The sequence below is a fragment of the Oxyura jamaicensis genome, chromosome 4, assembly GCF_011077185.1.
Source record: "Oxyura jamaicensis isolate SHBP4307 breed ruddy duck chromosome 4, BPBGC_Ojam_1.0, whole genome shotgun sequence".
NCBI classification, from domain to species: domain Eukaryota; kingdom Metazoa; phylum Chordata; class Aves; order Anseriformes; family Anatidae; genus Oxyura; species Oxyura jamaicensis.
The window spans coordinates 13,453,774-13,558,097 of record NC_048896.1 but is presented as its reverse complement, the minus strand read 5'-3'; the positions used below and the strand labels follow the sequence as shown (position 1 = coordinate 13,558,097).

At 45.6% G+C, this 104,324-nt stretch overlaps 2 protein-coding genes across 6 annotated transcripts; both read right to left on the bottom strand.

Moving 5' to 3' along the window:
- Window positions 1–249: 249 nt before the first annotated feature.
- On the bottom strand, window positions 250–86,511 carry PASD1 (PAS domain containing repressor 1). 5 transcript variants are annotated; one of them, XM_035324073.1, is made up of 22 exons: window positions 43,588–44,686; window positions 24,537–24,628; window positions 23,254–23,310; window positions 21,735–21,889; window positions 20,888–20,979; window positions 18,959–19,048; window positions 18,355–18,475; window positions 17,205–17,318; window positions 16,132–16,250; window positions 15,193–15,275; window positions 11,408–11,514; window positions 8,808–8,955; window positions 6,868–6,949; window positions 5,670–5,781; window positions 5,272–5,369; window positions 4,742–4,828; window positions 4,044–4,202; window positions 3,284–3,490; window positions 2,365–2,567; window positions 1,779–1,871; window positions 1,385–1,592; window positions 250–838 (listed from the first exon to the last, which is right to left on the bottom strand). In XM_035324073.1, exons 3-22 carry the CDS (start codon window positions 23,283–23,285, stop codon window positions 668–670), a joined length of 2,481 nt encoding a protein of 826 aa, XP_035179964.1. In that variant the 5' UTR covers window positions 23,286–23,310; window positions 24,537–24,628; window positions 43,588–44,686; the 3' UTR covers window positions 250–667. The 5 variants fall into 5 exon arrangements, with proteins under 5 accessions (XP_035179964.1, XP_035179963.1, XP_035179961.1 ...); XM_035324072.1 differs by lacking the exon at window positions 43,588–44,686 and adding an exon at window positions 86,314–86,511 and having other exon boundaries at window positions 668–838; XM_035324070.1 differs by lacking the exon at window positions 43,588–44,686 and adding an exon at window positions 40,447–41,053 and having other exon boundaries at window positions 668–838.
- A 9,689-nt stretch (window positions 86,512–96,200) lies between these two features.
- Window positions 96,201–102,469, bottom strand: VMA21 (vacuolar ATPase assembly factor VMA21). The gene is made up of 3 exons (XM_035324816.1): window positions 102,317–102,469; window positions 100,524–100,633; window positions 96,201–99,339 (listed from the first exon to the last, which is right to left on the bottom strand). The coding sequence occupies exons 1-3, from the start codon at window positions 102,367–102,369 to the stop codon at window positions 99,197–99,199; spliced, it is 306 nt and encodes a 101-aa protein (XP_035180707.1). The 5' UTR covers window positions 102,370–102,469; the 3' UTR covers window positions 96,201–99,196.
- Window positions 102,470–104,324: the final 1,855 nt, after the last annotated feature.

Here is a 104,324-nt window from a genome sequence, read left to right as displayed (position 1 = left end):
GACCTACTAGGGCGAGACGAGAGCTATGTACACGGCAATCCCTCCTGTGACTGCTGCGGCCTGCGTGTGCTGCGAGCGCTGGGCTTGCCTTCACAGTGCATTCCAGCACCAAAGCCCTGATGGGACAAGGCTTTGCTGCGGTGCCCAGTGCCATGGTGACCTGATCAAGCAGCTCCTGCAGCTGGACAGTCGTCACTGTCCTGGTCACAGGAGCCATACCCGGCGCTGGTGCAGGCACGCACGGCTTGGTGACCTGCAGCAGCACCCCAACACCTGCCCGTGGCTCCCAAACGAAGCGTATCTGTCTCACCAAGTTTACAGCTGCTTTTGGAGCTGAGCACTGGTGGTCAGGAGCCCCACCGTTTGTATTCTCCTGCTCCTTGCTCTTAAAGGTGCCCTCCCTCCAGGACAGGCACGTCTGGGGCTTGTGGCCACTCAGAGCCCCAGGGCTCTCTTCAGTGGTGGCCGTACCACCAGGAGATCCCAGCTCAGCCCCATGGAAACCCCAATCCACGAGGTGTCCTCCAGAGCCATCCGCCCCTGGTGGGACTATCCCGGGCCCCACGGGGCCCCGACCTCACCCGTCTGTGCTCCGACGGCGCCGTCCCCGCTCCGCCTGCACTCGGGTTGCCAAGCTAAGGTTGTCCTTGCCTCTGGGAGCCGGCGGTCAGGGCAGCTGCATTTCAGGCAGGTCCTGTAGGTTGCAGGCCTGGCCCTGTGCGTGGCGGCTCTGCGGCTGCGGGTGCAGGAAGTAGCCCAGGGGGTTCTGCTGCGGGACGTGGGCCGGCTGGAAAACACGTGGGCTTGCGCCCCCCGGCACTGCCTCAGGACTTTGCATCTGTGGGGAGACATGAAGGCAAATCAGGCCTGCCCCATGCCCAGCCATGCCGTGCCTTGCTGCTGAAGCTCCTGCACAGAAGTACCAGAAGGTGACCCTAAATGCAGCCCTGCAGCACGACTTCCAGCTGTATTTCTTCCTCCTGCTCTGCGTGCTACCATCTTTGCCAGGAGGACAGTAGCTTACTTCTGCCAACCCAGCAAGTCTTGGAGAGTGTATTGCTCATTAATAATTAGTTTCAACAGCCCCTCTCCTTGGCAGCATCGTTAACTTGGCACGCACTGATGGAAAACGTGCATTGAAAAACCCAATTCTTCCATAGAGGTTTGTGTTGGGAAACAATCATTTACTGAAGGAAGTAACTGCAGCTTATTAAGAAAAAATAAACTTCCTATGCTGAGAAATAACAGCAGGAGGCACGTTGTCATGCCAAGCCAGGTCTGATTAGTCGTAAGCCCCATTTCTTCTTCTAAAAAAAAAAACAAAAAACCTCAGCCCCCAACCCCAGCCCTGTGCACACCTACAGAGCTGCTCCAGCTCCCTCACCTGAAGGTAGAGACGGTGCTGCTGAACCTGCTGCTGCGGCCACTGGTGGAGGTGAACTGGGGCGCTGGTCTGGTGGGAGGTGAAGCTGGTGTGGGGGATCACCACGGATGGGGAGAACACGGGCGAGGGGGCGGGGGGGCGGACTGTGCTGCAGGTGATGGGCTGCATCTGCACGGGGGGAGGCAAGGTTTGCTGCTCCGCCACGAATCTGTCATGAGGAGGAAAACACAGCGTAAGACACCAACCCCAGAGCCACCACCGTGGGCAGCCCCGGTGCTGCAGAAATCAGGCTGCAGCAGGGTTTGTCACACCGTGCAAAACCTGCCATGAACGTCCCCTCCCCACCAAGCATGGTTATACGAGCGCCCTGCTACGATACTAAGCAAGGACTCACTTTCCCTGCTGCCTGCTGGTGCTGCTCAGCGCGGCCTGAGAGCTGCTGTTGGCGGCGGGCATCATGGCTTGGATGGACTGGTCCAGCAGCATTCTGCAGTGGAGGAAAAGAGAAGCCAGTTAGGGCAGGGACGGATCAAACTGCTGACCACCAGGCTCTAGAAAAAAGCCCCTTAAGACCTCTCAAAAAGCATGCAAAGCACCACTGATTCTCCCTGAAAAAAGACAATTGAAATAGGATGCTTATCGTCGCTTTGTGAACCATGGAGGTTAGCCAAAACCTGCCAAATCACGTGAAAAATACATTGTCACGTGAGAAATACATGAAAATGTATTATAGATGGTGAGACTCTAGGCAGCCTGGTTTCTCTTTTTCCTTTACACAATGTTTTGCAGTGGCTGGATCCCCTAGACAATGTCTGCAGATACCTCCCTTGAAAGGCAGTAGTATAGTCTGGGGCAGTTTCCAGCTTTGTATAAGAGAGTAACGTTTTTGCCATAGCACTCATCTTGGCTGGAAAAAAAAGAGACCCTGGAGCTTCAGAGTGACCAAGACTCAGGTCTGGGAGGACAGGCCCAGCTCGTACCTGAGGCTCCTGTCCTGGCTGTAGTCGGACTGTGGCTGCCTTTCGCTCATGTCTGTCGGCATCTGTGCAGCCACGGTAATGGGATGTGCTTGTGAAAACACCATGGGGTTGTTGTAGAGGGGCATTGAAATGCTTGTCTGCCCTGGCAGACACGTTTGCTGGGCTTGGTTTCCTCTCATGAGGTGCTGCTGCTGCTGCGGTACCTGAAATGCAGATGTAAACACAGAGGTAAGATTTTAAAGCTCCCTGTTAAGCAGCTAAAGCAACTGCTTCAAGGATGCAGCTGGGAAAAAGACAATGAATTGTGGATGTTCTCCCTGAACAGAGATAGGAACTGCATGTCTGTGAGGACAAACACCCTGTGTGCATTTATTGCTCTGGCAGAGCAGGGGCTGGCAGCCTCTCCTGCTGTATCAGAGCACGTGGGCAGAGCAGGACATAGCTCGAGGGAGAACAGAGCAGCTTACAAAGGGAAGGGGAGTGCAAAGTCCCCAAGGAATGTTCCTCCTGCTTCCTCCATACCTGCATGGGTATTTCTGGGGCACCACAATCCTTTCCCAAGAAGATGGGGGCCAATCTCTTCTCTAGGGAGACTTTATAGCAGCCCTCCAGTACCTAAAGAGGACCTACAGGAAAGCTGGGGAGGGATCCTTTATCAGGGATTGTAATGATAGGACAATGGTCTCTAAGGTCCCTTCCAACTCAAACCATTCTGTGATTCTGATCTGTGCCGTGAATTTAGGTCTAATGATGCCAAACTTGTTTTTCAAAGCTGCCTTCCAAGAAATCTGGGCCAGAAAAAAAAAAAGCAAGAGCAAGAGCAGGACAGCGGGGGGGGGGGGTACCCCCACTTAATGCTAAGAGCCAGCAGGCACATGAATAAAAAGCCAGGCAGGGGATGGGGAAGGCAGCCAGGTACCTGGGAGGATGTGCCACAGGGCTCCCTGAGGAACTGGCGCGGTGAGGGCATGTGGGGGCCCCCATAGTGCTTGGTCCCCATCGGGCCTGGCTGGGGGGACTTCTTGGCGCTGGGCTGCCGGGGTGTCCCGGGTGGCGGCGGGGGTCTCCTGGGGCTCTGGTGCTGCACGTTGTTGAAGACCAAGGGAATCGGCTGCTGCATCAGCATCTTTAACAAGAAGAGGTGCATGAATTTGTCATGGGAAGAAAGATGAGAGCTCTTATATGGCAACTGCCACTAGATGGTGCTTCAGTTTTGCTACTAAAATTGGGGTTTCACAGCATTGTGGCAGCCGGCTGTGTAACACACAGCTCTAAGTTCAGTGGCAAAGTGAACAGTGGATAACAGAGTCACGTTAGCTTGTGCACAAATACTCTGAGCCACTACTGCTCCAGTCTGATCACGCCTGTCACATGCCACAGGGGTGGCACTAGGGGATTCAGCAGCATTAACCAGCCACTGAACTACCAAGCTCACCACGCATAGGGGACTTCTGATGGGCTTGACCACTTCCTTGCGACTGTTTTTCTAAACCATGTGAATATTTAAACAGACAGTGATGCAAGCTACTGCTCAGGAGACACCTCTCCGACCACCTGAGACTATACTACCAATTTATCCAGAGCTCATTTCTAAATGCTTTTGCCATAGCCATCATTGTCACTGATCTGCATGAACAGCACCCTGTTTGTGGGCTGGGAACGGCATGGGCAGCAGGTACCTGCAGGTTGGAGTCCTGCACCAGCTGGAGCTGCTCCTTGATGACATGGAGCTCCTCTTGCTGTGTCTTGATGTCCGCCTGCAGTATGCGAGTCCTCTCCTCCAGCTGCTCTTTTAGCTGGTGCATCATCCCCAGCTGGGCTGGGAAGTGGTACACTGGCTGTGGGGAGTGGAGAACAAGTCACAGGTAGGACCGGTCCCACTATGAACACTCGTAATGATGCTGCTTCCAGAAAAGCAAATTCCTTGGTACAAGGCGGGCAGGTTACTGAAGTAACTGTCTGGTTATTATTTATAAATATTATTTATATCCACATTTATATGTGATTATGTATAATTACTTTTATACATAACTCCCATTTATGTATATATTTATTTATTTATTTATTTATTTATTTTTCTCCTGGCCTATCTCAGACATCCTGTGCCACCCTCTTCCTCTACCAGGGCAATAACACTCCGTAGTGTTTTATCAGCCTGTGCCAGCTGCTAACAATACAGAGATGAGTCTTTAGCAGCCCCCAGCAGTTCGACAAGTCTAAGCCTTCCCTTAAACTGTCATCATGGTGTCCTAGCTTGTGCTGGGAGCAGGGACAGCAACGCAGGGCCCAGCCTGACAAGCCCCAGCACAAACCCTTCGCCCCCTGCCCAGCACAGGGGCAGGACACCAGAGGGTATCCAGCAGAAGCAAACACGTACCATCACGGCGTGCTGAGAGGGGACTGCCGGCTGAGCCACGGGATGCTGAGGGAGGTGTTCGCCGGTGGCTGGAGGAGTTGCTATAGCCTAGAAATGAAAACTCGGCCTTACTGCAGGCCCACAGCACCTCTAGCGCAGAGCTGGCGTGGTACCGCCTCATGCTGGCCACACAACTCTGGTGAGGAACAAGTGAGGGAAGTTTAAAAGCAGGAAGATTCATGTGGATGGCTGAGGGGAGGATGTGAGCTCCTGCATGCCCCCTGCAAAGTCTAGACCCTCAGCGTTTGGACAAAAGTAATTTCACATATACAAACCCCAAGAGAATTGGCTTTGTGCAGGGAGAAGGTGTTTGGCCTTGAGGAGCAATGAACCCCGAGACAGGAGGCGGCCGTGTTGCCTCCAGCAGCTCTGCTGGGCCCCAGGACACCCCATCCCTGGCCCCTCACATTCAGAGGTGGGGATCAGACCCCTCTGAGGGTGAGATCAAGGTCTGCCAGCTCTTTATTTTATTTTTTTTTAGCAGCACTGACCTGGGTACCTCCAGCCAACGCCAGCCGCAGGGCTGCCTTCTCCGGCACTGCCGGCCGGGTGGGAGTGCTGGTGTCAGTGTGCCGCATGGACGAGGTGGCTGGAAAAGAGACATTTTGTTGTGACACTGCAGTGGGGTGGCAGACCCATGCCTGGCTGTCCCCACTGAACCTGAGCTCCCCATGCAGACTAGCAGCTACCCAAGTGCTGTGGGACTGCATTCCCAAACCGCCCGCCCCTGGTCTCGTGGGTGACAGAGGACATGGCATATGGCACTTCAGTCCCTGATGCTGAGCACCCCTTGAACCAACTCAGTCCCTTCTGGTGGAAGTCTCCCACCCAACCCATGTATTTCGGAGGGTGCTCTGCCCCTCACCCCCCCGCCGTGCCAGGCACCTACAGGCAGAGTCGGAGAGCGCGGTGTGAGAGGAGCGGCGGGAGCTGTGGGACGACAGTGACACTCCTTCCTGGCTGCTGCCACACTGCCCCATGTCCAGGTAGCTGCTGTGGCTCTGCAAGAAGCCAAGCATGGGTCATCAGAGGGAAAATAACGGGCCTGGTGCTGGAGGGCCAGCAGAGCCGCACACCTCCACCCCGGGGAGGCGGCTGGGCTGCCCCTCAGCGGGCACCCGGATGCCTTCACCCTCCCTGCCCAGAGGGAAAAAGCCTAACCCAGCGAATATGAATGACATTGGAGGCATCACACCACATCAACAGATACCACTTGACAGATGGTTTATATAATGTGGCTGGTTCACCTGCAGGCTGTGGGTGACCACATCACCATGCCATCATCCTCCCCACACCTCCCTGGGAGCTCCCCAGTCCCCTCCAGAAGAGCAAGGAATGGGAGCATTCACTCTTTCTCTCCTCCTGCTGCCTTGCACCAGCAAACACAGCTTAATGTCTGCAGAAAAACATCTCAGCTGTCGTGTGAAGAGGATGGACACAGAAACGTGCTGTGGTGAGAGAGGAGGCAAGCTGGCCCTTGCTCCAGTGTGAAAGGTCCTGGGACAGCTTCTGCTATGCATCCCATATATGATTTCTTAAAAAAAAAAGGCATGATTTTCTATAAAATAATGGAATGATAATTCCACTTGGAGGTGCTTTTATTATTGGTCTTGTAAACTATTGAGAGGAAGAACTTAAAAAGAAATTGAAATGACCTTGTTAATTGGGCTGGTGTGTTGGGATGCCAGACTGATTTGAGCCACGGAAATTACTGCTCTGGTCAAAATCCTACACTTGATGCCATCCTGCCCAACGGTGCAAACAGAGCTGAAATCTGGAATAAGATACCAGTGTGTTGTTTTCCCTTCACTTCCAATCTTCATCTGAGTATTGATGACAAGCTGGTATTAACAAAAGAGGTGCATGCAAGGCAACTGCTGAATTTGTTGTTTTATGCCTGCACCAAGATGGGACAGCTTAGAGCCATGTAGTGTAAAAATTCTGTGTATCTGCTCGAGCCGTAACCCAGCGGAAGGCTTGGAAGGAGAGGGGAGGAAAGGAAAAGTAAGAGGTATTTTCCTAAGATCAGTAAGTGATAACTTTGTGGTTTAAAAGCCTATTTATTCAAACATGAAGAGACATTGTACCTTTATAGAAGAGGATGCCAGTTCAATTGATGACTCTTCAAGGCCAAGATCTCGCCTCCTTTCAGCTCGAACTTCTGCATAACTAACAAAAACAATGAAAAATTTCAAGTTTTTCAGTGTCGGGCCTCAGCTGTCCATGAAAAGAGATGCACTGGGTATTACTGCAGGGTACCTGCCACGCAGGTCATGATAGAGCTTTCCCATCAGGTCAGAAGCAGTGCACAGCTCACACACATGTGTGCACACTTATACACAAGGTGCTCATGGGACCATCAGGGTAAAGCCTTGCAATCTGTGAATAACCACATGCACTGAAGGTCCAGAGATCAGAAACAACAGGGCACTGTCATGTCCCACTCCACCCAAGCAGGACTGTGGAATTAATTGATCTCATCCTTCCAAGCACAGATGTAGACACCCCTTTGAAGATTTTGGCCCTGGATGCCCTCAGGCAACATCTGTCTAAAAGCAAAGCTCTGGGGGCGTACGCAGCACCATGCCTGCCACATCAGGGTTAAAATCCCTCACTCTGATGGGAGCTCTGCACACAAAATGCCGGCTGCCCAGCTGCAATGAGAGGTGGATGCCGGAATCCCCATGAATGTGCCTCTAAAGTCTGTATTTGCTTCCCTTACTATTTTTTTCATCTTAAATAATAAAATATTTACAGTAAACAACGCCACATGATTCACCACTGGGATAAATTGCAGAGGATATTCTAAAGACTCTGAGCGGCTGTGTTTTGTGGGCGCTGAAAGGTGTCAGAATTAAGGCTGCTGAAATACAAACAGACCACAACCTTTGTGGGGACAAGAGAAGATGCTGAGAAGAACTTAATTATACCAGTGTAAGCATTAAATTTTCCTTAAATCATGTTTTAAACCTAAGGTTCAATTAATGTGTGTGTTTCAATGATTTATTCTAAGCCTTAACTGTACAAGACAGAACTGTATTTCAAAATCTATTTGGGATTATCACTAGGCTTAAGAGGCACTGAGAGCAGAAGAAGAAACAAGTCCATGCACAATAAATTCAGAGCTTGAAGTGCAGCCCAATTGCCTGAAGGATGGCAGAAGCAACACAACTCAGAAGCAATTTTTCCATCTAACATTTGCTTAAAATAGCTCTTGACATGTAGTTTGTAGCAGCACTCTAACCACTGACACCTGTTTATCAGTGTAAGGTGTCCTCAGTCTGTTTCTGAACACAGCAAATACTCCCAGTTTACTTGTGCTTTTTCTTCGAGATGTTTGACAGAAGCACACAAAAAAAAATTGCAAATTGATTCCTGGAAGTAAAGAAAGATGTGCTGAGCCATACGTTTAATCAAGTTAATAGATCAAACCAGTATGTCGGCATTTTTTCAAGCCCTCCACTAGATATATCCCCATGTGATGACTGTTTTTGTAATGGTGGTGGTAACAAGGCAGCTCAGGGCCTTCCACCTGTGGCTGGCTCCAGCCCAGCTCCACAGCCGAGCCCAGAGCAGCATCCCATGGGAGGGGATCCTGGGCCACGCTGTGGGCAAGGAACTCGGCCAGCAGGTCAGCAGCTACCCTCTGGTCATGAATATTTAAAGCTCTGAACAAAGGGTTTTGTAGGAGATGTATGACCCCGTTTACACCCATAAAGCTTTCTGATTCCTTGTGATGCCTTGAGCTTCAGTTCCTTGTGATGCCATGTCATGTCATCGCTGGGGACAGAAGAGGAACACAACACTGATAGATGTGGCCAGTGGTGGCTTCCAGACCAGTTGCCAAAGAGTGGTGAGAACACATTATGTTTTTCCCCATATTTCCTGTCAGATTGTATTTAATTGCATACCATCTTAGTGTGTTAAGGTGCACAGCAAATATTTGGCTAGCACAAAACAGGACCAGGAGACATGATGGGTGTGTACACGGGACAGGTAGTGTAAAGTGCTTGGTGCTTGCTCCTACCTAACTACCAGGTGAGTGCAAACGATGAACTCGGGCTTGGAATTCCACTGGTGGTAGGTGATGTAGTAGTGTGTCTGCAGCCAGATCCACTGCTGGCCTTTGGTCAGGAACCTGTAGTAACACGACTTGCCTTTTCCAAACTGCATCACTGGTAAACAAAAAGAAAGCACTTTATGGCAAACAAACTACAGAAAGTTCATGGTATAAAAGACATTATAAAAAAAAAACAAAAACACTTGGTCCCATTCTCCCTTGCAGTTTGCTGCCCCACTAAGAAGGCTCTTGTGGCTTTACAAGCATGATGGGCACAAAACCTTGTACTGAGCTTTCATTTTTTTTTTTTTTTTTCCTGCTACTTATTTTCACAAGAATGCACTTTACTATTCTAAGATTGTTCTTGTAACTAGTAATTGGCATAACTATCTAACTGGTTTTATTCCTAGAACTAATTAGTGGGCTTCTCTGAAAGTAATAAGCACAGACAACATCATGTAAGCAAGGCACTGGCTTTTCAGAAGCACATGAAAATGCATTTCAGAGACAATGGGCTTGAAGTCAGGATCCTAATAATGGCACAAAACAATAAGATAGCGGAGTTTAGCAGTTTAACTGAGACTTTGCTTCTAAGAGCTCGCCTAAATACAATAGACCTAGTACGCATCATCAGGTTATGTTCAGAAAAATCACAGATGCTGTAATAAAACGGGAACATAATGAGGGGAACTACATTAAATAACCGTATTAATTGCTCCCAGACTGCTGTCAGTACAAAATGAAACATGCCCATTTAAACTACCCGTAATTAGTACAAAGTGAAATACGAGTGTGGTTTAAGCAAGCCCATTTCACTTCAGAGCGGGCAAGATGCCTGCCCACAGAGGCCAACCTGACAGATGGGAGCGTGTCCAGAACCCAGGCACTTCTACAAACCTGCACATCTCTACTTTTTTAACCGTTAGGGCTACCTTCTTCAGTGGTCCCATTAGCAGGGATAGGCTTCAGAAGAAACCCTTAAAGGTCTTCTGGCTAGCAGGCTGTGCTGGGGATCGCTCAGCGCCTGGTCCTGTCACAGATGTCCTGAAGCAACTTCTGGAAGTCACTTTACCAGCACCTTACCTTGCTTATCTGTACAGAAAGATTTAAAGATCCTTGCCTGTGGGTGTGCTACGCTGATGTTCTTTTATAATGTAAGAAGAGGGGATCAGTGGTGAGCAGAGATGTAAGCCACTAAATAGATTCACTCTCAATATTAGCATCTATGTCGAACTGCAAGCGTGTATTAGCAAAAAGACATCAGCTGGTTAAGTAGCTCACTCCTGCCTGAATGGCCCTTTTAACACACTAAAAAGTACCATTGTTATAAGCAAATAAAGTATTTATTTAGTATTCCCATCTATGCGTTTACTGCACCTGACCCAAGCCATGTCAGCCAGGCAGCCTGTGTCCCTGCTGCCCACTGGGTCACGGCGCTTCGCCTCGACCGTGCAGGGAAGCCAGCAGGAGGCAGAGCGTGGAAATCTGATATTCAGAGAAAGAATGTTTTTCTCAGTTCTCTGCTAGGTCCTTTAGCATCTCACATGTGTATATGGTAGAGGGGCAGTGGGGGTTTGCAACTCAGCATTGGAGTAGTGCTGGGGGTCACGGAGCTCCTTGGTGTCCCAGCATCATGCTGCCAGCACTGCAGAGCAGTTTCAGCACCTCCTCTTCCCCACTTTCTGGGGTAGATTCATTTCCTCGTGGCAAAACACTCTCCTTCCAGAGATGGCAGACTGTCAAACAGAGCACCTTTGCCCAACAGAAAACCTGTAAGCAGTATTTTCTGGACAAATACCTGATTACCAAGATGCATTTTAAAGAGCGTGTAATTAGATTTTATTTCTTGGCATTGCAAACCAGCTAAGGGACAGACTTTATTCCAGTTCAGTATCTTAGTCTAAAGTGTATGTAACAAAATGGAAAAAATACAGTCTTTGGAAAAAAGCACCTCCACAGGACCTGGATCCTCGTGGGCTCTCACAGGCCACTTCACTGTGATCACACATCAGCCAGAGCTGGACGAATTTTCACAATGATGCAACGCTGAGAAAAATCTGGGCTGAAAGCCCCCAGACTTCTTTCTGTGCCTGCAGATGTTCCTGGTGCAAAGACAAGGCTCCTTGCCCTGCTACCAGCCCAGCGTGGCCCTGCAGCCCAGATGGGCTGTGAGGCTCTGCTGCCCTGGGCAGGTGGGAGTTACGTGCTCAGGTCCTGTTGGCCTACAGAAAGTCCCCAGGAACGGTGACAATCAGCAACATCCCAGAGGGCAGGGCTGCCCTCACAAATGGGGAGCAGGGGGTAGGAAGATCTGTTCATCTAATTTCACTCTCACACAACATGAGTTCAACCCGTGTATCTGCCAGTTTGGGAAAGCTGCAGAAATAGTTGCTGTCCCGACTGAATTCTGCAGGGACAGCCTCCCAGATGGCTAAGGCCATCTTTCCTTCATGGGAAGAGGGCATCCCCTCCCTCCCAGACAGAGATGCCTTTTGCAGTGACAGTGGAAGTCTGACAGTGACACAAGAGATCACAGACAGGCATACGGCGGAGGGAGAGGAACTTACAGTGTTCATGGCACCTAGCGAGAAGCTCCAGGTCATCTGCGTGGTAGTAGTCGTACCCTGACGTTCCCAGAACCTCAAAGGGTAAGTATCCTATGATAGGTGGAGCCCTAGGAGGGAAGCAGAGGGCAGGCGGTAAGCACCAACCTGACACTGTGACACCATGGCCAACATGCTGTGATGGATGCCAGCGGCCAAAACCATCTCATACATCCTTTCGGGAGTGCATTTTCACTGTGATGCACTGCCATATATAAGAGAAAAAAAGAAAAACAGAGAGGGAGAGGCAAAAACTGAGAAAATGAAAAGGTGTGTGTTTACTGGTTCATAGCCTATTCATTATGTGGGTGTAGAGAAGGCATGTGCGTACGCAAGTGACTCAATTCATTAAGCACGCTTGTGAGACATGGCTTGAGATACACTACAGGTGTTCATGTGCATAATAACTCGGAGCTTGAGTAAAATTACCCAGTAGGTTGGCTATGTCATCTGGGTAGTGAACGTTGAGGGAAAAGTAAGTGGGAAGCTGCAATGTGTGTCAGGGCCAGCTTGAGGAAAAGAGAAAGTAATTGTTCTCCTGGAAAAGCTTGGGGAATTGCAACCTGCAAAAATGTTTCTATGTGGGTAGCAACAAGAATAGGTATGGGGCTGATTCTGAGGACTGTTATTTCTATGGCAGGTAGAGCAGAAATCAAGGAAGTATTTAGACAAGCACATTGAATAGACACCAGACTATTCTGCTGTCAATTCTAGATGTTTTATTTTCTAGGCAAAACCTGGTATGTTTTTTTTTTTTTTTAATTTTTTTTAAGCAGGTGTCCTGGCAAGTCTGAGCTTGTACACAGTCTCCACTGGAATATGCTAGTTTATGACTATGAAACAGCACTAAAATGCGAGGTGAAAAACACTGCTTTTACCTCTAGCCCCTATAGCAGCATGCGGAGGCACAGGTACACCCCCCCCACACACACTGCCTCAAGCATGACAGGTACTTGGCGAGTCAGGATTTGACCATGCTGAGCTCATTTAGCTTTTTGCTCCACCCGTGTTGGCTGCTGGATGTGCTGACAGCAGGAGGCTCGCCTGGCAAGTTCAGCACTTCCTCGGGAAATGTCAGCAGGACAGCTAACGCTTCAGGCCTGGGGCGGGTTGGAGGTGGCACTGCCCACTGAACAAGTGACCCTCTGCAGGAAGATGAATGCCACAAAGTGGCCAAGACGGTGAGCAAAAAAATAAGTGTAAGTACATTTTGGTTTGGACAGAGATATTCAGTCTTCTGGTATTAACATGGGAAGTTCTCCTGTTTTGGTTGAATGACCCAGTTCCACCTTCGTACCCTGGAGAGATGATGTGGGCATAGATTATTCAACTACAGAGGGCCAGAAGAGGTCTGTAACCTCTCCCTTACCAGCTTTGTTCTTTTCTCATCGTGCAGGGAGGCTCTAAGTCCTGCCTGTGCCTCCTCAAGGGCTCAGCAGGAGCTCCTGAGTCTGAGCAATCTGCTAGACCTTGCCCAGCACAAGGGAGGAACCAGGCCTCCACACTCTGAGGGCAGATCTCTGGAAGCAGAGCCCAGTTAGCACACTGTGGTCTCTGCCACAATGCAGCCCTATTTATCCAAATGCCTCCTCAGAGAGCACTGTGTTCCCTTTCCCCATGTGACACAGATTTCTGTTAATGATGATAATACGTGTATTTATTAAAGTGTCTTTCCTTACCATCTCCTTGGTAGCTTGGCCAGTGTCTCTTGGCTCTTTAATGACATGCTTATCTTCAAGACAATGATGTCTTTCAGATGCACATCAGATAAACTTTTAAGCTGATCAGGAAAGTATTATGCTTCCATGACTTTCGCCAGATTTCCTTAAATGAGAAAGTAACAACAAAATGCTCCTAATCTGTCATTTGACAAGGAGCTGGCTTGCTTGTGGAGCAATTTAGAAGTGTTTTGTTAGCTTAACTTCCAGCCTTGAGGCCTGCAGCTGGCTCTTCAAATGGAAATGCAACATCTTCAGAGAGCTTGTGAGTGCAGGATTGGAGACTGGGCAAAAAGACTGATGGGTGGTGGGCCTTTCAGCTACAAAACATGCTGGACTAGACCCTCCACTCTTAATAAAGGAAGGGAAAAGAAGGAGAATGCGGAACAGACATGGATTTTTATCAAAGTTCACAGGATTTCTTCCTTTACACATATGCATATGTAGACCAAGAATACACATTTTCTTTATTTTTTAAGGTTTATCCAGGTCTGTAGAGTGTTTGTTGCACTATTTATCTCCATATATATCATTGACATGATATGAAAGGTTCCAAGCAATGGTGGGTACCTGCTGCCCCCACTGATGGCACACCTCTCAGCATCAAGCTGTGTGAGCTGATGTAACCAAGCAAGAAACAGGAAAATATCCCAAAACATTTCACAGTGTCCTAGAGATCCTGGGGACTGCACTGGAGAGAGGTTTGAACCAGTGATTAAATGAGACAACCCACATGATTCCCCTCTGGCTCTTGGGTCTCTGCTCACCACTTAGAACTGGTGCTGCCACAAACTGCCTCAGCATCTGCATTAGCTTAATCCACTCCCAGTAACAATGGCTTCCTCACTGGGGATATCAGTGGGACTGGAGTGGCTGCGAGTGCCCGACACAGCGCTTCCTCTCTGAGTCATAACCCAGATTCATCAAAAGACTCTTTGATTTGCTTTAAAGGAGCTCCTGCGTGCCTTATTCGCAGCAGCTGCTGGGACGCAGCCCTTTGGAAAGCCAGCTCACTGCTGCAGACGGTGACATAAGGGGCCTAGGGCTCTTTTAGGAATCCTCATTCAATCACCTGATTCTGAAAACGTGCCTCATTGGGCAGGCCAAATAAAGTCTAATGAAGTCACTGCTGCAAGATCTCGATGAAGGGAATAATATCAAGCCCACTGTCCCGAACCACACAGCCTTAACCGCAGGGCTGCCGCGTGGCCAGTTCCCCCGTGCTTCAAGGTATGACGCATGGAGCATCTTCCTCACTACAGAAATGCAAATTATTCATCAGTTACATTCTCTTTCTCGTCCTTGATTTAAATGTGCAGAGGATATTGAGCCCCCCTGCAAAAAAAAAACCTTCTTTCAGACAGCCTTTCTTATTAGTGGTGTATTTCTGCCTTTGCAGAACTTGCAAAGAAAGGGATAATGGGAAGAGCTGGATTTCACAGTGTGTTTACGTATACATGCTGAACGCAGGGAAGCAAAAGAGAGAACAAAACCCTCCAGCTTCTTCTGAAGAAAATGAATCCTCTGTTAATCAGCTTAATAAAGTGATTCCCTTTTCATTCCCCGAGCTCACCATGCTGCACTCAGTCATAAACAAATCTGCAATTAAACCATCCAATCCATTGCATTTTCTTTCAGTTTTATAAATTCCTTCACTTATCAAGGTGAAAATCAAAATTTGATCAATACAGCAAAATATTTAGAAGGGTTCCTGGAAGCTGTAGATGGTGAACAGAGAAGCTAAATCAATACAGGTAACAGGACCCACAGTGCTCAGCTTCAATGACTTCATGTCTTGGTGAAGTTCGACATTTTTCTAGACATTTAACCTTCACTTTATATGGCTTCTTACCTGCCTTAAATAAGAAAGAGGGCAAAGCTTTTAAGGAAGCCTGGTAAATTCAGAATATTATAATCTGTGTAGTTTAACTTAATTAGAGCTATTTTGCTTGGGATGTCAGGCAATAGCGACATAAACATTCCTATTTTTAAACTACAAAATGTTTATACTTCAGTGACCAAAACTCTTACCTGTGGTCCAAGAATAAAAACTTCCATTCCAAACTATGCCTTGATGTAAATTCTTCACATGGCTCTTCAACATTGCAAAGCTCCTGCAAAACAGTTGGCACATTTAGATATTTAATTCTGCGAAATAACAAAAGGAGCTCTCCCTCAAGACCAAGAATGCATCATCTTGGTATAATAAACCCTAGCAAAACACGGGGCTTTTAACGCACTCGACTTTTTTTTCCTCTAAGGAATGCATAAACCCTGTTTTATAGATGCATAAACTGATGAAAAGTGGCTGAATAATTTACCCTGGGCTGAGTTTCAGAGCTAGAATAAATAGTTTAAGGGCCTCATCTTGCTGTCTGCAGGCAACATTCCCCAACTTTCTGTAAATACTGCTAACTGAAGATGGATGACAGTGCAGGTTCCAGCCTCAAGCTGGGCAGGCTGATGCTCTCCAGCAAGAAGCAACTGCTGTCCTTATCCCTGCCGTCGCAGCACTGTGCCACACTTAAAGACTGGCAGAAAGAGTCCATGAACTGCAGTGCTCGGGGTCTCAAAGTGTGGCTGGCCTTCCTACACCAAGGAGCAGTGGGGTGTGTTTCTTCAGTGCCTCCAACTTCCCAAGCAGTTAGCTGGGCACCTTTTATTGGCACCTGATCTCGCTGCTCTGAAACATCCCATCACACAACGCCCTCTTCTCAAGCACAACTCCCATTTTTCATTTTCTCCTTCCAAAATAAATGTCATCTCCCCCTCCCAAGCACAGCAGTGCCCTCCCTCACTTACAAGCCTCGAGCACAAGGCAGTTAGCACTGCTGCATGTACTGTGAGAGGCTGCTGCGACACGGCTGCTCGTGCGAGGACACCAAGCACAGCTCGTGGTGCGGCAGCAGCTCCAGCTGAGCACGGGCTGGCTCTGGTACAAAAGGAAAAAGGCAGTGGAAGAGCTCTCACCTTTAAGAACTGCGGTGTGACGAGACGAACAGTCGCTACGAGGCAAATCTGCTCCTCTGTGGCTGACCTGAAAGCTCGTGCAATAGCTGACTCAAAGCCATTACAGGAGGGTGTAGGCACTAGACACAACCAGACAATTTATTTAAAAAGAAGAGGAAGGAGACCTTTCTTTTCATGTTAGGACAGGCACGATGACTGATGAAACCCAAGCAACAAATTCCTCCGGCCCACACCGTGATGCCACACTGATACACACTGATGTTATTTAAAGCACAATCCTTTAGGCTCCGAGTTACAGAGCTGCAGCCACCCACCCCTGGCTTGCAGGGAAGCCTCATAAGAAAGCTCTGATTACTCCCAGCACGCAGCTAGAGCCTCCTTGCTAGCATGTCCTTAGGGAGGACGGAAAACTGACGCAAAGTCACTGAACTTCAGCTGACTTTGAAAGGTAGAGGGATTTGCACGATTTTTTTTCCCAGTGTATGTTTTACAAGCGTCCCTTTAAAATCACAAATCAAAGATCAAGAGGATTACAGAAAGAACTCTTGGTGCCATTATTCTGCCCTGAATCTTTTTTCTCAACACAAAGGAAGTCACAACTGGATGTCAGAAGATGAGGTGAACAAAAGGCTGGAGTATTTTCCCAAGGAAATTGTTCACATCATATCTAGAAGTTTCTCTCTTTTTATGTTATTTCCAGGAAATAGCACCTTTCTGCAGCCCAACACTTTTAAGATCCAGGATTTTACAAGTTTCTCAAACTATGTCATCTTTAAAAAGTGTCAATTGACACAAGTGAAACAGAATAGAATATTTTCTGGTTAATTGAATATGCAGTCTGCCTCACAACGAGTCATGGAGGGAGTCAAACGGAGGGATGATCAGTCTGGTGTCACTCCTCTGACCAACAGACTCCCCAAAGCTTTTATGTGAAAAAAAATCTTGCTAACATATCCACAGCACACCCCACCCCTGCTGATTACAGCATTTTCAGCTGAAACAAGGCTACAGAAAAACAGACAATTTAAAGGAGAGGGGCTGAGAGGTAACGGCAGGCTGTAGAGGTAACTCACCATGAGTAAAATATTTAAAATCCACTACAAATTTCACATATTCATACGTCAGGGGTTCATTTGGATCTAAGCTGCCTCTTGCTAAATGGCAGCAAAACTCTATTTGCTTTTCCACTGAAAAGAGAGAAAGACAGGGAGACATATACATTATTGGCAGCCTGCATGGTAGCACATACATTCAATATTTCCAGACTGTCCAGGTTTTATATCCACCCTGATGCTCTGGCGTCTCAGTGCCCTTTGCTGAGATGCTCCCAGTCCCCGTAAGTAAACCTATACTAGCAGGAGCAATGATTAGCTGGTTCTGCTTAGGATGACTATGATCACCCCTTCTCCCACAGCTTTATATTTGCCCTGCTATGCTGGGGCTGAAGCCCTGGTGAGCTCAAAGTCAGTGGTGTTTGCCCCTGCCTTCACCGCGAGCAGGATTTCACGTGAAACACTCTGCCCTGGCACCGCTCCGCGGGATGCAGAGCAAAGGGCGCTGGAGTCACCCTAAGTCTTCCTGCTAGCTGTGGAGGGCACCATGCCAAGCTCTTGCTCAGTTTTCTGCCCCAGGTCTGAACTCCATGGGTCAGACCACGGGCTCTTTGGCTTCAGGGAAACCAGCACAAGGGGTGCTCAGCTCCTGCGCACGCCTATGGGGCAGTGGGGAGGGAGGTGAGCTCTGGTGGCCATGGAGAACTCTCCAGGGAATGGGGGGGCTGCTAGGAGGGGGTCTCAGCACATGGATGTAAGGAAGACATGGCCACCAGTTCTGGGGTGGGGACACAGTCTGGGGAGAACGGCAGAGGAAGGGACATTTTGGGATTTCCACAAACCCTTTGGGATTTCTCTGACCCAAGCTCTTCCCCCAAGACCCTCACCCCTTTCAAAGGCTCAGTCCCACCCTGAGAAAAGTATCTAAGGAGGGCAACTCCACCCTGTCCTGCGACCCAAAGCAAACAGTAAAATACTGACTGTCTAAATCAAGTATTGGGAGCAAGTAGGAACACTGGATGGGCTGCATCAAAACCTAGAAATACAAACAGAGGCCAAAAGCAGCAGCAGGCAGGATAATTAAATAGCTGGAGGGCCTGGTGCAGGCTGCCCCTGGGAGCTGCTTGCCTTTGGCAAATTTCCTTGATTGACAAACAAGCAAAGAGCTTACCATTGAGAAAATCAGCTGCAACAGGATCTGTCATGAGCACGTGTGGAGAAAGGAGCTTGTACACCTCGCTCTGCTCCCGCTCAGGCAGAAAGTTTAATATATTTTGGTCCACCAAATCTGACTGATGCAAAAGAATGCTTTGTCATGTTCCACAGCGCAGCCTGACACAACCACACACATTTTCATCCTACAAATGCTGCCAGGCTAGCACAGATGCATAACACAAGGAAACCCAGTCCATCTGCAGGTGGATCTTTGCTTTTTTGCACACTAGGACACTCAGCCAGGTTAGGACATTCAGGTTCCAGTTTGCCTTCACATGGCATGGCTCTCACTTTGCTCATTAACTGATGTCTAGAAATTCTCATGGAAAACTACAACATTTTGTTACTAAAGACCATGGGCTCAAAGTAGAAAAACCTGATGTCATTAGGAGACCATGTATTTAGTCCTGAAATCACCTTTAAATCATCTGAGAAGAGCTTCGTCACATACAGATTTCATAAACATTTGGCAGGACAAACCCAAGCCCTGTCTCTGCAGTGATGGGGCTGTGCTAAGGCAGGGGAGTGATTCTGCAAGGAGTTGTGGTGTCAGAACTTACCGGTAAGTGTCCGAGCAGAGAGGAGACACTGTCGGATACATAAATAATAATCCCATCAGTGGTAAGAGCGATGAGAAAGCCATCCAATGCCTAATGACAAAAGGCAGACGGAAGGAAAAAGAAAAGAATTATGCATGGGAACGACTTAAACTGTAATACAATAGGCTAGTTTACTCAGTGGTGATGACTGTAACAGTCTAAAAACAACATGAATCAATTATGGCAATGACGGTTCAATGTAGAAAAATAAAAATGACACGTGGCGTCTAATTCAGCATTCTTCTTACACTCTTATTTGCTCATTAATATTAAATTGACTTGTATTTTGCACTCAGTGAGTACTTATTTAATATGAAGCAAGACAGTGGTGGTTAAATTTTCTACACCCACACAATCCTAGTGACTTCAGTCACTTCATTATGTGTTCTGAATTGCACAACAGTTAACCAGTTCAGTGTGCAAGGAAATGTTAGATATCATCATGGCAAACCCGGCATTATGGATGAATGGATGAATGGATGGATGGATGGATAAACAGAGGCAGGCGAATAAAATACTACATTTAAAAAAAATCATTTTATGGCTCATGATCTGACGCCTTATTTATCTTGCTTAAAGCACTCATTTGCTAGGCAACTGACACAATTTGAAAGTTTGTTTTCCCTTTCTTTTCAAAGTTTGTTTTCCCTTTCCTTTTCACAATGGTTCCTGGCCCGGAGTCTATGTTCTCTGTGCCTTCTAAATCACTGCATGTGCTTTCTTCTTTGAGAGCTCTCTCCCTGTTCTTCACAACATCTTCTTGTACCATTGATCCAGTCTCCGTTCCTATTCTTCCGTAACACTTAGAAAGTCTAGGAGGTCTGATGCCTGGCCAGCACCGTGTACAAAGCCAGCTCTTCTAACGACATCATTAGGCTGCTCTGCAGCTCAGCTTGCAGGCAGCCAAAGATGCTGCACAGAAGGAACATCCAGCATCTTTCCCCACAGTGGGTACTCCCTACCTCACTGTTTGAGTCTCTGCCTTTGCTAAAAATATGCCCTCTCTGGGTAAAACCACCGATTTTAAGTAAGCTGCTCAATGGTCAAACATAGTCCAGCAAACCAATGGTTATTGAAGGGCTCTCCCCAGCCACTTCTAAGGGAGAAATTTGTTTTGATTCAGCTGGAACAAACCAGCTTGTTTGGTAAGAAAAATTCCCAGAAAGAATGAACAGACTTTTCCAGGGAGGTGAGTCATGACATCCTGATGAAAAGGAGTAACTAAGACACTGCAGCACCTCCCAGCTCAGCCCGGCATACACCCTAGTTTTGGTGGGGCAAAGAGCAGCAGCTGCCTACGCAGGGTAGATGTCCTCGCCAGAGGAGCAGGCAGTACAGAACCCAAGCGGCATCCTTAAGAAAAATGTAGGCTCATGGGGTGTTTCTAGATCAGCTCATTGTTTTATAGGTGACAGGATTAGGGCTGACCTGAGCACACGTGAAAGCAGCCGAAGTAAAAGACGAGGCAGTCACAGCACAGGTACAGCCCTGCGCAGCTGGTGGCAGCAAAGCAAAGGCTGCCTTGCTAATGGGATGTGGGAGGATGGGAGCTGCTCTGCTTTCCTCAGGTCCTTTCCAGTTTTTGCTCTAGCAGATGGTCTGAGAAGGGCAGTTCTGTTTCTCCTCTCTCACCTGGCCAAATCTGGGCCAAATCGGGCTTCATGCCTAAACGAAAAGCTGTTTACCTTTAAGGGGAAGCAGTCATATTCCTAATTCTGTGTCTGCAAAGCATTTAGCACAACACTGGTCTCTGTCAGGTTTGGATTCTATGTGCCAGCAAAGCAGAAATCATTAACACTGGGACCCACAGGTGAAAAGAACTGTATGTCTGAACTACTCCACTGAACCGATTACTTTTCACTAATCTATGCAGCTTTAATTTCTTCTTACCTCTAACATCAACTGGGTGAACTCCTCGTTGCTAAGAAATGAAGGCTTCCAGTCTTGTCTAATCTCACAGGCTTCTGTCTGTGCTGTGATTTCTTACAGAGAAAACATCAAAAAAGCAACATGACTCACATTCATTGGGACTTTTTTTCATTTTCAAGTAACACGATTTCTTTTAAGAGGCTTTCAGAGGAATCATCCTCAGATCATTCTCCATACAAAGCCTTATTATATGCAACACTCAATTTCCAAGCCATTATGATAGAAATGCATTAGAAATCAGGAGGTTAAAAAAAAAAAAAAAAAAAAAAAAGAGGAGACATTTTGGGTAGTTTGAAGGAAACCTTCAAAACCGAAGAAAACAATTTCTTCCAAAACGTTCTTAGCATTGCTCTGAGCTAGCCTTGGAGCATCACTGACCGCAGACTGGGGCTGGCTCTGCAGCCACTGCAGGAAGGCAGGAGCCCACAGGCAGCAGGAGGGGCTGCACCCATCCGGATCCTAGCCCAGCAGACCTGGGAAGAAGGGGCAGAAATCCTCTTTTGTGGCATGTGCTGCTCCTCAGCTCCTCCTTCCTGCTCTGCTTGAGAGCACACAAAGCATGCCAGGGATGTGGAGGCCGGTGAGGGATGTACAGCAATGTCACTGCATTCAAGCCTAGCCCATCTGTTGAGGCCAACTGCCGTGCCTTAATCTGACCCTCACTTAAATTCATGTCCTATACGGGGTTTTTAGATGCTTGGGAACAATAGTTTTCATCTTCTGAGCAGCAACTGGCTGCTGGTCAGCTGCAGAGACAGTGCCTCCAAGGGGAAAGGGCCCAAGGGGAAGGGGGCAGCGCCCTCAGTACCTTTCTGTTTCTGTAAGAAGTCGATGGTCCTCTGCAGTATGGTGGACTTGTCCATCTTGAGAGGGTGGCCGTGGCCCTGTAGCATTGTGCAAAGCTCTTTAATGAGGACATTGAACTGGTCTCTCCTCTTCTTTTCAGATTTGTTGCGTGATGCCCTGGATGACAGAAATGTGAATGGCACTAAGTAAAATGAAGGGTCTGCAGCTCGCCCCAAGGAGGGGCAAATGGCCCTGTCCCAGCAAAACACTTTAAATACAAGAATCTGAACCCTGCTGGGACTGCTCATTTCTTTAAAGTTAGGCTTGGGAGTAAGTGTTGGTGCTTTGAGCCTCACAGCAGGACCGCACTGTCAGCAAGGAATGCTTGCAGGTAACAAATAGGATTTATATGCATTTGAGCAAGACTGCATCCTTATGCACATTTCAGCAGCAGTTCTCATTGTTTCAAAACCAGTGATGGCTTCACAAAGGTGCTATGGGTGAATTTTCTCCAGTACAATAGTCCTGGCATCACACACTGACTTTTTGCCCAGTTCTGTTTTGCAGCTACTGTGCACACATATAAGGGTCAAAATGAGAAGGATGCCTTGTTCTTGGATTTGTACCTGCAGAAGTAGCTCATTCCCAGAGAATGCTGTGCAGAGATAATTTGATTGTAGAACAAAGTCAAGCACACGCTCTCGTCTCTGGGTTTGAAAATCTGGAGTGGCAGCAGCGTGATATATGAAACTGGGCACGTTAAGAGTCTGGCTGCAGAAACCACAGACTCGTTTCCAGCTTGCATTAATACAATTTAAGAATGTTTTATTAGGGTTTTCCCCTCCATTAAAAACAATAAAGGAGAAAGCAAATCCATTCAATTTCTTCCAAAATGTTCTTTCCAATGCTTCTATCTGAGATAACCCTATTTTCATACAACCTCTTCCAGTAGTAATTAATTTTCTTTACAAGTGCATTCATGATGATACATCGGACCTGTGATCCAGCCTGAGTGTGGTATGCAGAAAGAATTTCCATTCACTTTCAGGTTGGCATTTGGAGGTTTTCACATCCAGCATTTGCATTTCCAGCTCTCTCTGTTTTGGCACTAGTGTACAATGAGTAATTACAGCTGAACCAAGCTCCTCTGAAGGAAGACCAGCTCCTTCCTACCTGTGCTAAGGCAGGACTGCCCTCTAAGTCTCATGGGGAACCCAGGTGAGCAGCGTGAGGTTAATAACATTACAGAATAGGGTACTGCATCAGCATGATAAATAGCCATGGGATAACACAAGAGGGTAAAGGAATGCAATCTAAGGAGCACCGAGCTGATTAACCCATCTCAGGCATGGTCAAATACACCATGAGAAGCTTGAAATTGGTGACAAAATTACACACAGCCTGTACACAGCCTGAAAACTGTAGGATGTTGCCTCTGACATCAGTGCCCCGACTACTTTTACAAGCATCAGACAACACAGCATTTACAGTTCTCCCCCGGAAGAGCTTGCAAGCTCAGCGCTCTGTGCATCCCTTCATACCTCTTTGCCCTGTCCTTCTCATCTTCATCCATCAGTTCGTTTACACGACACAGGGCTCTGGAAGGAAAGGACAGAAGTACTTACTGAGTCTCATTGCCTGATCTCGTTGAGGATGTCAGAACATGGAGCTTACTGCTTTGTACGGTATAACCTCCCGGATGTTTCTATCATCCCCTCCCCAGCCTCCACTTGATTACATAGTTTCTTGCCTGTTCTGTCACCTACCGAGGCTTGAGAGGTGAAACCTTTGCCATATGCCCAGACATACATCTACAATAACTGTAACTGTACCATGAAAGAGCCAGCAGCCCCCAGCCTGCCTCTGCAGTCCCCTCCGTGAAAACAGCCCCAGCCACAATCAAGCCCAGCCAGCACCTGATGCAGCCAGGGGAACACCAGGGATGGGGAACCCTACCAAAGCACTGATTTCTGCACAGGAACCAGCATCTCCCCTGCAAATGTGAGAGCTGATCTCAGTTCGATGTCTCTGCCAGGTCCTGTTTTGGGGAATCAACTACGCTGCTGGAATTCATTGCCATGCTTAAAGAGCATCTGAGATTTCTGTCCCAGCGCAAGGGCACAGGAGGAAGGTATGCTGATCCCCCAGAGGATTAGTATTAGGCAACAGCAGGGTATGGTCAGGAGATTCAGGGGATGATATGAGACAGGCTCACCTGAAATGCCCTGCAGCCAATGACCGATGCTTGCACCGGTGGACTCCCACCACATCATCCCAGCTGCATCCTACCACGGGGATTCATACCCAAGGCTTCAAGTCAAAACTGTTCCTCAGCTGGCATTAACCAGAGAAAGGAAGGGAAGGTGACCTGGCTTCCCTGGGGTCTGTCTGTCAGCAGTCACTGTGAGCTACTGTCTTTATTATATACTAACTGCTCCTGCAGCACAGGTGAGGAGAACAATTGGCCACAATTCCCAGTAAGGACATGGTACTTTCAAGCCCCATGCAATGATATAAAATCCATCATGACAAGGGTGACCTCTTCACTGGTGACTTGCTCTCAGCGGATCAGGTCAGTAACTCCAGATGAAATAAAACCACTCATAGCTGAGAGGTTGTCAAAGATGCTGCTCACAGAAAGAGCAACAAAAATTCCCCCTCTCTTCCCTGCTCTGGAGCAAGGATTCCCCTCCCTGCAGGGGACTTGGGCAGAGTATGATTTGTATGCTTTCTGCATGATTTCTCCAGTCCCAAAATGTGGATGTACTCCATGGGGAGGGGGTGGTTTTGCTGCCTGAGTCCTGGAAGCCCAATTAGCCATTACCTGTTCTATTGCTCAGATTCATCAGTCCAGACTGACAGAGTGGGATCAGCACTTCTTATCACCATGTAAATAGAGACGGAGAAAAATTAATCCTGGAAGGAAAAGCAAACCCAGTTAAAACACAGTTGCAAACAAGACGTAGCTTTCAGAGCAGCAATCGCTTCAAGCCAAAGAGCTCTGGGGCCGCCAGTTAGAAAGGTGGTTGGAGTAACTGGGGAGCACCCAGGGACACTGGGACATGTCTGGGACTCCTGGCTCTGTGTGCACCACCTGCTGCCACAGAAGCAGCCCGGCAAGGCCCAACTGACCTCTCATGGCCAAAAAATCGTGTGGCCCAGTAGTGTGGAAGAATGGCCCGACTAGTACGGGGGCACTGAGGATTGACAGGAGTCCTTCCAACACCTGATAGTACAGCTGGCATGTGTGCAATGAGGACCTGTGAGTACATCTGCCATTCGCCAATGCTGCTTTATCTGGTGTTTGTGGCCAACACAGAGCCCATACTGTGGTAAGGGGAGAGTGCTCTGTAGGGCAGGCAAAATGGGACAACAGGCTGAATTCTTGCTTATTGCAGCCACGTGAGATTATGTCAGTCCACCTGCTTGAAAAACCTGGCTCGGATAAACTGTAATACCATGGTTGTAAACTGCAATGGAGAAGTTACCTGGAAGAGGACTGAAGCTCCTGGCACAACCGAAGTACCAGAGTAACACATAAACATGCAACTATATAAAAGGCTTCACGTGTTTCAGCCCCAAGCACTTCAGTAAGAAGTGCAGCTGGGATTAAGTTGGCAATTTCTGCTCAGAACACGAACTTCCAGGGAAAACCTTACGCAAGGACTGGTGTTCCCACTGCAAACACCACCTACGTAACAGGTTCAGGTACGGGGGACCTGCTAGGCTGCTGCTCTCACAGCAGCCGTACGCTGGTTAAATTACAAGCTTTTATCCGAGTTCAAAAGGAGCGTGTGATCTTGTTTGTTATCCTAGTGACCTACATTGGAACTGAAATCCTTATCTTAGTCACTGCTTCTCACCATCAGCATTGCTTCTTTTCAAAAATTACGTAGTCGTTTCTCCTCCAGAAGGATGGCCCACACTCAAGTTTTGCTAACTCTTAGTAATTTCTGAGATACAGAGATATAAATAATATTCTTTCTGAAGCAGTGGGTTAGGTTCCAAAAAAGTACTTGGAACCACACAAAAAATCTATTAAAACTTTTCAAAAAACATTTTTCACATACAGGCCTAAGTATGCAAAAATTCAGCCAAATAAAAGGAATCTTCCTGAGTTTTAAGCGCAGAGCTTTGCACAGAAACCTTCCCGTTGCCTTGCCCATCGCCTGTCTAACCACTGGAGGCTTTTTACTGGACGTTAACAGCGTCCAGACAATGCTCACCCAGCCTAAATTATGAAAGGCAGTCCCAGTTCCCCCGTCTCCAGCAGTAGCCGTGGCATTCTGCCGAGGCACGGCTGATGTGAGCCGCTGGGGCGACGAGGCCTCCCGGGCCTGTCCTGGGGACACCCCGGTGAACGCGAGCGATGCCCGCGGTCAGCACCAGCCTTGGAGGCTCAGACAGAATAAAAGGCCATAAAAGAAGTCAGAGGCCCGATCCCACGGAGAAGCTTTTTGCATGATGCAGCAGGATGGCGAGCTATAAAAGTCTTAGCAGAAGACACCTAAGGACAGAATATTCTTAACCGGATTAAGCACTTCAGGACTACATTTAGCTGAGTGCTTTTTGTCTTGTTATGAGCCAGGGCTAAATATAGTAACCAGAATACTTAAGAATAGTTTCATAAGGGTTGTATACACTCCTCGGCAAGATAAGGCACTTAGCACTATTGACAGAAGTATGTCTGCATGTTAAGAGTATTTTAAACAGCTCCAGATAGAATCTCTTTGACCTTAACTGTATTAACCAGAGGGATCAAAATTTATTTATTGCCTCCTGAAAATCCTCTCCTGCAACACATGGAGAGAAGAACTCCTGAACTCTGCGGGCAGGTGAGGAGAGAGGACACCTGTGAATGCTGCCAGCAACTTTTTCCACCCCCCCTCCAACCAGCGATGGTCAGTTTTCCCACCAAGAAATGCACATCCGTCATTCCTTAATGCCTTCTGTAGCAAGAAAAGATTTGTTCTTCCCTTGCATGAGGCATCTCAAACAACACTAAAAGCACTTTAAAGGCAAGTTACATTTTAGACTTTTCAAACATCACTGTATTAAAGTTGTTTCTAGGGTTACAGAAAGGGCAATGGAGTCTGACAGCCTTAACAAGACAATGGACTTCTCAGATACACATCTAAAAGTTAAAGTGCTGTTTCATCCTTTCTGCAATATTCTGGCACAATTTTTACTGAAGAGGGAACAGGAGAGGGATTTTTTTTTAACTCTTTGTTTTGCCAAACTGTTTGATTTCAGGAGCTATCTAAAACTACAATATTTTGACTAAAGATAATGTTTATTGGATTGCTGTAAAACATCACAACATTCATGTTACTTTGAGAATAACTCTTAATGGCATAACATATTAGAAAGAATTATCCCCTGAAACCAACAGTTCCTATGAGTGCTTCAATATAGTGTTAATTTTAATTATTTGGCTATGTTACTGATGACAAGGTAAAGCTCACTCTGTGAGTCTAGTGCTCTGATTTCCTTGTGAACAAGAGCAAATGAAGTTTTCAGCAGTCACCTAAAAACAGCCCCGAACCCAGCTAATTTGATTGCTTTTTCCAACTATTTCAAATTGTCTAATTAAAAATACTCTCTATGCACAAAAACTTTGTATTTAAATTTTCATAGCATTTTGCACTTGTGTAATGCATGACAACAGTTTGGGAGTCTTCAAATCTATACTGTAGGAAATATTTTAATTTTGGAAATGTGCCATGCTAATAATTTCCACGGATTTTACATGCAATGAATTCAGCAGAGAGCCCTCAATTACAAGATGCAGCACAACATAGCCGTAAAGAAGCGAGTTAATGCATTCTCCAGCAGTACGATTTATATGTCAATACAGCAATGTTTCATTCTTCCAGAGGCAACAGGAGGGCATGACTGCGCTTGACAGCTAAACAGCAGATTTAATTTTTAAAAGGCAGAATTTAACCTTTTCAGTGAAGTGCTACTGATTCAATTATAAGATGCTAATGTAAATGGCATTTGGAAAAACCAAACAGTGCCTCTGAACCTTTCCGGCTGTTTTACACGCGGTAAGGATTCTCCCAATCCCTGGATCTCCACCGCTTACTTCTATTTCCCACCCCTGACTGTATTTTTGTGCAGCATCTCTGCAGCAGCTGGAACAAGGTAATAATGGTGGTGAATTGATGAGAGAACCAAAAATTCTGAGTCCACCTCTTGTTCATCTGTCAGAAGTGGACCTTTTCTGCCACTGCTGTAAGAGGAGCATCTCAATGCGCTCGCTTAGCTGCAGCATCCCCCTCCTGGTTTATTGAGCTCTAAATTTAGCTTGTTACCTGTGACAGATTTATGACTACATTCATTACAGCAGTAACAGCTTCAGAGAGAAGCTAAGAGGTGCCCAAAGAAAATGGATTATACAAAACAATTACACCATAAAAGAGGCTGTATCAGAACACTGTGATTCAGCACCGAAATGAAATGAAAGATAAAGGCAGGAACAATGCTGCTGGGGGTTTCTTTTTTTTTGCGTCTTTATTTATTTTTTTAACTAGGGTATGCTGTTTTCTGACAAAAGGAAAGGGGAAAGATTAAAAAACACTAACAGACACTTGAAAAGAAAAGATGATTACTGGAACATTTTGTTCTCTAGGATTTTTGTCAGATCCTGGAGAAAATAGCTGGCCAACTTTGTTCTGTTCCAGCAATTTACTAAGCCTTGCAGGCTAAAGATGCAACATTGGAGGAGATTATTTAAAATGTCTCTAGAGCTTCTGTAACAAGAAGGGCATGTATTTAATTAACTCTATCAATTTGTCTAATAGACTCTTAAAATCCTCAAAAGATGGCAAAAGGCAGGACTGCTGATTCACAACCCTACCATTACAAAAACACAACTCCACTGGCACATGCAGAGGAGGAGAAAAATGAGCATGCAAATAATACTTCTGCAGTCTGGGACAACTACCTGTGTTTATTTGTAGCCAATTACTACAAGAACCACCTTTCCAGTAAATGTGTGTTGTACTACAAAATGGTGAAGATGTATCTAACCTATAAATAAATTTTTAACACACCTGGCTCATTCAGACATGGTATTTCTGGACCTGGATGCTCAGTCTAATATTTAGAGCCAAATAACCCCCCAACAATAACATACAGTTCTCCCTCGCGTGGCATAGCAGCAAAGGCAGTTGTTCACAAAAAAATCCTTTAGCAGAAATCGAGACGTGTGTTCGCATGTGACTATTTCCAGGAAAGGCACATAGAGACAAAGAGAAGGCAGCAATATTGAAATCTCACAACCAGAAGCCTTTTGAACAGAATGTTCTCCAAAATTTCCAGAAAATAGGATTTTTCTTAAAGCTCTGGTTGTGCTTATGGCTGATCCCAACAGGGCAATGCATGGGGTGCATAGACATACACATATAAACACACATTTTAGTTCAGAATGATTTACAAAAAAAGAATGAAAGCAATCTCTACCAAGGAAAGGTGACGCTCAGGATGACTGCAGCACTGCTCGTCTCCTGAGGTTTAAAGTTAAGCAACCATTCCTGCTGGTGAATGTGGAAAGAAAGCAAGCAGGGCTCCCTGTCTCGTGCCTCAAGGCACTTTCTATCATATCCACTTCTCTGGCAAATCACAAAAGATGGTGTCTGTGTGCGTGGGAAGTTACCCCAACAAATTTCAGCAATGAAAAAAGCAGCTCGACAAGCTAAAAAGCAAACAAGCAAACAAAACAAATAATTTGATTCTGCAGCTTAAACAAGATGGACAACAAGTTTTGATTGTGCTACTCTGAAATCCTGCTTGCATTTCCTTTTCTGTTCTATTTACTATGGGTGAAACTCATCCCAAACTAAGTCTACATGCCATTGAACTACCTACTTTTAGGCCCTGTGTGCAGAATAAATGTAATCACTACGCAATAAAGAAAATCAGCCATCTAGTCAAGCTAAATCATCAACCACCAGTTTGTTCAAGAAGGCAATAAAAGCATCCGTGTCCTTAGCTGTTCTCTTTTTCTGCTCAAACAATATATCTGTATATTTGTTTTCAGTTTCTTCTTTCTCAGGCTTGTATATAAAATGCATTTCAGATGCTGAAGGATGGTACAGATGTGGAGATCTGTGCTTTGTGTTTGCTTGTGCTGCAGGTTGAGCTCATAATGCAAAACTGAGTGCGGCCCGAGGGCTGTTTGCCTTGCACAGTGAAAGGAGGAGCCTTCAAATGCATCAGCAGTGGGTCCTTGGTGGTTCCAGGGCCACACTTCCCAACTGCTCTGCTCTGGTGAAGAGATAAGTGGGTTGCATGACTTGGCTAGAAGTCCTTTTCCTCACAGGCTGCAGGATGAGCAGAGATGAAAGTAAGAACTGATTGCCGTCTCCCTGACGAGCACATCCCAGGGTCTCAAGGCACCTGTCTGAAGAACAAACAAGGTGGTGCCAGACCGTTCTATTTGGACCTCATTTAATGAAAGAGGCCCAATACTACCAGGGCTCCTCTACTACATGACCAGGTGTTTAGTACAGCCTGTTCCTTTCTGGCATGCACAGACTGACTGTGTATGACACAAATCGGAGTGTCCTGAAGGCACATGGCATGTTACTCCTGCATTGCCCTGTCCATGAACAATGCTACATCCCCTACAAGAGAGGGGAACTCAGCCAGGGCCGTGCTGCTGCTGGGCAATGCACCATGAGGCAGGTGGATGAGGTACAGACACCCTGCAGGTAGCCAGATACCCCTGGCTCTGTCATTCCTCTGCTTCCTTACATCTGCTGGGTCCTCTGTATCAGGGAGCCCTTCGGCTGCTGTGGTGGGAAGTCTTGGGAGTCTGGTTCTTGCTCAGTTTCCTTTGCTTTCTATGAACAACGTTAACTTTTCCAACGCTCTGCAAGCAGCTTGCTGCTATCTGTTTTCTCCTCCACTGCTTCTGTGCAAGGAAGTCCTGGCACACTCTATAAACATGCTTGTCCCTGTCGTACAAGTGAGGAAACAGGGGCACACACTTCACTTCTGTCTTTTTATGAGTGTCCCAGTTTTGGGAAGCTGGATTTGGAATGGTAAGTGCAGCTACAGCCAAATTTTCAGTAATGCCGAAGCCCAGTACAAGCACCTACAAACAATGCACATTTTGGAAAAGTTTGACCTAAATCATTTGGCCCAAGGTCAGGCAGCAGAGTTAAGAAGTGAATCCAGATGTCCCGATGATTAGCCCTGTCTACTGGCATTCAGTCAAGTCTTCCCTCCTAAAATAAGCTTCCTGAAGCATCAGACTAGAGTCTTAGAACTCACTTTAATATGTAGCACTGATAAGAACTGATTTTCAAGTGAAGGAGAGAGAAAAAAAAAAAAACAACAGTTCATTATTTTTTCCTCAAGTGACCACTGAGTGACCAGTGGAAGGACAACTCAGGATTCATCTGATCCCAAATTTCTACTGATAAATCAAAAAGAGGAAGATTCTTCTCCCTTTTTAAATCAACTTGAAAAAAAGAAACGTTTTGCCTCCGTAATCCTAGACCTGAGTAATTTAATCTGCTCTCTGTTGCAATCTGTTTCTCATGTGCATCACCAGCATGGAATTTCTGGAACTCAATACATAAGGAAGCTATTCAAAAAAAAGGAAATATTATGACAAAAGGATTAGAGATAGGTCTAAACCAGATTGAAAGCCTCCCCATAGCAGAGGAGAATTCAGCTGCTGATCCAGAGTTAAAACTCTCAACTTCAGCCCAAATCTCAGACCTGAACACTGCCAAAACGATGGCATTTCCCAGCACCAGACCACCTCTCAGCTCTGGTTCAGAGACAGAAGAAAGGAGAGAAAGGGCCCCAGGGCCATGCAGTGAAGCATTTATTCTCCTGCAGCAGAAGTGGAGCAGCACTAGCTGTCTGAACAGTTCAACTGCCCCATGTGAAAGACCTGTGAGAAAATTATAAAGAGCTTTAGTAGTTAAAATTCAAAGTCTTACATGCAGGCTTACTTAGAGTTTTATCTACTTACCCATTAAATGAATATCAAAGGATTCACTGCAGCTGAGCTAACTGACCTCATTTTATATCTCTGGCTTCACGCGTCCAAGTTCAAGCGTAAGAAAAACTTCTTTACCCTCTCGGTGTGTTTAATTCGGGAGCATTCCAGGTATAACGTGCATGTAAGTCAAAAGGAATTTAAACAAAGCGCTTACATTTCAAAATTTGTCTTATCCTCATTTGGCTCCGGGAATTTCAGCTGCTTTCCTTAAATGATCTCCTCGCATCTGCTCTCCAGCTGAGCCGTGTCCGTGCCCCACTGACCTTACTGCTGCCATCTCTGTAATCTTGCAGCTGAGAATAACCAGCCACGCACCCCGGCCCTGCAAGCGTCAAGAGCCTTTCAAGAAAGACGAGGTACAAAAGAACCAGCTTTTATGTAAGAGGGAAAAGAAGGATTTAAGAGAAAAAAAAAAACAAAACAAAACGCGGTGTGACTCAGGTGAGCGATGGGAACCGCACGCCCGAGGAGCCTTGCCCTGGCTTCCTCGGGCAACGGGAACCGGAGGCGTCAGCATCTTGCGGGATTATGCTCTGCAACGGCAGCTGGCAGATATTTTTCTAATGCAGAGCACAGCAGCATCGTTCACACTCATTTGATTCTATTTGCTGCTGTTCCTATTCAACCTCGACTAATCCGATCAAGTTATTTCTTGGCCTGTGCCTTAAAGCCGAACAAGTAAACACTTTTTATAAGGTCTGAGCCCACTTGTTTCGAGTGTATGATTAAGCACTGGATGTGAGTGTTATTGTGAGAAAATTCACCTAATTGCTCAGAATCTCCAAAATAACCCACACTTGTCTTGAAGTGGTAACTTTCCATCCAGTGTTTTATTTCCTGCATTACAAATATATATTATGGCTGCAAAGGGGTCCCAAAGACCAAGCATATTTGTGCTTCAGCTACCCTAAAGAACGGCTCTTTTGAGCTGAGAATAGCTAATAATGGCCCTAGTTAGAGAGTATGATGCAAAATATTTTCTGTGGCTACCTTCTCCTTCTTTTTTACTATGAAGAAGACAGACGGATGATAAATATAGTAATTAAATGCATTTTGGACAAAGTCACGTTCATTTATAGTGTTTGCATTCAGTAACCCTGTAAGACTTATGAACCAGCAAAGCTGTTGATCCAAGTGTAATTCTATTGCAGTTACACCAAGGATGGATTTGAACTATTGAAGCTTACACTTTTTTTTTTTTTTTTCAAGAAGAATTGCTGCCACTTATGTTACTGGAAGTGTTAATAATATAGCTGGTTTTCCTTCCTTCATTAGAACAACCTCCACACCTTCTCTTCCTCTTCTCTGAGACACTTTCAACTTCACATCCAATATTCCCTTTTGCAATATCTTGCCCATGTCGCTTCTCCACTAGCTCCTCAAAAGATGTTATTTGTTCTGAAAGCTTCAGGAATAAAAGAATATTTAAACAATTAACTGCAATCAGATTCATCATTCTGCACAGTACTGCAAATCTGCACTGGAAATGTAATGAGAAAGCAAAACTTTTGCTCCGAAAGAGGAAAAGAGGAGATAAACATCAACGTGTCTCTCTCTCTTATTATTTCGTTATCATTTTTAGACTACAAATATGACAGCCACTGGAGCAGTTTAATACTGGGTCATTATTGTTACACATATTATGCGCAAAGACTCAAGTCCTCATTCTGTCATAGATAAGACATTCACACACATTTTTTTTCCCTTGCAGTTTATTTGCATGGCTGGCTGGATAATCAACCAAAATAACAAAATATGACTCAGCACGACTGAATGTCCCCTTTGCTTTGGGGATTCTCTTGGAGGGTTTTTTTTTTTTAACTCTAAAACTGGAAAAGATGTGTCCCTCAACAACTGTGTGAGCATTCAGAACATTTAAAAATGGGTTTTATTTCTTATCTGCAATGGTCTTACACTAAGAATCCTCCTCCTGTGAGTCACAACCAGGACTTCAATACAACCAGCAAGTTAAAAGCACGGGCCCATCTCTCTCAAAGGGTAACTCTCGGGTAAGAGACCTGGCTAGCTGAAAAGGCTGCGGCGTGAGATGGTGCCTCCCCTGAGACACAGTGCAAAGAGCACTGGAGAATGAAGATCTGCTGGCACACACCTCTTGTCTTAACCACCTGTGTAATTCCTGGGTGCAGGCAGTGGGATTTGTTTGTACTTTCCAGAAGCAGGACAGACACAAATCTGTTCCTCCAGGCTTTTGTGACCAAAGCACCTTAAACCATATATCCACATACCAGCAGCATCCATACTATATTTAAGACCATAAAATTAGGCTGGCTGGCTGAAAGATACTGCAACATATGTGCCTACAAAACATACGGGTTGAAAGGGAGCTTGTTCCTGTGATAATCTGACTACGTAACACCACCAAGGCCAGCACGACCCCTGACGAACATTTACGCAGTAGCACGAAGCCAGCAGCAAAAGTTAAAAATGTCCATGACCTTTAGCTAGCAGTCCCAGTTTCCTCGGGATTTCACACTGTGTTGGAGAGGCAAACATCATCTGTACTCGCAGCCTTTTTCTTTCCTGCACTGCTTTCGTGTACGTCTCCTATAAATCACCAGCAAACTTCACAGTGGTTTAGCCAAAACACAAGCAGGGAAACATTCAATTAGGCAGAGAGAAAAACCACCTTCCCCCTTCCTTCTCCTCCTCCCACCAGGCCTGTTGTGAAAGGTCAGTAGTAAAGTTCCGTATAAGATCACAGAAATTAGCGTTACATCCTTTCTATCAGGAACATTTCTTCCAGTTTTGTGTCCTATGTGGGCAAATTCTGCACATTGTAAACAAACCAGGCTGAAGCTGGTGTGGTTTTTAGGGCTAAGCGTGCTCATCTCTCTTCAAGCGAGCTCCTGGTTGCCAGCCACACTGTCACAAAAAGTAATCCAATGTACCTAAGCTGCTTTCTTCTACGCTGAAGTGTAGATGAATAAGAAATCAAGTGCAGTACCACAAAATGCCTCTCCAAAGCTTGTTTACCATTGCCGTAGTAGCTGAGTCGCTGAATGAAATATTTACAACTATTCATGCAATCAAACTCATTTTCCTAAGGAAATAACTGATTAGGTATCTCACATCTGTTCCTGACAATGATTTAAGCCTGTGCTGATCCATATCTAGTCCTGACATGAATGCTAATGCTTCGGAAGCAGTCATCCTTAATGGGAGGGTGACGACAGGCGATCCGGCTCTGGTGGCGATGGCCTGCAGTAGGGAAGGTCCTCGTCCACAGTTGAGGGATGACACAACCAGCCCACAGCTCCCCCTAACCTTATGACCTAGGGCTTAGGAAGCCTGGAAGGAGATAGAAGCCAGAGTGATGCCTGACGTGGAATTATCTTGGGAATTATCTTCCCATCCCTGTCAAAAGTTTTTAATATCTCACAGATGTTTGCTTCCTCTATGCAGAAGAGCAATCCTGCTCTGCCAGGCACTGGCGTTGCATGTCCTTCCAACAACATTTCCCCATCAGGGCTCTTCTCTGATTGAAGATACTGCAAGTGTTGCAAGGCTGGGAGGAAAATCAGCTGCTAGTAAAGCTGATTGAGATGATTCCCTAATAAAACATGACATTCATGTCAGGAAAGGCAAAAGTAAATGCCACGCTTTTGCTCAAAAAAATGGCTGTTCTGTGGGCAAACTCTCAAAGCCAAGACACCGATAGAAACATGGGGAGAAAAAACAGTGTTTAGTTAATCTAATTTAATTAATCTAGCAATCCTCTTTTCCACAGTAAATTTATCTCAAGAACTTAGAAGGAAACATACGCATTTAGTGCAGTGGCTCCAAACTCAACACACTCTTCATTAATGCAGAGACCCTCTCAAGTCAATTGCAGAGCTCCTCAGTGCTGAGCCAAAGATGCCAAAGACAACCCCCACGATTTGTGTGACTGCTCGTGCTGGTACTGTACATCCCTTGTGCTAACAGCCAGGTCTGGCAGCAGCAAAAGGTCAGAAGAAAACTTTTAGCAACACTTACATTGCTACAAATTTTACTTCAAGGTCAAGGAACCAAATAAATACGACTGAAGAAAATTTGCCTGCGTTTGCCTGCAAAGGACCCTGCAGAGCTGTAAGTCAAACGGAAACAAAGTCCATGAAAGTGTCTGAGCAGTAAGCTCTGGAACAGTCAGGAATGCCTCATAAAAAGTAGATTTCAAACAATCCAAAGAAGATTAAACGGACAATTTCTCTCTCTTAGGACTTCTATATATCATAAATAGACACTATGCCTCTTACGTAAAGCAGCTCATTATCGGACTTGTTCACTGATACCTCCTTTTACTCAAACAATTCTAACTGGACTATACTAGAAAATCCCAGAATAGCTTCCAAGATGTGACAGTTTTTGAAAAAAGATGATGATTTATATTTATAAAATTTTACTTACTGTGCAATCAAATTCACATCAATGTAATACACTATCTCTAAGGACAACTTTTAAGAAAGATGCTATTCCAGCTTGTTCATATCCATATGCTTTCCTTAAAAAAAAATAAAATTGAAAACACAGAAGTTGTCGTCCTCTTTCAAGTTAGTCTTTATCCATCCCTTGAGTGAAAGAAGAGATTTTGCTCTAGTCACAACAGCCTATTTCCAACCATCAAATCAGTCCAACACTCTAGATCTCAGTTGCTCTACTAGTTGCATGTATGAATACACCCATGATTAGGAATTCAGCTCCAGATTCAAAAAGTGCTCTGGATAAGGTGGAGTTCTGATCCAGCCTCATTTCTTGTTTCCAAATGGTTTAGTGACAATTTTAGTCCATTGCACTTATTTTTCTCCCATTTTAGACAAAGAATCTTTGCCCCTTATGGACAGTATTGCAGAATCACACACACTCTCCTACCCTAAAGACTCCTCTGGGGCATTCTCCTTCCAAACTGAAGAATTTCCAGAAAGCAGAAGTACAGAATTACACACAATCTCCCCACGTAACAGAATTTTCACCAAAAGAACCATGTCCCAGGAGACATGAAGATACCCCAGGTAAGGAAGGCACTGGGATCCATGGAGGCCCAAACTCCCGCAGAATGAGCAAGGAGAGTCCCAGGACTGGCCCCTAAGGGTTGACGTGCACTCCCTCTGCAATTCCACAGCTCCAAATCACTACTGACATCCAGGAGGCCAACCCCAGATCTTCGGATGCAGAGAAAATAAAGGAACTCACTTTTTCTACATTGACTCATTGTCTCCACTAATGACAAGGCTCAGCCCGCTGCAATAAGCGAGATTAAATAGAAGATGTAGGTGTTAAGATTAGCACACGGAGTTTGTTTTGTTAACACTTCCTACTGTGCCCCTTCCATTAAAAGCCTGCTCCAAAATGAAGCCTTTCCAAGTATTCTGTTTGAGTGAAAAGCAAACTGTTGATAATACTCTTTAACATGCCCAGCAGTAGCGGAGCCAACCAAAGTCCCACCTTTTTGGCACATATGACTCACTTAATGCACACACTTAATAAAACGTGTTTAGAAACACTTTGATCAGCACGAATATTTCTAATTTACTGTAAATTGTGGCAGCACACGCTGTGCTCAGTGACGGGATGAACAGGTTCGCAGTCCAACTTCCTCAGCGCGGGTGTAACCTCCCCAGCTCTTACAGCCTCCCTAATTGCTGGGTTTGCTGTAACTGGACCAAACGCACAGCATCCTCCTCAAGACATGAACACATACTTGCAGTTTGGACAGCAGAGCCTTTGGTGGCCCAGACCCCAAGGCTGATATCTCCAAGATATATATTTTTCTTCTGCTGATGCTCTGGGAGAGGTCCTTCAGCAAGGCCAGGGGGTTGGCTTATCCCTTTCAAAAAAACCTCTGAATTACTTAGAAGTCTTCTTATAATGCTGTCGTGTCTATGCGAAATAATTAATGTCAACGGGAGCTGTTATCAGCTCATCTTTTGTTTATTTATTTCTCAAAAAAATGGTTTACTTATTATGCTGCTTACGGTCAAAACTTTATTGTCCTGAAGCAACGCGCTGTGCTGCACTGTGAGTTAAAATAAGATTAAAGTAGGCTGAGCCCAGAAGAGAACAAACAAACCTTATTAATTTCTTTTACGCATATGTGTATGAGTGTGTTTGTGGGCTGAACGGATGAAGCAAGAGAGGAGATTAGCATTTTTATGGATACGATTCCTGCCGTTGCTACATACTTGAAAATCTTGCTTGAGCTCGGGCAGTTTGTAAACAAGAATAAACACACCTGCAAATATCTTGGCATTCAGCTATTAGTCAATCAATTAACCCATCTGTCTACACCTGCCACCCAGCAAAACGCCTGACATTGACTTGCACGTCACTTATCTGGGAGAGGGAACACAAACTGTGGGGAAACGGAGGTGTAGAAGTGAGGTGTTACGCTGCTGTGGGGACCAGAGGGGCTTGCCTAAATCCCTGCCTGGAGACAGGAGGAGCACAGCACGGACAGTAACTTCTGGTACAAATACTGCAAGCCAAGTCCACGACACCTCCGTGGTACCCCAAAAGTGTCCCACAGGCGCCCATCACCAGCCGACCACCCCAAGCTCAGCTTCCTGCCCTGGCCAGGGGCTGCTTCCAGCCTTGGGTGTGTGCCTAAGTGCACTCGTGTGTGTGCATCCATGCTCCCCAGCTGGACCTCCAAGGTCCTGCCCTGCCTCCCTGCCGCCCCCCCAAGGAAAGATGCATTTTTCAGAGCTCCCTGGGAAAATGGTGAGCGAGCCTCTTAGTTACCATAGTGCTGTGCGCTACAGAGATGTCGACAAATTAATCAATTATACAACTGTGTTTGCTGAGAATACAAGTCACAGTCAGATGATCCGACGCATTTCAGCAGCTCCGTGGAGTTTGGTTAGCACACTTCCTTGTCTACAACCTCGGTATTATCCTCATCTGCACTGTCATTTTTCCATATTTCAATTTCTCTGAACAGGCAGCTTATCAGGTATGTGATCTCTGCTTCAGGCTAAGTCAAGCTGTTTTCCTTCTTGCTTTCCTGCTTGCTTTCTGTCTTTTTTCCCCCTTTTCTCCTCTTTTTCTTGTCATAAGGAAAAGGAATAGGATGCACATTATGCATCAACTTTCCTGTAAAAGAACTGTCTTGCTAAAATTACCAACTCATCACAAAAGGCCAGCAATCTCTTATTTATTCGAGAGGTTTTTCTGCACAAATTATAGGCATTTTCTCTGATCAGCACCAGAGCAGAACTGATTTTAGGCCCAGCTTTGCAACATGTTTTAGGAATATCAGGTAGAAAAGGAACACTGGGGACAGTAACACCAGCTCTCCAACCTCAGGAAGCAACGCTTCTAGTGCTGACTTCACAACATCTCTTTAACCACCAGGAGCCCCAGAACACATCCTCACATCCTTCATCAAACTTACAGTTCACGTCATTAGCACACATGATGAAACAGCACCATGACACGGAAAAGCAGGGTGGGTGAAAATCACTGCCCATACCGCACACCGCTGCAACCACATGAAGTCCATTAAACAACATTAGCTACCAATCCCGGAAAATACACCACGAAGTACACTATGGATACTCACGGCGCAACCTGAAGGAAAAACTCTTCTCTGCCCCTATATCTGATGAACAGGTTAAGCCAGGAAGCACGCCAGAAAACACTGCAGGCAGTCGTGCCAGCCTAACACCACAAGGAGCCTCTGCACCGCAGAATTTCCTTACACCTCGACCTGAGGACAATGTCTATTGCTTGAGAGGAAGGCGAGCGTGGGGAAAAAAAGGGCTGATTCTGCAGCAACGGGGACAATTCTCTCTTGCCATGGCTCCCAGGAAAACAGCAGAAGCCTTGATGCATGGGGTTAATGTAACAGTGCAAACAAAACCTGGTCCAATCTCCTTTCAACCTTGCATTAAAAATACAGATATACTGGAGACCAAAGGGCTAATTCTGCAAACTTAATTTCCTATCTCCAGGAACTTTCTAATTTAACTGTATAATCTCTTTCATAAGATTATCAAGATCTATCTCAAAACTACCCTAATTGAAAGACTATTACACAACCTCAATCCTTAGGTAGTTGGAAGCTTTCTTCTAATTTCCCATTCAAATTTATTCATGACCAACTTACACAATTTAATCTCGTGTGGATGCTATCTTTTGACTTACACAGTTTTTCCTCCTTCTTGCCATTTAGTCCCAGCTGTGCGTAAAAAGACCTATTGTGACCTGTCCCTTAATTTGTTCAATTGGCCAGAGCTAAACAAATTAAGGTGTTTAATCGCACGTCATTCAATACAGAGTCCATTTGTGTGATCACATCTCTCGCCCTCCTGCTGTTCTAATACATTTTCTTGATGAGGGTGTCCAGAGCCATGCAGTATCCCAACAGACTACACCACGAGCGACAGAAAGCTCTTGTACAATGATAAAACCAATGATAAAATCCCACAACTTGCCCACAGGCACCCGGGGCCACGCAGTGCCTCCACATCTCTGCCCTCTGTCCCTGCCAGGGACGAGCCCATTTCACACTTGGAATGCTTGTTGTTGGTCTCAACACACAAAACTTTGCATGACTTTGCACCCAGCACTATTAAATGTCATTTTATTTCTATCACTCCAATCAACAAAGTCATCTAAATTCCTTTCATATGATAATCGGTCCTCCTCCCTCCAAGGCCACCTCCCAGCCCCATGTCCCGCCAGGCACACACCCAGCACTCCCCCAGCTCACCGTGGCCCCATCCTCCTGGTCCTTGGGAGCAGCAGCACCGCTCACCTCCATCCCAAAGGCCCTCTGAACACCAATCTCCCATCAAAGAACTTTATTTGGATGCAACTCTTGCTTAGCCAGCTCCTTCTCTACCTCTCAGCTCTCGTATTGAACCACTTTTAAGCAATACTGTCCTGTGGGGCATGGTATCAAATGCTTGGCTTCACATAAATCACATTCCTGCACTACCCCACCTAAGAAATCTGTTATATAAAAAAGATGTTAGATTAGTCTAGCACAATCCATTTTTGATAAAATCTTGTTGCAATTTATCCTTCTTCCTCATTATTTCCATGTCTAATTATTCTTTCCTACAAAATACGTCATGAGACACCGTGTACTATTGCATTCAAACCAGCACGCCTATAGTTCCCTGCATCACTTTTTTTATTTTTTGACTGCGTAGGGACTCCGTGTACAGGATACAAACACTTCCCCTCCTCTGCAGCTGATGAGCCACGGGAGAGTCTTGCTGCAAGCCTTGCCATGCAAGCCTGGCGTATAGTTGCAGCAGCCTGGTGCCAGCACTTTTGGCATCCCGCAACCGGGATTGCTGGGACTCCTTCTTTAGTTTCACTAAGTTTTGCTCTTTTTTATTTATTTTTAGTAACTTTGTTATGAATAGCTTCCAGTCTCCTACAGATTTGTTGGGAATTTTTTGGTGCTTAAGGTCACAGTTTATTGGGAGATACCGATGGTAGGGGGATGGTTGGACCAGATGATCTTGGAGGGCTTTTCCAACATTAACGACTATGGTTCTATGAATTTCACTCTGTGCCAGGTTCTATAGGTCTTCCTTTCATGAGAAAGTTGTCATAACGCAGAGACGCAAGTTCTCCTTTCAGTTTAGGCACAGCTAATTTCAGTTCTCTGTAAATTGACTCAGGGCAGGTTCAACCAAAATAAGTCCACATGAACCCAAATAAGAATGTCTGTGCGTGAGGTCACACCAGGTTAATCAAATCACTTTAAAAATGGACTTAAACTAAACTGGTGTAATCTCTCTGTGTAGACGAGGCCAAAGCCAATAATGGAAAATCAAGTAGGTCGACTTCTCTCATTAATTGCACGCACCCCATGCACATTGACTGAATCTGGCAGGTCTGTGGCTAGCAGAGACATGGCCGGCAGGCTCAGTGGCGCACGGGGAGCTTGGCAGGCATCGCCACCGCATCGAGCTCACCTGCGACCCAGGCTCGGGTGGGACATGAGCGACAAACCAGGCTCCAAAGGGTGCTGCAGGCACACCACCATGGAGCAAGAGGGCTCGGTGCCAGAGTCCTTGCACACAACCACAAGTAGCAGGGAAACGAGGGAAAAGGAGGTGTGTACGGGACACCCATGCACAGCATTTTAAGAACACCAACCAAGACTGGTCCATGCTATTTAGGTTTTAGATGCTTTACCACTTTGGTTTAAGACATATGTTTCCACCAGAATCCCTCACTATCCTAGTACAAGCCCGGATCAGGTATCCTGGTACAGGCACACAGCTTGCTCCCCCAGTCTCAAAGCAATGAGCCATGTTGGCATTAAAACCTTTGTATCACCACATGTGAATCTTGGGCGGTTGCGTAATTTAGAGCAAAACAATGCCACTTCTGTGTATAGACAAGCCCCAGATCCAAACTGTAAAGACATTGTACCAATTTTCTGATACTGCTAACGAGCCGAAGTTGTGTTTGACATCAGCATCTCTGAAATCCAGTGTCGCTTCCAACGCCATGAGACTTCAATTATGAACTGCTCACACGCTAATTTTAATTTTGAACCCTGAGCTATTTTTGAGTACTTGATGTGTGCCTTAAACCAATGAAATAATTCAATACAGACAAAAACTGAGTGGCTAAAAAACAGGAACCATTGCAGGTCTTACTGCCAAATTTCACTGAAGTTCACATTTATTAAAAAAAAAAATAAATTACTTTTTCTTCTAGATCAACAAATTTCTCTGATTGAACAGAATAAATGAACAGCGAGTAACCACTCCTACAGCAATTTATATTTTTCCTTTTACACCGTTCAGAAAAATTGTGAAGGTTCAGCAGCGAGCACAGGTAGCCCCACAGATACCAACGCCTCCCGTCCACACCAGCTCCCATGTCTGGCCTCACCACCACGCCTGCTCTCCTCGTATGTGTCAGAAGTTGGGCAGCCACAGAGTCCCGAGCGCTGCCGCGACGGCTGTAAGTGCACGGGGTGCTCAGCTCCTCTGCTGATTTGCCATCACCAGCACGCTGATTTGCTCTGATTTAGCATGTTACAGGAAAAGTCTCTCTCTCTCTCTCTCTTTTTTTTTTTTTGAATACATTTTCTAGCAAATCAAAAAACTAAATGCATTTTTTTTTTTTCTGGCTAACTACAGCAAGGCAGTGCAGCTTAGGAAGTTTACACAAATTAAACAAATTCCCCGACAAAGCGGTGCACGCCGTGGTGCTACATTCGGAACGAGGGGGGTCACACCGCATCCTCCCGAAGCCATCCAGTGTTCCCACCAGCACTCGCAGGAGTAAAGAAGACCACCCGCACCACACAGGGCTGCCGCTCCCAGTTCCCAGTCCCCCTGGGGGTGGCACTGGTGGGGACTGGGGAACAGCAAGCCAGCAGAGGAAGGACAAGGGCGAGCCCTCCTTCTGTCCCCAAAACGAGGCTACTCCAGCCACCCATCCCCGTCTCCGTCGGTCGAGCAGCACTGGCGGTGCTCAACAGCACAATCTGGGGCTAGGGAGCTGGGAACCACCGGGCTCGGCTTCGAGGCGTGCTCAGCTTTTGGAGATGGGCTTTGGGACCCCCCTCAATTCCCCGCTCGCCATGCAGTCGGTCCCTAAAGCCGCCCGCCGCCCCGACCCCGTGGGGAGGGCTAACTTCGCACCCTGCCTTTTCCATCCTGCGCTCGGGCGCAAGGCTGCCTTCGGAGCTTTCTCCTCCACCGTATTTTCAGAAAGCAGCCCCCTGCCCAAACACCTTCCCGGCCGGCAGCCCCCCTGGCGACCCTCCCCTCCCCAAAACTTCACCGGGACCTCCCGGGACGTGTCAGGCGGGTGTCCCCCACCCCACCGAGGGCACGACCCCCCTCCCTTCCCCCCGGCGTCCCGCACGTACCGTTCGGCAGGATGCGCGTCCCGGAGCCGCTCTCAGTGCCATGCCCGACCTCTGCGCGCTGCCCCCCCGGCACCGGGGGTCTCCTCCAACCCCGGGCTGCCTCTTCCCGCGGGGGACATGGCCCGGGGAGGGTGGGACACGAGTGGGGCAGGGGCAGGGCGGGCGGAGCGGGGCGCAAGGCGGAGGCAGGGGGGCGCAAAAGCGGCTGCGGGCGGGCTGCCGGCGCTGCGCGGCGGGACTTGTGAAAGTGCCCGGTGGCGGCGGGCGGTTGTGTAACGCGGCGCAGGCTGGGCCCGTCCTCCCGGCGCTGCACAGGCGCGCTCCTCCTCCCGCCGCGATGCCACCGGCGGCCGCGGGCAGCCGCCACCCGCGGGGGGGACCGGGGGAAGCGGCGGCGGGGGGCGCGCAGGAGGCGCGCAAGCGGCGCCCGGGGGTTTCGGGGGGATCCCGGGGGCTCCGGACCGGCCCTGGCCGCGCAGAGGTTGCGGGGGGCGCGCACAGGGCGCAGGGGGCGCCGCCGCCGCCCCCCGAGTCCCCGCCGGCTCCCCGACCCCCTCGGCGATGTCCAGCGGGCTCTCCGCCCCACTCCCGTGCCGAAACGCGCTGTTCCCTGCCGTCATTAGTCATTCCGCACCGTGAGTCACGGGCTCAGCATTTGCTGCTTCCTTCCTCGCCCGGCTTCTTCTCTGCTCTCCCCATTCTTTCTCCTTCCCTGCACCCCCCCGCCCCGCAGCGCCCCGAGCCCGCAGCCCCGCCGAGGGGGGAGCGGAGCCGCCCCGGAGCTACGTTTCTGTTTCTCTTATTTCTGCAAACACCAGACACCGAAGGCTCTTGGCATCAAGGCTGGGGTCACTGCCGGGACCCCTGACCAAATCCCCAGCAGGCACTTGCACCGTGCAAGCCCCCTTTCAAAGCAGCACACCCTCTTACCAGCAGGTTAGGGTCTGTTTCAGCCCCTTTAGCCCCTCTCAGATGCCCCTCTCCAGCAGCACCCCCAGACCCCAATGTCCCTGCCTGTGGCCCTCTCTCAGTTTTTTTTGCTCAGCCAGGATTCCTGTTCCTGCATGACCCCACACCAGACCCCAAGGGACAGAAGCAGAACCCAAAGGGGACACTGGACCAAAGGCTTTGCCACAGGGCAAAGTATAAACCCGGTGCCACAAAGGAAAGAGAAACAATACCCCAGAGGAGCATTGGCTGTTATTGATGAGGACAAGACAGCCGGCGCCTCGGCACCCAGGTAATAATTTCTGCCCTCTTACTGGAACCAAGGCAGTGTGGCTGTGTCTCAAGTGGCAAATCTCATTTTCCCCGAGAGCAGGTTTTTGAAGCATGCACCCTGGTCACATGGATCAAGGCAGCCTTTCCCTGGTCCATTTAGGAAAAATCCTTCCTGCCCTCTTCCAGACAAGGCACAAATAGCTGGCAAACATGGAGTTTCTCTCCTTTTCACTTGAGTTAGGATGTCTCTCTGCAGGGCAGCCTGCTTATCTGGGTGACAACCACTTGGAGGATGCCACTGCCTGCATGTGGGGCATTTGGGGATCTCACTCTGCAGGTGTGGTGCCTAAAGTGGAACACCCACAGAGGGGCCAGGCTCACAGTGACAGCCCTGGGTCATGCTGGTGCTGCCGGTGCCTCTGTGCCGAGGACATTTCCATCCCTGCAGCCTGGAGTCACAGCCTAGCCACCGCTGTCCTGTGAGCCTGTCAGGCACAGCAAACAGCATCAACACTCATATGATGCAGCAAAACCCTCCGGAATATCATGCCATACATTAATCAGAGTAACAGGACTGTCTGACCAGAAATCATGTTCTACTCCAAGTGTTTCAACCAACTCCCCTGGCAGGTAGAGGTGCAGCTGGCAGCAGGCTGGGCAAATGCAGGGGCCGCTCTTCCTGTGGCAATGCTGAAAGAGTTTTCATGTGGATGACTTTAATTATCTCTGTTAGAAGAAAACTACACCAAGAACCTTCCAAAAGTTAAACAAGAAGGTTGAAGCAGCCCTTTTGACAAGATAAAACCCCTGCATTGCTCAGCAAGCTGCGGCGTTGGGCAGCGTTAGCTGTTCTCTGCAATAGCTGCCATATCCTCAGAGTTATGTTATTTTTTAACAATGCTGTGTTGCAAAGCCATGTCAACATCTATAAAACAAAAAGAAGACTGGTTTTGGCCAGAAAACAAAAGCAGCAAAGACTATGTGTATTTATATCTATATATTTACAGGCTGTCCTGGCGTGCTGGAGAACCCTGCGGTCCGGCAGGGACCATGAAGGAGGAACACAATTAAATCCCATAGGACAAATTATAGAAATAGAGTGCTAGCTTGGGCTGCAGTCTGCAAGCTCCCACTCCCATGCTTGGTCTTTCATCTGGAGCAAAGAGTCGTCCAAATTAGCCTTTAAATTACACACCATAGCCAGGAAACACTTGCCAAGTCCAGAACCAGCACCCAAGCCCCATCTCACTCTGGAGCGTGCCTGGAAATTCAGCACGATGCTCACCTGCATCAGCAGTAGGTGTGAGGCTTGGGATAACCCAAAATGAAAGGAAAGAGAGGGATATAGACAACAAAGTGGAACAAACACCCTTGCCTTGATTCGCAGGGGCTGGTGCCGTGCAGCTTTCTCCAGGACGTGGCTCAGGCGTCCGAGGCGAGGCCAGCAGGACAGGGAGTGAATTGTGCTGGCACTATTGCACAATGCTGTTACCTTGATACCACGTCGTGTAAAGATTTTAAACTGCCTCTTTATTAGTCATCCTTTATTCACTTTAATTGTGCCTGATAAACAGGGCTATTTCACCTTTGCATTCTATCGTATGCACTTATCTTCCACGTTTATACCGCCGAGGAGACTTTCAATCTTTTATTATGGCGAAGGTAGGTGTAGAGGAATGAACAGGCACTTCCCTGGCAGCCTGGCGGTGTTTTGGTGTCTTTGCATGTTACATTTTCAGATCTCTGCTTCCCAAGCATGGAAATCTCTGTGGGTCCCTGATCCCGGCGCTGAAAATGTTTAGGCAGAGGCTTAGGTTAATGCACAGAACCAGTGAGAAGGGACAGGCTGATTTAAGCACGCACTTAATTTTTCTCAGGATCAAGTGCTGTAGGTGTGTGCTTAACACCACTGAAGTTACTTTGATCTTCTCTGAAGACAGAATTTCCTGCAGATTAAGTTCTTGGCTCTGAACGATGGCATTGGTTATTTAATGAAATCAAAGTTGGGAGATGAATAATTATTGAAATTAATGAATATAGCTGAAGTTTCTGGAATGTTTTAGTCGCATTTACTTGTAACATGAAAAATATTCTGCCCAAGGGTTTGTCAATGTGAAATTTTGTCCCTGCAGTTCCTCATCTAACAGCCCGAGCAAGTTTGTGAATTCAGAAGTTTCACTAAAAGCTCCTGGAAACAGCCATGCACGTTCCCTTCTGTGGCATTACAGCCTTCCCTGTGCCCAAAGACCGTGGCGTGCGGCGAGGAGCAGCAGTGCCACCTGTAAGACAACCGGGGTCAGGCTTTGGGGTGACTTCTGCCGTGCCCTGTAGAAGTCACGGACGTTGCTGCTGCTCTTCGGGGTCTGTTTGCTCAGCTCAGAGCTCACCTCGCTGCTGCAGGCAACGCCCTGCAACTGTGGGACTGCTCCTCCCGCTGGAGATGCATCTGTTCTCCAGGCTCACATAGTTTTGCCTTCATCTTTTCACCCTTAAAAAGACTTAAAAGTAAAGCTCAGGTTTGCACCACAATCACATGAGAAGAGGGGTAAAATCCCGTTCTCATTTAGGTTCAGAAAAGGGAACGGAAACTCCATTGAAGGCAGAGGCAAAACCACATTTACTCCAGTGTGAACAGGATTTCCCCTTTGGTGTAAAACCTTGCATCCCTGTGAGCTGGAAGGAGCTCCTTGCTGTGCCACAGAGCATCCTTGAGTGCCACTTTGAATCTTTATGCAACTGCTTAAAAGGATTAGGGATACAAATGAGTTAATCACCATTTAGGTACAAAATTCCAACTAAGTTTTTCAGGACCAACCATTTTAATTCCATCATCCAGCTCCTTATTTTGTAGAAAATAATTGCAGATGGTTCTTGTAGAGGCAAGAGCGATATCTGATTTGGGGTGTATTATGCTAGAATAGCAGCATGTCCAGAAAACGATCAGTGGGCCCATCTGCAGGCATGTGGAACACGTTCGTATTTATTTGGAAAGCTGAGAGGTGCCGAAGTCAGAGATCTGGCCAGGAAAAAGAATACTTTTAATGTGGCTGATTGTACTTCAAACAAAGAATATTATTTTTATAAAGGAAAATTTGTTCTTTCTTAACTGGAATAAAATATTCTCTGATAAGAATTCCTGTGGCCTGTTATTCTGCCTAACTCAAAAAAGTTGGGGGAAAAAACCCTTGTAAAAGCACGAACAGGGCTACCTCCTTCTTCTCTTATCCTTCTGTGAGCATCCACTGACTCTAAAGCTCTTTCAGCTGTGTTTTAGCTTGATCCCATAGGATAATGTACCTATGCATTCATTTGCTTTGATCCTGGGTTCGTATCTTCTGGAGGCTGGGCTGATGACAAATTCAGGCTGCTGCATTTAAATACGGGTTAAGTGGGCATGGGGAATAATCACCTCTGATTAGTATAATCAGCCACTGAGGGGCCTCCTGTGCAGAGACATAGAATAAAAACTCAATAATAGTTTTGTTAAAGGGCCAAATCCCCCTGGATTCAGCAGCCATGGATATTTCCTATCATACTTCTGGTGATGCTTTGTTCATACAAGTGTGCTCGGACGGGGACAGCAGCAGCTGCCTCCATCCCTGCCCTCTGTCTGACTGCCAGCTCCTAACATTCACCTCCTCTGCTCTGCCCAGGCTGGTCTGCAGCCAGAGGGCTCCCAACTACATCCTAATCTCCTCCAGCAGCCCGGTAACTGGGAAGGAGAGGGGCACGGGGATGGCTGGCACCTGCAGGCACACGGCACCCTGCTGATGGGGAGACCTTCCCCTGCAATGCCACGTGCGATGGGGTGCAGGGAGAAGCAATCGCCTGATTTTGCCTGGTAAGGAAGGCAAAGTTTGCTTCTCCAAGGCAAAGTGCCCAGTGCAGTCCTCCCCCAGCACCACAACCAGTACAAGAAATTAAATCAAGGCTTCTGAAGGCAGCGGAAAGGCCCAGCAGAAAGCAGGCTTGGTGCTCAGGTTTAACCCACCACTAGATAATTGTGGGGCTGACAGTCCTTCCACCACACCCTCTGGCAAACACTGACAAAGTGATGTGTAGGTACGTATCTGTGCATGCATCTAGTGCCACGCAGACTCGCTCACCACAAACAGTTGCATGAACCTAACCACCAAGGAAAGCTGAGGCGCAGTCCGACAGCCAGGCAGCGTATGTGTGTCAGGCGGTGGCTGCTCAGGCACAAGCTGTGCCGGCGGGTCTGTAACAGAACTTGGGTGTCCCAAGGGACCCCCAACACCAGAGCCCACCAGCTAGAAGGGACACCAGCTAGAAGGGACACCAGCCCAGAGCACATCTCCCAGGGCACAGCTCTCCAGACACCTCCCGTAATGGTCTTTTTAGGATACACACGAGAAATAAAATCGTATGTCCTTGATCCCAAGTGCACTGAAGTCAACCCACTTTTGGGGTACATTCCACTGTTTTCCTTCTGCTTTTCTTTTTTACAAACACAGACATGTTTAAATAAGTCTCTATATGCATAAACCAAATGACCCGACTTCAGCAGAGATCTTACCCTGGGAGCAAGGCAGACCGAAAGTGTCAGGCATTGCTGGTGCTGTGCTGCTGAGCTCATACCTAAACAAAAGCAAGTTAAAATGCAAGTCTGTGAGTCTTTACCACTGTGTTTCACTGCTAAATGATACTGAAATGTGTCAATAATTATACAGAACTGCGTGGGCTGTTACCACGCTCTCTACTCACAGAAATGTGCACAGTTTTTCTGGGCGAAGAGGAGGTGCTGAACATCATCAATGAACTGACTGCGATGCCAGAAACTAGCACTGTGTGACAGATTTCATCCGCCAGCCATATTGCAAAAAGCCAGACGAAATAAGTGGCAACGACCCCTATCTTCCAACCTGGTGACATCAGTTTGTGCCATGCAGCTGTACACGGTCTTATTTTTGTGTTTCTACAGAAAGTGAGCATGCAAGACAGCCTGAATTTCCTCATCTGGAGAGGAATATCAAGTCACTTTTGGTCAGGGCTTGTGAAGGACGGGTTGGGACTGGAGAGAGAACTGTCTAATGCACATGTAGCAATGAAACTCATGTCATTTTGTAGAAGCAAGACCTGAGGGAAATAAGAATGGATTTTTATTATTATTATTATTATTATTATTTTCCTGTGGACAGTTTTTCTCTCTTTTTGGCCCCACTGTGGTGCCCATGTGGACTGGTAGGTGCTGCCACCCTGCACATCCAGGCCCCAAGACCCTCCACTGCATCCCTGCCTGGCTTACCAACAGGTCCTGCTGGCCACTTCCACGCCAAGTCCTGCCTGCCTATAGGGGTAGGTTTCCAAAAAATGCTTTCTAGTTGATCTGCATTAACCATCTTCCATCAGGGCTCAGTGTTCCACCCACCCTTGTACACAGTTTTGCATTCAGCACAGTGCACAAACTACTTGGCTTTGCAGACCAAACCAGGGCTTCTCCGAACATCGCAAACCACTCTTTAGGAAAAGGTGTTTTACAACAAATGTCTTTTGATTAAAGCAAAAAAAAAAAATAAAAAACACCTTGCTTTGGAGCATCATTAATAAAGAAATAAAGAGTAGTTGCTGTGTTAGAGAGGCATCTTTTCATTCCCCACCGCTTTCATGGCCCCCCCCCCCCCCCCCCCGGCCCATTTAATACATCTGCCTGCCTTTAACACCGATGGTAGTGCAGAACAGCAGCCATTTCAACTGGGGAAAAACAAGAGAGAGAGACTCTGAAAATAATAATAAAAAAAAGCGCATTGTTTCCTGTAGAGCTTCAATCCTTTCACTTGCAGAACTTGGGCTGACCTGCATTAGACAGCACTCGCACAAAGTGCGATGAAAACAGCCCTCCCTGTGGGTTTGCTGCCCCGTCATCATCTCCTCCCGGTAATTCAGGCACCACGCAGCAGTACGTCCGCGGCACAGATCGTGTCACTGGCGCAGCAACCGGCGGGTGAATCATAATGAAACCACCAAGAGGAAACATGTCACAAACAGAAGGGAAGGCTTGCTTTTTGGTGGAGTACCTCTTCTACAGATAGGTGCTCGAGTTAAGTATGCTGATGAGAGAATTAACTTGTGCCCTGGTCACTTAATGCAGCTTTTTATGCAGTCCTTCACCGCTCCTGTTGCTATGGGGAATGTGAATATTCGCCATGACAACTGCAGCACGCAACCTCCTTCACACACAGCGTCTTCGGGAGGAAACGCTCCCATTCATGCGTCCTGCAAAATTCGGTGTCCTTGACAGCGATTCAGCGTGGGGTTTTTAGGCACAGTGACTATTCTTCTGTGTTTTACAGTGCCACATTGCCTGGTGTCTAATACTATTTATTACCGCTTTCTTGCGCAGCACGTCAATATTAAAGCACTTTGCAAAGGTAATCTTTCCAAAAAATATATTCTGCTTAATTAACAGATGAGAAAATCGGGGAGAAAGTTTACATGAGGCCCCACAGCAATATCAGGGTTGGCATTTGTACCCGTGCCACTTGGGCCATTAGGATAACACCTAGGGAGAACGTCCTACTTTTATTTATCAAATATGAGTTCTATGTGTGTCTGAAAATGCAGCACAGAAGCTTGAGTACAAAAGCAGGAGCTGTGCTGTCTGGCCTAGCACAACTTTTTCGTTGCAAGAGGGTGGGATGGCACTATGGACTCTGCACCACCAGGGCGGAGCGGCTGCTGGGATAAACTTCAGCACGCCGAGAGCATCTGTGCCTCCGACCAAAGGGTGCAAGACACCGCAGGCTGCGGGCTCTGCTGGAGGCTGCCAGCAGCCCCGGGGACTGCCAGCAGTCCTCAGGACTGAAATGATTTCTGGAGGGGAAAAAAAGCCCCACCACATTGTCATCAAGAGTTACGAGCGACTCAGAACACAAAGAATGTGCACAGATGAAATATATGGCTGAGAAAACCATTACCGACCCAGACTGTAATCGTTCTGGCTATTTACCTCTTAACCTTTCCAAACATGTTCAAAAGTGCATAATAAGTGACATCTCTTCTTCATCACAAGGTTTAGCCCGTGGGGAAACTCTCTCTTTTAGTTACCGACGTTAACCATGTTGCTGTTGGCATCAGATCCATTTCCCTGCTTTGAAAAATAGCATTGACAACTTTTTTCCACTGTTTAATTTGTGCAGTCACAGTAATTAAATATGAATCTTCAAATATTGCTTGACATATTGCAGATTTATCATCAGTGAAACACTCTTCTGCACATTTCCATAATTGCTGCTGTTCAGAACAAAATGGTTATGCACTGAAAGACTGACAATTTTCTCCTCTTGGTGAAGTTCTCATTTGTTTGCCCTCTTGGCAGTGCTCTATAGCAGCTTCATTTCATAATTAAATTATTTTCCACTCACATATGGAGGCAATAGTTTACTTTCCATTTTTTTTCCCCTCGTTTTACATTGTTTCTAAAAATGTGCAGTCCAATACGTACTGTAAGGAGCCAACATTTCCTTTAACAGCATCTTACGAAATGCTATTCATGTGCTGCCCCAGCTGAGTAACAAACATAAATCACACAGATTTCATCTGAATAAGCAGCCTCGATGGCCAAGAGGGTTGTGCCTGACCGGTGGCTTTAACCCCTGGTGATTCCAGGGGTGGTAAATTTTGCAAAAGAAACAGCTTCAGGACTTTGTTAAAATTGATTTTTTTTTTTTCCTCCGTCTCCACACTCTGCTCTTTTCCATGCTGACCGCCCACCATCTCTGTGTGGTTTCTTAGTCAGAAAGGACAGATATTCCTCAGGCAGACCAGTTTTGGAGTGAAGATGGAAGAAGTCATCCTGGAGCCTTCAAACACCACTGGTAGAGCTAGACTGTGCCATGTCCTGTCCCAGGGAGCCCAGCCACCCGTGCTGGGGTCCCCAGCCCAGCTCCCCAACTATGGCCACTTACCTAATGGATTGTTCCTAATAGACTGTCCTAATAGACACTGCTTGCACGTATGTATCACCTCAAAAACCATACTAGCTGTCTTCCCTTCAGTAAATAAATATCTAATTTCTTGCGAGCAAGGTCTTATCAGATGGAACAAGCCGCCCGGGAAAGTTTGAGAGTTTGAGGTATGAGAACCAGTGTCAAAAACTGCAGACAGGGTCAAATATGCAGAGCGATAAGGAGCTCCAGTGTGCTTCTTCACTGCCTATCAGCATTTTATTCTTGGGGCCAGGTTAGCCCCCTCTCAATTAAAGATGAGAAAGGAATGGGCTGTTACCTCGCTGCCCCTGCCTGTCCCATCACACACCTCAGGGTCTCATCACACATCTCAGGGTCTCCTTGCCACAGCCCCTAATAACAGGGAGAGCATCTTATTTTACAGAGCTCACATGGGTTCTAAGGCTTTTTTTTTTTTTTTTTTTTTTTTTTTTTTTTTTTTTTTTTAATCTTTAAACTTCAGTACACAATCTGGAGTCACAGCTTGTGGTGGGGTTGGGGAAGCCTCAACTTTTCAAGAGGTTTCCTCTTATAATAAAGGCCTACAGCTTGAGGGGCTGAACTTTGTAATTTCCCGCTCACTTTGGGCAAAACCCTTTATCCATGTGGACATCAGTCACTTTTGCTAGCAGTAGCCAAAGCATATTGAGGGCAGAGAGCAATGAGTTGTTCTCAGAGCAAGGTGTCCTCCTCCTCTCCCTGGAGGACACTGCAGATCTCCCAGTGTTTGGCCAGCCCTCAGCCGTATATTTCTATTTCAGGTCTCGGCTGCTGGAGCTGGCTGGAAGGGTTGATCAGCTTACCTACTGTCTTTCCAGGATCAGGGCTTGAACCAGGGCAAGCTGGCTGTGACCCAGCCCTGACAAGTCTAAGGTTGTGCTGACATGCTGGGGAAGAGAAGGAGCTGTGAGAACTTCCGTTCTCCACAAGGAGAAGTTTGCTTTTATTCAGATTTTCAGACCCAGGGACATCAGTGTGTTGGCTTCTGCCCCATTGATTGTAAGAAGAATCAAGAATGGCTTTTTTTTTTTTTTTTTTTGGGGGGGGGGGGGGGGGGCGGGTTCCTTTTCAGGATCAGCAGGTGGAACCTATTCTTCTGAACATGGTTCTTTCTTATACTGAGTCATTTTGAGCCAACTTCAAATGTCAAGGCCACCCTCATCACCATGTCTGCACCAAGGCTGACGCAAGCTTTCTTTGAGCAGACCGAAGCAGCGGTCTGTGTGCTCAGCTTCCCCAGCACACAAAGGCTACAGAATTGAAAGTCCGCACAAAAAACTAAAAAGAAGAAGAAATACATTTACATTCTGGGTGCTGGAAACTTGGATATCCACATGGGCGGACCTCTCCTGCGGATGACAGGGAGAGATGAGGCAGCTGAGATACGTTCTTCTGTCATCCTTGGAAGAATCATTTCCATTGCTCACAACTACAAGGGAGTATCAGGATGATCTCTCTTTTGGATGAATTAAAGAAAAAAAAAAGGGGGGAGGGAATTTTTGTTGGATCTGCTAGACAAGAACCCAGGATGCAGTGATAGAAACAAGTACTGAATTTCTGACAGCCCAAAAGTGATCTGAGTGGGGCTCACAGCCTACTTGTGATGGTCAGTTTGAGCATGACCTCTAAGACTGAAAAGAATTGCCTCGGGGAGCTCTGTAGAATCATATTCATTGCTGACCTGCAAGGGAGACACATTAAACTTTGCATAAGGCTGACGGTTGGAAAAATAAAGCTGAACAAAGGGCTGGTAGTTTTTCCATTATAAAACTGGCATCGCTTACACTTCCCAAAGAGAGTAGAGAGGTGTCCCTTCAAGAACCTTGGGAAGGAGAAAATTTACTTGGGTTTCCTAAAAATCCTCCCAGAATGGCAACAGGAGGGACCCTTGTTCCTTTGTCCTCATGAAATACAGACTGGGAAAAACTGTAATGTGAACTAAGCCTTGAATATCAACTGAATCAAGTGAATATCAACTCACTTCTCCAGGGAGCGTAGGGCAATGGCTATGCGCAACGAGGAGTGCACCCACTCTTAGGCTACTCTGCGTCTTAGAGCACTGGATTCAAACTCTGGGGGCTGCAGGGCCTGAGCAGTATTTTTAGAATACCTTGAAAGGTAAAAACTGAGATTTTCTGCCAAGCATACCACTACATTTTGTGTGCAGTTTACAAATGGGAGAAATTAGAGCCATATCCATTGATTGAACAAAAAGACAACAGAAATCTTCAGGCAGAATTCTCCTCTCAGATCTACCCACGCTGCATACATTGATGTCAAAGAAAGGCATCTTCTGTGCAGCTTGTAGAGAGAACTCAGCATGAAAACAGATGCCCAGAGCACGTATCTTAGAAGAATATATTTAGCCTCCCAGTATTTTACACTGAGAAGTGATCATGCAAAATACAGCCAGCATTTTCTTGCCAGTATTATTTTAGTAAATAATAAAGAAAATCTCATCCTACTCACTATTATAGAAAATCTGATTAAAGTGGGGAGGAAGGAGTAGCTTTGGGTATGCATTAGGATGAAGCAATACCATGACATTTACTATACCCAGAGTCTTAGACCTTTGTTTTGGAGTGTATGGTAAGTATGTGGAGCAGCTGGCAGAGTCCAGTCTTCTTTGGGGACAGGGACAGGCTGAGCAGGCAGGTTTGAAACTCACTCAGTCAGTTTATCAGGGGGAAATCTGCCAATTTACAGTGAAAGGTGATAGGTACAACTCCCAGGGCTGACTGGGTTCCCTGATGGAACTACACCAGTGTGTGAGACAGTGAACACAATAGAGAGAGTCCTGGCGGCTTGAAGGAGAGAGGGCAGAGACCTGAGGCTCATGCTGCTGCACTTTGGGCTGGCGGGATGTTGGTGCATACCCATCAGCACCTTACGGGGCATCCCATGCACCACGCCGCTATTACCTGCCGTTACCACCAGGCCAAACAGAGTTTTGGTCTCACTCTTTATTCTTACAGAATGGAATTCATGATTATTATTTTTTTAAAGCTCCACAAGCTTCAACACGGTGCAACTTACCAGGTTGGTGCTAATGAAAGAACGTATTTCAGGACCTGTCAAAATTAACTGATACCCTTCAATTTGGGCACTATCAGCCTAGACGCAGCAGTCTAAAGTAGGCAGCCTTGAGCAGCCTGTCATTATCCTTCTCTAAAAGGATGAGCTAAGACATAAATGCACCAGTTGAACAGACACAAAAGTAGAGAGGATACTAGAAAAGAGTAAATATCATATACAAGGAGAAGATCCATTCATTCTCCAGTTAATTAATCCATTAGATTCCAGAGTAAAACCAATGAACCTAATCCTGAAACTGGTATCTAGGAAGTACCTCCGCAGTGCAACACTGAACACAACACTTCCATCTGCAAAAGCATTCAGAATTCAACCCATCATTAAAATTGCCATTATAATAACTACTGAGCTATTCTTGTATGGGGAAGTACTCATTAACACCGATAAAGCATTGTGAAGGTGGGAGTTACTATTTCTAAGAGTTATCGTTGGCCTCAGTCAAATTATTTTGGAGTTCACCGGAAACGAGAACTTCTGCCTCCAGTCCAGAATTACTAGAAATTACATTATTTCTTGTCCCGTAGATGCAGGGCAAAAAAAAAAAAAAAAAAAAAAAAAAAAGGCTTTTAGGGTGAATTGTGGCAAAATCTAGTGGGCCACTTCATATGATCCTTTACAAGTATATTATTATAATACTATAATATGCCAGTTGCAGACTAATTCAAAACAGGGTAAGTCCTGTTAAAAAGGAAAAAATCACTATATTTAGGCTTTCATTATTAATTGAATTACCAAATTGATCTAAATGACTGCTTTTGATCAAACAGACCAGATTTTCCAGTTAATAATATGCTATGTTCATTTATTTCATTAGTTGCTTTGAAGGTAGAAATTTAGTAACTTAAATGTTCTTCATTTTGAAGTTCAACCCAGTATCCTCAATTCATGCCTGCAGCCCTTTTATGTAAGTGCAATATTAAATCTCTCCTTCACACAACCGTAAAGATAAAAAGATAATGGTAGTGCTATTGCCCTACGTCTTTCAAGCTCTTTCCATTTTATATAACCTAGCAGCACAAGTGGGCTTTTCTTCTACGGATAACAACTCCAGATGTGGCACGGCCATACCTATGACTAACACACTCAACAATAACATTCACAAAACATATCGGTCAGGAGGGCAATCAAGCACAGCACTAACCTACATCACCTCTGGATTTCAGCACCTGCAGAATATAGTCATCCGCTTGCAATAAAGGCAAAAAATAGAGGAAGAGGCAGCCTCCACTAGCACAGCTATCAGAGGCAACAAGAGGAAGCTACCTTGGCGCTCCAGCCTTGGAAGCAGTGCCTAAGCAGGAAACGTTGGGCTGCCGGAATAGTTTGGATTTTGATCTGTGCTTGTTAGATCAGCCTCACATCAACGTGAGTGCCACTGTTCTTCACTTCAGTCCCATGCTTGGCTACATTCCACATGAATTTGGTGGTGCTTAAATGTATTTTCATCACCAATAAAATGCAGTTTTACATAAAGACACAGGAAGAAAAGCGATACTGGTTCCCCGTGGCAATGACTTGTGTGTGCTGCCCTGCACAGGGTGTTGGCTCCCCTCCTTGGGCTGTAATAGCCCAAACACACTGCCAAGGAGGTAGCACTCTGGCAAAGCCGAGTTGTAGGTACTGGCACAGAAGGGGCATCCCTAGACATTTAGCAGCTCAGGCAGACCAGGGGAACATCTTTTCCTCTGGTAACAAAGGAACAGAGTGAGGTCTGGCCTGATGAAATGGGCTGGATTGATGTGGCTGGCTGTTTCTATAAATAGACACTGTGCCCAAAGGAGCTGACAATTATCTTTTCATCACTCATTACACACATTGCTCAAGAGCTGATCCCTTCAGTCGCTGGGCAGTGTCTCAGGGGATGCCCTCTCGGCCTACTCAGGAACTTCTGCTGCTCAGCATCTCTGCTTCAAAACCAGAAGCCCACCTCTACCACAGACCTTGCAAAACCAGATTACTTCCACACCGAGGGGACAGAAGCCACATTTTCTTTCCCTTTGCCACATCTCTGAGGTATCTCCATCCCCACATGTGGCTGTGGGGAAGCCACCAGTTTGCCTCATGTCAGAAACCCACCTATTTTTCAGGCACTGTGCATTGTGCTCTGCAGAGCTTCTGCTCTCTTGCCCGCCTGCCGCTCAGGGCTGCAGCCAGGGGAGATTTTCCATCTGGGGGCTGGATGGGGGCACAGTGGGATTCACAGCATTTCTTTACCTGTGCCCAAATGCAGTCAAAGAATCTGTGTTTGGACAGATCCATATCTGGACAAAAACATCCCAGTGAAGCATCAGGGTGGGGGGACTTTGGACAAATCATCACATGAGCCATGAGGCATCAGCAAGTGACTGCCAGCTTCACACACTGCAGCATGTAACTTGCTGACAGGCCGAGCTTCCCTTCCAGCACCAATTTGTCTCCCGGACAAACTCCTCCTCTGTGAGGATCCTGCAAACACTTACTTACTTCCCTTGCTGGGAAAGAGACAGAAAGCATGCGTCAGGCAGGCAGCGCTGATGCACATGGTTAAAGCAAGCTGTGGATTGCTTCCCATACAGTGAAGGATGCAAATTCCCATAGCGAGCTCACAAAACACCTCTGTAACAGCAAAGAACAAAAATCAGACGTGTCTTTTCCTTACAATACCACTGCAAAGAGCCTCCTGTCTATCAGATGGCTCTGCTGAAGTCAGTTTTGCATTGGATACAGCTGCTGGCAGGATGACAGCCTAAACTTCTCTCCTTAATCTTCTTGGCACACTTAGTTGGCCAGAGTTTAAATAAAATAAATACTAGATTGATTCATGCCTGCAATCATGAAGGATGAGAAAGTCGTAAGAGGAACACGTGAAATAAGTACAGCGAGATCCATGAGATTTCCTCTGATTTCTGCTGTCCAAATTGTCTTTTGAAGCTCAGAAAACGTCTCTGACTTACCTTGATTGGAATTCGGAGGTAGGATGGCTTCATAAATGCCTTGGGAAATAATACTTAGTAATGGACAAACCTGAATCAATGATCCTCCCAGCTCCTCTGAGATATGAGCTAGCCAGAAGAGCCAGGCCTTGTGCAACACCCTGGCAGAGCAGAAGAACATGCCCCACCGCAATGCCTCCCAAGCCCAGCGTCAAGGGAGGTGGCCATTTCTGCCCCGGCAAGGCGGAGAAGTGCCCATTCCGAACCAAATTAAAAAGCTCCCTCTCAGCACTGGGCAATGACTACGCAGGATGGCTTCTGCACAGCTCAGAGAATATTGTGGGGTGGGGATGGGACAGGCCTGGGAACCACTCTGCAAGTGGCCTTGCACCATAGGTTGTGCCAGTCAAACCCAAACGACAACATCACCCCTCTCTTCACACGATAACACAAACAGACGGCCCAGCCATGAAACGTTACTGCTCCCTTCCCTTCCTTTCCTTTAACCATGCAGCTTGGTGTCTTAGAGCTGGTGGTTATTCATATTAAAGCACAAACAAGCCCCCACTCAAGGTGGACAAGGCCGATGAGGGCCCACTTACGCTATGGACATGGAACCTGTGATGTGGATTTCAAGCCAAAATTGAGCAACTTTTTGATTTTTTAGTGAGGTGGGAACCTGAGTTCCTCTCACTTTCTGTAAACCACAAGGGGTTGCATTCATCGGGGGCAGGAACCTTCAAGCTTCTGAGGAAAAAACAAGGTGTTTTTGGAAATGTCACCTGTTGATCTTGCTCTTCCAAGCACGCTGAGATACAGCCAGAGAAATACTATGCAGAAAATTATGGCTGTGTTGAATAACTGTCCAGCCAATAGCATCTCCATAAACAGTTATTCAGATATGCCCTGCTCACACCTATCAGCAACTAATTGCAACATGACCATAAGATCACCAGGACCATATTGACACGTAAGGAAGTGATTAGGAACACAGAGCTTCCGAAGAAGCAAGGGCTGTCCCACTTTTCACAATGATGTTGAAGAACAGACATCTCTGTGGAGCTCTAATGGGCTACAGGGGTGAGCTAACAATAAGCACTCTTTAATTAAGCTCTTTGAGGAAGCCAGGCTCCCACTGGGCTTGTTGTGAGAGCAGCAAAGCTCTTGATTTATAGCAATTCAATGCCCAAGCTTCCTAATACTGATGTAGGACACCAAATCACCAAGACCTCTCCGGTGTAATTAAAGGCAGGATGTGCTCGTGGCTGGCTTAGTGCAGCTCTGGATGGGAATGGAGCTGGGTGTATTCTAGGGGTTTGTTCCTGGAATCTGTGTGGTCTGTGTTATATAGCAGATTGCATTGGTGATATAAAAGCAGAGTTAATTAGAAAGGGTGAAGGAGTAGGGATGGGAAGATTATTCAGGGTCTTCAGAGTTCAGATCATGCCACAGACTTGCTGCAAAGATTTGAAAAGACTAAAACTTCTCTCTTCCTCTGTTAGATTAAGTGGGGAAAAATAACTAAGCAGATAGGGATATAGGGGTTTAATTAGTTTATGGCTTGACTTTTAGAAATGCTAGGCAAATTTCACCTCATCACTGGTGCTCTGTATCTTTGAAAATCAGGCCAAACGGTGTTTTATTTCTTCAAAGCATTTGTAAAAACTAATACTGTTCCTGTATTCTAAATCCACCGTGGTCATCTCACCTGGGCTCTGGGCCTTAAAGCAGCACACGGAATGCCAGGGTTAACTCCTGCCTGAACCTGGGCTCAAGCACAGTGTTAGACCAGTGACACACAACCAACTTCGCATAGCACATAAATGCTGGCCACTACATGCTGTCTGCACATGGAGGTGCACAAGAAGATCTGTCCCAATCCTTGATGAACCACAGTGATCTGTGCAAATTGAACAGATCTGGGAAATATCAGCCAACTGATCTTGGGAATACTGGCCCTTCCAGGCTGCAGTCAAGTCACCCCTAAAAGGGTGACTAACCCAGCCAGGGTGGAAGTCCTCCAGTCCTTCACCAACATGCACATTTTCCACTCCTTCAGTCTCTCTAAATCCTCTGCAGCCTTCATCACCCTTCTTGAATTAAAGGAAGGCTTGCATCAGCATTACAATGACTGCCAAATAACGAAAAGTAATACAACTTAATATCTCTGAAAGTACTTCTAACTACAGCATTGTGGCTATTTAACCGAGACTCTTAAAATCTTGTTCAGAGTCACTACTTTCAGTCCTGTGAGCGTATCTTTCCAGCTTTGTCCTTAGTCCACACTGAAACAAGAACAATGTACTTGCCAGGGATAGCCATTCCCTTTATATTACTTTACAAGACTAAATAGAAACAGGAAGAAAATAAGCAAAAGATGTGAATCACCATTATTCTTACTTTTTCACCAGAAAAGCCATGTCAATATTTTGGAAAAAAAAAAAAAAAAAAAAAAAAAAGAAAAAAAAAAGAAGAAAATAAAAAGAAGGCCCTAAAGAATTACAGTTTTCTGGTTTGGTACAAAAATACCATAGGAAAGAAAACGCCAACAACAAAAATGTCTAGACACAGTAACAACCCTAGAGGTCAAAACCAGCATTGTGGCCAGTAGGACTTTTTGTGAGTGAAGTTAATTCCTCCATGGAGGCCAATGTGAGGCTTTTGTCCCATTCAAACCTGCAAAATAGTTTCCCCACAGCAGGTGGGCCATTCTTTTACTCAGGGTTGAATTTCAGTCTGTGTGCATATCAGATGAACAGGATTTGGTTCAAGAAAAGAATCTGAAGGGAAATTTTTTTTTCAAGCTGTGTGATGTGCAAAAACACCCAGCCCATCAAGAAGAAAGGCATGAAAAACACAATAGAGAAACCAGAAGTATAAAAGAGGAATAGAGATATCCTTAGGGATAAGGCAATGGAACATGTGTGGGTGGAAAAGCACACGGGAGAGATATGGAAAGTATTCAAAGAGAAATTACTGTATGCCCAATGGTTATGTGTGCCATTGAGCTATAAATACTTCAGAACTGGAGACAAGGGTAAAATTTATACAAGGAAGTGGAAAAAGTCATCTGGTGTAAGGAAAAGCTCTCTGAAAGCAAAGGAAGGTTGAAAAAATTGAGGTGAAGAATGGAAAAAAGGCCATTTAATGACGTGAAGAGAGCATGTCCAAAGACATGCTCCCTTCTTCTACGTATTGTTCTCTAAGTGTGTGGGTTTACTAAGACCTTACTGTTGGCAATCCTGACACTGGTTATGAAGGAGCATATTTCAGGACAGGCCCGACTTGACTTGGCACAGCCGCTCAGTACGGCCCCTCGGAGCCACCCTCTGCAAACCTCCTGTGTATCTTGCACTTCTCTTGTTGCTCAGGGATCTATCTATTGCCTCTCATGTTGTCCTACATGTGAAACTCCTCCAAACTCTGACTGCTTTTCTGTTTTGTGTTTGTTCAGCACCAAGGGGCCCAGTTCCTAAACGTGCCCTGAGACCAAGCAAAGCTACAGATTACACCACAAGAGCCAAGACTGCCTGTTTATGTTTCTGTTGCTGATGTATGTTCATTTCTGTTGGCCTAGAAGCATACCTGTCTACTGACACTTATAAGCAGGAATTTCACATCCCCAGGTGATGGATGTGGTATACAAATAAAATGTTGCAAATCCCGTAAGTACCACAACACACCTGAGATCCACCTACAAGACCTATGCCCATAGGTGTGAACTGCTTCCAGCAAGGGTAATTAGCTATGCATTACCCTGAGGAATGTAGCTTCCCCGGGGGCAGGATTCATCTCACCTGACTTCACCTATTTAAAATCTCACTGCTTATTCCAAGCTAAACATCTAGGGTCATTCCTAGAAACAGTGGAAGGAGAGAAGCTCTGTCAGACTGCAGTTCCAGTGCTCAGATGAGGATTGCACAGACTGAAGTGCTCAAAGGTGGGCTGGACAGGGCTTTGAGCAACCTGAGCACAGGAAAGATATTCCTGTGGTGGTGGGGCTGGACTAGATGGCCTTTAAGGATCCCTTCCAGGCCAAACCTGAGAGCTGAGAAGGAATAATCTAAAAGGGATGAAGTGCACCTCTAACATCCCCTTTAATCTGCCACAAGAGCTGTACGCTGAAGCCCTGTGCAAGCTCATCCTGAAGGGAGACAGTTCCACCACCACCGTAATTTCACGAGGGTGCGTTGGTCCCTTTTTAACCATAAAGCCTCTGCTGAGTGACAGCAGCCCCCACACGGGAATCACACATGTACTTCCCCTGAGCCTGGCTGCCTGGGTCTCTCCCCTGTCCTACTTGTTTTGCCACAATTACATAAGCCGCATTCGCCTGACTCCTACTTTCTCATTTCCTTCGCTTGTTTTCTGATTTTTAGGACACTCTTTTACTCAAGTTACACTGACCTCTTTTGAGAGAAAAGGTAACATATTTTTTCTGACTAAAGCTTCTTAGCAGTGATAACCCGGCACATTTACTGCCCAAGTCAATAGTTAGACTTGGGAATTCTTTTAATTAGTAAAGTGACTGCTCTAATCAATAGCGAAACCTGAAAGCCCCATGTACCAGAGAAGCAGCTATGCAGAAATCTAGACCATCTGCAACAAGCAGACTGATTTTTTTCAGTTCCATTCAGCAGTGGAAAATATGTGAATGTATCAGGGCATCCAAACTACCCTAAATACAGTCACCTGCAAGAAGTTCTGCTTTAGTTATAGTGGAATATAAAAAACATGGTGGCACTACTGATGTTGAGGCATGCTAAGCATCACCGTCTCCATCATGAAACGTGGGTACCTGTTGGTATATTCCACAGCGTTCCCTTCACTCCTGCCACTGTGGTTTAACCACACAGCTGCACAAGAGCGTCAGTGGCGCCGTGGCTTATCTGCCTTCATTAGGAGCTTGCCAAACATGAGCTGAGGGTTTCCTTCTGAGGTCTGCGGATTCATCACATGCGTGGCAGCTACCGAAGTGGCACAGATAGCCAACCTCACCCCCAGCCAGCTGGCACAGCGATGGATTTTCTCCTTAAACCATGATTTGTCACGTGGAGGCCAAGGGAAAACAAGGGAGCAGAAGGCACATGGGGGGAAGGAGAGGAATGGGCTAAACCAGCAGGTAACAAAGTCCAAAAGTCCCAGCTAGGTCCAGCAGTCCCATCCACACCCTGCTGTGATGGCCAGCGTGGAGGCACAGCGTGGGCCAAGCACACAGGCCATGCTCTGTGCACATCTTAGCTATGCATTAGGATGCCAAAGGGCTGCTTTAAAATCTACTTGCCGTGGGCTCCTACAGAAAAAATCTGGTCCTCCAACTCCAAGCCAAGCAAGCAGCAAGGCTGAAAACCAACCCAAGGGATTGTGCCCGGCAGCCCTCACACAGGGGGCTGTGGGTACTGAGCCCTTTGTACACAGGCCGGCTCGAGGGCTTCTCCAGTCAAACTGAACAGAAGATTAATCAGATGTTAAAAATTACTATTCAAAATATATTCTGTGTCATAAATATCCAGCTTCTCAGCAGCACATTCAGCAGCATGTCCAAAACCCCTTCCCCTTTGTGAGAGGAACAGAAACTGCTTCTCAAACAAATGAGAACAAGACTTTTGTTTTGTTTTGGTACAAATAGAAATCAACTGATGACAGCAAACATTAAAAAAAAAAAAAACTTGCTTAATTATAATCTTTCTGGAGCAACCGGGATGGCTTCAGATTATTTTACATAACTGTGTTAAATCCCCCCGAGAATTATTTGCCTCCTACGCTCCAGGGTGCCTGAGCTTAAAAGATGGCCAGTTATTTAACAGGCTTGCGAGTGGCTTAAAAATGTACCAGCACTTGCAGCAAAAGAGCAATTGCTGGCAGGTTTACTTTGTTATCTTCACAACCCCTGCGTGATGGACAGGAGGTTGTGCTTTGATGGTACATTTTATTCTGAAGTGTGTGTTGAATCCATCCTGCTGTGTATTCAAACAGTAATGAACTTTATATATATATATGTCCAAGGCTTGAAGTCTCCTTTCAAACAGTATTCACAGTAGTAACCTCGCAAAACTTTAGTAGTCAGCTTGCACAAAGATAGCATTTTTTGCTTCTGTAATTTGGAAAAGGAAGGAACATCTTATTCTCCTGCATTGCTTTCCTAGAAAAGGAGAAGCAATCTGCCTAACGAAAAGACCAATGATTTTGCAATGCATCCAAATGCATTAGAAATCTATGATTCTGTGATTCTATGAAATGGAAAGGAAAAGATGGCATGATTTGCCCCCAGTTTTGCTTGGGTTGCATTTAATTAAAAAAATCTTTAATTAAAAAATCTTTTGATTTTTGATGTTTCAGGTATGCTGCTAATAACAATTCTCCATGATTACCTAACATAGCATGGCCCAGATATTATTTTCACTGCCACGGAGACAACAAACAAGAATGCTGGTAATACCTTCATTTTCCTTTCCCTCTGATGCTCTGGCAGCAAAATATGTCATGCTAAACAAATTCTCAGTGAGCTGTACAGGGACAGGAGCAGCTACTGGCTGCTGCCACAAAGATGGAAGAAGCACAGAGCCAGACGCAGCAGCTCGTTCTCAGCTGCTGATGGTAAAAGTTGCTGATGGCAAATATTGCGCAGAGGGATAAGAGTGAGCTGAAGTCATTCCTGAGCATCACTGTGCCACCACCAGCACCCTCAGGACTGCACTTAATGATGCTGTGGAAACCTTTTCTACCATTATTATATTGACGTTAACCCAGCTGAGGGTTGGGTAAGTGGCGGGTGAGCACAAGGACGCTGTACCTTAATGCAAACCCAACTGCCCGGGACGCTGCAGGGTCAGCCTGCTGCGGGGAATCCCTCGGCAGCACGGCTCCGTGCCTCCGTTCACACTTGGTTGGAGCTGTTCAAGGAGATGTGCCAAAACACGAATCTCCGAGCTCAGAAGGGAACGGGTACAAGCGGAGTTCAAGCCAACAGAGATCATGAGATCAGAGCAGCCAAGACTTTGCTGAGAGTATTTTGTAGATGTATGGACTTGTAAAGACATGAGAGAGTGGGTCAGTCAGGTCTCAATCACTTCCACATAACTTGGTGGTGGTGGCTGAAACCCAAACGTGCCCAGAGCATCTCATCTTCCTCTGTCCCAGAGCCACCAGGACATCGCACCAGGACGACGGCCGGGCACCCTGCACCGCCAGCCGCATCCAGCTCCATGCCGCCTCCGGGAGCTGGGGGTAGGAAAGAAGAACTCTCATCCCCCCTCTCTTTCTCTGCATATGTAAATATTTTCTTCTGAAATAACATAAGCAAACTCATCTAGAAACGAGAAATTCTAGTCAGCTTTCCGAGAACACTTTGGAGAGACATTGATTTCATCAAATGTCGAGGGAGTAAATTTAGGCTCTGTGACTTCAGAGGAACTATTTAGAATTTTTCCTGTGTAACGAAGCTGGCCATTTTTGAATATAAATAGAAAATACAATCTATATTAAATTCTTGCCATCCCACTCAAGTGGGCTCTGCATCACAGAGCCAGGATAAGTGCCTTCACCATCCTCTGTTAGCACAAGAGCTGCACAACTACCTGGTATTATTGTACGGCAGAGCTGACAGGGAGGTATGAACCTTATCTTAATTGCTGGAAAGAAAGTTAAGAGTATCTGGTTGACAAGCTTATCTTATTCACTTTCTGGGTTTGCCACTTATTCAGTTCAGGGGAATAAACATACATCATTTACACTTGTAAGTACATTGTGTCCTTTCTTCCCTGAAATAAGCCCCAGCAGTGTGCGCTGCAATTGAACTGCCAAAAAGCAAACCTTGAAAAAAGTCAAAACACAAGATTTTAAAGGCTGAGCACGTTAAAAATCTACATTGTCTGTATGACAGATCTGTATTTTATAGATCAGGCTTCTACCTAGCTTTTAAAAATATAATGGATCAGTTCCAATTACTACATGCAATGCGGGGAGTGGGGGCAGAAGCACATGCTTAAAGAAGAGCAATGCGCAGAGTGGTCCTGAGGACCAGCCCTGCCTCCCCATGCAGGAAAATGTCACTGCCAACGTGCCCGATGCCACCAGGCTCATGGAAAAATGAGTGGCCAGAAAGCAACAAGCATGGGGACATCTCTATTTTATTCTGTAAAAGGGTAAAACTCTGGGTCCAGAGTACGGTGCTGTCTGGGCACCCCAAGCCTGGGAGCGTTGTCGTGACCCAGGACTGCATCAAGCTGTTTAAGTAAGTGCCAAGGAAAAAAAGACTTCCCAAGTACATCCTAAAATAATTCCCCAGGGAACAAAATCATCTTCCCTTTTCTAACCAGCCTGGGATTATTTCCATAGTGTAAGTGCCGTCCCTTCAACAGCACCACCAAAAGCCGAACTGGAAAATAAAGTTGAAATGTTCTTGAGCACAAGGCGATCAGTGGAGGGTTAGGCTAAGCAAGTGCAATTTCCATTGAAAATAAAAGATATGTGAAGTTTATGTAACTTAAACACTGCTGCTGTTCAATGAACTGTAGAAATCAAGAGTAGAAAAAAAAAAAAAAGTAAAAAAAGCCGCACTAAGCCATCTGTGCCTCCTGTCTGTTCAGCGTGGGGTAGAGCCTTAACAAAGAAAGATTAATGCGTGGAAATGGAAAGAACCATGTACAGAAAAATGCAAATAAGCATCAGGGCTGCAGAGCCAGAGCAGGGGCTGAATCGTAATGCTGAGACCAAAAATAGGGCGGCTTCTCCACAGCTTGCCAGGAATCAGCCCGAACCCTCTCACCCACAAGGATGCAGAAGGGGAGAGTGGGACCTGCGCCTCGTGGGGCTGGGCTCCTGTAAGGATGCAGAAGAGCCTGGCAGGGAAGCAACAGGGGGAGGAAAAAGCTGGGGTCCCAAGCCTCAAGAGATGTAAAAGGGGAATGATGACCCCCAGGATGAGTGTGTAGGTGGTGGGACAGGGAGGCTGAGGCTGATGGGTCTGTGAGCCACACCTGCTGTGGGTCCGCTCCTTTCTCCATCATCTGCACATCATTATTTGTGCTAATCACCCAGGACTACCCTCCTTATCTAGCCTCAAGCCACCCATCTTCAGCTTTCTTTTTTTTTTTTTTTCACATGAGACGTGTGTAGGAATAACAAGAGAACATTTTTACTGGAAACCAGAAACAAAACTCCACGAATTCTTCTGCCCCCCTTTCTCACTGGGAGGTAATGAAATGATTTGCACATGGCCCCGCTGCTCGGTCTTGCTTTCCCCTTTCCCATGGGGGCTCTGACCTCAAAAATCCCTGAGGGTTTCATAATCGATCAGGACCTGCATTTTCCAGGAGAACGCCTTATTTAAAAAGTATCTGAAAGCTGACTCCAGCTAATCCCTGTACAACAAAAGGACACCTTCTTTCCCTGGCTTTATTCTCCCTGCTATTTCTTCCCTCTCCCTGCTGTTTCCTACACTTTAACACACATCCAAATTTTCTGATTTTGTGCTCCTCGGGGAAGAGCAGGAGAAAGAGGGACACGAGCAAAGTGCCCCCCGTGTTTAACAGCGAGCTCGTGAGCAGGATCACAGCTCTGATCTCAGAGCACAGAAACGCCAACGGCCCCTGTCTGGAAAAAGTGAATTTTCCTAAATGCTCAGGCAAACCAAAGGCTTCAGAGATGTTATTAATAGGCTGGGATAGCTGGGAGAAAGCTCGTAGCATGCGCTAATGAAAATGTGTCTAAGTACTTTGGAGCGACCAGCTCCTATTTTTAGCAGGATGTGGGCAGTTCAGCAACCTCTGGCTGTGGCGGAGGAGCAGTGGCAAGTGTCCTGCTTGTGGAAAACCCCAAGCCACAAAGGACAGAGGGATGAAATCATCTCCTACGAGACTGAAGCAGAGGCTTTCAGCTGCAGGGGATCCAGAGCACGAAGCAAATTCCTGATGGACAGAGGGCCAAGCAGGGACAGCTTCATCACCAAGCGGAGCCCAGCCATCGAAGCAAGCCCTGTTTCGAGCAGGAGGCTGGGTCCCTCTGCAGCACCAGAAGTTTTCATGTGACCCCCAGCCCCAGCAGCAGCTCCCACAGGCACACATACTGGCAGGAGCCCCAGCCACATTCAAACGCTCCCACAACAAAGGCTGATTTGCTCAACTCCCAGCTAATTTCCTTAGCTTAGTGCTTCATGGGGGAAAATTAAACAGTCAAAAGCTACAGAGATGGAGATAGCCTGCAGCAGACTCCCAAAACTGCACTGCCATCCTGGTGTTTAAAAGGTTAATCATTCCCTGGGGTTGCCAAAAAAGTCCACTCTGGAATTCATTTGTCTTTATTGCTGTTTGTAAGAATAATTTAGGATTGAATATATATATATATACGTACACACACACAAGAGAAGGTGATTAATGCTAAAGCTCAGCTTTGTCAACTTAATTCAGCCCAAGAGCTGCTGTGAACATGATGTGATCTGTCTCACAGCCCTCTTCTATCTTTAAAAAAAGCCAGGCTTTTCATTAATAGTATCTAAGTGGATGCTTCTGTCCTTCTGCATACAGTAGAGGTGCTTGTCCTAGCAGCACCTCTGCCTGTCATCAGCTCAGACTATTAGACACAAAAATGGGGAACATAAGTGCAGCATTATGAGGAGTCTCTGCACGGATAGGGGGATGGAGAATCCAGAAATAAAAAAGGCTCCAGTTCACTCATGGTGGAGATTCTCAACCTCTTCTTTGGCACTTTCCAAAATTTAAAATACAAATACCCAGCAAAGATTTCACCCTGCAGATATATTCATTATATTCTGTGGTAAGCTCTGCAGATCACCTTCTGCCCAGTGGAGAGCTCCTCCAGCCCTTATTTCCCTTTCACTTCAAGCACCAGAGAAGAAATGGATGTACTGGGCCCACTGACACTTCTCGGCTCTGAGCTACGAGGACCACCAGCACCGTGACACCTCCAGCAGCATCACCTCAGGTGCCTGCAGGCAACTGGCCTGGCTTTGGGGTTAGCAAACACAACAGCACTGGCATGGATTTGGTGTGGCCATCACCAGCCTACAACCTCCCCGTGTTATCACAGGGTCCTCCTTACAAACACAGGAGGAAAACACTTGCCACCTTTTGGAACACCACAATATATCATATATGCCCAGGGAAGGGAGAAATCCCCAGCTCACATCCCGCCTGGCTCTCATGAAGTCCAAACTTCAGGACCAAAATTTTAGATTGAGATGGCCAAAAGGCAACATGAAGTAGTTGTGGAGCTCCCTGGAGGGCTGCAGGGAGGAAGGGCTGTGCCATGCCTTTAGCTGCCCCACGGGCAGACCCGCAGCAATACACATCAGCCAGCGAGCGATCTGGCTCGCCGATTCTGCTCTGCAGTTCCTACTCACCAGATAAAGGCTGCATGCATGGGTGGATACGCTGTTATCTGCCTGACAGGGGATGTAAACTCTGATGAATGAACTCAGACCTCCCAAAAACATTGAGAAAAGGGAATCAGGAGATGCCCAGCGCTGCTGCTCAAGTGTGCCATTTGGAAAATCACCCACAAGTTGCATCTTTCAAAGCAGAGCAAAGAGACACAGTGCCCGCCTGCAACAGCACTTCCACCTGGAGGGAATCTCCCGGGACCAACTTCACTGGGGCAGTGACTGCTCCAGAGCTGCTCAAAGATCTAGTATATTTTGCTAACATATTGCAGGCAGTCAGGGATCAACATCAGCAGTGCCAGCCAGGGGCACGTGGTGGCACTTGGTGACAAAGATGGAGCTCCTCAGCCTCTGAGCAGAGTCAGTTCCCCTCCTCTCAAAGAGGGATCGCAAAAAATGCTGCTAAAAGTCCAAGTTTAGCTCTCAGGGAATTTGAATTCTGCGCTTGACCAGCCACTGATGAAAATGGCCCTCGCTGCTCTAAACTCCTCTCAAGCACAAACATCTGTGTGCAGACCTTGTCTCAACCGTGGCCTTGTCTTAAGGACAGGAAAAGAAATGCCTCCTTTCACACAGCCCCTGCCAGGCTAGATGGCAACTGTGGAGTCTTCCACACTCATAGGCTGTTTTCAGAGAGAAAAAAATAAACCTTACCGGGTATCAGCGAATGGGAAATATATATTTGGAATATAAAGCCTTAAAATAACTAATACAGACTTGCCTGTCTGAATGACTTTGCAGCAGTAAGTAAAGGTTTTGCCATTTTTCAAGTAATTCTGGAAAATAAGTATTTTGGATTTTTCATGTGTACAAAAGAAATAGAGGAAACACATGTCTCATTCTTTACAAGCTATTATTTTTATATCCCTAAATAGCTGCTGCATTAAGAAGCCAAGAGAACGCAACTGCGTACTTAGTCCCAAAACAAATTTGGCATGAGTGGAGCCAGTGCTGGCTGCTCTCCCGAGGGCCTTGCTCTGACGTACTTCAGCTTTCATTTCTAAAACCATCTTCAGGGAAAGAAAACGCCACGGCCTCACGTCTGGCTGGCTGCGTGCCTGGCTGCCGACGGCTGACCGTGGTGCTAGCAAAGGCACAAGGCGGGGACGGGATTTCAAGAGACACTGTCCCCCTCACAAAAAAATAAATTGGAAAAAAAAAAAAAAGATTAAAAAACATAAAAAAAAAGAAAAAAGGAAAAAGAAAAAGAGGAAAAAAAGAAAGAACAACAAATCTGAACCCCCAAAAGTTTAAGGACTGGCTGCTGCACCGAGACTCATTCTGCGCAGGCTGTCATTTTGGACAGACATCAGATGTGAGATGTTTTAATTGCCAATGGCCTGGTCTGGATTTCAGTGTGTGACACAGAGATAAAGGCCTCTACATCCTATTATCAATCCCCTGAGCAACTGGTACATCTCGTTAAGTGTAACTAGATTCATAGGTCAGAATCCCATATGCGGAGAGCACATGCATTTGACTGGAAACAGAGCATTATTAGGGCATTCCTTTGCCATAATAACGGCTTTCCAGTTCCTCAGCAGAACCTTTATATCATGCTTTGATATTTTTACTTTCAGGCCACAGCTGTTGGAGTGCCGGTGCCAGGCTGGAGAGCTACCTGTGCTTCAGGGATGTGGAACAGAGACAGATTCCTGCTTCTTTATGTCATTTTCCACCCAGAAAAAGTCGAGGTGAAAGCTGTCGTCACTGCCTTGCAGACAGAGAAACCAGGGTGAGCACAGCCATGGGCTTTGCCCAAGATCACAGGAGAAAGCTCTCTGTGATTTAACAAGACATTTTGAAGTGCAATCTTTCCTCAAATCCTGACTTTTTTTTTCCCCCCCTCTTTGGTTTCTTTCAGATGAGTTTTCAGCAGCACCGAAAACTCAATGAATCACTTGGCCCACGTGGTTTCCTCTTCAGTCAGCTCTGGCAGCGAGCCATGGCACGTATTCGGAGGCTTTGCTTCGAGTAAGTTTTATTGGTGAGATTACTCGAGCATTTAAAGCTGGGCCGTCCATCCCCTGCATACCCCTCTCCCAGCACTCAGCAAGGGGGAGCAGGGCTGTGGGGTCAGTTAGAAACACTGACAGAGAGCAAAGCTCACCTCCCAGGCTGAAGGCATCTCAAGGGATCTCCCTTGGATGTTGCATCATGCGCCCAAATCATCCCACTGCTGAATTTGGAGTGACCCCACACCTCTGCACTCTGAGAAGCTTAGAAAGCTTTTTATTGACTTCAAGCTAACAGTTTAAAAATAACATTTTTTTTTTCATAGTAACTGGACCCTGGTTAGCTTTACTTTTCATTCCCCAAAAGGATGCCACCGTAAAGCATGCGTGCCACAAACCGATGATCTGATGGAAGTACAGGAGGACAATCCAACATCTTGCTGTTTTAAAGCACTGCCTGCATTCATTTTAGACTCATTTTAGCATGGCAGGTCACAGCAGTATAAACATTGTGGGGAAAAAAAAAGGCGAGCTGGCAAACAGTCAGAACTTGCTGTTCCTGACCCAGTAACCTACTTTTTGAGCACCACGTAACACGAAAGCCACCCCTAGCTCAGACTGCGACGTCACCTCTTACTTAACTTCTTAGAGGCAAATAATGGGTCTGGTTGGGAAGAGTTTGGCTACTTGTGGTCATCATTTGCTTCATCCGGGCCACAGAAAGCGTTTTAGGCTAGACAGGAACATCAAGGGCAGTTTCTAACCTTGAGTCACCCAAAGCCACCACCTGAGCACATGTGCTCTGTGCGGCAGGGTTAGGACCTGGGTGCCCATCACACCGACACGCAGAACAACCGTAAACTTTGCCTGCAGCACCAGCACTACCGTAGGCATCGTGGCCATGGGCAAAGAAGTAGAAAAGAAGTAGGGAACACTGCCTGAAGGAGACCTGTTTTTTTCTCCATACCTCTGCTTTAGCTGTTTCCATTCTGACTCTCTCATCCCAAGATGACGTGGTAATTCAGAGATGCTACAGCTCAGTCTTTAAGCAACCCAGCAGCTCTCAGAATGGCACCAGCCTTCCTTGGCCCCTCTTTGCTCCCCTACCTCTTCCAGGCATCCCTGCAGTCCCAGAATGTTGTATTCTTGGGACACCAAGTGCCAAAAAGAAAAAAAAAAAAAAAAAAAAAAAAAAGTCCAATTATACTACTACATCTGGCAGAGCAAACGATGAGAACTGGATCTACAACAAAAAAGAGCAAAAAGACCCGATAAATATTTTGGTATCCTGCATTTCCCTTGTGTTTGTACCCAAGCAGCCCCTACAGTGCATGGCAAAAGGTGCGTGGGGAAAACCATCCAGAAGCCCAGCAAAATGAAACAGTCATTATAAGACTTCAGCAAGCAGCAGGGCGCCTCAGCCCAGCCGCCAGTGTTTCATGGCAGGAGAGAACTCAGAGGGGCCTCAGCTCAGCAAAACCCTGAAGATCTTCAAGACATTTTGTTTGACCAAAGCCACTGGGAGTTTTCCCATGAGAATGCAGATGGAGATGTAAAGGCTTGAGTAAAGTTTTCAGACAGTTCTCTACTAGGAATAAAAGAAGCACAGAAACAGAATATATCTATGTATATATTATGTATATTTGTCCAGCAGCATTGGAAACTATCTCCCTCCGTGAACATCCCGAGAAATCAACATTTAATGCTAAATATTAAGAAGAAAAAGAAATGGGAAGACTAAATATATGCTTAGTATTTGAAAGGACCAATATTTTCCTGAACAAAATATCAGGGAAAACAAATAATAGTATTAAGGTAAAGTGAGAGAAATTAGCTCTTCAGGGAAATGATGGGAAATGATTCTTTGCTGGAATATGCCCATTTTTGCATGCGGTTACTGCCAGTGCATCTCTTAACTGAAACACACACAAAATAGGAAGGAGTTGAAATTAAAAGGCTTTTGGTCAAATATTCTACCTTCATGGAAGAAAAAAAAAAATAGTTGAAATAATCAGAACAAAAGGTCTTGAAGGTACGGCACCTTCCAACTAGCTCAGCCTAAGATTTTATTTTTGTTGACGCTTTGACTTCCCTATTGCAGAGCAGGAGGCACAGGGCACTGCAATATCTTAAAAATTCTAGCTACAGTTTCTTGTACCATCACAAACCATTTTTTCCACCATCTCTTTTACCAGCAATTTTAATTTAACCTAAGATTAAAAACATATGGAAGTATTTCTCTCTAGCTGGCATAAGCACAACACAAAAGTAAGTGCTCTAATAGACATAAGAAGTCATTTTTCTTTACTACAATGTCTAATTTAGATCTCTGAAATTGTAAAATTAAAATCTATTCTAATCCATACTTAGACAAAAATGCATTTCTAGCAGATTATAATATCTAACTGCTTATTACACAAAAATCTTGGAATGACTGTATTGTAAAAAAAATAATTGCCTAATTATGAAATCCTGATGATAAAGACACTATTGTCATGAAAACATCTGGGTTACCAGCCCCCCAGAATGCATGAAATTTCAATAGGCAGAGAAAAATCGGGAGGCAGATGAAAGAGGAGTTACAAAGAGGTCCGGAGAAAAAACATCACCCACTGCAATTTCGGTATCGAAGTGCGGGTGATGACTGCAAACAAACAAACCAGTAATAACCCATTCACAGCAGCAGAGCCGTTAACGTGTATGTGGAGATGAGGCACGATTAACAAATATTATGTATTTTTTTTCCAAGGTTATGCAAGAATATGTATCTCTACCTCTCTGTAATGACAACCTGGAGAAATATTGTATCGGGGTGTTTGAAGGCAATTTAGCAATCTGATTCGTTAGGATAACAAAGAGTTGTCCGATTTGAAGGCAGCAGCAATCAGTACTGTTTCTATAGCATTTAGCTCACATTAAGCATCATTTAAACAATATTTGAAGAACAAAACAGGAACAGAGATGTAGGAAGGAAGAAAGGTCAGTGACGAGTAAATAGGAGAAGTATATAGAAAGGCTGAGAAGTTCGACGGTGCGTTCAGTTCAGCCCACCCGCAGCAGCAGAGCTAAGCCCCAACAAGAAATCTGGTCCTTGCCATTAAGCCTGCTGTAAATGTCATGTTAATGGTGAAGTTAGTGGCTACGTGCATTTTAGCCACTTATGAAACAACAAAAGCTTTTCTTGGAAAACAGGCAATACCATGAGATTGCTATCCCAGGTCATTTAATGCCGTAACTCAAGGGCTGCACAGACCGAGGGATGCAGCCAAGGAAAAACCACCCCAAGGGGCATCTCCCCCAAAGCCCTGCTCTTCTCCTCTTGGTCAGAGCCCACACCCTGAAGACACGTACACCCAGACCTGGTCCTGCACAAAGGCAATCTGTGGAAGTTAATGAGGACTCATTATTTATTTATTATTATTCATTTCTCATCTCTAAGCAGAGTTCCCACCTCTGGCTTTGACTTTTCACCACTGATCAGGCCAAACCTTGGTCTCCATGATGGAAGCCTCATGTGTAGGTAATCTGCCAGGCCCCAGAACCAGACTTTATGGACAAGACATCAAAGGATGACGTATCACTGACGAGACTTTCTTTTTTTAAAAAACAGAGTTGATTACAATGCAGATGGCATCAAAAGCACAGTAGCCTTCTCACATGGTTGCCATCTGTGGTTCTCTGCTAAAGGTTACATCAGGACTCCTGTTATAAAATGCTGCCAGCTGAGATTTACAATGCAGTGGACAGCCAAGAAGTCCCTCCACATCAGAACTGTTCACTTGCAGGTATTCCACTCGTGTTGGGTATTTTTGATTACTGACATGATAAAATTTGCAGAGCAGCATCAGCCTGTACATCTGAAGTGTCTTCCCTAAACGGCTCTGCCTCATGTCTGCCTGCTTGTTTGCACTGCCTTCAGCTCTTGGGATGAAGCTCTCCCCCTGCACAAAGGCTCACCACAAGATTTGTGGAGCACTTAAGGCTCCCCTAAGCCTGATATTTGGGCTTACAGGGGATTTAAGAAGCGTGTGTGTTGTGGGCTGGCTTGCAGGGTACTGGCAAATACAGCCACATGCACTAGGGAAAGCTTTCATATTTTCTAAGGAAGTGTTACTCTTCTGCTAAGTAAATAAAGATGTGCCTGTTATTTACTTTCCAGCACATATTGCAAAGCTCATGTTAATTAAACTTCTAAGGCACACAACAGAATAAATCTTGATTGGCGTAACGCCAGCAAATTGTATACGAACTCTCCCCCGCGCTCTTAGTAAATATTTGCATGGGAGAAAATAACTCACTCCATCCTGGGCGAAGCACAAGCGGGTCAGGACACCAGAGCCAAGAGGCTCTGTTCTGCCTTGTGAGCTCCTGAGCTGGGATCCGCGGAGAGGAATTATACAAATAGCAGGCAGAAAAAAGATCAGAAAGGAGAGCAAAGACAAAACTCACAGGCCTGGTTCTGGGCTCACCATTACGGTGGCCAGTCATAGTTCTGTGGCACTGGTGGACCTTGGTACAACATCAGAGACCCCAGATTTTACTCTAGGTGGTTTCTAATTTACAGCATAGGAGTGTGTCAGTGGTTGAAAGGACAGCCCAGATCCAAAACCATCCCCAAAGTGAGATTACTTTAAACTACCATGTTACTCTCATATCTGTCTTTGCATAAATAGATTACATAGCATTATCACCCCAGAATTTGGGGTCCAGGTTTTAGTTTATGTTCCCAAGTAATGGTCACAGGGAAGTGCTTTTAGTTGGTCCCCTGCCTTTTGAGATCGACACGAATGATAGATGTGCAAAACACTGCTTATTGACACGGTGTTTGAGCTGCCTACATCACGGCTGCCCAGGAAAGACAGAAGCATAACTATTGATTCCTCTGTGAGATAAATACAGCTTAAAAGAAAGCATATTTACATAAGGCTTGGATGACTCATGCGACAGCTACAGAGAAACCTTAATGCACTTCTTTCTTCTCCTACACGATCCTTTGTGCTGGTGCTTTGTCTGGAGCTATTTCACAAAGGAATGTGGAAGAGGCTTTTTCTCCCATATAAGAACTGTTTCCAAACACCTGTGTTATTTTCTATTTCAACAGCACTGTCACCTGGTATATTGTTACTGAGCCATTCGCAATGCAAACCCAGTGCAACCCACCTAAATTTGTTAGCAAATGCAAAGTGTTTTTTTTTGGTTTTGGGTTGTGATGCGATGGACTTGAGTGTTCACAAAATACAGCCATGGATTTCCTCCACAGCCAAGCCAGTTCTCACACCGTTACGTGATACTATTAATTTAGATCCTTATTCAGCAAATACTTGAGTAATACTTGAGCTTGTGCTTAGGTTCATCCCTGTTTAAAATGCTGCTATGCAAGTGGAGAACACAGTCTAGCTTTTCACAACTTTTGTGCTTTAATGGTTTACATTCAGCAAGGAGCAAGATTTTAAACATTACACACGTTATTTCTAACATGGCTGAATTTCCTTGGGATTAGCATCTTTATGAAGAAGGCTGAACAATAGCAACCAGCTCAAAAAGATCACCACACACCCCAAGCCCCATATTCCCTGCTCCCCCAAACTAACAAACCAACACCCCCTAAAGCAAAAATAACATTTTTAGCACACATTTACGGGCAGCTGGAGAACATCATACCATCAGAACAGACACAGAAGTACCTTTTGGGAGAGCCCAGAGAAAACTTGCAGTTTTTACGAGGGATGCGGCCAGGCTGTAAAACTGCCCCATCTGCACAGAGGTGGGAGCAGAGTGCCTACCTTCCTTCCCACTTGCCAAGAACAAACTCTGGCTTGTGCAAACACAGCCATGCTTGTAGGAGCTGGCAGTAGCTCACATGCAATCAGTGACCCCTTCAGAATAAGTTATCTTCTAAACATGATAAAGATCTAGACTGGAGAAATGTTATTTAAAATTAAATTCCTCTGACGAACCCTTGGTGCAGGCAGAGCAGGTCAAGCAACCCACAGCCAGCTCGGTTTTCAGAACACACCGTGCATGGTACCAGGACAAAAAATCCACAGCAGGACTTGTGGGGATGTTGGAGAAATAGCATTAAACTTCTGAAAAGTGACTCAGCAGAACACCCAGACTGGAATACCTGGAAAGGACCCAGCTTCCATGAAAGGTTCAATGTCTGAAACAGATGGGCCTAGATAAACCTGGACTTACTCCTGCCCAAGATGATCACTAGGGCTACATCACCTTCCAGTGAGACAACTTATTATTAGGGGTGAAATGCCAGCTTCCCAGCCCTGGTAATTTAATTCAGTAATATTCTTAGATTTTTATTTCTTTTTTAAGTTTCAGCTTGCAGACCTCTGGATTGTTGGGAAACTGAATCTCACCAGCAATGTTCCTTTGAAGACTTCAGTAGAACAGCAATATTTGATTTTCCACTACCTACATAGCAAGGGTTTGAGACGATAACTCTAAAAGTTTTTCTGTTAAGCTTAATAGACAAAAAGATGATTTCTGCACTTGCTGAGCCAATTCTGCACTTGCCTGGCTATACGTACAGACTGGGTGACAAGACGCTGGAGAGCAGCCCCGCAGAGAGGGATCTGGGGATCTTCAAGCCCTCTATAGCTGGATCTCCTGTCTTGTAGGTGGACTCTTTTGGGGAGTGCTTTTTGGGCATAAACCCCTCTTTGGGTGTCTCCAGTGGCAATTCGGCATGCAGATCCTTGGAAGCCTCATGCTAAAGAACCATCTAAAGAGTACTCAAAGTCCCAGACTTCCCATCACCTCCTTATGATTGTGAAAGCAATACAAAAAGAAAAACAATATAAAAAATCCTTGAACTACTGAAGACTGCAGAGAACACACAGCCCAAATGCATGGGCCTATCAGCAAACATTTTTCTACCTTAAAAAAAGTTACGTGTACACATAGGTACCATTCCAATTAGAAATATCTTTACCTTTTGGTAGCTAAAAGGTAATTTCAATAAGTATTTCCTCCTGAAGATAAAAATAAGAGTGCTGTTATGGTAACAGAGCTGTGTTTTCAACAGCCTCTACGTTACAGCTGGTTAAAGCCACCAACGATGTGTTCTCCAGTCAGATGCAACAAACTGTTTGCAGTTGGGAGCGGTGATAACGCGCCCTCAGCTCCTCTCTGTTTAGCAGACAGTAACCAAAACACATCCCAGGGTAAACACCGGAGGAGTCGGGCATGTGCTTCCACGGGGATCATCTCCGTGACCCCGTTTCCCTGATGCTATCACTTCATCCTCATTATAACACTTCAAGAAAGGACGTAAACATCTCCTACATTTAAATGCTCTTGACTTTTATGAACAGCCTGATTCAGCAGCCCTCAGGGTGCACTTTCATGACCAGCTCAAGCACATCTTGCCCTTGAAATGGCGCTTCCTCTGCTCCCAGCCTCCCTTGCATGGAAAATCATGCACAGTTAAAAGCTAACGCTGGAAGAAAAATTCATAAAAGATCAGCTTTCAACTACTTTGCCACAAAAATGCCTGTGTTGAAGGTCTCAAACCAGCTACTCGTGAGATGGTATGTATTTTGATCGACAGCCTTCACACTCGACATGCTAACTACTGCAGTGAAGACAGTGTTATTCACAAACACCCTGTACATGTCAGACACTGCACAGACAGCAGGACAATTTAAGGGGAACACAACAAAGATGTTCATAAACACTATTAAATGCTATCGAGGAAAATTTGTTAAGAGCAGATATAAAAATCTGTGGGGAGGAAACTATTCAAAGCATTCGGTGAGTTTTATTGTTCCATAAAGCTGAGCCACAGTGCCCCATATGTTGCAGCATCAGCTGAAGAAACCGTATCTAGGACCTAATGTTTACATCTATAAACTCTGCTGTAGTACAAAAGTTGCCAAAGATCAAGGACCTGATTCAGCAATCGACTTGGACAGTGTAAAATTAAGCAGCATCTCCACCAGCACAATTATTTACCTACTCAGATTCAAGGATGTGCTACATGCTTTGGCCAAATGAGAGCTAAAACAGGAGGGATCATGTCCAAAAGACATTACATCTTATATTACATGGGAAAAAAAATCCTTTTAAAAAAGGGATGGAGAAACCAGGCCATGTCATTGCTTTCTTACCAGGAAACTATGAAGGGACAGTCCCCTTGAAGCAGAGGATGACCAACAGCTGAGCAACAGTGTGAGATGGTGCAGAAAGGTACAGCCAGAACTAGGTGGCACTGCGCTTGTACTGGTTCAGGTGATGTCACAGTTATCTCTACGTTAGGGATTGGCACCTTGCTACACTGTGAACAGAAAGAGATGGCTCAAAGCCTCTTTGTATGCCACTTGCCACAGCTCTCACAGGTGAAAACATTACTAAGAGCCCTACACTACCAGCTGGGCCTCAACACATTTGCATTTTCTATACAAGACTGTTCCAGCTCTTCAGGTTGCTTGCACATGTACTGTGCTGCATTTCCAAACAATGTACAAAGACATGTTTTCAGACAGATTCTGTGTTGCTTCTGTTCCTCACAAATCCTATTTTATCACTGCTCAGGGATGCGGGTCTTCAAGCCCTCAAACAGTCACACTGATGGAGTTTATTCAGCAAAGCTGGTGACTGTTCTGCTCCTCAGCTTTCGTTGTGCATCTGAGATGAATTTCTCTGTGTTCTTGAGAAGAACAGACTCAAGATTTGACTTTGGGTAGAGCCCTGTGGTGGATTAGACTGCCATTCTGCCCACCTCAACTGCATGCTGCAGTCTGCTTACTTGCAAGAAGATCTGGCAAGAAGTGACAGTTGCTCTCTGTCCAACGTCATTAGCTAGCCCTGCCACAAGAGCTCAGACGTGGTGCTCCATCTCCATACAGAATCAGCTTATTAATAAAAATACTGCCCAGCAAAATATTTTCCACACAGCTGAAGTAGTGCTTTGGGCAAGGGGATGCCTGATCCACCCACCGTGGAGACTCAAAGTCAAATTCTAGACAAGATGAGATCGGAACAGCAAATAGGTTCGATGGACAGGCATGCCAAAGGCACTGGCACAGCTCAGCATGGAAACAATCCCCGTACTTACCTTTATTATTCATCCTTTATTACTCCACTCCTGGAGTCTATAGAAGGAAAGACAATCTAATCAAAAGGCCACTAAATTCAATGAAAACATGGCAATTTATTGGTCTTCCTTAGGCTCAGCTCCCCAGGGTATCAGAAAACACCAAGACCTGGTCACCGGGGCTCACTGTCAGCAGCTAAGAGCCCACCTGCTCCTCAGGCAAAGGAGGACTGCTTCCTATGTGAACATATTTGTGCTGTAATGTTAAAACAAGCTTGGAAGTAATTACATATATTTTAATTCCTGCAACAAAACACTTGAACTAGAAAAAAAATGGCCGAGTCGATTGGACTGAGGCAAGAAATACTATACTTTTTTAAAATGTCTTGAAAAAGGGTGATTTAAAGAACAGAAAGATCCAACTTTGCTCCTGATGACACAAAGGTTTAAACATAACTCCAGTCAAACCTATGGTTTCCCCTTTACAGACAGGTGGGCAAGACTGCATGCTGAGCTGCTCCCCTTCCCCGCTGTACAACAACCAGAACCGTAGAGCTACACAGACACGGCACATCTCTTGTAATGCAGCCCAGCAGAGCCATTTCCCAAAAGCTTTCACAGTAATCCCCAGGCCCAGCACTTCTATGTGAAGAATTTTGTATGATTCAAGTGAAGAAAATGAAATGTTTTTATATTAACACATACCTGTGGGGAAAGAACGTCCCACTATTTAACAATGAGCTCTTTAAAGACATCCTGGGAAATCTTCCAAGAGCTGCGCTGAAATGGATGAACACTCAATTATTTAATCTTGTTTTTTTTTTTTTTTATTTGCATGTTGGAAGTCACTTTCCTCCTTTTTCATCCTCCCCCCAAAAGCAAAGCTTTAATTTTCTGAAGCTGGGGCACTTATGATTCCAGCTCCCAGCAAGTTCACTTGCTTTGCCCTGAGTTATTCTCCCAACCACTCTCTTTGGTTTTACACCGCTTGGCCCCAAAAATTCTCAAGGACCTTTGTTCACCTACCCTTGCAGCAATGAACAAACGCAAACATTTACAGTTCTCCAATTCAACAAACAGGCAACAAGGCTAAAGAGGGTGGCACGAGGAACACACCATTAAAATGTCAAGGTTTCAACAGGAAACATGCAGCTACCTCCCATTATTCAAAAGCCTCTTCTCTGCACAGATAACGCTATCAAGGCCCATCCCTTCCCCCTGCTTTTATCACTGATGCTTTCACTTGAGTCTTTACAGTTATTTATAACCTTGCAGTTGGGTTAATGCTGCAAGTTCTTAGGCATGTACGTTTCGATGTTCTGCTAACCTGGATTCTAGAGAGTGTTTCACTTTATCCTAGAAGCACATAAAAAATAATAATAATAATAATAAAAAGTCAAGACCAGCAACTCTCCTCCAGAGCTGAGTTCCTGGAGCAACTTCAGGCAGTGATACTGCAAACAATCTCGCCCCCGTTGCTTTCACACGGCCACTGAGAGACACGTTCAGCTTTATCACTTGGGGGCTGGTAAGAGGAACAATTGCTCACTGCCAGCTCTGGCCTAGCTCATCCCAGAAGTGACCAAGCGCTGTTATCATCTGATGACTCCACACGTGGATCTGGTCATTTCCACTTTGCAGTTTGGTGTCATAACACACTCCTGTCCCAGACACAACCACCAAATGAGCTAGGAGAGACTGGCCAGTAGCTGTTAGCTGTGTGAGGCCTGATGTCCAGATATGCAGTAGTATGTGCTGGAGACATCCATCAAGAGACATCAGGGCACTGAACATGCAGTTTCCATTGCCTTAAGCATTCATTCAATTTAAAACTTTATAAATTCCAGCGTACAACTCTACATTGTTGAGAAGCTGGCAAGGCTCTTGCTGTTTTGTCTGGCTTCCTAAGGACAAATGCTCATGCGATCTTGTGCCCTATTCCCCTCTCCTTGCTAACCCTGCGGTTTGTTTGCCAGCTTCAGATCAACCTTGTCAGAGGTTTGAAGGAGAAGAAGGTCCTACCATCCTATGAGAGGGTATATTGACAGGAAGACAAACGCCAAAGCTCTGTGGGGCACTCCCGCTCCTACTTGACACAAGCATACCCAGCAAAGCGAGTGCCAGGCGATGGAAGCAGTGCCTGTCTGCTTGAGAGTGGTCCAGAGAAGAGAACGAGTGTCTGACGGCAGAGCTCAGATAAAGCTTGGAGCAGCTTCGCCAACAGGAGACTTGCAGTTGAATTGCGAGCCCCAGCTCTGTGCAGCATCGCTATGACATTTTAAACTTTTTATTACCGTTTCATAATGGTAATTAAATATAGGCACGTGCATAGAGAGGAATATGCTTAACATACAGGCCAATGGTCACCATCGGCAGGCTCTGCCAGGCTTTCCTGGCCCTGTGGCTGGCAGGCATCACCCCCAGGGCAGCAATCAGGACCCAGCAGGCCAGGGCTGGCCTCCAGGTGACAGCAGAGCGCAGTCCTCGAGGCGTGGTTAACACTTGGCAGCCGTGTTCAAGTTCCCAGCTAGGTTGCCCATCACTTCTAATTATTGTAATTAATTTTGTGACTAGTTGCATGCATTTACTCTTTTTCCTGGCCAGTCCTGTGCTGCTTCTGTTTGATTACACCCAAGAAGCAGGGAGCCTGGTGGGTGGAAGCTGAGCTTTTCAGCTCAGTTGTGACTGAAACTGTTCTGGTTCAGCTCCAAGCCCAGGATCAAACTGGTTCATTAGCTTCCAACCAGCTGAAACTGGTTCAACTGGAGAAAACAGAAGTGGATGAAATAGACTGAGGAAAAAGCCTTTCCCAAGGTTTCTTCCCCTTGACAGAGCACAGCACCAGCATCTCAATATTGTGCAACTGATCCAATTCCTGCACCTAGCAGAAACAACGGGGGCCATCAACTACAGCAGGGACCAGGCAGAGGACAAGGAGCAGGTTCCCCCCAAAATCCTTACCTAAGCACACACAACACTATTGTGAAATAATCTAGTGGGACTGCTGGGGAAAACCTGAGACCAGCAGGACCCAGTGAGCATGTCCACTGCTGGAGAAAAGCATCCAGAAGCAGAACTTCTCCCTGTGGGATGAGTTCGGTGAGCACCATGATCTCAGCCCCCAGCAGCGTGTGCCTGCTTGGGGCTCTGTCACCTGAACTGGCACTTCCATGCCATCAGCAGGCAGCCCTAACTGGGCACAGACCTGCTCCAATCCTCCTGCACTGAGATGCCACAGAACCTGCAAATGGAAATGTCTGCTTACCTGTGGCTGGGATCAGCTAGCAGAAGACAGATCTTTGTATCTGAACACTAATCACAATTTCACATTTATCATCCCCCAGCTGGGATCTGCTGAGCACGAGCAGGGAGCGTGGGTCACACCTGTAGGCAATTTGCGCCTCTCAGAGTGATCTTTACTACACCACATCTGGCAGTATGAGGCAGTTCCTGCCTCAGCCAACTTGCAGTCTCTAGGGATAATGCTATTTTTTCTTAGTTGCACCCATTCATGGGAGAAAACTGCTATCAATACTGTTTTTTCCTGAAGGGACATGCCATTTCTGCAGCATGGCAAAGCCACCTCCCTGTGAAACCCTCCAGGGCACTCGCAGAGGCAGAGATGTCCCACACCTGCTGCCGAGGAGGGCTGTGTGAGAGAGAGCCCTTCCCCAGGTGTGACAATGCCAGCAGCCAGCCTCAGCTTGTCCTGCTGATGCTCCACAGCTGAGACTGGGGCACAAAATATCCAATCTGCTCCCAGCAAAGCTTCAGCAACATGTCAGAAGGGCACTGGCAATGCCAAATGACCACTACCCCCAGCATAAAAACTGGCAGCAAGTCCCCACAGAGCCCCCAGGAGTCTGGAATCAGAGGCAGCCCTCGGGTTAAATCCTGCCCACACAAGAGCCTTGTGACCAGCCTGGTCTCTGGGACCATCAGACACAAGCTCGGGAAGAAGAGGACAAAGATGAAATAGGATGTAGTCCCTGACAGTCTGCTACTCCAGCTGAACATTGCAAGGAGCAAATATAAAAGCAAAAGTGACAAGGATGGTGACATCAAGTAGCTTTTAGATGATAACAAAAAAGGGAGCCTAAAAATTGAGTACAAGAGATTCACAGTCCCAGGGGAATACAAGCCTGTATCTAATGCCAAGTGATTTTTTTGCTGCACAGTTCATTTTAGGACAACATTTACCCTCGAAAGGCCAGTCCTGTAGCCTGAGGCTGCTCTGGATTCAGGCATGTTGCTGTTTGGGAAGAATTCAGATCCCCTTGCCTATTTAGGTTCATTTAGGCACCGTGTTCCACTGTTTGAATCTTCTGAGCTTACACCTAAACAGAATCCATCCCTTTTATTTTTTAAACAGTTTTGACCAGGAGCCACCAGTTTTACCAGTATCTCACACATACAACCAAAGCCTCCCCGTAACACTGCCCCCCAAAGCCCAGGCATTCTTTGCTGCAGACGGGGATTGCTTCCTGCTCTCCGAAGTGCCTGTCTGGCACAGCAGCCCTGCAGGAGAGCACTGCACACGCAGCCAGCTCTCCTCACAGCAGCACGCCCGCCTCGACCCACAGCTGCAGCCTTAATCCAGAACAGGGGTGGGTACCCACACGCACGTACACAAGCACCCAGCACACACTTGCTGGAAAACACAGACGTTTTTGCTTGGACAAACAGGTACCAGCTGAGCACAACTCTGCAACTGCAAACAACAGCAGCAAAGCCCCAGCAAGTCACATTCTGAGCAACGCCAACAGCTTGTGGTCATTAAATGTAAAGCATTTTGCTGCCTGAGCACAGCCATCACTCAGAAGTGTCATTGCTACTATAAAATTTAAGGGAAAGCCATTTAAACTTAAGAACAGCACATTCTTAATTGTGTTTCAGACACACGCTCATCTTCGAGGAAAGCAGGAACAGTACAAGCAAGTTACAGAGCTATTTCACAAAGCATCAATGCCCTAAAACGATCTGTAACAAACGGGGTTTCAGGCAGCGTGCTAACTGTGGCTGTGCTTGCATGAAGCACCACTGGCTGCAAACGCATTTAAACCCGTCATTTTGGAGCACCTTTCCAGCAATGCCAACACACACCTGGGCAACAAGAGACAAATTCCTGACTTACCTTTTAATCAGCCCAGAGCACCAAACCCTCCGCAACCTCCTGCAGAAGAGTTGACAGAGTTTTACCTTATTACTCATAGAGAGAGTTATATAACTGGCACCATTTCTGTAGGCAACGAGCGTGCACCCAGTGCACTTCCACCCGCAGAGGCGCCTCGTCCCCCACCCCACGCAGACACATCTTCCCACAACAGCCACGCCACAGCGAGCGAGGGAGAGGCAAGGTGGGCTTCGGGCTGCTAATGAAAAGCAAAGGTCCCCCCGTCAAAGACAGTTCAAAAGGTCCCTGACGTTTATTAAGAGATATTACTACTCCGAAAGGACGCGGTGCAGTGCTATAATGTTCCTTCGCCTGCTGAAAGCAGCTTGGCCTAGATTTTCCTCTACTGTTTGATGTGACCATTCATGCAAACAAGAGTAAAACTTTCTCTTTGCTTTTAATTAAGCACAAAACACTTGGGAAAAAAAAAATGACACGTACAACAGCCCTGCTGTCAGCTGGGTCTTCTGGGCTACTGTCAGGCTGAGAACAGGCTGGGATCGGCCCCATTGATTAAACTATTATTAGCGGCAAACAAACAGATGTGCTCAGTGAAAGACAGGACAAAAAACATGCACTGTGCTTCTGGTCTAGATACAGGAGAAAAGATGATTTTACCAAAGGCTCATTTGGTATGTTAGCAAATGAAAAGGGGAACATTCTTTAGCACACTGGGCAGCAGGAAAGCACAGAGCGTTTTAATCTGGAGACATCAAGATAAACAAATAACATTATTGCCTTGGCTCTGCTCCCCCAGACAAAACCCCACCAGCTTCTGTAAGACATGGACCAGGTGCTGTATTGGAAGTCTCATCTTAAACAAAAGATGGCTTTTAGTCACTCCACAGGGCCTTGTGTCCATGAACTATCAGCGGACACAACACACCTACAGGGGCTGTAGCTTCAGCACAGATATAAAACTCTTATGTAAGCCCTAATCCTCTCATGGACTCCTTATTCAGTGATTTGAAGATCTACGCCCCAGGAGCCTGCTGGCAGCCCAGGGGCTTTTAACCAGGTTGGAAATGGTGAGGCTGCGATGCGATCCCCTGGCCGACACCTGGGGCTCCGTGCCACCACCTCCCGCGGCAGGATTTCGGAGGGCAGAGCCTTTCTGTACGCTGGAAATTCAGCCCTCGGCAGGACCGGCCCTGTTGCTTTCTGTGCTGATTGAATTGCAGGGATTAATCTCCTGCAGAGTTCACCGAGGCTAACGATAATCAAGTTAAATTTACACTATATGATCAGAGTTTAATTAGGTACTGTTATACAACTATTAATTACACCACTAATACCCTTATGAAATGCAGACGGGAGGGTGGGGCTGTGGTCAAAGGGGCTGCAGGGGGGCTTGGCTGCTCCAATGATTTCAGGAAAAAAGCACATTAAAATGCTCTGTGCCTACCTGTATTTACCTGCTTGCCTTGCCAGTACTCAAGATGAAACAAAAAGCTTAAGCAACATGATAAACCTACAAGATGTAAATCTAGAAGATTAAAGATCTCCCACATGCTTCATGATCACCTTCTGCTTATGCCAAAAGGCAAGAATACCAACCATTTCAAATCCCAAAGAGCCAGAATCATTATTAGGTTGCTCTGCTCAAAATCCTACCCAGGAAAGCCCCACGTGAAAGAAGTCGTTTATTTTGCGCTGAGATATTAACTTAATTGAACCCAAGGAGATCCCCTGCAAAGTGATGCCTTGTGCATCTCCATATCCTCTATCTCAGGACAGCAGCACTCTGAAAGTAGACACCAGGCTTTGGCAAAGGCCGGCAGCCCTTTGCCTGCTGCTGTGATGCTTTTTGGTCCCTCACTGCTGAGAATGGCACCAGTGACGCGCTAAGGGGAGTGCGGCAACGCTCCTGAAATAAAGCTTTGGTTTGGGAGGCAGAGCTGCTCAGCCCACTCTGCTCCTGCTGATGAAATGACCTGGTTTTGTCAAGTCTGTTTTTCTCCCTTCATCTTTGATGTTGTTTTGGAAGGCAAGTCAGGAGATTTTCATGGAGGCACTGACTCAAACTTGGACTAACACACAGAGTCACAATAGCATTCTAAAAGAATGGGGGTGCAATTTCCCCTTAGAGGAAGGGGAAGCCCCCCCCCTTTAGGGGTCTAGCACATTTATTTCTGCAGTTTATTAATCACTTTCACGCTTCTCAGACTATAATCCATTTATGTTTAAACATAAGTTACAAGGATTATCAGCTTGTAATAAATATGCTCATCCCCTAAAGCATTTCAACAGCCCCTGTGCTTTGTAAAGGCCTTGTTCACCAAGCATACACGTTTGTTACTAGTTTCCCCATTCATTTGTAGACATGATGTGGAAAACCACCAAACTGCAAAACATGCATTGTGTAAGTTACTTTTCTGTGAAATCAGGTGTTTTTGGGCACACATACTATCTTTGTTAAAAGTACTTTTAATCTAAGAGGGTTTGGAAATCCTGTGGATTTTTGCACTGGCACGTGGTTTACCTTGTGCTTAGAAGTTAGGAATGATGTATAGCATTCAGCCCACATGCAGGATTATCTCAGTTGATCACTGATGAAATTCAGACTAAGGAAAGCTGTTGATACCAGCTAAGGGGAATCCAAAGAAAAACTAAATATTATCTATGAAACTCTAAAGACATCCCCTACTGATTCACAGAGCGCCCGCATTTTTCAGCGGATGTGTCTCACCTATGATTTTGGTGCTTGCCCTACTTACAACCGAAATCCCAACTGGGTTTGTAAGCCAAGAACATGAATTATCCACCAGACATTTTCAGTCTTTAACAGGCAGTTCAGCTTCCATTTCTGCCACAGCGGAGTCTCTTCTTCCTCCTCCACACTGCTCTGCCCCAAGCATTTCTCTCCATTGGAAAACATGATGTTAATGGTTTAAGTTGCTTCCATTCTTTATTCTTACAGATGGTATTTCATAAGTCAGGAGGACACTGTATACTTCATGCATTCTTTGTTGAGCCCTCTGTGGGACACAAAGCTTAACCCTTTGTCATACATGACCCAGTTAATCACTGGCACCTCCGCAGGTTCTTTTATTGAGAACTCCATTCACAGCAGCACGCTTCTTGTGGAGAGCTCCAGGAAAATAAAAACGCTGCAAAGTCTCCAGAGACTTTTTTAACAGGACTCTGCAGACAGTCTGGCCTTAGCTGGAGGCGTGCAGAAAGATGCCCACAGCTCTGACTGATACAGACATGCCTGTTCGGCAGTCTCTCTAATTACAGCCAACCCTTCCCACCATAGGGAATGGCAAAGGCACAAAATAGTTGTGTTCTTATTGTTCCTGGAAAATCAATTATATTTTTTTTTTTCCAAAAGTATACCAGTCAACCCAACATATGCAAGGCAGTATGAAGGCTGCAGTGACCAGAAAGGAAAAAATTGATGTTCAGCGTGAATTTCTTTGTGCAAAGCTTTGCCTCTCAAGCTGTTGTGTTACCTCTTCAGGTTTCACCGAGGCGTACTTGGAAAAACCTGTTTTTGTGGAGCTGCTGAATAATTCCCAGCAGCGAAGGTAATGCAAGACACTTGTCCAGAGTGTCACTGCTTTGGCCTCATGCACTGTCTACAGACGGATACTGATCAGCACCTAGGCAAAAGTAATTCAGCATTTCAGCTCTGTGCTGGGTTACACAATAGTTCCATCATGAAAGGATCAAATCTTAGAACCAGCATCAGGCTTGGCTCTTTAACAGGAGTAAGCATCTCTTCTTCAGAGTCTTCACTTAAATAAACGTGCAACTGGAACATCCACTGTGAGCCTCTTTTCAAGGCCAGTTCTCCAAAGCAGTCTGTACCACAGCTGGTTCCTCAAGCTCCATCCTTAATCCCAATTGATGCTTTTCTGGCAATTGATTCACATAAAGGACCTGGCTTTAAATTTTATTTTTTAACTTTTATTTTTTTTTTCCTGTTTTACCAGCCACCCCAGCCACCTCAGTATGGACAGAGCCACCAAGGATGACTCTCATTCCTGAGCACCCCTACCAGGGATTCCTCATTTAACTGACACCACATGACTTCTAGAGAAGGCATCATTCCCTTTCCTGCACTTACCAGGGAGTTTTATGTATAGATACATGGGGCCACAGTATATTCACTTCTTCCTCCACGTAAAAAAGGAAGCACAGCAAAAGCTTTCCTTGTGCTTTCATACAGAGACACCCCTGGCTCTCATTTACATAACTAATTAGCGTTGGCAAAACACTTTCAAAGTGTAAAGCACTGGAAAAGGACTTACAGATGATTATAGGTTTCAGTAAATGCTAGAACTCCCAGGAGCAGAAAAGATGAGAAAACCCCTTAAAAAGGCAGCTGAAGAGAGATTTATTTTCCCAGCTCTGGTGATCTAATGAATACATTAAAAAAAAAAATTAGGCCAGGCAACATAACAGAGAAGATCCTCTGCAAATCTCAGACGCCAGCAAGTACAAACCAGGTTATTTACTTTTCCACACATCCTGGAAGTCCCAGTGCAGCTCCCAGGTTTTAGACCCTCCACCTTTAAGCGGCACACTAGCTTCTGGAGCTATGCCTACAACAGGCCCTGGAGGCAGCCCCCGAGCAATGCCCTACCTTGAGTCCTGTGGCTATGCACGCACAGCAGCACTAAAGAAGGTAGGTGGCACTGGCATTTCCTGAGCCTCAGAGCAACCTGCAGGCTCATGGTACATCTGCACTGCAGAATTGTGTGGCCGTACTCAGTTCAGCTTTAAACAAGCTTGTCTTCATTAACAAGGGAGACAGCTCCAGCCTTCTCATGGCACTGGACACCACCAGCAGCCCTGACCTGAAGTGCCTCCACACTCCCTTCTTACTTCCATCGGCACCACCACTTGCAGCAGTAAGAATGGCAACAGAAGTTGTTCTTATCAGCAGAGCACCTTACACAGACCAATACTCTCCATATGCACTATTAATAGGCCCAAAGACAAAGGAGCAATTTTTTTTTCAAGCACCTTAATGCCCAGAAATGCAGTTTTACTTTGCCAAAGAGTTTTCCTCTCGTGATCTCAATGCTCAAACAAGCTCCCTGGAGAGGTAAGCACAGGCTGCCTTTTACTACAAACATAAAATTCACATTTAACTTATTAGCTGGGGGAGGAATACGGATGAGGGCTGGGCAAATCTCATGAGTCATCATTTCTGTAGGATAAAAAGCAGACTTATCTCAAAAAAATCAATTCACTTGCTTTCATTGTGTATTGCAGATAGAAGCGCTTAAATAATAAAGAGATTAATAAAAACACTTCCACCAATTGTTTAGAAAAGTAAAAAAAGTTATTGGATTATAGAAGAATATTTTTAAACACAGAAAAATGAAACATTTCAAACAGTACAATGTTTTAGGAAAGGAGGGAAGAGGGAGACAAATGCAGATTAGTCATGCTTGGATGTATTTACCCAAACAAACTGCTTAGAGCTAAGACTAAGACACGTACATACCCAAAGGCAGACATGAAAAATTAGGGTATTTATATTAGTCTAATTCCTTTATTATTTACTCACTTCCTTATTCTCCCAGCCTCATGCCAGCCATTCTCTCGGATAGCACCACATGCACACTCTGCATCCTGACCACAGAACTCATTCCCAGCAAGGTTTTGTGGGCAAATGCAGGGATGTGTTCTTGGGGAGCAAAGAAGAATGAAACCACAGTGCTAATGCTACTGAAAGAAAAATGGAAACAAGCCAAGTGCAGCAGCATCCTCCAGCAATGCGCAAACCTGAGCTAGCTTATTTTTCAAAGATTTCAGAAGGAGCTGGGAGGAAAACAGCAGACAGAAAAAGTACGCATGAAAGATGACCAGAGAAGCCTCAAGCCAGCTGAAAAAAGGGTGAAGATCTGCTGAGACAGGGATTTCATGGGATACTCAAAAGAACTGACAAAGACAAGCATGCACTAGCGTGAGCGAGCTGTGCAGGCTTTGAAGAAAACGTCAAGCTACACAAAATCAGCTAACACTCCTGATATCCACTGATTCAACATCCGACCAGAACAATCCCTACAATCACCGTGGATGGATGGAGGCAAACAACGGAAGATGTTGCTGCCAGCAGGTCAGATGATTCAAGTTCCAGTCCCTTTCCATGCCCACCCCTCAATTTTAAACATGTGACCTGACGTAACACAAGGCAAATCCCTTTACCTCTCTGAGGTGTGTCTACACCCATAATAAAAAGTATGATTTTTTTTTCCTTTTTATGGAGACAGCTGGGCTCAGTGACCCCAGGAGCTACCGGGTGCTGACTGCACTGACCACCTCTCTCCTTCCACTTAAACACATTTGCTGTGTTTGTTCCCCAGAACTCCTTTAGCACAATCTGTCAGGCTATAAGGTGATTTCTTCAGGACAGCAATCAACTCACTGCGTTCATAAAGATCTGCTACTCAGTGCACTTTTTCTGGAATATGCTGAGATAAAAGTACATTTGAAAGCATTGTTGGATTGTTTTGTATTCTGTAAGCTTATGACAACACAAACATCCTGTTATTTTAGTGCTGTTCATTACTTTTCCCAAGGCCCATGCAAAATGGCTATCCAATTAAGAATCATTTATAAATCTGGAAGCTTTTTCTCCCTGCCATTACCATTTAAGTCTCAAATATAAGGGCTAAGATCATTATCAATTCTGAATACACATGGGCAGGAAAGCCCTAACAAGTATCATAAAAACCCCTCACCCTTCCCTGTAAAGCTCAATGTAATCTTAACTAGGAATCACAACAGAAGTCTCACTATAGAAAATATTTGTCAAGTGCTTCAGACTGGAGCAAATAGCTAGGAGAGGTAAAGATGAAGAAGTGCTAAAAAGGAGTGAGGAAGCTGCTGCCGCTTGCAGAAGTGTAACGGGATGGAAGTAAATGCTGGCTAAATATAAAGGAACTGGTTTAACATATAACAGATCAGTCAGTCATCATTGTGATGAGAGGTGCTATTATAACTTTATTTCAAATATAAAAAACAAGTAAAGATCCAGTTTTCACTTGGTAAAAACATCTGTTATTCAAGATTATTTCTAACAACATTTTTGGAGCCATTAAGTATGAAAGCAAACAGTAAACAGAGCACACAGAATTTGCTACCCACACAGCAAGCCTGAGGGATGCTGCTGAACCTGCCATCTGAGCTACAGCCCCACCACATTTAAACACAGCTGTACCTAACACACAAACAGCCATCAAAGCAGTTCAAACACCCAAATCATCAGAATCACCTTTGGAAACCACTAATAAATACTTCAAGGATTCACTCCCTTGAAATGACCTGAAACACTCCAGATACAGAGCTAAACTCTGGTATTTTCAGTTCATCTCCAGCATCAGAACTGCATTAAGGATGGATCACAGAAGTTAAGATATGAACTGCATCATGAGGTTGAAAACCAGCAAAGTTATTAAATGGCTCCTCAATGGTGCCTGCACCCATCATTTTAGTTCTTTAACTTTCACTGCTGTTAGTCTCACTCATAAATCACCCTTCAATTAAAAGCTGCTTTAATTAATCACACACACCCTGTGCCTATGCCCTGGGCCATTTACATTGAAGCTATTATATTACAGTGTCATACACCAACTCTAAGCATCAACAGCTTTTTTTCCAGGCCTATATGTGGTCAGTGATATAGTAAAAGCCCCATAGAAAGTAAGGTGACTCTGAGAAACACCAGGCACCCATATGGCACCACCCGCAGCAGGAAAATACCAGCCACAAGCCTGTGGAACAAATAGGCTTCTGAAACAGGAGAGCCAACACCAAGAAACCTCAGTCCCAGGCTGCGATTCCCTGGGACAGCCAACAAGTTGGCTACGTGACTTTCCAAGCTCCTCTCTCAGTCATCCTTCACCACTGAGCTTCAGTCGCTATCCCTGCCTTCCAGAAACAGGAACACCATTGGCTCTGTCCCTTCTTTTCACAGTACAAACTGGAAGACCAGCATCTGAAAGAACTGCTTTCTGGAGAAATCCCCGTTCACTTCCCCTATACTTTTTCTTACATTTCACATTTAAATTTACATTTCACATTTACATTTCACATTTAAATGGCATTCAAGTCCTGTGAGCTTACCTCTGTCTTGTCTAACCCTCCAGCTCAGCATTGTTACACAGCACTCTAATTCAGCCCTCCTAACAAATTATGCCTGCATCCCACCATCCCAGCAATTCATATGCTAGCAGCCACCTTCAGATATCAGAATGACTGTGGGGGCCCTGAACCATACAGTATTTCCTTGTTGCAAGCTCCATTCAAGCACAAGGAAGCCTTCCCTTGTAGGGGAACAGCAAGCACCGTTTCCTGTGAACTGTAAATTAGAAGCTCTCATGTCTCCCCTAAAGCGACAGTTGATTACAGCTAATGAGACAGTGGTGGCAGTTACTCTGTGGTGTTTTATTTAAGAAATACTTCCACTCCAAGGGCTTGACCTTGCCCTAAGATGACTCAGAGCTAGTAACGATACTAGTTCTACAGCAGCAGGCTGAGCAAACGTGCCCCAGATTTGCACAAAAGGAGATGCAAAGCTGTCAAGCTATGAACAACTTTAGCTGCAAGTTACAAATGGAACCGGCTTGCTGTTTTGTACGATTTACATTTAATATTTCAGATCAATGACTCTGCATAATCTCCTAAAGAACAACGGGATAAACACTTCTGAACAGAGCCATATGGTGCCTAAGCCATCACATGCCAAGCTGTGCCAGCACACGCCAGCCCTCACCCTACGCCAAGTCAATCCTCTGCTTTCACAGAACCCTTCCTCCCCATCCCATAGGCAGCAGCCTACCTTAATTTCAGCCATACCTCAATTTCAGTACATTACTTGGCAGTAAGACATGCACAGCTTAATTCTGTTTTAAAAGCCCTCTCCTTTCCCATCTCTTACTCACCTGAACTATTAGCAACAATGCCCTGTCCTGGAGGCTTTGAGAACACCCTGCCCAGTTGTGTAAGCTGTCAGAAGTTTAACTACAAGAACCGTGCAGCTGTTCAAAAGCCATCAGAATTGCAATAACCTCAAACATTTTGCTGCTCACCATTGTATTAAATGAGAATATATTTTTTCAGCAAGCACAACTTCTCCTCCCCCATCATGGGAAACAGAGAGAAGCCTGCCATCTAGTTTGTCACACTGCTAATACAGCATGAAAAAGTTATGTCCTTTAGATTTCTATCAATTTGAAAGTGTCTGACAATCATAATTATGCAAATTACACAGGAGGTTGTTTAAGTGATGTATTACTATGCCCACTTTTATACTGCAAAACCAAAGTAGGCAGTATTTTGCTTTCTTTCATTATATTGTGAAGACCACTTGAAGTGTATGCATCAATGTATGACAAAATTCCTGTTAACATGATCATCAACATCAGTTTCTCTGGAAAATTCATCCCTGAACTGTTAGCACTGAGTGGGAATTAAGTCAGGCATCATTAACCACAAACCCAAGTCAATCACCTGCATGCTTCCATAGGCTGGGTATACACCAGTATTCTGTAGACATTGAAAAAACAGGAAGATAAGTAGTACATAAGTTAAACTGATTTTGAGAAGTTCCTGATTTTCTAGTTCTCAATTTCCCCTATTATCTTTACTCTTTATAATCTTGGTAAACATTCCAGGAAATTTCTGCTGCAATCTCAGTTTCAAAATGCTTGCTCTAGCTAAACTGTGTAACTTTAAACCCATACAAAAGCAATGGACTCTTACTGAGAATAGTTTCAAGTATTGAAAGCCCAGGTTCCCAATTGTCTTTTTAACAGTTGTTTCATATCCATTCCTAGTAAAAAAAAGAACAAAATTACATTACCACTGTAAAGTACTACGTCATTACAAATGGTGTATCATTTTAATAGAAAATAAAAGCACCACAACAAAAATATTGATTACTCCACAGCTTTGATTAGTTTCCACATTTAAACAGTCTTATTTAAGCTCTAGAACAATCACAATGACCATTACACAATAAAAAAGATGAGAATTAGCTTTGACATTAACAGGGACATGAGGAAATCGGAAAGTCAACACTCAACCCAAAGAGACTGCAATAAAGCTCTTGAAATAAAATAAATCTTAGTATTGTTAAGGCACAACAGGAGTCCCAGCAGAGCATCTATTCCACATACACTACAGCACAAGGCTGCAGTTCTTGTTCTTTGAGCTCCCCAGTCACGGTGTATTTCCACCGCTTGACTGCTGTCATTGCACCACTTACCTGAGTGGTTTTCATCTTCCAAGCACAGGTAACATAAAACCCAGTAGTTCATGACCATTACTGTCCATAAGTGTCCAGAGACTCATGAATTACCTCTTCTCAGGGAGAACATTGGGGATTAAAGCATTACCTTCAAACACAAAGACCTTCCTATGGATGGATGAACGCTCAGCTCGTTACCCACCACCAGTTGCTGAGATATTATAGTGGCTATATGTACAGCACTGGTCAAACTCTTTAGATTTTTGTTATAATTATAATAAGCAATTATTTCCTTAGTATTCCTAAAAAATTAATTTAATGTCTAAGAATTCTGGTACATGAAATCTAATAGATAAAGCACTAGATCCAGCTAGTACAGAACAACTTTTTCCACATTTATACTTTATCATAAATGAACGTGGCTATTGACCAATACCATAGCTGATCTACTTGTAAGGTGTGCTATTCATGAGCATTATTAAAGATATTACTTAAATTTTTCAGCACAAGCATTTATTTATTGGACCTTGGATTGCAGGGTAGTTCCTTATTAAAAAGCAGTATTTGTTCTACAGCATCTCTAAACTGGAGAACAGGAAGCCAATATGGTAACACACAAACTACTGAAATTTGTATTTTGGGGCTATGAGCTCGCTGGCAGCAACCTAACAATGGACTTCTGGATAAGAAAAGTTAATGTTTCCAAAAAAAAAATAATGTAAAGATTGATTAGTGCTAGCATTACAATCCTCTGTAGGTTTCATTTGCTAAGGCATCAGCTACATCCTAGTACATGGTGTGTGTTTTTGCACACACACACGGCTGGGGCAAAGGTAAGAGGAATGAGCCCTACGAACACATTCTTCTACTCCTGCGCATGGATACCTGATTTGTCTCATTTATGGGTACGTTTTACAAAAGACAGATGTAGCAACAAAATCATTCTAAGTCCTCTATTAAGCAAGACACTTCCAAAAATGCTCAACTAATACAACAAACTGGAAAACTCAAATTAACAGAAAGACCACAAGTACAATAGCTTAAAAGCAATCGACAGCATTAGCAGAGTTCTGCGCATTGCTAGAACCTTTTATGTGCAGATTAAGTAGCCTGCTAACACAGCACAACAGAGGAATGAAATTCAGCTTATTATTCTGTAACACAACTTTCACCATGGTTTTACTACAGAAAGTTTCCAGGCACAACTGAGGGAAAAGAGATCAACATATTGCATTGATCCATCCTGTACAAGTTTGTATTTATGAAGAGAAGCAAATTTGCCATAATATAATCACTTGTGTTCTGCTTCATAAAGGACACGTACAGATGGCTACAGCTTGTTTTCTCCCTTACATCTCGCTTGTTTCTCTACAGCCCATTTGCATGGGTTATAGCTGTTACTGTTGTTCCTTCATCACAGGCAATCCAGTCACATCCTTCAGCAATTATCAAGGACATACACAGAAGTAAGGACGTAAAAATATATTATGCCATTTCTTTTGCTTCATCAAAATTAATTGTTGAAGAGTGGAAAGAGTGAGCACGGCACTAAGATAATCGCTCCCAAAACATTACAAAAGCAAATTAAGAAATTAAATTTTACACCATGATCAAAAATTGTATTTGAAGATGAGATAAAGTGAACATTCCAAATTAGGAATACAACATATGAATTCCTAACCAGTTCTATTGTTGTAATTACTTCTAAACTCAAAATTACTATTTTTTTCCCTTCCTTGAGGTGTCATTTCCCCTAATAGAAGACAAAACTTGTCTAGTATTTTGACTCAAATTGTAACTGCACTTTAGGATCACTGAGCACATTAACCATGCATTACTTTTTAAATAACCTATTCACCCGGCATGAATATCTGTAATTTGAACAAAGTGAATTACAGACGTCAGAAAGCAGCACTGTACAGTGGTGAGAAGAAAGTCAGAATACTTCAACAGACTTTGGAGGTTGCTCCTTAATGAGTTTTTCAGAGAACATACTCAGCTTTTCTGACATCTTTCAGTTCCTAAAGGTAAAAAGCTAATGCCCAGTGCAGCACTGCAAACAGCTGCCAACTCAGTTACCACCTTTATTCCACCTCTGCCAACAAAGTAATCTCACATGAGGAAAGTAACCTGAGGAATTAGCACAGAAGAATGCACTGCTGGACTGTATGTCTCATAAGTGGGGAAACTACCTACAGCAAAGAAATCCCATCTTGAATTTAATGGGACAGCAAGTTAGATATATTGCCTTTTAAGTAGCAATTCAGTTACTTGAAAATGTAATGCTTGTTTCATGCCAATATTATTCTCACAAAAGGCCAGGAAAACACTAGAGAATGACAAAAATAGTTACATGATTTTTTTTTTTTAAGTCATTACTTCATTCTGATTTCAGGTAAAGACCTCCTTGGCTCATGCTAGTAGAAGCTGGCTACAGCCACGTACAACTTCCATCAGCATCTGACAAAATATTGCTACACATCCAGGACAAGCACAAGTCTTACTGTAATTGAACAGAATTGAGACGTTAGCCTCATCTTTGTACACAAGTATTATACATTTTGAAGAATGTTTTTCATTCAACCTGCAAAAATTGTATGTACAGTCTGTAGGTATCAGATGACGATTTTCTTTTCAGTCCTGTTTGCCTTCCCGCCACTGTCGAGTACCTTCGTTCCACGCTACGTACACAAACAGAGCAAGTACCACATGAACAGTAACTACAGCAACTATGGCAGCATAAAAATAGCTGTCTCTGTTGGACATTCCTAAGGTACCTGAGGAAACAAGAGAAGGAAAGAGTATTAGTTGTCAATGCTGAAATAGAAGATGACAACTTTTTCAAAAGACCAAAATTTACATTTATTGCTGTATCAAAAGACTGATCTCAGAAAGATTCATAGAAAGAATGCACCATGATAACTGCATACCTTGAAAATATTTCAAGAATAAAGCAACACTGCAAAACATTTATAATACCCTCACTTTGAGGTCAACAGTAAAGAGTTCTACAACATCCACTTTTTATTATCCAGCACCAAATAAACCTCAATATCCTTTTTTCACGAGCGTAAATCATTATGGGGCAGGAAAATAGAGGGACAATGATTACATAGGTTATTTTCTGCTATAAAGAATAAACCTGTATAACAATTTGGAGAACTTCTACCTTCCAAATTTAAGCTGTAAAACAACTCACCACTTAAAATACACAATACCTTTCACGTGAAACAAGCTTTCAAATACCAGAAGGCAAAACATCATTTCTCTTCATCAAGAAACAACAAAAAGGCAAACACCAAAACAACACCCCTCCCAAACACAAATCTGATCCTAGCGATGCTAATAGATCTTGCCAATATCTGAAGTTAAGGCTCAGCTTGCAACACCCCAGGTTAGAAAAAACACTCAACAGAACATATTACACTGAAAGTACATTTGAAATTTATTTCACAAGCTTTCAGCTTCATCCTTCAGAACTACACAGCAGTAAATACCAAAGGAGAACCATCCTGGAGGACCTTCCAACTTAGCTATACACTGAAACTGCTCTTAGAAGCAGCTGACTTCAGTGGTTTACACTTAAAGCAGCTATGTTTTGAAATGCAAACAAGTTCAGTAAATAGCATTAAACTATCTTGAAAAAACAATTAGTTCGCAACAGCTGCAGGAAACATATCCCTGATAATTCCGGTACAGCTCTGAAGTGGGGTGTTAGATACCCTTTAGGGAAAGGAAATGCTGCACCGATATATGACAAATCACTGCAGAACAAACAGTAAATATTAAATTGCAGACCACAATGCAAGGAAAGATGCACCAAACATTTACATGACTTTCTAGTTCAATTTAGACATGACAGGATTTTTTCTTTGTATATAAGGAAATAAATATTCCAAACAAGAAGGAGAACTTTTCCTACTTCTGTAACAGTAATGCTAATTGGCAGAAACAAAATTACCTTCAAATATATAAGCCTTTGATGAAAAATACAGCCCAACAGGCAATGTGATCATTAGAGCTGTGAAGAACAGAAGTGTTCTTAAAGTTGATGTTAATGAACCCTCATTTCTGAAATAAATAAGAAAAGTTACACATAGAAGGAAGTCAGAGTATGCATGCCTGACACAGGACAAGAACCAGAGAAGTAAGCCGTTTACTTTGCAGGAATTAAGTGCACCTGAAAGTGGTGAAGACTGAGTATGCATTTACTGCCTGCAACAGAAAGCCACAGCACTGGGAGTGATGCAGTGACTCTACTAGTTAAAATTCACTAACAAGGCAAGTAACACTATTCAGATTATTCTGTTACTGCTTTGGAAACACCAGCGATACAGGATTTTTATATTATTATTAAATATCTAATGTTAGATACACATCTGCATGACAGACACAACAGTATTTTACACCAGAACTCCTGAAGTTCCTTATTTCCTTTGGAAAAAACTAACTACAAGTCTAGGAAAATGACAGACGCTGCAGACTCAGACAGAGAGGGAAGTATAAGGAATGACTTTTAAGAGCTTACTGTTGGAAATTAAGTTCCTTCTTACTATGTTCTGTCCCTCTACATTTAAAATAATTTTCTACTTTCCAGTAAGAAAATTGGAGCAACCGTAGCAACAATTAGAGCACTGAGCTAGCATACAAAAACATCAGTAACTTTTTTGCCTTCCCAGACCTAAACTTAAAAGACTTTGGCCACGACAATCACATTGAAGGAATGTGTAGCTGGTAAGGTCTCCCTGGAATTTGTCTGCTAGAACAGGTTCTGTATTTACAAAACAATGGGTACAGCTTGTTTTGGTGTGCTTCTACCACTTCTCAACTGCTCTGCTGGCTTTATTACTTTACGTAGCAGTAAAGCTGTAAGCCAACCAATACCCTTCTGACTTCCAAGGACTACCAGACTCAATGGCGCAGTCACAAAGGCCTTCTAAGTCCTTAAGACTGAAGCACAAATATCCATCAAAGCCAATTCAAGTCAGGGATGCACAATTCTTAAACCTCCCAGACACCTATAGAGATTTCAAAGGCTTTATCTAGACATATTTGCACCATGATATACTGCATAAAATCATGTTCTGTCCTTGACATTTCTTTGAAAAAGTGAAATCAAAAGACAAACAAAACCTCATTCTTTGAGGGTCACAAAAAAACAGCGATGAGTGGCCACAGACAGCTTTTACATCAAAGCCAGCAGCACTTTTACCAGGTAGGTCACACCGTACTGATATACCTTTAAGCTGCACAGTAAAGAACTTAAAGAGCTGCTCAGAACATCTCTCTTTCCTACAGCTTACCCAAATCGTTCTCTGGTTGGGACGCAAAACCCCTTTGAGCCTTCCCCATCCTTTAGGCATAGAAACGAGTCCCTGCTCCCTGTTCAGACACCTCCCCAGCACCTCCCGGCACGGACACCACACGCCCACCCCCACCGAACCACCCGGCGCCAAACACCCCAGCGCTGACCATCACAATTCCCCCTCCTGCAGGCTTCAAGCGCTTCCCCAACCCACCTACAACCCCGTCCCAGCACGGCGCCCCTCCTTTCCGCCTCGGAGCCTGTCCGGGGCCACGGCAAACCCAGGACACCCCCAGGCCCAGGTCCCCCCCCCGTAAGGCCCGGGTCCCCCTTCTTAGGCCCAGGCCTTCCCCCCACGGCCTGGTGGCCAGCCCCCCCCACCCCGGGGCCTCCCGGCGAGCGGCCCCCAGTCCCCTCCACCCCCCGGGTCCCCTCCCAGCCCCCCGTACCTCAGCTCGGGCGCGGGCAGGCCGCCGAGCGCCGCCCTGTCGTAGCGCTCCATCGCCGCCCCTCAGCGCCGCCGCCGCTTCCCGTCACCTGACCGAGGGGCGGGCGCATGCGCGGGGCCGCCTTTATAGCAGCCGCGGGCGCCTCTGCGCAGCCGCAGTGCGGGCTGGGGGGGGGCGGGGCACTCGCTGAGGGGGGGGGGCCGCGGGCGCCCCTCAGGGGCTGGGGCTGTGCTGGCGTGGAGGCGCCCGGAGCCCTGCAGAGGGGTCCCGTTGCGCCGTCTCAGCCCCCGATGGGAGCTCACCGCCCCCACACACACGCGAGGTCTGGCTATGGTTCGTCCTGCAGCCAAAGGTGCGCAGGCATGGCCGTGGATGTTCAGTGAATAAGCACACAGGGCTGCGCGCCGCCGTGGAGCCGCTTGGTTCAGCGCTGCCGCCGAACCGAGCCTCACCCCGCAGCAATCAGACGTTGGTCCCTTGTATGGTAACCCCATGGCGCTGCCTCGCTGCTCGGCCAGGCCAGATGCAAACGGTGTGAGTCACAGGCTCCACGCATGACTTTCCCCGTGTTTCCCTGCAGACACCCAGAGCTGCTCCTTGTCCCGGTGCCATGCAGCTCGGGGCCCGGCACAGCGGCCTCGTCCTTCCCTCGCGGGCAGCTGTCCTCCTGCCAACAGCGAGCCCCGGCCCTGAGCCCCTCCACACTTCACACTGCCCAGGAACGTCTGATCAAACCCCAGCCAGCCCAACCCAAACGTGCGAGCAGGTTTTGTGTATTTATAGATTACTGAGGGATTAAAAATAATTTGGCAAAAACACCAGCGCATAGTTAAGATATAAATCAGACGCCTGAAAAGGATGAAAGTAGGTGCCACGAACACTTAATGGGTAGATAACGTGGTGTTCTTTCCACTTCTGCTTTGGCTTTCCTGTTTGCTTCCCCAGCAGGAATAGCAGCGACGTAAGGCAGCTTAGTAACAAAACAAGGAAACATGGAAGTGGAATGGTCTCACATAAAGCTACCACAGAGATGCATATCAAACGTGAAAAGGCAGCAAATCACTCAAGGCCTAACAGCCCAAGTCATAGTTTTCAATATAAAACCACTTCACATCTCATCACATTCTTTCGTCAAACTAGACTAATAACAATTTTGCTGAATAATTTTCTGCATGTTCAAATACCGTTCTTCCATGGGCACATAAGGGAAATACAAAACTATTATAAAAGTTTTACAACTGTGAAAAAATAGCTTTTTGTTTGCATTTTGGTTTTACTTCCCTTAAAAGATCTGGATTTTTTTTTTTTTTTTTAAATCTGGAAAAGGACTGCCTGCTGGTGAAGGGGATTCCCATTTGTCCAGCAAATGGCAACTGCAGTGCGGAAGCGTGCTAGCCTGCTAGCCCTGGCCACACACCCCTGGGACAGAGAAGAGAGCTTGCGCAGTGCTCAGCAGTGCAGGAGCACTGGGGGTGCTGCTGTTCTGGGGGCTCCATCTCAGAGGGTGCAGAGCAGCTGGGAAGTGCCTGCCGGAGCAATACCATCTAGTGGCAGATGGAGAAAGGGAGTCCCACGGCACGTGCAGAGCTGGGGAGCAGAAAACCTATAAGATAGCACTTAAAACCAGAACCACCTGCTTGTGAAAACATGTAATTTTCAAGGCTTTTCCTTTTCCTCAGTGATACATCAGAATGAAAGATACAAAATAGGTGATCAGAACAGCAGCTGGAGCAGGGAAGGGACCACAGTTACTGGAGCCAGAACAGACACAGGTTACAAGGGCTGACCCTGCACAAGTGCTGAGTGACCCCCTGGGTCCAGCTTTTGAAATGAGATTTCCTAGTACCGAGCAAGCAGTGCTGTGCAGAGCCAGCCTTGAGGCTGTTAACCACTCAGAGTTAGCAAGTGTTTTAACACGGTTACAGCTTAGCCCCAGAGGTGCTGGTGTAGAAGAAAGACCAGGTGTAAGATTTTTTTTTTTTTTTTTTTTTTTTTTTTTTTTTTTTTT

Excerpts from the sequence above, each read along its gene's own strand:
- PASD1 (XM_035324072.1), bottom strand. The coding sequence starts at position 23,285 with ATGGATGAAGATGAGAAGGACAGGGCAAAGAG. Across the intron at positions 19,049-20,887 it reads TCACCCAGTTGATGTTAGAG|GCATTGGATGGCTTTCTCAT; the intron begins GTAAGAAGAAAT and ends TTTTGTCATTAG. Across the intron at positions 839-1,384 it reads AGCACCGTCTCTACCTTCAG|ATGCAAAGTCCTGAGGCAGT; the intron begins GTGAGGGAGCTG and ends GTCTCCCCACAG.
- VMA21 (XM_035324816.1), bottom strand. The coding sequence starts at position 102,369 with ATGGAGCGCTACGACAGGGCGGCGCTCGGCGGCCTGCCCGCGCCCGAG. Across the intron at positions 100,634-102,316 it reads CTGCCCGCGCCCGAGCTGAG|AAATGAGGGTTCATTAACAT; the intron begins GTACGGGGGGCT and ends TATTTATTTCAG. Across the intron at positions 99,340-100,523 it reads AAAGGCTTATATATTTGAAG|GTACCTTAGGAATGTCCAAC; the intron begins GTAATTTTGTTT and ends TTGTTTCCTCAG.